Source organism: Chrysoperla carnea, chromosome 3, assembly GCF_905475395.1.
Source record: "Chrysoperla carnea chromosome 3, inChrCarn1.1, whole genome shotgun sequence".
NCBI classification, from domain to species: domain Eukaryota; kingdom Metazoa; phylum Arthropoda; class Insecta; order Neuroptera; family Chrysopidae; genus Chrysoperla; species Chrysoperla carnea.
In genome coordinates, this window is record NC_058339.1 from 72,496,953 (window position 1) to 72,641,131 (window position 144,179).

Sequence of the window (144,179 nt, forward strand, 5' to 3'; positions counted from 1 at the left end):
GGAAGATTGAGATCTTTGGCATGATAATGATCCATTTTCTAGAGTGGATTCTAAAGTATTTCTAGTCTCGTAAAGAGAACTTGGTCGTAGATATCTTTCTTTGCTTTTCATACATGGAAATGATTCATTTTCTAAAGTTAATTCTGGTATGTTTCGAAATCCAACAGATCGTTGTGATGATTCGCATGTGTCATTAATTTCTCTACATGGAAATGATTCATTTTCTAAAGTTGATTCAGTTGTATTATTAAGTCCAAAAGATACGCGTGTTGAACGACTTCTTTCACTGATTTCCTGACATGGAAAGGATTGATTTCTTAAAGTTGATTCCCGTATATTTTGAAATCCATAAGAGGGATATGAAGATTGAGACCGTTGGCTGCTTTTCAAACGTGGATATGATTTGTCTATGACCGATTCTAAAACATTTTCTAAAGAGGAAACTGAAGATTGTCGTCTTTCACTAGTTTCTATGCATGGAAATGACTCATTTTCTAAATTTGATTCCATTGTATTTTGAATTCCAAAAGAATGACTTGACGGCTGACTTCTTTGATTATTTTCCTTATAGGGAAACGATTCATTTGCTATAGCTGATTCCAATGTATTGTCAATTCCAAACGAAGGATGGGGCGGTTTACTTCTTCGGGAGTTTCCTTTAAAAGGGCATGATTCGTTTGTGCAAGTTGATTTCATTGTATTTTGAAATTCAAAGCTGTGGCGGGATGTTTGGCTGCTTGTACTGTTTGTACTGGTTGGCATACTCGGAAATGTTTCATTCGCTAAACTAGATTCCAATGTGTTTTGAATTCTAAATGATGGTATAGATGATTGACACGCTACATTATTCGCCATGGTTCGAAATGACTCTTTCAATTCTTGCCTCACTTGGTTTTCGACAGAAGTTCCCAAGGTAGACAATCGGCTGTTGTCCATAAATGGAAAAGATTCATTTTCCAAATTTGATCGAAATGTGTTTTGCTCTCCAAAAGATGGGGATGACTGAAATTCTTGATTATTTTGCGGGCATAAATATTCTTCATTCGAAAAATTTAACGCTAGATTTTCAAAAGAGGAATATGGTGTTCTTTTACAATCGTTTACAGGTTTATTGCAAGGACTAGAATTATTCACTCTGTTATGCATTGAATGTGAATGGTCCCTAGGTAATGAAATTAACGAAATATTTTCCAATATTCCAGAAGATTCATTCAATGTGTTGCAACTATCAACCGATTGAAAAGATCTTTCACGTTGAGGTCGTAAGGCGGAACCGTTCTTAGAGACTTCTATTTTTTCAAAAGAATAGGATTCTTGCAAATTATTATTATCCTTTGCAACTTTTTGTTGTGTAAATGAAGAATTTACAGATCCTTGAATGTTATTAAAATTTTCAGTAGTGTTTGATTTTGTCATCATTTCAAACAATTGTTTTGGTGACAATTCACATTTGATATACTGGTTAGAGCTTAAAGTTGGAATATAATGAGTTTCTCTTCTTGTATTTCCACTCCTGGGTGATGCTCCAGAACCAAAAATACAATTCAATCCAGATTGAGGAAAAGGATCATCACTCTGAGTTGAGGCGTCAGTAACAAACGTTAAATTTTCGTCGTCAATATTATTATTAGATAATTGTGGGCATCTAAATGAATTATTATTTAATGAGCGACGATTATTACGGCTATAATTTGGCGATGACGATTGACTTAAAATAAAGGATTCCATGTCTTGCCGATTACAGCTATCAATATTAAGGTTTGGTGGTGATTCTTCATGAATATTGTCAAAAGATCCCCCTCCTCTTAGATGCAATGTTGTCTTACCATATCGGCGACTGGTATCAAGTGTTCTAGCTAAATTTTAATAATATATAAATTTTAATGTATTTTTTAAGGTTTCCTGGTGTTATTCGAAATTATTCTCGCATAATAAAATATTGAATATTTCATAATAAATATTGAATACTACAAAACGCTACCTAGAATGCTTCGCAAGTCAAGACTATTTGGAAAAAGAAGCTAAGGAGGGATAATTTTATAAAATCTAATATCAGCAACTAGTTCAGAATTAAAGAACTTCTCGTAGCCCTTTTTTTTTAACTATAGCAAGCATATATAACTGAGGGAATTATGCCACCTTCTTGTTCGTAGCTTATGTCTATTGGTATCATTTTTGCAGTTTAATTTGTTTAATTGACTATGTTCAGCTGAACTGATAGCTGAATATTGCTCGGTTAGTATCAGCACTCCATCTATGGGATTCTATTTTTCCTTAAGATACATGAGGTCTTGATATTAACCGAGCAATACTTAGCGATCAGTTCAGCTAAACGCAATCAATCTTTGACTTACTTACCTCATCATTTAATTTAAACTATAAACTTGTTTTTGATAGATACCAAGAAGCAGACTTGTCGTGCTGTTCACTTCAAGTTCACAAAATATGAATTTAGAATTTACCATATCTTTTAGTTTTAAGAAGTTCGATTAGTTTCATAAACTTACATTTTTAAAATATCATTTTATAATCACAATATTTTGAGTTTACAAAGTGGTCTAGAATTTTATAGAACAAAAATTCTTCACAAAAAAATCGCCGTTAAATAATTTGGATAAAACAAGAGAAAACAAACAATTGACTGAGTTAATTGTCGAAATACCATGTATGGACAGTGTTGATTACTCTGTCTGATACTATAACTGATATAACCATAACAAACATACTATACAATTTTGTACCCAAATGACCTTATAACCCCTTAGAAAAATTCGAAAAAATCGTAAAAAATTATTTGTTTCGGAATTTGATGAAACTCAGTTTATACGGTAATTTTGACCCAAGAAATTCAAAAATCGAGTTTATTTGGCGATCGACCGAGTAATTTTCGAAAAAAACGATATTTCGGATCGATTTCCGGTATTATCTCGAGAATTATTCGCCCAATCGTTAAAAGAAACCGATTTTTGTATTTTTTGGGTCAAAATTACCTTATATACAGAGTTTTATCGAAATTGGAGACGATAAATTTGTATCGATTTTTTGCAATTTTTTTAAGGGGTACCCCTTAGAAAAATTCGAAAAAATCGAAAAAAATTATTTGTTTCGGAATTTGATGAAACTCAGTTTATACGGTAATTTTGACCCAAGAAATTCAAAAATCGAGTTTATTTGGCGATCGACCGAGTAATTTTCGAAAAAAACGATATTTCGGATCGATTTCCGATCGATTTACCTATACCAAAATTTTTTTCGTAGCTTCAATATTTTTAAGCGTTACAAACTTGGGACTAAACTTAATATACTATGTATATTTCATATATACATGGTATAAAAATTATTTTAATATGTTTACTTGTCAATATTTAAAATTTGTCCAACGATATTTTGAAAACACAAGAAGCACTCTTAAACAATCGAACTCTTTAAAATGAAAGATAACGTAACTCGCAACGCCGCCGTTTGTGGGCTTGAGAATTACCAAAGCAAAATATCAATTTTTTGGATTAATTAAATATCAATTTGGAATTAGTATTCTGAGGTAGGTTTACTGTCTAGTTTTAGCCTAGACACATTCATATGAAAAAATTTAACCCGATCTATAATTCTCGCCAAAAATATTAAATTAGTGTCAAAGTGATGTTTAAGAATAAAAGTATAGTTATTTTTAATCGTCTATATATTTCACGAAATTATTAAATTTTTAATAAAACAAAAAGTTATATATGTACAAACAAATTAAAAATTTTTTATATTCGATTTACTAATCATTACAAATTTAATAATTATAACAGGGAGCGGAATTGAATTGATACTTGCTTGCAAGTGCAGGTGAATTGGCACGGGTCATGGTAGTTTGATAAATATTATCCCAATTTACATTCCCATGATTCATCATTCTGAAAAAGATATCAAAATTTTTAATTTTCAAGGAAGATTATAATATGAGTACCTACACTATTGCATTAGAAGATGCAGGGCGGTACAAAGGGTGGAATTCTAAAGACAAAGTTTCCTTGCAACTTTGCTCTTAGAATTATATTCTCTAGATCACGGTGCTCCTCTAATGCGGTAAAATTTTGTGACATCCTAACTGTATAATATTTACCGATATTGATCCGAATACAGTGGCCCGTCTCTTTGATACCCACTATATTAGATTCATTACTTTTAATGATATTGAATTTTTTTAGGATCACTGTAAAGTCTCGTCTAAGAATTAGGTATCATTCCCCCACGTCAAAGAAATATATTGGTAAGTTTTGCTTGGGATAACTACGGGTTGGTTAGACAATGAAATCGGTTATTAATGGTATGATACGTGTGACATGATAGCCACACATACCACGATAACTACCGCTTAGAAATCAGCAAAGGCCGCGTAAGTCAGAAAAACGGAAGGTGTAAAATAGAGGATGTGAAAATTAAATATTACTAGATGAACTCTTTAATTGAAGAGCTAAGTTCATTTCCACATTCAAGAAATTCGAAATTGTCTGTATCTCGGTGTCCCATGATAAAAAATGCAATAAAATTTTCAAGGAATAATCCTTTATAAGCTCAAAAAAGACAAAATAATGCTCTTTTAACAAGAGCGCCAAGAGGTGGTAGTTGGAACAATGGGCGAAAATTATATAATTGAAAAAACGTATATTTTGTTATCATTCCTTACAAATATCCTTCTGATATTTTATGGTGCAACAAAGATACCACAGTAAAGGCAATTTTCTTGACGGAAAAAAACATGACGTGGGCTCTTTAGACTCAGTGTTTCTAATGGTTTTCTTATACACTATTTTAATCTTTATTTAACATAGTTTTCTCCATTTTTTTGAAGTAAGAGACCGATCGAAAAAATTTCCTAGCTATATTATGACGGTATTAAACAGTAAGCTCATCATTTAAGATTTTAAATTATTAACATCTCCTATTATAAAAATGACCCGTGTGCACGCATTTTTTCGATCGATCACTAGTCTATAATTAACAAATTTTCAAAAAGAATATTTCCTACTTGTCCCTTGGTCCATAAGCTGACGTTGGCCTATTGATTCTAGATATTCTAGGACTTTCAGATGTCATAGTACCCTGATACATAGGTATTCGAGTTTTACTAAAACCTCGATGCATTCGTAAATTTTCTCTATAGTGCAAATTTTCCATCGATGGATTTGGACTCAATGATCTATAGCCATTGTATTTATTATACATATTATTTTTGGTGGGTACACTGTAACTATTAGATGAAATCCGTCGACATGTTTCTGGAAAACGGTTGATAGGTTTTGATGTGTATACATTTCTATTAGGCGCACTCCTTGCTAGTGGATCCCGAATTGGTAAACGGCTTGTTAAGGGATACGACGATTTTTGTGTATCTGTAGATCTGTAAAATGTATTTCCAGGTGTTGGTTGGTATGCTTTGGGTCGCCATGATGCTGATGAATTACAGTGAGGTATTAAACATGGTTTATTCGCGTGAGCTTCAAATTGGCATGGATTTCGAATATGATTTGTTCCAGTACTATAATGACTTGGAATAACGTTTATTCGGTTTCGAGTATCTAAATTTTTTAACATAATTCATTAATTTCAATTTTACTAAAAAAAGTATTCAGTACTTACTTAAAGGCATACTTTCAATTTGGATTCATTTTATTAATTTTAATTTTTCTTATAGGTGTTGATATCGTTTGAAATTTACTTAAAATTTTGTTACCTACTTAAAATTTGTGGATGTAAAAAATAATACTTCATGACATTTCATATAAATAAATTTCAATTGTTTATTATTTCCATGATTGTCAGCATCGAAAAAAACTCTACTTCGATTGATACCTAATGCCTCTTCCACACTCCGGCGAGGTAGCACAAAGCCGGGCGAGAAACGAGAATGTGGAGGTGATTCTTGTGATAGCTCACCTGTTCCAATACGACTTTACTAAAAAGACGGATTTTTTTATACAAGTCAAGGCAACATCGGGCATCCATAGACGAGTACAGCCGCGGCTTTATCTGCACTTTCTCGTGATTACTTGTCCAGTTCAGTAGCTATTGTGGATTATATAAAACGTATTCTTGTGTTAATTTCTTAAAATAAACGTTTTTTAAACGGATTGGGTAAACATTAACAAAAACATCTCTCTTAGACATTTTTCTCTAAACTCTCCAATTTTTGAGTAAACAATTCGTAAAATTTGAAAAACGCGATTTTTCCGACTTTCTTCCCTCAAAAAGTGTATGAAAAATCAGATTTTTAATATGTATAAAATTTTTTATTTGTAGTGTAAAGCTTGATCAACAACATCCCGAAAAATTTTTGAACTAATTGCATTTTAAGTGCTATGATTGCTAATTGTTAAGATAACGCGCGAAATACCATCCAAAAATAACGATTTTCTGTTCTATACACGAGAAAAATGGAATTTTCACAAATCGACTCGAAATAAAATCAAATTAACAAAAAAAAATCGAAAAATTTCATATTACCACTACAAAACCCCCAGGAGAATCCAAAAAACGTTGCGTAAATATCCCATCTTTCTAGCATGTATGAACAGATAATCTTTATTTTTGGGTGGCTTTTTGCGCGCTTTCTTATCAGTTAACATTCAAGCACTTAAAATCCAATTAGGCCAAAAATTTTTGCGGGATGTTAGACGTTAGCCGTCAAGAGTCGGCTAAGGCTCACTGTCGAGCAGGACTCTTTCTCTAGCCGGATATTTCTTGTAATGACAGCAGGATATCATCAAATCGTAAATGATAGATTACTAAAAAATATACTAAAAGATAGATTGTTAAAATAATGACAATTTTCTCTTATAATTATAGGCTGGAAAATTTTGAAAGAAATATGATATTGTTTATATCGCCAAAAAACAAGGCAACCCCAGGTCCAAAGATGCAGAAGCTGAGCTGACCTGCCCTTTTCTCGGTACATATCCTATTTAAAATATTAAATTGTTCAAGCGGAATCGGAAAAAAATGTCTTATTTGGGAAATTTGATTACTTATAGGGGTAAATAAATGACCAACGTTAAGAAAATAAAGTAACATTTAATTTAGGTAATTATTTTATTATACATTAATTAATTTCTATAATTATAAAGTAATAATTTAGTTTATAATAAATTGACTGCAGATTTCGATTTTATCAATAATTTGTCATTACCGCACTTCAATACATGAAGATGTTTTAAATCTTTTGCTTTCAATACCACACCTTTAATATTTGTATACATTAAAGTTTTCGGGGAAGAATTATTTTCCGGTTCATCATTTTTCAAAAACATAACTTTCTTTATATTTAGTAAATTCGATGTTTGAGTCGATTGAGTTTCTTGATTAACAGTATGCAGTGTTTCTGGGTAAATAATTTTCTTAAAAAATGTTTGTGTTCCTCGATTTAATAGACTTTCTTCGGTTTGAATTGACTTTTCAACCGGATTATTTACTTGAGTTTGAATTATTTGATTGTTTTGAAATTTCCGTTCGATATTTTTCTGCTTACAATTCATACAAAGACATAAAGTTCGCATGTTCGTTGACGTGTATTTGTGTAAACAATCTTCTAGAATTTTTTTGCAGACAGAGGAATTACATTGATTTGATTTGATACTTTTTATTTCTAATTCCCCTAAAGCAGCTTTTAAAGCTTTACAAACATTACGGTAATATTTCTCGTTTTTCAATGTCTCTTCCAAGATAGCATTAATAATTTTTCGATACTTCCAATAATTATGATTTGTGGACAAATTAATTTTTTGTGGATGTTTGGATATGATTGGTTTTCCATAATATGGCATTCCTGGGCATGCTGCGTGATTAATTGGAGAATCGCAATTTGTAAACAAGGATTTATACGATTTTTTTGGTTTAGTAACCAATGAAAACACTGGAACGCGTAATGTTTTCGATGAGGATGCCGATGGTAAATTTTTAAAACTAATTTCTTGATCAACTCCAAATTTAAAATCTGCTTTATTTGAACTTTCATTTTGCATATAATTTGGATCTTTTGTATTTATTATAAAAACAGATGATGGATTTCTAGAGGGTCTTTTAGACAGATTGTACCTTAATGTATTTTCGATGTCATCACCAGAATCATCGTAAAAACGAAGGTTTTCATTCCGATACAGATATTTTACATTGCAATATTTTTCATAGCTTGAATTTCCTAAACTTCGGTTTGATTGCATATTCTAATATTAAAAATTAATTTAGTATAATATTTTTAATTTTTGGTAAAATTGTTGATAAGAAATTAATAAAAAATATTTTTTAAATTCGTTTGACATTTGAATTCATATTCAAAATTAAAACATCGTTTTTTTTGCATGGTTTCTTGATTATCCAGTATTCCAATATTAAAAAAAAAAATTGAATAGACTTTTTTAACTTAAAATTTGTCAATTTCAAAATATTGGCCATCCAATAGAGCCTTAAATTTTGTAATAATATTCTTCTCGTATTTTCGAAAGGTATTTCTTTAAGCAATCGTAAAATCGTCATAAAAAAATTCTAATGTTCACGACAACTCTTCTTTTTAATCCAACTTGGATACACCGAAAATGACCATTGACTTAGTAGATTCTACAGCTCAGCTCAAATTTAAAATCTAAATGGAATTGGCATAGCCAAGAGCAAGCAGCCCACTTATTTGAACTGGCCAGCAATTTTTTCATATTAGATTGATATTTTTTTTTTTTGAACTTTTTTCGCATGGAATGGAGATTCTAAATCTAGAACAATGGTATTTTAGAGATAGTCAAAATGTAAAAAGTTCAAAAATTATCTAGAACGTGGAAGCACGAAGTTTATCCATGTATTTAAGAATTGCTGTTCCAATTTTTTTAATTAACTGTGTATAAAAAGTAGAAATTTCATGAATAATTATTCGGTCACTATTATTTTAGCATTCAACCGAATACTATATACGATTCGGGCAAACTTAACTTTTTAATCAGTTTATGCAATACATATTACATATTTGTATTATATTCCTAATAAAAAATAAAATATTTTTAGAAAAACATAATATGATTAAAAGTTTACTTTTTTTAAAAAAATGTTTGATTACACCCGATTTTTGATGGTGCGTTTGAATCTAAGAAATTATAAGCAATCCTAAACATTTTTTGTCTCGGTTTTTTAATTGTCTAGTAATTAGAACACAAAAAATACGAAAATAAAGTTTTTTTGACGATTAGACAAATATTTTCTAAGAAATTGACCGCGGTCGATCCGAAAATCAGATCTGGTATGAAATTTAGGTCGATATTTTGGTCTGAGGTGGTCCCCATCCTCTGTGCGCACGGGCCTCTAAAGATCGATTTCTGGGATTTGTTTCGGTCGATATCTTGAGAATTACTTATCTGGTTATCAAATTACTTGATTTTTGTGTTTCCGAGCTTGCTTTATTTTATTTCAATAGCAGAGACGACCAACATACTGGTTTAATCTCAAATCCCAAAAAATCTATAATTGGTAAAATCGAAAAAAGTTATAAAAAGTTGCAATTTGGATAAAAATAATTGTCTTCAATGATAATTAAAGGCAAAAGAAACATAAATAATCCATGTTATTGTTGAATAGTTTCGCAGATATTTATTTGAATACTACTTAGATTTCCCTAATAATTCCCGTTCGATTTGTGGCCACTCTGTAAATGGGAAAAACTCTAAAGAAAGTACTTCAAAAGCATACTTTTAAATATGTAAATACGATTACAAAAACGAAATTTAAATCGTATTGTTTCATGTTTATATACAAATTGTTAATTCTTTCAACGTAAAAAAAAGTACTTCATATACAGTTTAGCTTCGGAGTTGATGCAGACATGCAGTTATAAACTTATATTTTTCAGGTGTCTAGTGAACAAGCCTTCACATCCATGCTGATTGGCTTATCTTCAAACTAATATTTAAATAACTAGCCGTACGGTGTCAGGCCAATAGCTCTCATGGCGACGATGTCAACTTAGAACTAAGTTCTTTTTGTTGCTTATATTGACAATGTTATTTTGTTATTAAAATTAAAAAAAAAAATCAATTGCAATTTAATTCAAATGTTTAAATGATAAATAATTATGGTTTAGTAGTTAAAATGTTTTATTTGTGCTTGTTTTTGGTGCTCGTTGAATATTGTTTAAGTTTAGATGGTTTGGATGCATTGCGCTCAGGTATAGCAGTTGAGGTAATGTTCATTTTTTTATATTTTTATTTATTACAATTTATTTATTTTTCTAAGTTAATGTTATTGTAAAAAATTCGTTAAATTATTTCCATGCGATTTAGAATTTTTTACAATAAGATTTTTCTATCAACTAAATTGTATTATTAATTATTCATGAATACAGGTTAAGTCTTCCTTCAGAAATACACACTTTTGAAATTTCAACTTTTATTTAATTATCCAATTTGTATTTTTATTTAGCCAAAAACTTTGAATCTTCTATGATTAAACTATCATAAAGCTTTTTCAAGTTTTGATATATAAGAAAAAAATTAGATAAAGTATGAATTCTTTTAAAAATAAACAAATACATTCGATTTAAAAATATATTTCCCGGAAAAGCTTTTGGGAAAGATTGTTTTGAAACTATTATTATTTGTTCATTACGTTGTTGTTGAATTGTTTGAACAATTTTCAAAATAAATGATTAATCGGTTTATTTTTATATTTTGGTAAAATTAAATTTCGCCGCCAAATTTAAAAATAATGGCTAAATTATTTTAGTTTTAAATTAACTGCTAGCTTATTAAGATTTTAAGTAAAATGTAAATAAAAATATTAAGTAGAAAATGAAATTTTTCATATCGACCATCAAAACTTTCCGATATTTTATTAAGCTATAATTCTTGATTAAAATGAATCGTTAAAAATATTAAATAATATTTATGGTTTCATTAGTATTGATTGGAAATTAGTATAATAAGTATCGGAATGATTTTTATATTTTGTTTCGCCTACAATCAAGATAATTTTTATGTGTAGGTAATTGTGATTCTATTGTTGATTTTTTTAATCATGAATTATTACTGAAAATTATTTTTAGCTAAGGCAGGGCTGTCACGGTCAATTAGGATTCATGTATAATTATTTCACTCGCACATGCGGCAAGTTTATATGTTCCACAAAATTTTATTTGATATGGATACTTCTTAATTCTAAAATTGTTTATTGTATAAATATTTGGATGAACTAATCAACAAACCGAATTGAAAAATTGGGGTTTACGATTGGTTATTGACTTCAAATATTTGATACTCCTTTCTACTGATTCCGTTTTTTTGGTATTAATATACCTAATTATTTTTTGTGTTTAATTAGAAATAATAACAAACTTTCATTCAACATTTTTAAAAATTTACGATATCTTAGGAGCAAAGTAATTATTCAGATAATAATTAAGGCCCAGTTTTTCATGATACTTTCTAGAATCTATGACAATCGATTAACAAAATTAGTAGGTGCATGTATTAAAATTTGATGAATTTGCGTTCATACGTAATTTCCTATTGAACTGTATGTTAAATATCCAATTTAAAATTATTCCTTACACAAAAATTCAAGTATTTTTCAACACATTAAATTTAATGTATTCACCAATTGATTAAAAACTTTATGAAATATGAGAAATTGTAAACAAATATGGTTTTTGGAAGTTACGTACGTTATTTTTAACGTATGTTACAGCTCTATATTTAAAAAAAGTCGTAGCGCAGGATCTTTTCTTAAAATCGAATATTGCATTTTTAATTTTTCTTAGTTTAAGAATTTTTATTTCGTAAACTAAGCGTCTAGAGAAAAAATTACAAGAGTACTTTTTTGCATAAAATTGATCAAATAATACTATAATATTTTCTATTTTGAAAAAATTCAAAATTTTGTACTTTGCTCCATTTCCGTAATTTCAGAATAGTTGCCATGATCGAACGAAGCCTTATATTACGATAATTGTCGTGATCGAACACCTTTAAATAATTACACACCTTTAAAAATAAAATAAGGCACGGCTTTAAAGACTCTAAACTTAAAAAAAAAACTGACTATAATATGTTTTTGAACATACGCAAACAATTTTCATAAAATTTGTAATGACTGTATAGTAATTAAAATATTATTTTATTCGGTATAACTTCAAAGTAAAATACTTTCGCATTTTAGTTGTTGTAAATATACATTTTTTTTTTACATATAAAAAAGTATGACGAATATAGTTTTTTTTTCTTGTAAAAATATTACATGTAAGTGTGGAATTTAATATAAATGCATTAAAATTATTTATTAAACTTAAAAAGTTCTTATAGTGTTGTTTTGAGTGATTATGCTAAAATAATATTTTAACTTTTAACCGTTTTTTTTTTTAAATATTTTATCGCCAAACATTTGTGACCATTTATGGTTATAATTTTTATTTTAGTTTTTAAATAGACAAAGTACGAAGATAAACCATAATATAACAACATAGACCAGGTGTCAATTGTATTTTGATTTTGTATTATACAGCAATTATTATAGACTATGCAATTAAAGTTATTGATTGCCCCATACATAACATATGCTATTGGCTTTTAAACAGATAACAAATACAGGGTGTTCCGTGACTTGACGAACATAGCTTAAGAGCATATTATTTTTACAATTTTAAGACGAAAGTGTCTTTTATACTTTTCTCCAAAACCCAATAGTTAAGGAGTTATGAACACTATTCATCTTAACCAATAAAGTAAAGATATTGTTGAGAAAGTAATTTAATGTTTAATGAATTAAAAATTTTCGAAATGTTTCTCTTCTTTTTCACGATGTAAGCTTTGAAAAGTGTTGAGCCCCTGCTTATATTTGTTGTAATAACTCCAAAAGCTGAATATGACTTCATTCCTGAAAAGAAGAAGACAGATGTACTTATTAATCATATAAACGACTTCATTTTTATAAAACTAATAATAAAGCGAACAATTTGTTATCATTAAGTTACACGAATTACTCTTTCTTGCAAGAAAGATTGGCAAAATAAGCACATTTTCTTATGGGATATAACATTACGAGTTTACCGACTACTTCGCCAATTTTTTATATATTATTCTAAAATTCATTTTAAAAAAGGGCTACATTTACAAGAAACTAGCAAGCATAACATAGGAAAAAAACGAAAGATGTAACCAAGTTTGCCAATCAGAACCAAATATTTTCCCAACTGTCAAAACGTATACTTGTGGGCAAAAAAATGCGACATTTTGCTGTATATCAGATATATTTGGTGGTTGAAAAATACATATTTATTAATATGTGTTTTAATGCCACCAAATAAATCTGATATGCAATTGTCGTAATTTTACTGTCCGCAAGTATACAATACATATGACAGGATGAATTTGTTTACGTCTTATGGGTTTTTATATGTGATGGCCAATATTCTTTCTCCCAAGTATGTTCTTGATACTCAATCAGGTCAATTAATGGCCGAGTACATATACTCACGATTTTCATGGAGCAGTTGTTGATGTAAAAACTCCACCTTTGTTATTTTGAAACAAATCACAAATTCCTTAGTCAAAAAAGCGAACCAAAGTAAAAGGGTAAAAGGAACTAATTGCAAATGCAAAGAAAGACAGAAATAAACATTCGATGTCTATGATTAAAAATCAAATGTCATTGCTTGCCATATCTAGAAACACGAAGAAAGAATCTTAAAACTGGCCTGAAATGTAACAGATCAAAAAAATTGGCATTAGTACACTTCTTTTATATCGCTATTATTGGCGAAAGCACTTACATCACTAAATTTGCTCGTTAAGCTGTTTTTGCTTGATATGGCGTAGGAAACATTTTTAAGGAAGAATTAATTCACGAATATCAATCATCACGAAGTCAAAATAATCTTTAGAAAAAAATGGTACGTTGATACAATAAAGATTCGCCACCCTTAATCTATATATTGGTGAAAAAACTTTCACTTTATGCGAATATTGTGGTCAATCTTGAAACACCTTATTGAAATTTTTAAAATATATTTCAATTTTGGTCACAATTCATTGAAAATGAAAGGCAATCAATTCCAGGCAATGATTATCCATTAACAGTTATAACGGTTATATTGAATATCTTAATCCGTAACTTAACACTCTTATTGTTAAGACTATAGGCGTTCTCTCTTTTAGATGGTATATAATATAATCTCTCAGTGTTTATATTCAGTGAACCTATAATAATACACAAGTGACTTTCAGTTATATTTTGTGTTCTCTGATGGATTCTTGTAGTTACAAACTTGGTAGTTGGGATGTAGAGAGATTAACTTCTATACCCACTGAGGCGGTAAATATCAAACAAGTTTTAGTATCGTTTTCTCAGAATTCGACCCTGACTATTGCCTCTAAAAAAATAAAATATATGTATATATAACTTTGGTTCAGTATTTATTATGGTGTTGTGTGCATTGGTCAATAATCAGCCTCAGTCAAACTATCCTAATTTTTATTTTCAACATGTAATTCAAAATTCTCGTTTTTTTATTTTTGATGATTTTTTTTTTTGGTGTTAAATATTATAAAAATTTTAGACCCAAAAAATAAATATACCTAAAAGATAATAATTTTTTTTCGGGAAATATTTTTATACATTGCATTTTATCCCAAAGTTTGTAACGGTTAGAAATATCTAATATAAATTTTGATGCCCTGGTTCTTAACTAGATCAGTCGATTCTAGATATTGTCTCACAAGGAAATGTAATCGATGTATTGAAAAGTTTGAGATCGGCATTTTGTCTCAGATAAAATTTAAGAAAAAATAGACCGAAAAAAAATTTCTGTAATAGTGTCCCATTTTTGGAGGGCTAAAAGTTTCAGAACTCAACCAACTCCTTTATAGTCGACAAAATAACTCAACCCAACCAACTCGTAATTATAACAATACTCCGGGTCTATAAATTTTTCCGATTACCCTCAGACCTACAAAAAAGCTTGTCAGACAGCTTTATAATTTGCTAATCACTTCTGTGAAATGCGTACTTTCATGAAATCATCATAAAAAAACAGACATTTGTAAAAGCTTTTATTTATTTAATTTCACCTGCTCCGGGGTATGTAATCAAATCTTAAAAGTTAAATTTGACTCACTTCCCGGTTTCCAACAAGGCATATTTACGATAAGCTTGACCTGATTTTATCATCGCTTCCACCATATTTAATATATATGCGTTTTTAACTTTTATTGTATAATAAAAAATAATTTTTCCTATACTCATACTTGATTATTTGTAAAACTTGAGGCACTCCAAATCATTCGTGATATTTCAAATTGAGCCTCTCTAGCTTTTATGAATAATTGAGTATGAGTAACTAATAGGAAACGTTATTTTCTACTTTTTGTAGTAATGCAATAAAAGCTTGTTCCTTAAAGAGTATTTTTTCTTAAAAATTTTATTCTTTTAGTTTTAAAATGACTACTGAATTTGGTTCGAAAAATTAATTTTGATAATATTTATTTGTTTCTAAAAAAAACAGTTGATTGATGATTATGAAGTTACAAAACTTAATTGGCTTAGTGTGAGCAGATGTTTTAATTTAAAACAGCATACGCACTATTTGATCTAATTAAGCTATGATCTGATTATTTGAGCTATAAATATCAGATGGTGTGTATAGATTCCTTGTATGATATGATATATTCTCATCAGGTGGTCCCGACCTGCCAAATATTTCAAATCAGATACGTTCTCTGCATGCAGGTTATGCCAATGCCTGAAACATTTCAATAATAATTATAACATTTAACGGAATTGTATGACAAGAGTCATTCAATTGCTTTTGATGCAAGAGGTACTGAGATCAAAACCCGGGCCCTGAAAAAAGAAATATACCCATGTTATACAAATATTTTATAAAATTAGTTATTGTAAATATTAGTTTTACAGAAAAAATTAACAGGGGATAAATTACTGCTTAAATGATTTTCTACAATTTTATACATTATTAGTTGGGCCAAATCCGAGATGGACAACACCTTTTATTCACGAGGAATCGTGATTGAAAGAAATTCCCCGACTTTACAGAAGACGGCGTATACAAAGACTTCCATCTAAAAGTGGTGTTAATTCATTATCCTGGCCATGGAATGTAAAGATATTATGAAAATTTCGAATAGGATTTTCTGAACGATTACAAGAACTTCCCTATACTGGAAAGTTACAAATTGTCGGTAAATACGGTAGTTGCCTGAAATTTGTCATATTATGCATAAAAATGTGTAACCAGCAAAAACCACCATGGCAAAATTTGAAAGTGAATTTAATTGTTTAAAACACGAAAAATCATTCAAAGATTACTGCCCATCTACTTTTAACAAAACAAAGTTTTATATGTATTTCTAAGGTGATATCAGACAATGACGTCACTAACTTATATCTTCCTATTTGTTTAATTAGGAATTTTAAACCTTCATATTTTGCGTACTTCTAAAGATTTTCAAAATGCCCGTCGTGCAGAAAGAAATCTTCACCTGAAGTGATAAAAAAAATTTAGTCAATCAGAGTAAACAATTTTTTATTCAAAAATTATCTCTGAAAAAATAGATTCCTGCATTAGTCGTATCTGCGAGTCCTGGGATATTTGAAATCGAATAGCTGCGACTATAGCCCTCTTCTGCCTTGAAAATTATTGTAACATTCATGTATGAAAATTTTATCTTCTCAAAGGATTTTATTTTCTCACAATTTAAGCCAGTTAATTTCTTATTTCATTTTATAGGCACAGGATACATGTCTTCTGAGAGTCTTCAATTTTTAAACTAATTAAAATCTAATAGACGTGAACAAATTGTGATATAAAAAACGTTTTTATAATACTTTCCACTCCATTTAAGCCAAATTACAAAAAAAAAAATTTAATTAAAAAATATGACTAATGAAAGTATGTCAATAAAATATTAATATACCAAGAGCATATCATATACAGTACACGAATCGTAGCGGGCGAAGTGAAGATTTATGGATAGTCATTAAATGCTTAAAGGAAATAAATTATCTTTTTAAATAAAATTGATATTAATTATTTGTTACCATACACTCAATTTTATATAGTATCAAATCATTTCCGCAACATACTTTTTTGTTTTTAACTTTTTACACATTTTTATATAACTTAACGATAGTCTTTGTCTATAATTAGTCACGTTTGATACAATCAAATTAGATTTTTGTTTTTTTTTTCTTGCTGGATATAATGGATCTTATGTAATGTTTAGATAAAATATCGAACATCGTGTCGCCAAACTTGGATAATATGTAATGTTTATCGTAGATAACCTTGAATGAAATCTGACTTTCGAAAACTTATCAAGCATATTGATTCGATAAACGGACGATTTTTGATAAAAAATTAGAAAAATGTTCCCTTTACTGGACTTCTTCCAGTAATAAGTGTTCCGATTATCAATGTTTTATTATCTACCGACTTCCCGGAACTTTGAGATAGAAGCCTCAGGGCACGGAAGTTAATATTTTCTGCCTCGTAAAATTGTTAGCATCAGTTAGTATATACAAGCCTAAAATGGTAGCAAGTTCAACGCAAGGCAACTTAAAACGATAACAGGTGCTTGCCCATTGCCTAAAAACAAATCTTTCATCTTTTTATTTCATAATAATAATATTATTAAGTTTAATTCGCGCGACTAATAACGAATTACGACACCAAAACAATATTTAAAAAAAATCTATTGTTTTGGCAACTAAATGAAACAAAACGAAGAATATAAACAAAAGTTTTTACAAAATACAAAAAATATTAGCACATAAAAGTAAGTAAAAAAAAAAAGTTATTAAAATAATATTTAGAATTAAAAGTTAAGACGAGAGTAAACAAATTCAAACAAACAGCTCATCGTGTAGGTCTAGAGCCAGGTGTAGTATTTGACAGTCATTTCAAAACAACTGGAAAGTCATGTCTTACAACTTTTTTCTCTATGAAAATTTGGCACTTGAGAGTGGTAGCGTTTACTAGTGCGTGTGACTGCGAATATTATTGCTGATTTTAAAATCATTTTAACCCCCAAACCAAAAAAAAAGTTTGACCGCTATATGTGTGTGTGCGCCTGTCTGTATGTCTGTGGCATCGTAACGCACAAACGGATGAACCAATTTTGATTTTTTTGTTTTGTTTGAAAGATAATTTAATGGAGAGTGTTCTTAAAAAACAGGCGATGATCCTCGAAATCGGTTCAGTTCAGTTTTCTAAAAAAAGTTAATTTAATGGAGAGTGTTATATATGTTTCAAGTGCAAGTTTAGGGTTCCGTACCCGAAAATTTGGTCGATGGTATGTTTTAATTTTGTAAATTTCACTTGTAAGATTATTTTCATGCCCTCTTAGACAGTTTTACCATTGCTAACATCGTGCCAGATATTGTTATTCTTATTTTATTATTAAAAAAAATACATATGCAAATCAGTTGAGTGTAGTTGTAATTTTAATATGATTTAGTTTTTTAATTAATTAACGTAATTTTAATTTGCCAGACAAAAATTCGAATACTTGATTAGCGCGCATCCAACATTCCAGCGCCAGATAACGCGACCAGTCTCAAGTGTGAGACGTTCTACATTCCTTTCTAAGATCAACATTGAAAGAAATATCCGAAATAAATTTAACCGTCTTGCTTCTCAATTTTTTAGCTGTTCTGAAATGATTGTCAAGTACTACGCCTGGCTACAGACCTAATACATGCATACATACATACACACACCAGGTAGAGAATACTCATCCATCATCAAACATACATATAGTAACATTGTGAATCTCGACATGCGCATTTTAATAGCTTAAGATAGGCGGTAGATAACATTTCATTACACATTATATCAATATCCAACAAAATGCTTTGATATTTGCCGACACACTAACAAAAAATAAAAAAAAGAGTTAAGTTGTGTCTGTCTGTATATATCAGATACTATCATGTCGTTTTATATATTGAAATGAATATTCATAATTGAATGGTGTGTCCAATAAGCCACTCTTTGTCCAACAATAACATTTATTAAAATGATATTAAAAAAAATAACTGGTGTGAAGTGCCACACAACATCTATACATTACCTAAATTTTTTGTCTGCACATATTTTAAAATAATAGAATCCAGCTACCGTTACTCAGTAATAAACTAATTGTCACGTTTACAAAATTAAAACTTAATTATTTTTCAAATAAATTAACTATCGTTAAAAAAACACGCTCTCTTGCACCTAAATGGATAATTTTTTGACTTGTAATGTAAAATTCAAAGCATGGGGTGTACTCTACATTCATTTTTTTAATAAGCTTATTTGAAAGATATCTACCACCCCACACTTTTAATTTTACATTACAATTAAAATTATTATCCAGTTTTTAGTCTGTCTGTGGACACGATAACTCAAAAACGAAATCAGATATCGAGCTTAAATTTTTATAGAGTGCTCAGGACGCAAAAACTAAATCGTTTCAGATATAACAAAAGTTTAAATGTAAAAAATGTCGAACTATATAAAATAGAACTATAAAAAAATAAAGAACTTTTAGTTGAAATATTTTTTCGTAAACATGTTTCAATCATCATCACTGTTTACCCGTAAGGGCATAAATTAATAGAAAAACTTGGTGTCCATTTTGAAAAAAATAATGCAAGCACTGATATTCACTTTCTATACAGGGTATTTCAACAATTAACTCAGTCAACTGTTTGTTTTAATTTTTTTTTAAATATCCACTTCCAAAATACTTGTTCACTATGCTCAAAAGGTTTAATTTCCAATAGTTTTCGAAAAATTAGCTGCTCTAATCAACCCTATTAGCACAGTTGGTGAAAGCGTAACCAATTTCGTTCGTGGTATGTCTAGGGTAGCAGGATCCACTCCCGGCGTAACAAAAAAAATTAATTTAATTAATACTTGTGAGCGGTTGGTGTAGTGCATGGCATATCCATGAAGGAGGTGCATTCAGCCTCTCAAAATAATTGAGGATCTGATAAATGAATAAATGAAGCTCTATAGCTTAAGTGTGTCCTTCGTGGACAGTCAATATAACCTAATATAACCTAACATAGGTCTCTATCGCCATCAGTACTGTTAAGGATAATGGTGCGTGAAACTTGTGGACTCCCCTTTTTGAATTCGGAATCTCCAAACGAAAAATGTTCATGTTTTCTTGAGGTTGGGTCCAAAATACATAAAGTTTTGCATATACAACAATATTTTTTTCGTATATAGAAGTAAAAAAATGAATAAAGATACAACTATATCAATTTACATTCTATTTATCTTTGTCATCCATATTATTATTATTGTCAAGTGGTGAACTGTGTAAAGAAGAAATTTGCTTAAGATCTTTTCTGTTTATGTTATTATTATTATTATTTCATTAATAAATAAAGATAAATTGTGTTGAATGTATTAATATATTGTATTTAACTGTCTTTGTTTTAGAACTTTTTTTTTATTTTTATTCTTTTTGAATATATCTTTTTCCACATGTTTTTATTTAGGTTCATAAAAGCAAAGCAGCTAACGTTTTTTTTTAAAACATTCTTCTGTACTATTAATCTTTATGAATACCTTAAGTGCAACAAGGACACAATTTGTTAAACTGTTTCATTCTTATATTGTTTTGTTTGAATCAAGGGATGTACAATGTCAGAAAGCGTCTTTTGATAACAGTCTGGGTGGCGGAATCGAAGACGGTTACGTGGGTAGTTAATATATTATATGCCTCAAGATTAATACTAATTAATAATCAATTTAATCGGAAAACGAATTCACAAGATATAACCTCCTTAGTGTATGTATTCCACGTACACAAGTCAAGGCGTGCTTGGGTGCAGATAAGAAGCTTAGTAAATCTTTAAACTAAAGCTGGATATTTTATTTCAAACCTGGATATTATATCCAGGATAGGAAACTTTTACATGCATTCCTGTAAAAACCTATTTTAAGCGTCACCACTGGCTTGCATGTGTGGCTCCAGAAGATAATAAAAGACTAAAACCTGTGGGATTCTCTACACTCTCTTAGCCATAAAGGTTATTTTGTCGGCGCTGATCACTAGGACAAAATCTTCTCGAATCATTTATCCCTAGTAAAACCACTCATTAGAAAGTGTTCCTGCCCTCGAGCAATGGAGAATCTTGAACTGTAAGATACTCAGTTTAAATAAGCCATAGAAGAATCTTATTTGTCATGATGCGGTAAAACTAATCCATGAAAGTTATCCAAATGATTAATTTACACAACCGAACGACTAGGTGACATCTGTGAAGATAATTATTGACTAAAGATTAAATATTTTGGAGTAAAGGCGTTGTTTTATTTTTACCCCGGTTTTATGACCTGGTAATCTAATAAATCTTAGTTTTTAGTTCAAAAGTAGTTTTAGCTCGTAGTGACCACAGGGCTTAAATCCCATCCTTTCTTTTAGGAAATAATCATATTCTTTGCCAAAATGATAAATTACAAAAAATATCGCTTCGTTGGGTTCTTCAGTACCATATACAGAGTGATTTCTTTTTTAAGTTGATATATGCTTGAAACGATAAATAAATTTAGGAAAATGCTTCAGACGAAAAATGTTAGTTTTGAAGGCACACATCTTAAACTGATATCGAATTCGATCTAAGATTTTAGGTTCAATTAAAATCTCACTCTGATTCATAACTGACAAACATTAGATGAACGCTTTAAATTACAAAGTTTTTCTTTATAAATACGCAAAAATTTTTTTGTTTGAAAAATTATTTAGACAGTAATTAATATCAAATCTAGCTTTTTGTGCGTTTGTTCATTCAATTTGACCAAAATTGGTCTTTATAGAAAAAAGGACCACTTATATTGGATTTATTGGCAAAATTTTTTTCGAGGAGTACCTAAATTTCTCAGAACCAATTATACGAAATAACAATATTGATACGAAAAAATGATACGATAGAAATTGTCAGTCCGTTTTTGTCTAAACTGTAAGGTTTGCAGAAAAATGTTTCGAACAAAATATGCTACTTTTTTAATAAATGACAACTTTCTAATTTAAAGTGTTCATCGCGCCTACACACCCAACATTTCTTGTTTGGAGCATTAGTATCGATAAAACTTATTTTTCGAGTTTCAAGCATATGTCAACTTAAAAAAACACCCTGTATATTTGGCTTCTGCTGGAGCCTGAATATCTTAGTTATTTAAATAAATCTACCTTGAAGGAATGGTCAAGTAAATTCCTGAAGAAAAAAATATTATTTTTAATATTTCTAAAAAAAAAAAAAATAATAATCTAAATAAACCAATGTTATAAATAGTTTGACCTTGGCATTGAAATTGTTGAAAATCATAAAATAACAATTTTCATATTATCAATTTTTCTAAATGGAAAACCCTTATATGTAATCTGTGTTGTATCATAATAGTTTATGTTATATAAGCCATCAAAGTATATGAAGACAGCTTTTTTTTATACTGTTTTTGTGTTATACTTTGTAGTTGGTTTTCAAAAGCAAAGAGTACAAATAACAAAAAAAAAATTTATTTATGTATAAAAGAACCAAAGAAATGAGCCGCACGTTTGATTCGCATCCCGCTTAAACTTTGGTGTTTTTATGACCTTTGGATATATTCTTTTTTTTTATATATACAAAAAAGGTGTATTTTGTTTAATAATTTTCACATTTATACATTGTTTAAATAAACGTGGTGGGTTGTGGATTTAGTACTGTATTGCACACTTGAATATGTAGTAGTTTAGACCCACTGTTGCACTAGGTATTGTGTGGGCGAGAAGACCCACATGTTGCTTGTATCTGTTGTAATATTTAGCGAAATTTAAATTGATAATTTGGTTTTAATAATGTTCAAAATTGTAGTCCATTAATCGTCATTTACAGAGAACTAACAACTTTGCGAGTTTATTTATTAGTAGTTTCAAATATATTTTATGTGAATAATGCTTTTATACTTGCCTCCATGGTAAACGATGGAGTTAAATCAAATCGATGAAAAGGTCTATTGACACCGTGCATGAGTTTTATTTCAGGATTTTTGATATACTAATTTATTAATATAATTGTATGGATGGACATATAAATTCTATTTCCTCGCGGGTAAACAGTGGTGTTTACGAAAAAATGTTTCAAACAAAAGCTGTTTATTTTTTTATAAGGAACATTTTTTACACATAAACTTTTGTTCTATCTCGAACGGTTTGCATGATGGGTCATACGGACTCAAGACCCAATTGGCCTATGTTGCTCATTTACAAACTCGATCTCACCTTTTACGTCCTGAGCACGCTAGCTTGATATCTTGCAGTTTTTGAGTTATCGTGTCGACAGAAAAACGGAAAACCGAATCTACACTTGTACCAAAATTTTGTTGGTAGCCTCACTATTTTTAAGCGTTACAAACTTGGGACTAAACTGAGTATACCTTGGTATATTTCATATAAACATATGATATAAAAATATTTATGAAATTTTGTCTCTTATTTTCACAATTTCTAATGCAACAAATTTAATTATTATTTAATAATTTTTATTTGACATTTCCTATACTATTTACATGTTGCAAGTAAGTCAAATGTTAAATAAAACGTAGATTTATTGTAAATTTTTTTAAGATAACAGCGCTGCTGTAATATTAATATAATTTATTAGCCAGACAAAAATTAGATTGTAATAACGCGCATTCCGTGTTAATTTAATTAACACAACCTCTCTTAGATCTAAGATATACTTCATCCCTGCCTAAGTTCAATAAGAAAAGAAATATCCGAAATATAGCTGTCTTAAATTAAACCGTCGAAAACGTTCCCAGCTTCCGTAATAAATATTGTTTGATATTATTCCGTAATAATTATTGTAACAAATATTGAGAGTGATATCCACCCGCTTCGCTGGGTTTAAAAGTAAAGATTGATAAAGATTGCTCTCACTTATCCCCTTTCTATAACACTCGAAATAATGCTAAGGATTGTTTTACACAGGTAAAATATATGTATGGTTTCCTATTTTTTTAAATGTATAATAGTCGTAATTATTCATTGAGTATATCAGAAAAGATGGCCTTGAAATATTTTATATTGACTATTTTTACAGAAATCTGTAATTTATGGTAATGTCAAATTAAATTAATTTTTTTTTTTTGTAATTAATATATCTTTATAAATTCTATCACATGTGTTATTCTGAAGAATAAGCTATATTGCTGTACAGTTTCATTAAAAACCATTCGATAGTTCTAGCGTGAAAGTGTAACAAACAAACAAACATGCTTACTTTCGCATTTATAATATATAGAGATTAAAAACCATTCGATAGTTTTAGCGTGACAGCATAAAAAACAAACAAACAAACATGCTTACTTTCGCATTTATAATATATAGAGATATTTAAATGGTGATAATTTTTTCTTCGTTATGTAAATATCGTTATTTAAATACTATATCAATGCTTCGATGTTGGAAAATAATTAAATAGACGTCCGTGTAACATTAACAAATCAAAGTAATAATAAATCAACCACAATTAAAATAGTCATTAAAATTATTTGTTCTTATCAAATAAATTTGTTTAAATATAAAAGCAATAATCATGTTTATAAAATAACTATTTTAAACAGTTATATTTATTGGCTATTCTTTGATTTGCCATTTGATAGTACAAACATGTTACCATTCATTCAACAATAATTACTGTGTATCGTCATTTCCTGAATTTTTTACTACTCTATACATGATTTTTAATCAACAATTTAACAATTGAGTAAAAATTTTAAAAAATGTATGGAATCATTGATTATATTTCATGTTTGTGTAACTTTATATGAATTAAAAACTCGAAAAAGTTTTCTTGAAAAAAAAGTTTCATTAAATGTTCAAGTACACTCCTTGTCACAAATATGCACGTGTTTTTCCGTCCCAAGTGTTACAGCTATAAAATTATATGTGAATTACATGTACTGTTATAGTAATATCACTGAGAATGGTTTAAGTTTAGCGTTATTCTGATATAGAGATACCTTAAAAATTACTTTTAATACAATTTTGAATTTTGCTTCAACCTTGAGGGCCAGTTAAAAGTCGATAAGATAAAGAACAGTTTTTTTTCTTCAAAATTCGAAATATATATACCGATAATTATTAGTTTTTCATTCAAACGCACTTTTATGTCTTTTTTCCTTCTGTATCGATTTTCGAAAAAAATAAATTCAGCAAAATTTATTTGCTAAGCTTGTGGCGCAATAAGGATGATCTTTTTCGCATTTTTTTAATGCGAATTTTTTTAATGGATGATCTTTTTCGCAAAAATTAAAATCTGCACAAGAAATACTGATTAATGTAAGAAATTAAAACTACTAACTAGACAGAGGGATTAGATATAGTATTTGACGTCATATACCATGTTTACCATAAGAACTCCATGCTAAATTCTATTTTGCTAGAAAGACTTACAAAAATTCTTTGATGGCTTTTATCTTGGTTCTTTTATAGTTATTCAAAAAATAGCTTTTCTTTGGTGGCTGTTGCATGATTGAGCTTTTTTTTAAAGCCAAAACAAATCATATTCCCTATTAAAAATTGTCAGCTCGCCAATACAGCTTCTCAAATGTTCGTTTTTATACCAAGAAAATTTCAGAAGGAATTTGACAAAATTATTAAGTTAAAAATTATTAAGTTAACTTAATAATTTTGGGTAAATCAATCTGAACAAGATACAAATATTACAGCTATTGAACTGTGCCCCACGTCATCTACCGTCTTGTTCTAGACTTGTTAGCTTAAAAAATTCAGAAAAGTGAGTTTACGAGTAAAAACTACCTTGGAATAAGAACAAAGAAATGTAATAATTTATAATACTAACAATAAATTATCAATAAAATTAATTTAACATTATTAAAACATAAATTTTATATCGATAAAATCAATGGAAAAACAATAACATTAATTGTTATTATTTTAGTTTATAAAATTATTTATTATTTAAGTGTGGGACTATGTTTTTATTTGAACTCGGATTATATTTTATAATAATTGTTTACAAATGATAATTAATTGTTATTAGTGAACATTACATTTCATTATATAATTATAAAACTTGAAACATTTGTTCTTGATGTCACGGTGTACTACATTAAGTGTAAATAGAAAAGGATAGTGCTTCTATTCCTAAAGACAAAAAAAGCTTGAAAAAGAGATTCTCTGAGCTTTCCTTGAGATCAACCTGTCATCCGAAGGTGATACGTCTTCGAGTAAGAGGTGCTATTACAAGTAGATGAAGCAGAAAGCCCACAACTTTTCCGCTTAGACCTTTCCTTGGACTGACCGCGTTACAGTATCCGAAAATATACCACAAAATATATATAATAATAATAACATTCACATGAAGAGAACATCAAAGGAGATGATTTAGAATTGTTCTAAACAAAGCAAGAGAAAACCCTCGAAGTATAAGGTACTTATTTATTTTCTACTTTTCAGATCATTATTATTGAAACGAACATTTTAAAATTAACAAGTGAAAACCAACAATTGACTCAGTTAATTGTTTAAATACCATGTATAGAAAGTATAGATTACGCAATCATTTATTTTTTGACGTCATGTAAGTAAAGAAAGTTAGCCACACATGCATACAAGTCACACGCATATAACTGATATTCCTATATAATACATAATGTTTAATTTGCGCCTAATTTGTTACAAACAGAAGTTGTTTATTTTTTTTATAAGGAACATTTTTTACATTTAAACTTATGCTCTGTCTCTGACGGTTTACAAGATGGGTCCTGCGGACCCGAGACCCAATTTACGTCTTAAGCACGCTATAAATGTTTCAGCATGATACCTCTTTTCGTTTTTGAGTTAGCGTGATGAAACATGGACAGACGACAGACAGACAACCGGAAATGGACTAATGAAGTGATTTTATAAACACCTGTAGCAAAATTTTGTTCGTAATATCAATATTTTTAAGCGTTACAAACTTGGGACTAAACTTAGTATACCTTGTTGTATTTCATTTATACATGGTATAAAAACCTTGTCGATAAATACTACTTTTATTAAATACTAGTGGTTTTCAAAAATTTTGCATTAAAAGATCGAATATTTTTTTGCATTATAGAGCGAGAGGAATTTGTATTTTCTTCGATTTATAAAGAATTCCAACAAATCTATTAAACTATTTCTATAAAAATAGTTTTCAAATTAATATCCATATGCATATGTAGACAAATATTTTCGAGAAATGGATAATATTTATTGAAAATTTTTAACATTCTTTACAGTAAATATTACCACCCACCATGATAATAAATTTTACACACAAATTGTTTTATATCATATTTGCTATATTTTTCAGATAATAAAATATTCATATATGAGATATGAAAAGTGTTCTGAGAATGTGCGAACTCACTAAAGTGTATGAAAGGTGTGAAATTTTTCATATCATCGTCATTTCATCTTTCTTTCAATATTTGCATGTTATAAATGTATTATATCATGAATTATCATAAAAACTATTATTTCCAATAGATAGTCTAAGATCCCAATTAGGATCGACCTTCACCCATCTGTTTACCGAATAAAAGTTATTTTTAATGAAATATAAAATGTTAATAAATATCCCTGCAATGGGTTGCCTAAGAAAAATTGTGTCAAGACTACTTTTAGTGAAAATATCACTGATTTTCATTGATTTTCACTGACTTACATATCTAACTAATTTTGATTTACTCGAAAGTAAAAGCCATAAAGAATATGCAGCAGCTATGTTGACTGCCTCTTTTCGTTCACTATTTCCGCATTTATACAGGTTGTGAATAGTAATTACTTTCATCTGTTAATTTATTGACTCGCATATCTAAATAAATAAAGTTTACAAGTTTTCCAAGTTTTGAGATTTTTATTAAAAGTTGTCTTGACCATATTTTTTACGCAACCCACTTCAGGGATATTTATAAATATTTTACATTTCAAAAAAAATTACTCTCATTCGGTAAACAGATGGGTGAAGGTCGGCCTTAATTCGGATCTTGTATTATAATGGTTAATTTAAAATTAAATACAAAGACAATAACAAAGAAAGTCTTGTTTTAGAAAAACTTGTAAAAATTTCTTTTTAAATTGATCATGTGAGAAAGGCTAAAATAGTTATCCTCATTTATAAAAAAAAATTATTAAAAACTATGTAAAAAAGAAAGATGAAAAGACAGAGAAAACTAAAAATATTTGTTGACAAAAGAAAAGTTGACTTCCTTCTACGTATTTTTTTTGACAGTCTAGCAAAGAAATTAAACTAATTAAAATGTAAAAATAAAAAAAAACTTGATTTATTAAAGAATAGATACAAGTAATTAAACATAAATTAAAATTTAATTATTTTTAATGTTAAATTCACATACACTCATACACACATGCTCCCACGCATTTTAAATTTATGACGTATCAATTATGTGATGAATAGTAAACAATATAATATGACGTAAAATTAATTAGAATTATTGATGAGAATATAACGAGCCTAACGCCTGTTAAAAACATTATGAAACCGGCATTGATCTTTGAGCTTAGAAATATACTATTTTGATCCTAAACTTGCATCGCTTACGTCATATTAGTTGCTTCCCAAATATTGTACCTTCATAGGTTTCTTCACTTTTATGATACAAAGGGCAACACACTTTCAAGTAGTTTGTATGGATTAATTCCGTGGCTACGGTAAAAATATGATAATTTTATTTTGCAATTACAAATGCGTTGCATCATTTTTACTTTATACCATTTTTATGAAAATATAAAAATTATTTTTCAAGCCATTTCTATATTTTTAAAACATTACAACTTTTCACTGATTTTTCCTTAAGGTTGGAAATTAAATTAAAACAAACAATTGACAGAGTTAATTTTTGAAATACCTTGTATAGAAAGTGTTGATTGTCAGTGCTTGTATTATTTTTTTATAAGCTGGAAGAGTTTAAAAAACCAAGACATTTATTTATTTGATTTTCGAAAGTATGTTCTAGAATTTGTTTTGTTTTACGAAAATGTTTCACAAGACCACTAGATGAAGTTACATGCAAATTTTCAATTCCTTTTATAATTTTGGAGAAAATGACAGTTTTGTCCTAATTTGCGCCCTCATGGGTAAACAGAGATGTTAACGAAAAAATGTTTCAAACGAAAGTTTTTATTTTTTTATTATTTAAAATTTATATTTTTAAACTTTTGTTCTATCTCTTACGGTTTACAAGATGGATCCTACGAATCCAAGACCCAATTGATGATCATTTAAGATCTCAGCCTCTCATTATGCTTATTTACGAACTATGATGCTCATTCACGAATTCAGTCCCCCTTTTTACGCCCTAAGCACGCTGTCGTTATCGTGCTGACCGAAAATGGATTACTTAGGTGATTTATGAACACCTATACCAAAATTTTGTTTGTAGCATCAATATTTTTAAGCCTTACAAACTTGGGTCTAAACTTAGTATACCTTGATATACATTACATATATACAGGCCATAATTTATTATCTAAAGTACTTCCTTTAGATTTGTTTTTTAAATTTAATGTGTTTTTCAACTTGTAGTTTTTGAGATTGACTTGAGCATCAAACATAGGACAGACAACAAAATAATGAATGAATGAATGCGATGATCACATTTACTACTAATACACATACTTAATGTGGTGAAAACTCTTTAATAAAGTTTATAAAAGTTAAGATAAAATAAACTTTAAAAATTGTTACAATTTTTTTCTCTGAAAAAATATTATTTGAATAGAAAGGTATATATAAAAATACACAGTACAAAGACATTGGCTAAGTTGCAGGAGTGTGAGTCATTCTGAATACCTCTCTTCTATAACAGATTAATTTATCAAAAAGTAAAAAATTTTCACAAAGATCAAAGCATTTCAGTCGACCACCGCAATGAGAACACCGAAGAAGGAATGGCGTTTGTGTTCTATTTATTATAATTTTGTTACACTATTTCAACATTGTGGCAAATTACTATATTTTTAATATAAAAAAAACTTTCCCTTTTGGGCTATGTTCTTTATCACGCGTTGCGCGGGTAGTGGCCAGCCGACATCTTTTTTTATAGTTTATTATCTTGAAATATTAACATTATTCTCAAAGAGATCGTGGGGCTGTGTATTTCTGTGCTCGCTCCTCATACGGAAGGTCGTCAGGCCGAAATCTATCCACGTAAATTTTATTTTTAAATTCGGCTTTGTTAAATAACTTATGATTATGATCTTTGGTAACTTCTGATTACTGTTCATAGATGGCTTTTGACATAAAGCGTACCTACAAGTATAATTTAAATATATATTTTTGTATTTATAATAAAATATCTATTTCCATAACTTAATAAACAAAAAAAATTTATAAATTACAATTTTATTATCACTCTTCCATTCATTAATATATAATTTATAACGAAAGGGGAGGGGCATAATTCCAGCCGGGAGGCCCACTACACCTCGAGTTCTTTCTTTAAACTTCAACAAAGAAAGAGCGATTCTAAAATTTTGTTATGATATTTTATAAATGCCAGACGTTTACTTCATAGTTCCCAAACTGATGAATCTTTTTGAAGATTCGTTTGATCCAAGAAATTTGTGGTTAAACATTCTAAAGATCTATAATTCTTCTTAGGTCTATACAAAGGTGATGAAGGAGTTGTTGTAGATACGCTGAGAAGACATTTGTCTGCGCTTCCATTACAAAAATGTAATGTATTTTTATCAGTTTGACGCAAAACTGAAAACTTGACAAATAACTTATCGAATATTAGAAAGTTATCGAATCAAAGGGGATTCAAAAGGTAGAAGGTTTCCGATTTATAGGTGGCTTCTTATTAAAAATTTAACACAAAATTTTTAAGTATAAGTATGTTTTGCTTTGATTTGAGTTCGAGAACAAGTACTAATCGCTCAGAAATTTTGCCATAAAATTCGTAATTTAACACTGCAAGGCAGAAAATACAAAGATTTTTCTATAAACTAAAGATTTGTTAAAATTTTAAAATGTACTGATAATTATAACTCAATATATATTGAGCGCCTCAAGCTTTTACTAAAATTCATATATGAGTGACTACTACAAATTATTTTCCACTTTTTAGGACAATAAAAGCTTGCCCTCTTAAAAGTATTTTTTATTTAATATTTTTTTATAATATAAGATATTTTGAATGACATAATGATATTGCATTGATAATAATTATGTAGACCTGAAAAAGTTGTAATAAATTATTGACACACCACTGTGTTTTGCTATTCGCCCGCCGTGTGTGTTGTATATTAATTTAAAGTATATTAATAAATCAAATATTTAATCAACATTAATGATAACAATTATTATTATTTATTTATTATTGCACTCAAAAAGCGAATATATTATCAATTATATTTTTACTTTTAGTCATTAACACAAATCGAATAATTCGATATAATAAATTAACACTAACATTACATATGCATGCAACACACCTCATTAAAAAATAAATACATTTAAGGCTATACGATCACGTTCAAAATACATGTAGAACATATATGCCACGCTTTTTAATCGCGAATTTTACATATCTATTATTTTGACTTTTTAGTCAAGAGTTTAGAAATTTAAAATTCGAATCGAACACCGTTATTCGCTATTATTCCATGATTATTGAGTTGTCATAATTTCTTAAAGGATCTAAACAACTTTATATCAGATCATCCAGGCGTAAATGGGTAAAGACTGGATTGAAAAATTCTCTAAGTAGATTCATACAAACACGTGACACGGGTTTTTTTATTTAAATCAAATCATTCATTCAATTTTAAATTATTTTTTATCACTATCGGTGATTTAAAAAGAATCAATTTTAATTGACTGGGTATCTGAATTTTAAATTACAATTGAATTTTGATAAGTTGTCGCAAGCTTTTTTATTTTAAAGCGCAATATTGACTACATATTGTAATCTGATCGGGAATACACTTTTTAAAACTTGTATACCAACTCATTGAATTTTCATTCACAATTTTTGTCGATTAAATCAATTGAAGTATTTATTTTTGGACATATAAACATTTAATCTAATCAAATAATTAATAAATTTTGAGTAATAATAAAAGAATCGTATAATATTACAATTGCTTCGAATATACTCTGACTTTTGTCGTCCCATGGGGGTCATTTCTTTATAATTTCTTTTAAAAAAAACCTTTAGCGGTCGCATTTTCAATCTGATTTAGATGAAATTTGAAATCTAATCCGTCATTTCTGCCTAATTTATGAAAAAATGTTTCAAACAAAAGTAGTTTGTTTTTGTACAAAAAATAAAAGCCATTTTAAAATTTTCCTGTATCAGTTGTCATTAACGAACATAAGTTGTTTTTAAACTACCTTAGGGAATGAAGAAGTTGCAGATTCAGGGATGTTTCCCCCTCCAAAATTTTTTTCTGATTCGATTAAAATGAGTGACTACTATACAAAAAAACAAGTTCTTAGTCAGAAGAAATTTTTAGTTCGATAAATAAGGATTTAAGGATTGTTATTTTGCTACGTTATTTAAGAGGACATCGAGACTGCGTTATTTTTTACCCGACTGCGCGACGCAAAGGAGTGGTAATGTGTTTATCAGGTTATGCATGTATGTTTGTTTCTTTGCGGCACATTAGATACCAAGCGCATGGGTCGATTTTGATGATTCTTGCGTCAATCGATTTCTTGCGAGTGTCACTAAAGGCATGGCAGTAATGAAAATTCAATATGGCGACAACCAGACAACCAAATCGACGTAATATTTTAAGCGGGGTATCATTGAATTTTTAATTGAAAATCCCAAAAAGTGTAAAATAAAAAAATTAAACAAAAAAAATTTAAAAACCCGATTGCGTTAAATTTGAACTGAAAAGAAAGAAGCAAGTCCAGTAGTTGTACAGAGCGATTTTAACAGTCGGGACACATTAAAATCTAGACCGGATCAAATCTCAATCTATAATTCAAATAGAGTACCATTGTTTTGTCAACAGGTTTTCCGTCTCATAAATTAATATTAATTTACATTTAACAATTGTGGCGGTACGATAAAAGAAATATTTAAAAAAATATTTTTATTATTTGCACACTTGTGCCGTTCTATAAACATTGTGGTATATACAAATGTTTGCAGTTAATTCACCTAATGCAGTTACACAAGTAAAATGTTTACCATTAGCACTTCATAGATCAAAAGATGCGCCAATGCGTGGCAAAACTCCTCCACGTTTTAACCTATATCATATTAAATCAACGCCAACGATATATATACATAATATACGAATGGTTCTTCATCATAGGAATACAAAGTATACACGGCGAGTTGAATGTCGTTTAAAATAAATAGTATCTTCTTTTTTACGCTATGTTCTTTGATAGTTTAAATAAGATTTTTTTTCTTTTCACATTAGTAAAATTTCATTATGAATATTTAGAGCGGGCGCTGGATAGGATTGAGTGTGCAAAATATGAGTACCGCATTTGGGCAATTGATTCTTGATCAGAAAAGCTTATAGATTAATATTCTGGATGTTGCCAGAAACCCCATTGGTCCAATTTTTGCATAGCCCCCCCCCCTCCACAGAAACAGTTAAATGACATTTTTTGAATCAAGTAAAAGTTACTCTAGGTTCTATGGGTCATTTAACATCAAAAAGGCGCTTTGTGATTTTTTCGAAAACTTCTTCGTTTTCAAGATATTAACAGTTTAATGTTTGGAAAAACTCCAAAAAAATGGGGTTTCTGGCAAGATCCAGAATATTAATCTATAAGCTTTTATGATCAAGAATCAATTGACAAAATGCGGTACTCATATTTTGCTCACTCAACCCCATCCATAGCTATGCACTAATAAGAGAAAGAGGTACTTCAATAATATTTATTTTATTTATTTTGTATGTAGAAAATTAAGAAAAGAGTTTTCATTTTTCTTTAATCATTGCTTTGATTTTATTAAAATAGATCGTACATTTGATAAAATATAAATATAGTTTTAAATTAAGTGTCTTTTATATTTAATTCAACAAGTGAAAAATTTTTACATCTAATATTACTATGAATATCTAGAACTATCTGTATTACCGGAAACTGCTAGAAAATATGATACTTTTTATACCCATTATACCGATGCTTGTGCGATAGTTGTATGAAAGAAAAAACTGTATGAAAGAAATTTTAAAAAATTTTTATTAATTTCGAGTTTAAATAAAAAACACTTCTTCACATTCGACGAATTTTTCTTCAAAACAACAGTTCTCGTATAAGAAATCAATAAAAATATCTGTTATTTTTTTGTTCAGATCACAAAAAGCATTAAGAAAATACTTTTCAGATAAAAGTTATGTTTTTCTCCTATAAAATACGAATCACCTACAAAAAATATAATGTTCCATTTGAAAAAATGAACTTGACCACCATTTAATATAGAACCTATCCACCGAAAAATAAACATGCATTTGGAAATGATCGAGGCTTATAAATGATCAAAAATATGTTTGAAACAATTTTTTGTATCTGACATATTTTTTAATTTTTTTCCAAATGTTAAGTTAAAAAAAAACACGCTGTATATTTGAAATAGATAATATAAAAAAGGGCCAAATAACACAAAAATTGATTTAATTGAATGCCTATAGATAAACAGCGAGTATCTCGAAATTACGCCTGAAATCGATGTTTGTCTTTTTTGATCAGAAAATATCAAAAACTAGTTCATTTAATGTTTGGAGGCATAGTTTCTGATATATCGTCCCATACGAAGAGCGATTTTAAGAAATTTCTTAGAAAATATTTGTCTAGTTGATAATTTCCGTGATTTTTCGGTTTTTGTAAGAAAGAAAACCGAATAAGTAAAATTGTAAAAATTACAAAAAAATTTCGATTTGGATAAAAATCGATATCAAGGCTAATTAATGCTCAAAAGACATGGTCATTTGATTATTTAACGTACAATTTTCTCGAGATATCGAGATGTTAAACTTCAACGAAGTTTTATCCTTTATGAAATCAAAGTGGCAAATTATTCTTTATACTAGAAAGTCGGGAATCCATTCAGGAGATTTTTGCCAGTTCATCAGTCTACAAAGAAAAATAATATTCAAAAGGTTCACCTAAGTAATGCAAAGTTGAATCCGTATTCCGGTTATTTGCTCAGAAGCATTCCAACCAAAATTTTAAACCAAATCTAAACTTCTGGAATTTTTTTCAAGGAAATTTTGACTTTCACATAGTTAATACCTTACCTGTTTTATTTAATTGAGTTTATGGATCGTATTAGGAAAATTTAATACGCAACAGCTTTATACGTATTAGAAAACAAATTGGCTATCAAAGAAGGAAATCGTTTGATATCAAAAGTTATTAGCATGTGAAATAAGAATCGATTATAAAATAGAAAATCAATTCATCAGTTGATGTGATAACAAACCAAACGTATATAATATATTCTTTAGGTATTCAATATGTACAAACACAAACATATGATATATAGGTAAGTTATAAGAAATATAATAATTACACTTCTAAAACAGTTTTAATCTACCTTAAGGCTATTTAAAAACAACATGAAATGCAATTTGTTTATATGATTTAAAGAAACGAAACGAATTTGAAAAAAATTATTGTAAATTCTGTTAAGTTTGTACCAAAACTCTACTACTAATCCATTCGATTCAAACATGTTTTCCGTAAACACTCGATTAAGTTTGAAATAATTGGAAAGACAATTGGGAGTAATTACTAATTAGCAAAGATAGAGATATGATTAGGAAAATAGGGTACATATTTTCTCGGATTTTAAAACTCGTAATGGAGTATCGAGCTTTGAAAAGATACAGTTTGTTTAGTAAGAAATGACGAATTGTATTTAACCAATGTGTACTTGATATTTTTAGTGTCAATTACAGTTTGTTTGGGTGAAAAAATTACTTTCGTAGTCGAAGTAATTTTAAATCCAAACAAATAATCTGATCAATTTACCTTTCTTTTCTAGAAATAAAATATATAACTGCTTTGAGATCCCCAAGTGAGCAGTCCCAAGCTTTTCTGCACGATATATATTATTGTTCTATATTTTCACAAAGATATTGAAACTATACACCTACAGTATTGTGTTCAGAAATAAATCACGTGCGGCTTCGGAAAATGACGGGAGATGAAATTTTTTTTTTAAATTGCGGTACCGAAGTTACCGGATTTATTTCTGTACGGCATTTATGTAATTTGCTTCGAATACTTATGCAGAGTTAGTTTCCAGCATCGCTGTACATATTTGCTGGTGCAGGGGTGAGACACCAAGGGGTGTGACATTTAATTTTCAATTGTCATTTCAAACTGTCCTGTTCCACGCAAAATGAGCGCCATGGTGCTTAAGATTATTTTCACCCGAATAATTTTAGCATGGGTTTGTAGTCTAATAGTGTAGTAACTTTCGGTAGTGAAAAACGAATTATGAAATTTGATAAGAATTAAAATTTATGTAGAAATATACTTAAATATTCTAATTTTGAATCGTAAAAGCACATTATTGTTTTATTATATTAAAATTAAAAGTCGTATAAATCTGTATCACGTGACCTAAAACACGAGCCGCCATGATGTGATCTCATATAGGCAAAAAAATAATATGCAATAATTACTAATTTGTTGATGGTTTTCATAGTAATTGTAGGTTATGTCACCATCAACTTATATCAATTACATATGTCATTTACAACCAAGAATATTATGTCGCCAAAATGGCTGACAGCGTTTTTGCGAGAATAACAAAGTTTAAAATTTAATTTAATTTTGTGACAAGAAGATCACATTTTGAAGTACTTTTTCAAACATAGTATAATACCTTATTATGGCGAAGATAGATGGATTATAATTGTAAAAGGAATAACAAAACAGTTCAGATTGATTGACCGTTTAGACCGATCGTTTTTGCATACGGATCCATTGAAAATTGATACGCTAGGTGTATTTTTAATATAGGATAATACGTATTATTAGCGTATATTATGTAAAGAGTACGGGATATATTATCAAATCGAATTTAAAGAAAAGAAAGAAAAAAAAATTATTGCTTCTGGACATTATTATATTCTATTGAATTGACTTGATAAATGGATGGAATCAGTTCAATTGAGTTCATCCCATTCCATTATACACAAACGTTATTTGGTTATACCTTGCATGATGTATATAACATCTTGGTATCTAACATTAGAACTATCTACTCTATAATAGTATAAAAAATTGTGGGTAGCAATGAAATATGTGTTTGAATGTTGTTTATATGAGAAGTGGATATCATTTCTTTTGGATGTAAATTTTACCAACTAAATCATTTTATGGTTTATGATTCCCTAGTTATATGTTTAATATCATAACCTTAGTTAATCGACCACCCAAGTTATAATCTTGACCTAAGAGTATAATAAATATGTGACTCATTGAATAGCAATAAATTTTTTTGTCATTTTCATTACTTACGCCATAGTGGATAATATAAAAACGACATAGTTAAAAGGATAATTTTTAGAGGCTATTGCTAATATCAATATTGGGAAAACCACTAATGACGTTAAGCAGTCAATATTGCACTCATAAACAGGCTTAAATAAAAAAATAAAAACAATAATGTAAAGATTGGCTATACCATTAAAGAAGTGAACAATTTTTTATCAAACAATTCCTACATTTAAACAGTATTGTTGTATGTTACTATAGTTTCTTAATATCTATCTATTATCTTAAGGCATCGGTGATCATATGGCAACATTATTTCTTCAAGAATAATGAAGAAATAGGTACATGCTGGGGAAAACCAAACCTCGACCTCTAGCATTTCGGCTCAATCTATCTCTGTATTAAATGTAGTTTGAAATACCAGATGTCGTGGGCCCGATTTGTAAACTTTTCATGTCAGATATTAATTAAGGAAACCTCTAATCATATTCTCTAGTAGAACAATAATTTATAAGTACCTTTATAATCTTGGGAAATTTCCTTTCGTGTCAAATAAAAGTCTGTCTTGCAACACACCTTTTTAAATTTTCCAAAGCTTTTATTCACAAGTTTTCTCTTTGGTACGTGTAAAATATTAACTTGTAGAAAATTTCAGTGAATATGAATATACGATCAAATGAAATTCAATCATTTGTAGAAACTCATTTTTTTAAATCGTGAGTCAAAATCGCTTATAATGACATTGAGGAGATTCGAATTACCGTGTCATTCAATTAATGTTTACTGTGTTGTTAGAGCAAGCTTTTTGTTTGTATGTCAGGTTTTGGTGAGCAAATTTTTTTCTAACAAGGCAAAGTTTAAGTATTTTTAATTGTGTGTTTATGAAAAAAAATATGGCGCGAATTTTGCCTTTTCTTTTAAGACAAGGATAAGGATAGAGATTAAAAAAGCTTAAGCCAAAACTCAAAAAAAGGAACAAGCAGTTTTACAGGCAAAGTTAATAACGTGGAAACAAAAGCCATGCATAGATAGGACAAAAGTAGCAGAAAAAGTTAAAAAAATTGAAGTAGAAAATGAAGTAATTGGCTTTGAAGACTTTTAAATCAATTTTGAGCATAAAATCCCTTCATTATATTTTGTCCAGAAAGATATAAACACTTCATTGAGCGATATTGTTCTAGCCGATAAAACATTCATTTGTGTTTGTATAGGCATTTGAATGGGACCTTTAATTTTTTCAAAGTTCTACATTAATGTTTCTCTAAGTATAAACCTGCGATAACGCTCCCCTGTGTACGCTTGAGGCTCACATGAAGGGAGTAAAGCTAATTTGTATAGGATATGACTGATAAAACACGCTTTGCTTTGGTGGCGCTGAAAAATGATTGATTCTCGAAGGGGGCGGTAGGCGAAACAAGAAAGAACCTCGATTCTAGATCTAACCTTAGATATCGGCAAAACGCCAGTACAATATAGAAGTTCAAACTTCTGAAGATGATCTTCCAATACAAATGTTATAAATGATAAGTCTTTTTGAAAAGTAACATTTGCATTGTAATATAATTTGAATTGAATTTTTTTTTCAGTCATAAAAACTTTAAAAGCTTTTTTTCTTCAAATCAACAATTGAAATAATTCTTTAAACAAATGACTTACAAGATATGAATTTATAAGTATCACAAGTTTTTGATTGTTTGTGTGATTTATAATAGTATTGTTATGCATCTATGATGATGTATGCATAGATGGATGATGGTAGTGTATTTTCAAACATCTGTTGTCTTTACTATTTTTCTTAACATTTTTTTTTTACTAATTCATCCTTCATATAAACTCTTCGTTTGATGACACTCACAACAACACAACGACTAAACATAACGTTACGATTGAATTCATTCTTCTCGTCTTGTGTTATATCATCATCTTGAAGTTGTTTCTCTTCTAGGTATTCACAGATTTATTTATTTCTCTTAAAAAAAAAACATTCATCATGTATCCAGTCACACTCTGGCGGAAATAATTTTATTTTATGTTTTTCTCACGGGAATAAAATTGTGATTGGAAAATGAAATATAATGCAAGTTGGATATTATAGCTTTTGGCTACTTTGCTTCATTTTATTAATTATCAACTTTTGATCTCAGAGTTTCGATAAATAAGAAGATAAACCATAAAAACGAGAAATTAATCTAATTATATCACCGAATTAAAATACTGTACGATATTTTTGATGTTTTGTATTCCGTGTTGAATTTTTCTGAATATGAAACAAGTAATTAACAAAATAAATAATTTTAAAGATAAAAAACCCGACTGCGTTAAATAAAATCTGAAAAGAAAGAAACAAGTCTATTATTTTACAAAACGACTCTCAAAAAATACGCCATTTCCTTGTATTTTTTCAAACACCGGTCTAAGAGCATTTGGGTTTTTGAGAAAAATATTATGATACCTGAAATGCTGAAAACCATTGAGCCGTTTGATAGACACGAGGTAATAAATAAGTTTACAAACAAATATACATGTATTCCATATTCCATACTTAAAGTCCCAACAAAAAGGATTGTGGTCGTTAAAAAAAATTTAAACGTTCAGTAATTCTTTTTTAGTAAATAATTAATCCATTTTAACGAAAATTGTTAGGGTACAAGGCCTCTGAGTGGTACCTTCTAAGGAATTTTCATGCATCCCTATATTCCATACTTAAAGTCCCTGAAAAAAGAGTTGTGGTCGTTAAAAAAAATCTAAACGTTCAGTAATTCTTTTTTAGTAAATGATTAATCCATTTTAATGAAAATTGTTAGGGTGCAAGGCCTCTGAGTGGTACCTTCTAGGGAATTTTCATGCATCCCTATATTCCATACTTAAAAGTCCCTACAAAAAGGGTTGTGGTCGTTAAAAAAAGTTTAAACGTTCAGTAATTCTTTTTTAGTAAATAATTAATCCATTTTAATAAAAATTGTTACAAGGCTTATAAATGACTTTACACGAATTTTTAAAATTGTCTGCTAGCTTCTGTTTTCCTTACTTAGAGTCCCTATGAATGAGATTTTCACCGCTTTAGAGACTTGAACCTTTTTAAAATTTATTATTATTTTAGTATAAACTTTATACAAATTATTATTTTCAATTATATTTGAGTTTTTCAAATTTTTAATGATGTACAGGGAGTTTTGTATATTCTTGAGAGGAGAATAAATTTGTCTGCTAGAATTGTCTGCCAGCTTCCGTTCAGTAATGTGAAACTGTAATTAATGCAATAACCAAAATAAGTGTTCATTTAGAAAGGTGAAAGTTCAATTAGAATTCGTTGTACCTACATTTATTTTTTCGATGCCGTTTACGATTTCTAACTGTTCCTTCTTAGAAATTACCAAGTTTAAAATGAGTTCAAAATGAAAAAACCGACTCTTTTCTTTAAAAAAAGGATATTCGGCTTCAGTAATTTCTTTAGGATGACTAGCTAGCGTGTGAATAGACATTTCCGAATACATGTAACACATTTAAATATTTGTATATTCTATGAACCAACTAACATCACATCAGGTAAAACTTTATGCAGTATTTATTTCAATTTTGTTATTCAGTTTAAATAAAATTGTTGATAAACTATTTTTCAAATATAAAAATGTTTATTCTAGCGAAATTTATACAATTGAATCTATTATTCAAGTACCTGCTATTGCTGTTGCGTACTTCAACATTTATTTTTTTAATCCATTTTATTTTCTATATGTAAAATGCAAGTGGTCAGAATGTGTGTAGAAATTAGAATGCATGAGGTTCCGTCGGGCAATCTCATTAAATCACCAAAACGCATATTATTTTTAACCCCCCCCCCCCAAAAAAAAGGCGCTGTAAGGTTGTTTAAATTATTTTTATTGTGTGCCTTCTAGCTTTTCTGATTATTATCATTAGCCAAATTATTATTACCAAAACTATTTGGTGTTACACGGAAAATTGAAACAGAATTTTTGTATCCATTACAAAAAAAGTAGTAGCTAACAACTCGTGCGAATTGTCTATGAACCACTAGAGCGCGTGAGCAATTGACAACTTCCTATACTTGTTGCACACTTGATAATTTATAATAAATCGAAGTCAGTAACTCGTCATCAATCGTCATTTCAGGGATCTTCGATTGATCCAAAAACTTCTCGAGACATACATACTGTGTCCAAAAAATAAGGTGATATTTGAATTTAAATTGCGTGCGTTTGTTGTGCATTATGAATTCCTTCCGCCCGTCCAAACAGTCAACAAGGAATATTATTTGAACGTTATGCGTCATTTGCGCAAAGCTATCCGCCTAAATAGGCCCGAATTGTGGAAAGACAATTCATGGTTTTTACACCACGATAATGTACCATCCCATACTGCACTCATAATTCGTGATCATTTCGTCAAAAACTCAAACCATATCGTTCCGCAACCACCGTATTCACCTGATCTGGCGCCGTGCGACTTTTGGCTGTTCAGCAAGCTCAAAAGACCGCTCCGGGGACACCGTTTTGATACGAAAGAGGTGATTCAAGCCGCAGCGAAGGCGGAACTGAAAGCAATCCCGGAAAGTGACTACAACCAGTGTTTCGAAGATTGGAAAATCCGTTGGCATAAGTGTATTGCATCGGGAGAGGATTACTTTGAAGGGAATGAAATTAATTTGGAAGAATAAATAAAGAATTTTCATAATAAATACTATGTCACCTTATTTTTTGGGCACAGTAGTATATGTAAAAAAAACTGTTAGGCTCACTACACCGCAATCCTCTTTGAATACTATTCCTCAATTTAGAAATATACGAGTTACAGATTCCTAACATTTGTTTTATTCATTATAATATATAAGAATCCTGTCTCTATGCTTGACCAATTTTTTTGGACGACATATATCTTTATTATAGAAATAAAATTTTATGATAATTTTACAATAATCCAATTATACTTTTCTCCCATAAAACTAAATTTCCATGTAATTTTAGTGACAGTTCAAAATGTTTGCTACGGCATCTTAAAAAATAAATGGTCCGATGATTAAATTGAGTATACTATAGAAAAATAATCCCCATTATTAAATATTATTATATGCCTATTAAAATTCGATTCGATTGATTTTTTTTTTTTTTTTTTAAATAAAAAATCAATGGTTACAAATTTCGAATAGAATAAATCATTTAACCATAAAAGAAAATCTAATACTTCCCACAACTGTCATCTGAATTATTACAGTGCCACTGTAATTTCAAATAATAGTTTACTTAGTAGAAAATAATGATTCACAAGTAATAGTTGACTTAGTGAAACATCTTGAGTCGTTGTTCAAACTGGCAAAAGTTAACTTATTTTTTAGATATAGAAGATAAATCCACTTGGTTTTTACAGAATGAAGTAAAATTTTTAGTAGATGCTAAGAAACCCCTGAGAATTGCCAAATTGAACAAGTTTACTCCTTCAATTAAAAAAGATATTCGCTGTCAAAGTAAGAACTTTTTGCAAGGGTTAAATGAACCACTTGACTAAAACTGACACATTTTATCTTATCTTATCTTATCTTATCTTAAAAACCTTTTAACAGATTTTGTTCAAAAACAATTTAATAATACCTTTAGGCGTTTCGATACCAAGAATTAATGAGTATTTAATACGCCTTCTAAATAACACTTAGAATAATAAAACATGTGCATTTGCATACTATGTGTATATGTAATATATATATCAAGGTATACTAAGTTTAGTCCCTAGTTTGTATCGCTTAAAAAAATTGATGCCACCACCACAATTTTGGTATAGCTGTTCTTGAAGTCACCTAATTAGTCCATTTCCGATTGTCCGTCCGGCTGTGAACATGATAACTCAAAAAGGAAAAAAGAGACCAATCTGAAATTTTTACAGCGTACTCAGGACGTAAAAAGTGAGGCCGAGTTCGTAAATGAGCAATATAGGTCAATTAGTTCTTGGGACCGTATGACCCATCTTTTAAACCGTTAGAGATAGAACAAAAGTTGTAAAAAATGTAAAAAATATTCCTTATAAAAAAATACACAACTTTTGTTTGAAACATTTTTTCGTAAACATCACTGTTTATCCGTGAGTGCGCCAATTAGGCGTAAATTGTATAGTATTTATTATAAGGGGGTATCAGTTATATATGTATGACATCTATGTATGTGTTATGTGAGTATTCAACAATTAACCCAGTCAATTGTTTGTTTTCATTTGTTTTTTATAAAGAGTAAAATAAAAACAATACCAAACATTTTAAATTTTAATTTTCAATTAATCACTCTTTTATACATCCTTTGTGAAAAATTGATATCGAGTCTCTGTACGGTTTATGAGAAATGTGCTCGTTTTTTGGTGAAACCACTGAATTTGATAGTTAATTTCTCATAAACTGTACAGAGAATCGATATGAATTTTTCACAAAAGTCGTATGAAACATCACTTATCAAATTTACCTTTAATTTTCCAAAAATGTGATTATGAAAATTTGTGTATTTCCTTTGCTTTAACTGTCTGGGTAACATTGAAATAATTTTTACTTGCTTTCATTCATAAACTCCATAAATTACATCTGCATTTTTTCCATTTTTCAAAAATATAATTTTCCAGTCTTTTTCATATTCCTTTAAAACATTAAAAAATATTAATGATCCAAATTATTTTTAATATTCGTTGCGTAAATAATTTTAAAATATTCTATTTGAGTATATTTATGGATAATTTAACACAAGTGTAAATATATTATTGAAATACTCACATTACTTCCATGTTTTAATGTTGTTGTCGCTTCGATAATAATTTTTTCTCTAAGGTAAATAGTTATTTCGGTGTGGAAATCTGAAATTTACAAAATATTATTGTTTTTAATATGTAATAATGTTTGCCGAAAAATTATAAACCTTAAAATTTGTCTGCTTTGACTTGAGTTGTATAAAACTAAATTCTTTATTTCGATATTCAATTTTTGTGTCTCGAACAAGAAGTCAAATAAACAAACTCAAATTTAGAAATAACTGGGAATGTTTGAATGAACTTTAAATCGAAATGAAACCCGTAAAAATAATACCAATCGTTATGACATTGGATTTATAGGAATGCTGTTTTTTATCCTATTTATGTTGAAATATAAATTTTGTCCTAAGGACGTCGTGGTTTGTTTCAATAAAGCGTGACCTTACTTGGGGATAACTTATCTTTCAAAATAAACAAAGACGAAAGTCTAAAATAAAAGTTAGTTTCAAAGATTGGGATTAAAAATAAAGTCGGATTCGTAGCTGACAAGCGATTGAAGAAGTTAGAAAGTTGTTTGTTTTAAAAAGTTTACCATCTTTTATTGGAAATATTTTTTCGCCAATCGAATATATTCTGCAGAATTCATCTGCGACCACCCATTCTGTATTCATCACCACCACCACCCCCTCCCCTAAAATATTCAGAATTGATTTTACTTAGTCCAATTTCATATAAAAAATCCTTCAAATATCATATAAAATAAATTGGCAGTATATAGTCGGTGTGGTACTGAAGTCGTGCGAGTGCGACCCGTGTAGTCTACACGACTAACTTCCCAGAAGGGGAAAAACATTAAAAAAAAGGCTTGTTAGCTTTCATAGATAATTCTTCGAACATGTACTGCAGCTTATGCTGGAACGATTATTATCTCCATAGATAAATGATGTGTTTTATCCGCTTTTCAGATTCTGTTTATTCAGTTTTTTCCAGTTTTTTTATTACCATTAAAAAACGGCTCAACTGATTCTGCTGAAAAGTTCTTAAATACACGATTTGGCGTCCAATCAGCCCAGTTACGAAAGAATCTGAACGATCATACGCACATACACACACACACACACATGCACAAACATCACATTGAAAAGGTTTGATTCGGATATTGCGGCCTTGAAACCGCGGAAATATGTAAGATTGGAGAATTTCAAAATCAGCCCCATTACATTAACTTCCTCTGGGAAGTTAAAAATTCTTTTATAAAATTGTCTTGATACTCGTATACTCAATGTCAGAAAAAATGCTCGTTTTAAAACATTCTAAGTGTTACTATTATAACATAACATATGATGAGTACGCTTAGAATGTTTTAACTGTAGCATTTTTTCTGACAGTGAGTATACATCCTTAACAGAGATATTCGTGGTAAATAAAGCTCGAAAAAATGATTCTTCTTTTAACATTATCTAAAATCTGAGCAAAATTTTACTTTGTTTTAGAAAGCCATACAATGATTTCCTAAACCACGTTGACGAAGTCATTGTAGGAATGAATCACAAGTTTAAATCGATTAAAAGCATAAAAATCCAATCTCTACATAAAAATATTACAAACACTAAAAATAAAATAATAAAGTACATAAAATAATGATGCACCACAGAAGATAAATAAAATATCTAAAATATCGGTACACTACGTACGATTACAACTACACTAACATTAACATTGATACTAAAAAACGATATAAAAAAGAACAAAGATGCAACGATACATGTTACATATAATATGAATAAAAATGAGAACAGATGGGATCTTTTAACGGTCTAACTAAGAACTTCAATCTAATTTATGCAAAATTAAGCTGGCACTATCAACAAAGCCAAGGTTTTCAAATGACTAATTAGAATTGATTACAATTACTATTAACATTCTTGATTTATAACAAAACACAAACAACTCAAACATCACATCTATGTCTATGATTTTCTTTTCAAATCCCACATAAAATAACTCTTAGTTGTAACTTGTGTGTAAATTTCAATGATAAAAACATTCGTGTTAATTATTTATGTTTATTAATACTCGCATTTTAAAATGAATGTTTTATTACACAGGTTTAGTTTTGAATTAAGATTGATGTAATTTTTATACCATGCATATATGTAATATGCATGGTATACTAAGTTTAGTCCCAAGATTGTAACGAAAATTAGTCCATTTTCACTTGTCTGCCTGTCTGTCTGTCGTCTGTCCGTCTGTCATCACAATTACTCGAAAACGAAAAGAGCTATCAAAGTGGAATTTTTATAGCGGGCTGAGGACGTAAAAAGTGAGGTCAAGTACGTAAATGATCAACATAGGCGAATTGGGTCTTGGGTCCGTAGGACTATCTTGTAAACCGTTAGAGATAGAACAAAAGTTTAAATGTAAAAAATGTTCCTTCTAAAAAAAATTAAACAACTTTTGTTTGAAACATTTTTTCGTTAACATCACTGTTAACCCGTGAGAGCGCAAATTGTATAGTATGTATATTTTGGCTATATCAGTTATATATGTGTGACATGTATGTATGTGTAATGTGACAGAGTAATCAACACTGTCTATACATGGTATTTCAACAATTAGCTCAGTCTATTGTTTGTTTTCACTTGTTACAGGTTTAGTTTTGAATTAAGATTGATGTAATTTTCATACTTTAATTTTTACTATGTATTTTATCATTATTTTGTAAGGCAAGTGAGTACTGACGGTTTATTCTCTATATATGTGATATGTATCAGAGTATATCAAATTTTTTCCAAGTTTGTAACACTTAGAAATATTGATACTACAAACAAAATGTTGGTATAGTTGTTCATAAAATAACCTAATATGTCGATTTTCCTATGTCCGTCATCACGTTAGCTCAAAAATAAAAAGAGATATTGAGTTGAAATTTTTAAAGTGTATTTAGGACATAAAAAGTGACTTTCGTAAATGAGGTTTTGATAGTTCGATTGGGTCCGGAGTTCGTAAGACCCATCTTTCAAACCGTAACAGATAGATAAAAAATTTAAGTGAAAAAAATGTTCCTTTTATAAAAATCGATAACTTTCTTTCGAAACATTTTTTCATATATATCTTTGATTTCCTATGTGGGTGCAAATCAGGTCAAAAGTTTCTATTTTCTCAAATACTATAAAAGGTAAAAAGTTGAAATTTTGTAGGTAGCTTCAAATAGTTAGTCTATTGATTTTAGTTGCATATTAAATCCATCTGATAATATTAAGGGTAAAAGGCGTTAATTTTCGGGGTAAAATAATTTATTTTTTTAATAATGCATAGAAATTTTCGGGGAAATATTATATATATATGATAGTCGCCGAGGAAATATTATATCCTGCATAAATCTTTTTGTTTTTTTATATAAAAATAATACAAGCACTGATATTCAACACTGTCTACATAGGGTATTTCAACAATTAAGTCAGTCAATTTTATTTTCAATTGTTTCATATAATTTTTAAATAGATAATATAATAAAGAACATGCGGCAATCTAGTTCCTGCTGCGCCTTGGGCCTTGTAGGTCTTTTAGGCCGCTTCCAAGTGATGATACCGGAGATGCAACTCAGATGAAGTTATAAGCAAATGAAATATGATTTTATCGACGCCAAGATCATTGCGTCTTCCTCAGGATGAAATGCATAAACTTTCAGACCCAAACATCTTATAACTGACTTTCTCTAACTTCAAAAGCTGCATTTCAGTAAAGTTTTGATTAATGAATCCAATTCATTTGATTAATAAATGCATGAGCTTTTATCATTTTCCACACGTGTCGTACATATTGGCATATTTTCTACGATCACTGGATATGGAAAATGTAAGTTGAATCGGCAATGTCCATCAAAAAAAAGACTACAGTGAAATGGGCTTGCTTTCTCACCTTAAGACTCCTGTATGCTTTCCGTGAAAATCTAATGTAAAAAACATCAGAAAGTATAGCAAATTCTGATGAAGCGGAGGGACGTTTAGAGGAGAACTTTTACATACCTTTACATCGGCGTGATTCATCAATAAAGCAAAGCATATTTTGGGGATCGTTCAGAGGTGTAACTTTACGTAGTAGTGATTCAATATTTTATCAGCCCGTCTGTAATTTTTGGTGCCAGGAGTTTCATTTGATCGAAATATTCATGGACAATTATTGATGTATTTATAACCTCAATATGTCCGAAGTGCTCTTTGGCTATTGGATAAGATTCGTTTTGTAAAATAATTTTTGGTCTTTTCGTTTACGATAAAGTCTATGATGGTATCTAGTGATGTATCGTAATGAATTTATGTTGAACGTATCCATATCCATTCAACATACCGGAAAAATCAAAATAAGAAAAATTTACGGCAAAACATCTGAACACAAAAATACATTGATTAAATATGTAGGGATTTCTAATTTTTATTAACTCAACATCAAAATTCCTAAATATTTGAAACAAATTCTAAAACAGAGGTCGTAAATAAATTCTAGTAGGTAGATATATAAAATAATAAAATTGATTACCGGTAATTTACGATTTTATTTTGTAATTATAATAATGGAAAAATATTGATTCGTGTTTACATGCAAAAAATAATAGAATGCATTGCAAACACACTTGAAAACATGAATTAAAAATAATAAAAGATAATTAATAGTTTATGATCTTAAAATATTATTACATGCATACAGATACACTACTTTTGTTGTCATCTAAAATCAGATAAAATAGTTATTTCAATCAGTGACATTATTTATATACACAGAATATATTTTATAAATAGTATAACTCATTATCTCATAAAAATCTAACACATAATATTAATCATTTATGTAATAATTGCTTTGAATGTTCGATGTTCAATGCACTTATAATTGATAAATGGTAAGTAATGATAATAAGGTGGTCAAAATTGTAACTACTGAATTCGGCTTTTAATTAGTAAAAATTATTATCGCCAGTTGGCGAGCTGCAACTCCCAGTTATCAATATCTCGTGAACTCTTATATCTCTAAAGGAGAATGAAGAAAGAACTTTTTTCGACTGAATAGGTTTGAGTTATCGAAGTCTAAAATGATCAACTTCACTGAAGATTCGGTTTCGGTCGAACACTAATAGTTTTCAGATATCATTCAAAACCCCATATATAAAGCGATTTCTAGGATTGATTACAGACAATTTCTTTAAAAATATTTCAATAGAAAAAGAAATTGGATTTTCGTGAGTTTTAGATAAATAAAGAAATAGTTAGATCGTAATAAAAAATCTTTTATGGCCGGAACACAAAAAACTGCATTGAAATCAATTAATTCGTTTAAGAGCTCAAAAAAATTATACCATTGATTTTTCAACGTATTTTAAACTAGCTTTGTTATCTCTAAACATCTAACATATATTAATATTATAATAACGTTTGATAAAGTTAATATGTCCTCCATCCTTCTTGAATTTAGTTTTCGTTAAAAGATCAAAGAAAAGTGTGTGGGTTATTTTACATACTTTATTTGTTTGATTTGAATAATACACTCCAACTGTTCGAAATCATTGAATGGAAAGTGAAATTTTTTTATTTTAGGTGAAGTTGTCGTACCTAGAATCAAAATTTAAATTTATGTGTTTTTTAAATCCATGCTTTAAGATATCGAAATAAAAATTTTCTCTGTTTATAGAAATTTCTTTTGATAATCCAAATATTATACAACTATCGATAAAAACATCTGATCCATGGTAAAGCATCATAATGCACCATGGTTCACTTCTTAATTTACCTAATATCACTCTTTCAACATATGTTCCTTCAACAAGTAATCCTTACAATTCACTCTAGGGAACAGCATCCCTACACGTTTCTCTTACAAGCATCCACTACTCCGAACTACAAGGAACAGCTTCATATTATATTTTTAATGACTCCATAATGCTATCGCTTATCTAAATAGCCAACCAGATGATTCCAAATTTTTTTTAATTCGCTTAAAATTTGTATTTGTATTTTATTAGAAAATAAAACGAAGCCACATTGACAATCAATCTTCAGCCTATCTGCATTCTCATAAAACAGCCTCATGTCAATACAAACACTGTCCAGTAACAAGCAATATCTTTTGAGAAACTACAAAGTATATTTGACTTTAGGTACTACATCTTACCTTATATATCATGCGTAAGATATTACGGCGCGGTGTTTTTTAATAACACATACAAATTATTATTTGTATTCATTTTTCTGCATGAACATGAGAAATTACTACTCTAAAACGCATCATAAATTTTTACACAAAATTTGCATAATAAAATAAATATCTCTCCTTTGATTATTATCTCACAAACTTTTACTGATTAAAATTATACTTAAAGGAATTGTCTCCATTTAACACTAAATGAGTATTTCTCCAAAAAGTGCGTTAAAATCAATGCTCGTGTGAGCTTAGCCTAAATGTTTATATTTTGAAATACTGTCCAACAAAATTAAATCATAGAAATAGTATTCCAAGGTCGTCTAATTAAAGATAAAATTGATAATATCTGGAAATTATGAGATTTTGTTGAGTCTGGGGACAGTCGGCGAATTTTAGTCTCGATAAGGAAAAACCATAAAACAATTACAGAATTATAAATCAATTTTAATGACAAAATCTTTTTTGGATCCGATTACTGACTTATTCAAAATTTAAAGAAAAATTCTTTCAAGAACACATTTTTTTTTTAGAATTCGATGAAAATCCTATTAATATAGATACCAGACTTATTGTTTCTCTTCCAAATGCAAAATCGGATAGCCATCAAGCTGTTAAAATTATTTCTGGTTGCTACATTATCACAATTAATAACAAGTGAAATTTACAAATTTTCAACAACCCCCGACAAATGCGCTTTATTTTTTGTTAATCGATTTTTGGAAACTTAGCTATAAAATGGTCTCTTTCAAGCCGATTCGACCGTTTAAGGGCTACGATGTCACTGAGAAACACACGGACGCACAGATAAGCACTTTAAACTTGAAACTCCCTGATAACTCCTTCTTTAATCAATATTAAAGTGATGGTCAAGGACATCAGATGAGATGAAAAGGATAAGTTTTTGGGAAAATTTTTGGAAATATTTTAATTGAAATTGAAATATTTGAGTTGACTGTGTTCTTTTGAAATGTTACAATTATATGTCATGCCTTTTCCAAATCGAATTGATTGTCAAGATCATTGCCAATTTTTTAGTTTTTTCGGGTACAAAGCTCGAACATGAAACATACCTAGAACATAGAACACTTTCCGTTAAATTATATTTCTAATGAAACCAAAAAAATTAAAATCGGGTCATCCGTTTACACACACATAACTTATAACACCCCTTTTTTTAGTTTGGGGGTTAAAAAAATCAATTTTTCTTCTTCAAATGTCGTTAACTATACTCTAAATATTAAAGAAGGCTTTGAAGTGTAAAGAAAAAATGGAGACACACACAGATATCGCTCAAACTTATAACAATCCTTTTTTTAGTTCGGGGGTTAAAAAAATCAATTTACTTCTTCAAATGTCGCTAACTTTACCCTAACTATTAAGGAAGGCTATGAAGTGTAAAGAAGGGATGTCTATGTTGAGACTTTTTTTGCTCATGATATAATTCAATCAAATTTTGATGGCCGGCACATTGACTTCTTAAAACTATATAATAAAAATCTCATAAAAATATTCAAAAACTTTTTCTTTTTTTTTCCGACCATATATTAATTGATCATATGGAATGAAATTAAAATGATTTATAGTCTGTATTTTAAAAGATGAATGCACTATAGATACAAACTACACAAAGTATAATAAATAAAAAAAATGTATAATTTCTAATTTTAAAAATAGATTTTATTTTTATAAATGAGTAAGTAATATTCTTAAGTTTTAATTATTGCTTTTTGCAGTAAAATGATGTTTTAAAACACATAACACGTACTGCTGCCATTGAAATAATGTATAACATTTTTATTATGGTTCTACTTTGTACTTAACGGACGTCTTGAGGCATTAGAAATCAGTTTTTAAATTTTATGTTTTATACATCAACCTTACATTACAATTTAATTAGCCACAGTCTTTTTCTTTAACTTCAATAGTCAACAAAAGTAGCAAAATTACCCAAGAAACTTTTTTTGTTGTCTTTCTGCCAACACGATAACTCATAAACGAAAAGAGATATCAAGCTGAAATTATAGCTGGCTTAGCACGTAAAAAGTGAGGTCAAGTTCGTAAATGAGCAACATAGGTCAATTGGGTCTCGACCTATGAGTCCGTAGGACTCATCACTTTTTACCCGTGAGGGCGCAAATTAGGCGTAAATTGTAGAATATTTATTATATGGAGACATCAGTTACGTATGTGTGACATGCATGTATGTGTAATGTGATAGAGTAATCAACACTGTCTATGCATGGTATTTCAACAGTTAACTCAGTCAATTGTTTGTTTTTACTTGTTTGTTTTAAATTAAATATTTAAAAAAAAATGTTTTTTTTAGAGACAAGCTTTTATTGTACTAAAAAGTGGAGAGTAATTTTTCCTATAATAATATCAAAGATTATTCATTTTTGAGTGACTCATAAGAAAATTATTTTCTACTTTTTAGCACAATTAAATCTTGTCCTTAAAAAAGTATGTTTTGTAAAATTTCTTTTCAAAAAATACAAAAAAAAATTAAGGGTTATTTATGTTTAATTGTCTTTTCATGTAAAAATATTTTGTTATGGAAATTTTTTGTTAAGGAGTGTCTTGACCAGGTAGGTAATACCAATCCCTTAATAGGTGTACTTATCAATAGAATCTATTACATCTCTTATTTTTTCTATATTTTTGAATTTGCGATAATTATGTTTTCCTCAGTCTTGGAAAGAGGAGCTATCCTATCGGTTTGAAATTAGGAGATTGTCGATCCTCTTCTCACCAACGGCCGAGCAGTATAAATGACTTCAAAAGTATGCATATTTAACATTGGTCTTTTGATAAAACGGTAGGTAGATGATATGTTTTCTTAGATTTCTCCAAAACTAGTCAGTGGAAAATAAAATAAAGCTAAAACCTTTATAAATTATTGAAAACAAAAAAACCTGTTGTGCCCGACTAATTAAGGAGGTATGAGCACGGTAGTGGGGACACATTTACAAAAATATATATTTTCAATTTTGATGGTGAATTATGTTACATTATAACTAAGCAATGTAAGACGAAAATTTTTCGATATCTAAAGTAATTTTTAAAATATCGAAAATTGAAAATATTGTTTAATTATTTAGCTTTCGATATTTCGAAAACCAAGGCAAATATAGAAAAAATTGTATTCATATTTTTCGTCTACATTCATGAAGTTGTAACAAAATTCACCATCAAAGTTGAAAATAAGGTATAAATAATGTCAACCACAAGTCTAAACTTGCCTTGGCGTTCGTACTACCTTAAATCTTGGAGAGCGTAAATCTGACGCAATATTCGCACATTGTTTTTAAAGAGGCTCTAATAACACGGCTCCTTATACATTAATCGATAAAAACTTTACGATAAGTTTCTAAAATCCACAGTAACTCGACAAAAGTCACATCTCATACTCCTACATAAATATACCTATAAATTCATGTTGAATCTACTTTTATTAATTTTTAACATAAATTTATTATACGATTGAAATGAAATAAAAAAAATATTAAAATGAAATACTGCCATCATGCATTTATAAAAAGGAAATGATTGTACACAAAAGTCGGAGTCGGTGTATATGATATCCACAAAGCAAACCAGAGAGCAACCAGTCAGCATAGTTATAGTGTATTGAAAGAAATAAAATATATTGTTCACAGATGAATGAAGTTAGGTGCTATTGCTACAGATGAATATTACAGTTGCTACAACAATTATCATACCTCACCTTGCTTGTCCAGTCTCTACGACATCAAAAACATTCTCAGTTGTTGGATGGAAGATCATCTTTGTGTTCATTTCTCCTCTCTCTGCCACACATTACAAAATATCAGCATCGGTGTTGTGCCGGTCGGTTGTGTTAAGAATAGGTTGGGTCGGTCGTCAGGTGATCGAACAATCTTCTGCCACAGCGACGAACATTTTTTTTATATACATCCACACAAATATCCATCAGAATCGTTAACATATCACACATATCCATGACGTGGCAATCTACGGAGGTGAATAATAAAATATTTTAAAAAAATTGTATGTAGTTGAACCATATCAAATTGATTGTGGGCATAACATGTTTTTTTTTTCAAAAAATGGCAAAAAAATTAAATGATTTTCTGTATTTTTGGATGATTGAACTAACGAGTTATGATGCCTAGAAATTTAAATTGTACCTTATTTTAAACTCTTTCTCGAATTATTATATATTTCTCGATTATGGGGGCTCGAAATCCCCGGAAAAATTTACAAAAACAATTTTTCCGATTTTTCGGGAGATTACATTTTAGAAAATGAAATGTTTTGAACTTTTCTGTTAAGACTTTATTTCGAGTTGATTGCTGAAAATCCCATCTTTCTAAGCATGGGATTAGCATGTATAGAACAGAAAATCGTTATTTTTGGAGGATTTTTGGCGCGAATTAACAATCAAGCACTTCAAATGCAATTAGTCCAAAAATTTTTGCGAGATGAAAGCTGAAATTTTTACAGCGTACTCAGGACGTAAAATGTGAGGTCGAGTTCGTAAATGAGCAACATAGGTCAAATGAGTCTTGTGTCCGTAGGCCCCATCTTGTAAACCGTTAGAGATAAAACAAAAATGTAAAAAATATTCCTTATAAAAAAATAACCAACTTTTGTTTGAAACGTTTTTTCGTAAACATAACTGTTTAGCCGTGAGGGCGCAAATTAAGCGTATATATTTTATAGTATGTATTATTAGTTATGTATGTGTGACATTTACATATGTGTAATGTAATAGAGTAAATTATGTATGTGTGACATGTATATATGTGTAATGTGATAGAGTAATCAACACTGTCTATGCATGATATTCAAACAATTAACTCAGTCAATTGTTTGTTTTTTAGTTTATTGAAAGTACCAAAATTAATTTTCTTGCTTTCAATGAAATTCTCAAATTTGATATTTCTCAAGGTAATTTAAGTTAATCAACAACCCACAAAAAAAAATACTTTTAATCTATATTATTCATTGAACATTGAATGTAATTATAAACCTGGAAATACTAACACAAAACCATTTGTTGCAGCATAGCGACACGTGAAATGATGATCCTTCGAAAAAGTCACCAAAAATCACATAATTATTTTCGTGAATAAAAAGAAAAATGATTGGTTGAAAAAAATAGCATGCAGGAAACAAAATAACGCCTGTATTTTAATCGTCCTTGGGTAACGGTTTGACAACCAGAACTTTTTCCATCTTTGTATATAAATACGTGATTCGATCTGTATTTCATACTGTTACAAATGGTTTAAAATTTTGTGTTATTGTTGTGTCCAAGTCTATTAATATTTTTTCCTAAAAATAAATTAATTAAATTAATTTCTTTTTTTATTTTAAATAAATGAACGTACTTATTATTTAATAAGTTAATTGTATGTTATATAGACATAATAGTATCATATATCAAACGGTGCCGGTTTTACCAAATTGGGCCAGTCTGATGACTATATTATGCTTTTAAAAAAATTAGCTTCTATGCATATACATAATAGGATAAAACCATTTTTATTCAACACAATAATTTTGCCTTAAGTACAAAAAGTAATGTGGCTTAGAAAAATTCTATTAATTTTTTTTTTTGTTTTTACTAACAAATAATAGAACCATTTGTTTTTATACCATGTATATAAAATATGCTAAGGTATGCTAAGTTTAGTCCCAAGTTTGTAACGCTTAAAAATATTGATGCCATGAACAAAATTTTGGTATAGGTGTTCATAAAATCACCTAATTAGCCCATTAGCCTGTCTGTCGTCTGTCCGCCTGTAATCATGATTACTCAAAAACGAAAAGAGATATCAAGCTGACTTTTTATAGCATGTTAATGACGTAATAAGTGAGGTCGACTTCGTAAATGAGAAACATAGGTCAATTGGATCTTCTTGTAAATGTTAGAGATAGAACAAAATTTTAATTGTAAAAAATTTTTCTTATAAAAAAATAAACAACTTTTGTTTGAAACATTTTTTCGTAAACATCACTGTTTACCCGTGAGAGCGTATATTATGCGCAAATTGTAGTATTGTATGGGTATATCAGATATGTGTGTGACATGTATGTTTGTGTAATGTGACAGAGTAATCAACACTGTCTATACATGGTATTTCAACAATTAACTAAGTCAACTGTTTGTTTTCACTTGTTTTAAATGGAGTTGGGGTATTAAACCTTATAAAATGAGAAAATGGAAAATTATTCTGGTATCATCTCTATAGTACGTAAAAGGCACTTCAAAATGAGCTTAGGCAGAAGTTGTCAGCGTGAAGACAAACAAAAATATAAAAATATTATTTATAGTTAGAAAAATAAATTTCCTCTTTTGAGCTCTGATCTTTTATGGCGGCTTTTCGATCGCAATTTATTTGCTTTTCGAAAATTTTCGATAGTATTTTCTAGAATGTTTCATAAGACCACTAGTTAAAGCTACCTGTAAATTTTCAACTCCCTGTCTTTTATAGTTTTGGAGAAAACGGACAGCAAAGATTTGTCCTAATATACGCCCTCACGGGTAAAGTGCTGTTTACGTTATACATTCCAAATAGAAGTTTTTTATTTTACTATAATTAACATCTTTACTTTTAAAATTTTGTTCTATCTCTAATGATTTATAAGAAGGATGAGTAGGAATAAAACCTTGACGTATGTTGCTGATTTACGAACTCAACCTAATATTTGACGTCCTGAGGACGTTATAAAAATTTCTGCTTGATATCTCTTTTCGTTTTTGAGTTATCGTGTTCGCAGGCAGACAGAAAGACAGACAACTGGAATGGACTCTTTGGGTGATTTTATGAACACGTATATCAAAATTTTGTTGTTTGCATCAATATTTTTAAGCGTTACAAACTTGGGACTAAACTTGATACATTTCATGCATACATGGTATAAAAATATTTTATTCAAGAAAAATTCAATTTACGGTAAATGTTCATTTTTCTATTTCTTATAGTATAATAAAATTAATGAAAAATAGTTCCGCCATCGACACTATTCAATGTCGGATACGTGACACGTTAAATTGGATATTATGTGGTAGCTATATTTTCAAAGCCACATTATTGATTAAAAAATACTAGCAAAATTATAGAAAACCGAATTATTTCAGTACAATCATATTTAGCATTTTACAAACATATTACATGTATTCTAAAGTTTATATTTTTCTCGGCACTATGAACTATATGAGTTAAGATTGTAAATAAATATAGAAAATCGATTTTGAGCTGCTTTCTGATGTTCAATTTTGTATGATTTTTATGATGATAATGTGGGTACCATTCGGATTAATGGAATTTTGAAATAAATTACGAAATGGTGGCAGCGTTGGGAAAAAAATAGGAAGTCTTAATTTATTTGATCTTAGAATTATTAATAATTACAATTGACCATTTCAACTGCAAAATGTATCAAATAATTGCACAAGAAGGATACATAGTAAAATGCACAAGTATAAAAATAAACTCGTATTAATTGGTGTCTTCCACATTGCATTTAGATCAGAATAATTTAAAAGAAGAAAAACATCGACATCTGTTTTATAAATTAATAGACGCAATCATTATATAATTAATATTATTTAATATAAAATGAATCATTTAAAGTATTATCTCATCAAATAATGATTCTTTCTTCTTTTTATTTTGTTATTGAAGGAGAAACAGCAAGCCTTCACTTATAGAAGACTGTATAGGCAACAAGCAAAAGATAAGAATAACCATCCAACATCCAACTGGTTTGCCTGCTGAGCCCGTGCTGATTGTCGGACAACAGAAAAAAAAAACCTGAAGTTAAACACTCATAACACTTCTATGTTTAGATACAAACAAAATCACCCTTTTCTTCAGATCTAAATAATTTTCGGATAAGTAACTATTTTTAGCTACTAACTATTATAGACTTTTTCAATATTAGGGAGGTTCTTTCGCTTGGAGAAAGTAAATTGTGCACTAGCTGAAAGTAAATTTTGAACTTTTTTTTAAATTAACATTGGCGGCAAAAGGATCTTCTTAATTAAATAAAATAAGTATTTGCCTCTTAAAAATTAAAGTATAGCAAGAAAATATTATCTTAAATCAAAGTATTTACTTCTTGTCTTAAGAACAAATTTTTCTGCTAGTACCTTTTTTTCAGTTTATTATTTATTCTTCAATAAATTTCACGGTAACATATATATTTTAGTGCAAAAACTGAAATCTGAATATTTCGAAAAACTAAAAAGAAAAGTTGGTATGGTGTTACTTTCTCCCCCTTAATCCTCCTTGGTACCGAAAAAAATGGAAATAGTAGAAAACAGAATCAGTAATTTAAAACCTTTGCACATAATTTTTTATTCAATTAACAAGCCAATTACGGTTTTGACTTGGTGGTTTAAACTTGTGAATTTCCAAAAATTATTTAATTGCATTTATGACATTATATAACCTTAAAACAAAAAATATTTGCAAAAATATTTATATCAATGCTTAAAATTGATTGGTAAAGAACAACTTGAAAGATATTAGTGATTTTTGAAGAGCCAGAAAATGATAACACTCATTTTTATCTTGCGGCATATTTCGTTATTTCAGACCAACTTCGGTAATATACAAAACGATAGAAGCAATGGCATGGCATTTTAAAGCGATTCTTTTGCAGTATCGATGATCAATAATTTTTTTGCGTATCCTCTATACCTAATAAAATCCATTGCAGCAAATCGATGAGTCGACTCAAAATCAATGGATGGCATTCTTGATTCCGCGTAACGAGCACTGTGGGGGAAACGGAAAACGATCAATACTCTCAGACAGTGTCTCGGGGAGTATGGAATACGGCGTAGGTACTACTTGTTGATACAGAGCATTGTCTCGCCTCGTTATCTGTACTCAAGGCATTTTTTTTACTGAATCTTTCGATTCAACAAGTGTTAAAATATCTCTTTATTTTAAGAAACCTTTTAGTCTATATATAGAGGTAAAAAAGAACGCTCTTTATAATATGTTGTTATGTCTGTGTGTCTATCACAATGGTTTATTCTCTATAGAGTTGCAGGAGCTCCTCTATAATATTTATTGGAAGGCCCTGTGGCCACTTCCCGCCCTTCTAACAATCAACATACAGACACATAGACTCGGCAAGCAGACACACAGACTACTCTCTTATTTTATGTTGTCGGCTAAAAACTAAAATTGAACATAACTAAACCACCACAACGTGTGTTCTTCTTACAAGGTGTATGTTCTTTTTGTACCCTAGTGTATACATTATTTACACTGAATTTACGTAGAGATGGATAGTCTTATTACACTGTAATATCACCGTCCTTTTCTCCTAACGCTAAGTATAACAAGAAAAAAAAAAGAATAAACTTAAGACTTCAACGTTATGTATGTTGTTTTTTAGAGTTTAGTCACACTGAACTGTGTCTAAAAACTGTAATCAATTCGAAATTTTATTTTATTTTTTTTTAAGGTATATTGAATATTTTTTATTATTGTTGTTTTATTTATTATTTTATTAATTCATGTTTAATGTAAATTTGTGCATATTAGTTATGAATTCATATTTCAAGCGTGGTTAAAGGAAGTAAGATGATGATGGTAAAATAGTTCTTAATCAAAAGTTTTATTTCTTTATTTAATTTATTTTCCTTTGTATATTCAAAATATGCTGACATTGATAACGTTACAGAAAATATTGCTCACACAACTAATAAATAGGCTATTGATTATGTACTATAAAAAGGAAATGAGACATTTCCTGGTTTTTATTGCAGGAATCGTTTCATGGACTATTAAAAAAGAAAAACCGCAGAGTGTTTTTTTACCCCTTTTTGTTTATTCCAAATATCTCGTAAACAAAACAAAATTTTGACAAATTTTATATAAAACTTTTTGCAGAGAATAAAATTTCCGAGAATCGGAATACTATTTTTCAAAAATTAAAAAAAAAAAAATCATACCAAAACAGTTGAAAAAAGTATGATTTTTTGTGCTTTTTTGTCTATCTTTCTTTTGGGCAGAGGTATAGGCATTGTCTCAAAGAAAAGTGATTTCGACTTGACTTTTTCTCGAACTTAAATTCTGTAAGGCTCCCTACTGTAGTACAGGTCTTTGATGGCATTTTCCCCAAGTCACGAGAAAAATATAAAAATTTTGATAAGAAACTTTTTTATACAGAATTTCATGTTTATATCGGTAATAAAGCTTTATTTTTATATTTCAATTTTTTTTTTTTTGAAGATTTTTGAGTTATCAGAGTTTTTCTGGACTGAAAAGGCACAAAATTTAGGTTACACAGGTTAGAGATATAAAATTTTTTTGTTGGATTCAAGTTTAATAAAACTTTACTTTATTTTCCTTAAAAAGTCATATTCAATTGCAAAAAATGAAAGGTTAATGAAATTATCTGTTCTAAATGACGGTGATATGTATACTCTATATCAAAAAAACGCACGTATTTATATAGAGTATACATATTAATTTGATGTTTTAAATTTATTTGCGCTCCCACCAAATTTATTACACTTATTTTAAGAAAGATTTAAAAATTCGACATTTAATTTTCGACAACTTTAACACTAAGTTTTTAGCATTATTTTTACATTAAATACTCTTCCGAGAAGAATAAGCTGCATTACTCTGAAAATAGCATTGAAATTGCTCTCGTAAGTAGATATTTCTTAAAAGCGATGTACTAAAAAAATTTCTAAAATTAATACTAAAAACTATAAATAGATTAAATTTTCGTTTGAATTGTTCAGTTTATTACAAACTCCAAATAAAGTTAATAAGTCAATTAAATCAATTAACAATTTCATTCTTGAAATGGAAAACAATTATGAATTTCCCAATATACATTTGTACTAATTAACATAATTTAAATTAGTAAACATGTTCAGTGGATATATAATATATAATATTTCCATTTGAAATGAATGCATACAACATTTCTTTATCGGTATATACAGTCACCACCTAAAAAGTCAGTTTATTCCTTATAAAATAGTGCCGCATTTAAACTTTTATACCCGTTGAATTCTTAATTATAATTCGTTTATTTTATTTAAAAAAAAAAAAAAAAAAACACATATTTTTTTATGTATAAAGAAACAAACGAAAGTTATTTAAATTAAATTATATCATATCGCAAGTTGTTGAATAAATTAAACCTAAAAAATATCAAATACTTTTATTTAGAATGAATAAAAAATTATGAATTATTTAAACTTTTGTTGTTTTTGAGATTTCAACCGTCAAAATTTTTGTATAAAAAATATTAATGAAATCCAAATGTGGATTATATTTAAATTCGAACGATCTAGATTTCAGATAATTTTTAAATCCTAGGATTCGATTCATACACTTTCCGAAATAATGACGTATAGCATCGATAAAAAAGATTTGCTTGAAATTTTTCTCTTCAGAGTTAAAATTATTTATGTATTTTATTGTATCAGAACTAGCTGAAGAAACTTAGGGCGGCATTTTTTGGCATTGCCCAAAAAACTGTTTTAATATTTATCATTTCCCCTGAAACATCGTATAAAAATAAATACTTTAAAATAAGAAAATTTGTTTGGGACAGCCGATAAAAGAAATAAAGTAAGTTAAAATGAAAAAATATCTTTTTCTTTCAAATAAGGACACTTTCAGTCGCAACATCTATGACTGGGTTGTCAAAAACTATAAAATTCATTGTAAAATTTGTCTAAATTTTGAAACGGTTAAAGAGTTAAAATTCATAACGAAATTTAGTTTGTTTTTTTTGACCACTAAAGCGAGAGTGGGAACCGATTTTTAGAGTTATCACCGTCAACGCGTTTATTATACGTGTTATAAACAAATGTTTTTAGACAAAAAACTAGTGACAACAAACAATTCAATGAGTTAGTTGTTGAAATACCATGTATAGGCAGTGTTGATTACCAAATTTTTTTTTACCTCATATAAGTAAAGAAAGGTAGCCAGACATAAATACATGTCATACACACATAACTTTCTAATTTGAGTCCTTACGGGTAAACAGTGGTGTTTACGAAAAATGTTCCAAACAAAACTTGTTTATATTTTTTAAGGAACATTTTTTACATTTAAACTTTTGTTATATTTCTAACGGTTTGCAAGATGGGTCCTAGACCCAATTGACCTGTGTTGCTCATTTACGAACTCGACCTCACTTTTATGTCTTGACCACGTTATAAAAATTTCACCTTGATATCTTTTTTCGTTTTTGAGTTATCGTCGACTGGCAACCGAATATGGACTAATTAGGTGATTTTATGAACATCTATACCATAATTTTGTTCGTAGCATCAATATTTTTAAGCGTTACAAATTTGGGACTAAACTTAATATACCCTTATATATTTCATATATACATGGTATAATTAATAAATAATTTTTGTTACTCATTAATACTTATATCATCGTGCTTGTAAAATTATTTTTTTCCAAAAAAAAATTAAGTACCAAAAAACATCGGTTTTTACCTAAATAAACGAGAGGGACCCCTTTAAATACGTGTAATTATATTTTTTAAGAATATTAATTACTGCAATTAGTGTAATAATTATTTGGATCAGGATAATTTAATTTACTTCCAATGCAATGGCTAAATCTACATTTTCGTCGCGACGTGGAACCAATGACTTATCTCTCCATGTTTGTATTCATATTCAATTCATAATTCATACACAACAAATAATCCGACTGACAATTGCTGCGACATTATAACTTTGATTGTCATTGTTTTGTCGGAGGTTAATAAAATTAAAAATACATTATTGGCGTGAAACAAACATTCATAAATTGCTAACGCCATGTGAGTAGACACGGCCGGCGTTTGTAATTCAATAATAAAAAAGAATTCGTGAGCAAAAGTGAAAGATTTATAATAATGATAGTCAAATTAAAAATCAACAGCGAACATAAAAACGGATGAATCTTATAATGAATATTTAAATCATAAAAAACTACTTAAAACTATACGTTTGTTAGTTATATTTTTATATATTTTTAATATCATAAAGAGTCATGTTCTTACATACATACTAGAAGTACTAGCAGTAGAGCCAGTCGTAGTATTTGATAGTCACTCCAGAATGACTGGAAATTTGAGACATTGTTGTCAAGTTCATGTATAATAACTTATACTATACGAAAATTTTCATCGCCTAAAGATTTGTTTTTCATTGATCGGAGGACAAACACCTCCTTTTATCAATATTTTGTATTTATTATTATACCATGCATATATGTAATATGCAAGGTATACTAAGTTTAGTCCAAAGTTTATAACGCTTAAAAATATTGATGCTTTGAACAAAATTTTGGTATAGGTGTTAAAAAAAAAATAAAAATAAAAAAATAAAAAATACAGTTCAGTTACCACCACGTAATCCAAAGTGATTTAGATGGTCTCTATCATATCCAAATTTTATCCAATTTTGAAAAATCAAGTATGTAATCCTACTAAATTTGGGCCATACTTTTCAAATTTGTCATCAAAACTAACCTAGCTCTAATAGGTTTCAAGAATGTGGAGGCTTGGTCCCGAAATTAAGCACATATGTGATAGCTAGCGAAAAATTGATATCACAGTTGAAAAGAATGACCCAAAATAAGTGGGTTTCAAAAAAAATTCCAATAAGATCGGATAAAAATTGCTTGTGTTATCAAAAAAATCGAATTTTTGAACTTTATGACGTCATTAGAATCCAAAAAATTTTATTTTGCTCTATCACATCCAAATTTTATCCAATTTTGATAAATCAAGTATGTAATCCTACTAAATTTGGGCCATACTTTTCAAATTTGTCATCAAAACTAACCTAGCTCTAATAGGTTTCAAGAATGTGGAGGCTTGGTCCCGAAATTAAGCACATATGTGATAGCTAGCGAAAAATTGATATCACAGTTGAAAAAAATGACCCAAAATAAGTGGGTTTCAAAAAAAATTCCAATAAGATCGGATAAAAATTGCTTGTGTTATCAAAAAAATCGAATTTTTGAACTTTATGACGTCATTAGAATCCAAAAAATTTTATTTTGCTCTATCGCATCCAAATTTTATCCAATTTTGATAAATCAAGTATGTAATCCTACTAAATTTGGGATATACTTTTCAAATTTGTCATCAAAATTAACCTAGCTCTAATAGGTTTCAAGAATGTGGAGGCTTGGTCCCGAAATTAAGCACATATGTGATAGCTAGCGAAAAATTGATATCACAGTTGAAAAGAATGGCCCAAAATAAGTGGGTTTCAAAAAAAATTCCAATAAGATCGGATAAAAATTGCTTGTGTTATCAAAAAAATCGAATTTTTGAACTTTATGACGTCATTAGAATCCAAAAAATTTTATTTTGCTCTATCACATCCAAATTTTATCCAATTTTGATAAATCAAGTATGTAATCCTACTAAATTTGGGCCATACTTTTCCAATTTGTCATCAAAATTAACCTAGCTCTAATAGGTTTCAAGACTGCGGAGGCTTGGTCCCGAAATTAAGCACATATGTGATAGCTAGCGAAAAATTGATATCACAGTTGAAAAGAATGACCCAAAATAAGTGGGTTTCAAAAAAAATTCCAATAAGATCGGATAAAAATTGCTTGTGTTATCAAAAAAATCGAATTTTTGAACTTTATGACGTCATTAGAATCCAAAAAATTTTATTTTGCTCTATCGCATCCAAATTTTATCCAATTTTGATAAATCAAGTATGTAATCCTACTAAATTTGGGCCATACTTTTCTAATTTGTCATCAAAACTAACCTAGCTCTAATAGGTTTCAAGAATGTGGAGGCTTGGTCCCGAAATTAAGCACATATGTGATAGCTAGCGAAAAATTGATATCACAGTTGAAAAGAATGACCCAAAATAAGTGGGTTTCAAAAAAAATTCCAATAAGATCGGATAAAAATTGCTTGTGTTATCAAAAAAATCGAATTTTTGAACTTTATGACGTCATTAGAATCCAAAAAATTTTATTTTGCTCTATCACATCCAAATTTTATCCAATTTTGATAAATCAAGTATGTAATCCTACTAAATTTGGGCCATACTTTTCAAATTTGTCATCAAAACTAACCTAGCTCTAATAGGTTTCAAGAATGTGGAGGCTTGGTCCCGAAATTAAGCACATATGTGATAGCTAGCGAAAAATTGATATCACAGTTGAAAAGAATGACCCAAAATAAGTGGGTTTCAAAAAAAATTCCAATAAAATCGGATAAAAATTGCTTGTGTTATCAAAAAAATCGAATTTTTGAACTTTATGACGTCATTAGAATCCAAAAAATTTTATTTTGCTCTATCGCATCCAAATTTTATCCAATTTTGATAAATCAAGTATGTAATCCTACTAAATTTGGGATATACTTTTCAAATTTGTCATCAAAATTAACCTAGCTCTAATAGGTTTCAAGAATGTGGAGGCTTGGTCCCGAAATTAAGCACATATGTGATAGCTAGCGAAAAATTGATATCACAGTTGAAAAGAATGGCCCAAAATAAGTGGGTTTCAAAAAAAATTCCAATAAGATCGGATAAAAATTGCTTGTGTTATCAAAAAAATCGAATTTTTGAACTTTATGACGTCATTAGAATCCAAAAAATTTTATTTTGCTCTATCACATCCAAATTTTATCCAATTTTGATAAATCAAGTATGTAATCCTACTAAATTTGGGCCATACTTTTCCAATTTGTCATCAAAATTAACCTAGCTCTAATAGGTTTCAAGACTGCGGAGGCTTGGTCCCGAAATTAAGCACATATGTGATAGCTAGCGAAAAATTGATATCACAGTTGAAAAGAATGACCCAAAATAAGTGGGTTTCAAAAAAAATTCCAATAAGATCGGATAAAAATTGCTTGTGTTATCAAAAAAATCGAATTTTTGAACTTTATGACGTCATTAGAATCCAAAAAATTTTATTTTGCTCTATCGCATCCAAATTTTATCCAATTTTGATAAATCAAGTATGTAATCCTACTAAATTTGGGCCATACTTTTCTAATTTGTCATCAAAATTAACCTAGCTCTAATAGGTTTCAAGAATGTGGAGGCTTGGTCCCGAAATTAAGCACATATGTGATAGCTAGCGAAAAATTGATATCACAGTTGAAAAGAATGGCCCAAAATAAGTGGGTTTCAAAAAAAATTCCAATAAGATCGGATAAAAATTGCTTGTGTTATCAAAAAAATCGAATTTTTGAACTTTATGACGTCATCAGAATCCAAAAAATTTAATTTTGCTTTATCACATCCAAATTTTATCCAATTTTGAGACAAAATAAAAATTATCAAATTTTAGAGTTATGATTATGCCAATAGAATTTAATTTTGATTCGGTCATGTACAGCCTGATCATAAATCTATGATTGGTTACAGCTTTTATGTTACCAATGATAGTAAATCTATTTGGTTAAAAATTGTGTTTTCTCTGCCATGAACAACTATAGTAGTTTATGACATCAGAAATGTTGGTTAAGGTATCAATGTTACAAATAAAATAATTTAAGAGTAAACACTTTTTATTGCTCTCTTTCTATGGGCTCTATGAATACCAACTTATATTCTGAGATGATTTCTAGAAACTTGGTAAGTACTCTTTTTAACTATGCCACACAGTTAAAAAATTTCCAAGGCCCTAAAAAGACAAGTCTTCGACTGCTGAATTTTAGTAGAGGAAAAAATTATTAGACAATAGCTTCTCAAATTTTCAACGGTTGTGAAAGTATTGTCAAATATTACGTCTGGTCCCAGACCTAAACATCCACATACACATATCATATACAGGTGTGATAATTGAAATTTCAATTACTTGCACTATTGAACGCAATAATGTTTTGAGCCATAGAGACTGAGTAAAAGAGGATTCTTTGATGTATATTATATGCACAAGATGGTAAGTAAACTATATAGATGTACGTATGTATATAATGTTTACAAAGAGCCGCGACCGCCAATGTAGCCACTACCGCGGTTAAATATTATTAATGTTGTGTCGCATGCAAAACAAACCGACTTACATATATATAGTTTTATATATACACTTGGTGAAGTACCACACTGAATACCAGCACCACGTCATGGTATGCCACAACATCGACATCGACGGACTCCATCATGATCGTCATCATCAACAACAACAACAACATCGAGGCCTTTGAGGTACCTAGATTTTTATTGTTCATTTCGTGGTGTCTGAATATTTTTTATAAATCAGCTGCTTTAAGTAATCTAACATTGGTTATCGAAAAATTTGAGATAAAATTCCTCGAGCTTGCGTTCAGTTTTTTGAGTTAATCTAAAAATTGTGTAGATGCAGTCCTTTAGATAACCCGGTAACACTGATTAAAAAAGCTGTGACTCTTAAGTAATTAGCCTTTAAAGTTGTTAATCAATTTAATCTCAGAGGCAGCAGAGAATATATATACAGTGGAACCCCGGTAATCAGGTACCTGGTTAATCCGGCGCCTCTTGTAATCCCACACAACTATAACGGTAATTACAATGCAGACTTATTATAAATACATGAATTCTTCGTGGCTGAAATTAGAAAATGTTTGAAATTTTATCACTTTGATATGTAATTTTCGGATTACAAGGTATTTATTCCTTTTCAAAAATTTCCGGGTTGCAGGGTACTTATGGCAGTACTCTATAGTCCGACAAATTCAATAATTCGACACTGCCTTACAAAACGTTTATCAAATTACCGCGGTTCCACTGTATTTATATACTGTCAAACATTATTTTTTTACTGAACAGAATAAACAAAGTATTAAGCGATTTCGCCTGAATATTTCAGGAAATTCAAGATTCTGAAGGAAAGTATCGATCAGCTCAAAAGATTACAAGAGCAGTAGTCTCAAACATGCATAAGAATTATCTACCTAACGGCTAAGTCCACACAGTCTTTCCTAAAAATAATTGGCAATAACTTTGATTTAAAAATAAATTGTGTACTGTAAGAAATTTTTTGAGGGTATCACTATATCACTATCGGTGAGAACGCCATACGGTGTACTGTGAAGGGATAGTAACATTAGCAATCATTATGGCGGACGAATCAATGCAGTATGGGTGTTAGGCACATACTGGTTGACGATTCCCACAATACTTCTGGTGTATAGTCCTATTCAATACTGTAATACTTATGCATTTCTTACCGTGTACGTCGTTCGTTTAGACAAAAACTATTAGCTTAAATTAGTCGGGCTTCAAAATCAATTTCATCTAATCAAATTTTCTTTAAGATACTTTTCATAACATGAGAGTTTCTTTCTAAAATAATTAAATAAGGCCATAGATTCATTTTCTCAAAATTTTTCTCATGTCTCCAAAAATTTAACTACATAATGCTGAACTTGGTAATCGAATACTGGTTGGTCTTCGAATTGATTTACAATATGCTAACTTATGCACACTTTCGCGCAGGCCAAAATTTATCATTGTCAAAGAAAATTTTCTATTTTGTCTTCCAAAATAGTAATTATTTTTTCAGTAATCTCGTATAAAGAGAAATACTCCTGGTGCAATCTTTTTCATTGCTTTGTTTATTTCAATTTTTTGCTGTTTAACAACAATATTTTTCTACAATAATTAGTCATATAGACTCTCTTTTACTGCATTTCCATGACAAAACATGATTAAAGGTACCTTTCACAACGGTCTCCCCAATCGGAAAACTATTATAGCCTTTACGAATGACTCAATATGATAATTTACCCATTCGTTAAAAAAATTTGTAACTTAAATTCTTGACCTGCTTAAGTTTCAGATTGTACGAAATTTACCCAACAATATCGTGCAAACTTTACATTTAACGTTTGTTGTTTTTCCTACCTTTAAGAAAAACTTTCGCTATAAAAACGTGCATACATTATAAAAAGATGTGTACTTATCTACGACGGACGTAGATAACAGTAAGTAGTTTTCTTTTATCTATTCAAGAGTTATGTTCTATATAGATGGTACCAGGTACCAGAATATACAGTGAAAACCATTTATAGGTAAACAATTGAGGTTATTGTTAATACTCAACGGTACAAACACATCTCTTTGATAAAATAAAAATATTTGTTTAAACAAAAAAGTATCAATAAGTTCTATTTTTAAAAACTAAAAAAGCACGCCTTATTGCACTAAAAAGTGGATAATAATTTTAATTGTAATGTAAAATTGCAAAGTACGGGGTGGTCGATATCTGTCAAATCATCTAATTCAAAGACTACCCCACGCTTTGAATTTTACATAATACTTAAAATTATTATTTTCAGTACAATAACGGGTGTTTTTTTAGTTTTTTAAACTAATTTAAATTCTGATTTTTCAGTCTCGCTAAGTTGAAAATTGTTTAATCTTTGAGTAACACAATTTAATTCTTTTTTTTTTTTTTTTTTAGTTTATTAAAGTAATACGAGCGCCAAGGCAAAGTTAGACTTGTAGTTGAAATTTTTTGTTTTTTATTTTCAACTTGATGATGAATTTTGCTAAAACTCAATGAATGTAGACGAAAAATAAGAATAAAATTTTTCGACATATGCCTTGGTTTTCGAAGTATCGAAAGCTAAATAACTAAACAAAATTTTCGATATTTGGAAAATTACTCCAGATTTCAAACAATTTTATTCTTACTTTTCGTCTTATATTATTGTCAAGTTATAACATAATTCACCATCAAAATTGAAAATATATATTTTTTTAAATTTTTATCCCCATTTCCGAGATTATACATCCTTAATTAGTCGGGCACGACGGGTTTTTTTTCAATTTAAATATGCCTACTTTTGAAATCATTTATTTATTTGAATAATCGTTCAACAACCCCTGAGTCCAACTACATATAAGAAAAATCAAGCGCTCGTACATCCTTAATGTGGTTGGGCTTTTATCTCACTATCTTGCGCATTCGAAACGGATACTATTGACACTACAACACCGGGTTTATTTCATGAGTTATAGTTATTGTCAATATTTCAAGATAATATTATTAAAGTAACAAAGATAAGATTACCGATTCTGGTCAGGACTCTAGATAAAATTGATGTGTGCGATATATATGTCTTATGTACAGGCGTCACACCGGAAATATTCAAAATGGTTTCAGAGATACTTTTAATGATATTTCCTTTGTAAACTCATCTCCTTATTTTTTTAACGCTTACTTTCTTATTAAAAGGAAAAAAGAGTAAATAACTAATTCTATAAATAAATGGTGGAAGTGCAAATAAATTATGCACTATATTAATTCTTACTATGTGTTATGAATTTATTTGCGCTTCCACCATTTATGTATAAAAATTTATGTATTTATGCATAAAACAGATTTGAGTGATATAAAAATGTAGTGTTAACTTATGTTTTGTTAAGACGATTTTCACTGTATTTTCTCTTACATAAAATAATAGATGTGCTACAACTTTTCTTTACAATTAAAATTTTTTTAATAATTAAAATAATTTTATATAATATTATATGCAGTAAAAAAGAAAAATGTTTAATAAGTATTGAGTAAACAAAAATAATTACAAAGAAAATATGTATATTCACACTTATTATTTCACTAATTATCGCAAGTGTTTAATTAACCTTGTTATTATTTTCTATATGCGTTGGATGTGTTAAGAATGGCCGTCAGTGGTCGATCTGTCGGTGTCATAACACTTATAACACAATCAAAAATTTTTTTAAATTTGTAGTGTGAAAAATTAACAATTAAGACATATTTTTAAATGAAATTATCACGCAAATAAAACAATTGTTTTATCTTTACCGATAGAAAAAGATTTTTCTTTGACATTTTTAATTAGCCGTGGTTAATGATGCGGCTTATTTGTTACAGTCAATTGGTTTTTTAGAACCTTTCATTTTTAGAGGATAAAAATGTTAAAATTAAAGAAAAACAGTTGTTTTGAAATTTGAAGTATTCGTTTCTATTTACCTAAGGTTTATCCGAATTCCAAACAAAATTTTAATAATTTTTTTGGATTTTTATCGGTGTGCTTATAAAGCTAAAAAGTAATTACATATTCAAAATTTTTGATATCTTTGTCTTTAAGATGTTAAATTTTTTAATTTGAGCTGTTAAACTTTGGGTTTTTAACATATCAATCTTATATTGAAGTGTTTTTAAAAATATGCTTTATAATATCACAAAAATAATTTTCTTTAGATCAAGCTGGAAAATTAATGTTCATTACTTAAAAACATTACAAATATTTTCTTATGCAGAAAATTAAAACAAGCGGCACTCGTTTTTTCATAAAATGTATGTTATTTCTTCTTTAATTGATTTTTTCTAAATTGATAGGCATTTTACTCTTAATTTTTGACTAATTTTCTCAAGTTCTAACACAATCTATCTCACAATTTTAAACGTAAGTCTCAAATATTTGCAAACACTGATTTTTTGTTTTTGGGAAACGTCCCTAATGAATGAATACACAATTATTGATATATCGCCCTAAATTGCAAAAAAAAAGTAAGATTTTTCGGATTATTTTTATCATCTTAGAAAGTGATTTTTTATAGTGAAATTAAAAGGGGTGTTCATGACTTTTGTGCTCTGGAAAACTAAAAAAAAAACAAAATTAATTTTGTGCAGGTATCGCCAAAATTTTACCTTCTAATAATGTTAAACTTCAGTACGGTTTTGTAGACGAAAGTATGATAAATTAGACAGGAAAATTATCAGAGAACTTTGAAAAGTGATAAGCTTTGATTCTGTGTTTAATATGGCTCCCCTACCACCTAACTGAAAATTAATGTTTCATAAATACAATTAAATAAATTAAAAGTATTTGATAAGAATGGATTTAAACTATAAACTAATAAATATCAGATCAAAATTATAAACCAAACCATTTATTTACTTCTTAAGATTAATTTTACAAGAAAACTATAAAGTAGGTAGTTAATTTGAATAATAATAACAAGTCAAGTTAAACACAAAGTAAATAATACTAAAAAGAATAATTATTTCATGAATCATTCAAATAAACATATATATCTTTTCGATCAGGTATAAAGGATTTAAATTTGAAAATAGACATCAGTCCGGTAGAGTAGAAGAGTAAGTGTCTGTACTTCCGTTTTTCTTTTTTTTTTTTTTAATTTTTGTAGTGTTATTTAAAACAATAAAAATTTTTATCGATAAGACTAAAATTGAGGACTGCTTAACCCACAAAATTTTCAAAGTGCGCATTAGCCTTTCCTCCGTAGATTTATCTATGTGAGCATTTATTACATTCAAATGGTGGATTATTCGTTGGGTTCGTAGTCTTGGTAGGGACAATCAAATGGACGCCAGCGCTTCCAGTGGATAATTTTGCCATTAAAGGGTGCAGTTATGATTAATTTTCAATCCTTTACATGTAAATTATATTAAGAAAGATGTGTGTCGATACCACTGAAACGCCTGCAAAAAATAAAAGCGAAAATAGTGTACGCGAATCGGGTTTTTTTATTTTCTAACAGTAATGGTGATCAATTCAGGCTTACACAAAAAATATTATTCAGTTCAATTTGTTTAAAACTAAAATATATTTCAATATAAGGACCAGGTTCGTATTCTGATGTTCCCATAAATCAGTAAAAACTCGAAGATGTTCTGATTAGAGATTAAGGAATAACATTTTTCGCAACAAAAACTCTCCTGTGTGTTTTATGAAATTTTAAATATGAAAATTTGAATATAATTATTTTAAGATCGAAAATAGACATAAGATTTTTTAAGCATAAGATTTAAAAATTCTAAAAAAACCAAGTTGACCCAAAACTTCTATTTTATCTTAATTAGCGTTTTTCTCAAAATTCACTTTGTTAATTTACGCTATTATTGCATTCAGCACCTTCATTACTGCATCTGATGTTACTTTGCATCTTCACAGTACTTGCTAGCTATTTTAGCAATTGGTGAAGAAAATCTACTTCAATATCTCGAAACTAACATTTTTGATTTAACTCTTTATACTTGATAGTAAAGATATATATTCTTTCACCTTATTACGAATATAATAAATCGAAAAATACGAAACAATTACGTGATATAAAGTTATATTATTTAAGAACATTAATTATGTTTTTGTTATCAGTTAGTTCTATTTTGCAACAACAAACGAATACCATGCATAGATTTTGTTTACACTTAAACACGCGACGCAACGAATAATATCAAACTAACGACTGTAATTTCCTACAATTACGTTTTATTGTACAGAAAACTTTTATTTAGTTTGATCGATTTGTCTGTAAATGTTGCAGTTTTTTGAACGTTTGTACCAAAGATTTGCAAACTTGTACAAAATTTGGCTTTTTTGCGAGTTTTATTTTCTCTCATCAATGTATTATTTTCTTGAATTAAAGCAGTCATTTTTTAGTTGTTTTTTTACAACTAATGATACAAAAAAAAAATTATAATAAATTAAAACAAACAATGTAATATTTTATTGATTAAATTTAATACCAGACCGTGGGACACAGAGGGTGGCTTGTAAAATTATTAATACATACTTCGAGTTTCGTGAGTGACTTCCTTTTGGCGAGTCTACGAAACTTCTCTGCGACTTTTTTTGAAAGCGCTGCGTTCTCAAATGACGTCATATTTAAGCTATCGGTCTGAAAAACGCATCATTTGCCATTACTGTTATCAATTGGTCATAGTGCCCGAAAAATTCCTTACTGCGTTTTTTCAGATCGATATCTTAAATACAACGTAACATACATTATTAATATTTTATGGCATTTAATTATGATACTATTTATAAACGCATTATATATAATTTAAGGAATTTTTTACAAATCAAAATTGTACCCACAATGTTAAGTTTTAATATTTCCGATTAACAACAGAGGCAGAATCTAAATTATTATAATACAAATTAAGTTTAATCAAAGCTATACGGTAAATCATTTAGAATTTTTTCCAATTTTTGCCTCAAAGACACACTCATAAGGGCCATGTAATTTTGCCTAATTTTAATTAATGATATCTCTTAAACGGTGCGATAAAAATATCTGATTTTTTCACTTAACTAGTGAAACTATGATCTTTTGAATAAATTTTTTTTTAAATAGTAGTTAATTATGAATCTCGGCACTGCTATACTGCCTTAACTGTTTTGTAAACTGCAAATAATATTTTGTACTCTACAAATCATTTATCTTCTTAGCCATTTTCTTCTGGGCAAGACAAAAAAACCGCTAAAGTAAGCGCATAGTCATCCGAGATCATCGTAATCCGGGAGGAAACGTTCATTTGTACAAGCATATTTGTATCGTGTGTTGTCGACTGATAATTTAACATACTTGTAATAAAAGATTTGTGTCTTGTCAACGGAAAATTTAACATATTTGTACAAAAAGATTGGTCAAGTTTTCATGAATGTCGCATATTGTCAATAAAATTGGCTTATTAATCATAACTTGATCTTTTCCTAAAAATTTGTCAAAAGATCCATTGGTTATTGTATACCCATATTCTGCATAAAATAAGAATTTTAATTACTCGGTTGTAAACCAAGATATTTATCCCACTACAAACGAAGCGATGTCAATACTAAAATGACTAAAGTCATTTAAAAATTAAGGATTATCAAAGTTAATATTCATTTTATCTAGGTCAAAAGTTATTTCTTAAAATATTTTGTCAAAATATAAAACTTCCAAATAAATAATATATAATTAAAATATAAAAATTTTTTATTTGGTAATATGATATATAATAAACATTTATTACTTTTTATTGCTTGAAGGGCATACTAAATTTTTATATTTATCCATATTAAACCTTCCATTTTTACTTTTCATAAACAGTATTAACGAAAGTTATTTGTCCTGAATTCACTAAAGTGAAATTGGAAGAAGTACAATCCAAAATATACGTAGGTATTTTTTTATTATGACGCCATTATGCCTTAAAAGTTTCCGACGGAACCATAATAAATATTATAAAATAATTTAAATTTAATATTAAAATGAATGAAAAAAAACGATACATTCTAATATTCTCAATTTTTCGATTTAGTATTCTTAGGAATCTGAAAAGTGAAATTAGAAAAAATAAAATATTAACATTTAAATTTATTTACTCTTAACGCCAGAAATAGTTCGTACAAAATTTTTTTCCCATAAAAATGAAGTGATTTATCCTAGAAAATATTCCAAACTATCTGTAAGATACAATATTTTTATTTTTTGATAAAATTTTTTATATTTAACGAACTAATGTATTTTTATTTTTATTTCAGGTATGTATATGAAGTAAAATCGACTAAAAACTTACTTAATTCGACGAAAATCATCAGACGTAAAAGAAAAGTCAAGAAAAAACTTAATAATCAAAGATTTTACTATGTTTAATTCAAAAATTTTAAGTTAAGAAAAAAGACACGGAAATGATTTATAAATTGGTCAACGAAATTTGTAATCAAAAACTGGATTATGGAGAATTTTTACGAGTTGAATCCAAAGAGGTCGGATCTGTTTCAATCCGTCGGGTTTTCAAGAGAAATCAATTTTCCTCTATATTTGAAACTTGTTACATCAAAATTATTCAAAGAAAAAGGTAGATGTTCAAGGGAAAATGACTCTAAATCACTCAGCAACCAGAATCATTTTTGCTTTCACATATAAGCCTTACAAAATAGTTTAACAAAAAGCCGACTACCTCTGGAAAACCTGGCGTTGTGTAACAGTTCTATGATTTAAATTAAGCGTTTATAAATAGAAGGATAAAGATGTTTTCCAAACTCAGCCAAAATGAAAGTGAAATAATTAAAATTTCGCCTCAATAGTATATTATGACCCAGAAAGTTTGATTTCCTGACGTATGTGAGATAAGTCTCGGTCAGGACATCCAACATTCTGGCTTTGGTTTGTATACTATTTTTTTTGAATTTCATTTAACTCCGTAAAGACCAATCTTTGGGGCTTCCTACAGTGTTACTATAGTACTGAGCCACAAAAGTTGATCACCACGGAGTTAAATACGGCCAGGAAGCTATTTTTGTCTAGCAAATCAAGAAAAACAATTTTTACAAAGAAAGGCAAATAGTGGAATTAATATGATTTTCAATTTTCGAGAGATAAAAATAGTTTGCGGTGAAAATTTTAAAGTTGGGATTTTATTTTTTTCGAAGTGTCATGAAATTTCTCAACGAAAGCAAAAAACCGCATCTTTCTAGCATATTTAGAAGAAGAAGAACGAATTTTGGTGTTTTTTTTCCTATTTTAGGGAGATTACGTTGTATGTATTTTAAAATTTTCTGTTAATTTGACTTTAATAAGCGCCAAATAGAAAATCCCCATCATAGCGTGAATAGATGTAAAAAGGGTAGTTTTAGGGGTGATTCAAGTTTTATTTTCTCGACAAAAAGTTCTCTTCCCAATTTTCCATCTATCTTAAATCCGAAAACCATCAAAATCGATACACTGGTTTACGCATGAAAACGTAACAGGCAGACAGAGTTACTTTCAAAAATTATAATATTAGTTAAGATTAACCATGTTATTCGGTTTGTCATTTTACTACCTTAAAAAAGAAATATTTCGGATTGCTACTTACAGTAGAAATAATTGATGCGAATAATTTTTTAAAGAAAAAAATGATTTTAAAGTATTGGAAACTAATTAAATTAATTTTAAACAAAAGATTTGAAAGATCAGGCTATTAAATCTGAAACATTTACACAAAAAAAAAAAAAAAAGTATTTAATAACTTGTATGACTGTAAAATAAGATTATAAAATTACTTTTACCTAAGTAATAATATTTTAGTAAACAAAAAAAGTATTATTAATGTTAAGAAGTATGACTCCAAATTCAGTTTCTTTTAGTTGTAAAAACAGTTTACGCTTGATTGAAGAATTTTTAAGATAATTTCTTCATAATGGTACATCCATTCATTGAAGAAACAAAATTGTTAATTGATTATGTTATGTATTTATAAGAAACTACACAAATACGAAAAAATATGTATTATTTACAAATGTATTATTGTGGATTGTTTAGAAAATTTATTTTTAAAAGCCGTTTTATGTAAAAATTGGAAAAAAACACGATTTTAATGAAATATGAAGTAAAAAATATTTTTTAAATTAAAAAAAAAAAAGGTTTCTACTTACATTCTCATAATTACGCTACCGTAGTATTCGGCATACAAAAATTTAAGACAACGCGTATCACTAGCACCATTTTTAAAGTTTTTACACAACATTTAAAAACTGCTTATTTACTTCATAATTCAATAAAAACGTGGTTTTTTTCTTTATTTTAAATGATTTTTGAGAGATAGAGCTTTGCTTTGCTTAGCTTGTCGCATATTTTCGAATTTCATTGCTGATTTTGCATACACCTGGATCATGTCATGTATTATTCTTAACATAAGTGCAAATATTTTTTTTAAATTTGCAATCAAAGAATCCCTACGAAGAAAAATTCAAAATCTCTAAAATTTATTATGAGTTTTATTGGTTTATCAGTCTATCGAGTTTCTTGGGTTATTTTCGATTGATCTTATTGAAAGAATTATTGTAATTTAACCAAGGCAAAAATTTATTCGCTTATATTTGATTAAAAACTTAATTGCATAATCATAATCTTTATTTAACAAATATGTGATCTGTCAATCTTATCAAAGCTTCTTCTCAAATTTGGGCACAACCAAAATGATTTGTTTGGTTTAGTTACTCTAAACTGAATAATGAATTTGGTAGAATAATTCAGTAAACTTATCTAATTTTTCTAGTGCAAGTTGCGATTTTTAAAACTAACCTTCATAGAATTTCCCGAAATTGCCAATTACAATATTTTAACTTTGTTAATATCATTAATTTTTTTAATTAAATGTTTAACAAACGTTAATGATTAAATTTGCTTACGTTGGACTAAAAGATTCAAAAAAAAAATTATAAACGCAATTTATAAAAATTATATTCATAGATATTTTTGCGATTCAAATATCCACCCGCAGTTCGATTTACCCAGAAATTTTTCTTGAATGGAAATCGTGGGTGGTATTATTTGCTCTGTAATTTTTGTTTTCTTAAATATTTTAACTCAATGAATTATCATAATTAATTTCAATTTATTTATCAATAAATATATTTTTAATATAAAAATTGAAGTTTCAAATTCAATTACAATACTGCACTTAACGATATTAATTTTAAGCTTAATAAAATTACAATTAATACAAATTTTGTATAAAATAAACCCTTATTTAAAGTGTAATTGTAAAAAATTAATTTTTACTTACAAGTCGAAATATTCAATCGAAATTAGAAATTTTGTAATAATTGAAAACCAAACAAATTGAGCGTTTTGAATTTAGAAAATGTTTTTTCTAAGCATTTAAAAATTTACTGAGACAAAAATAATTCTTCATCACAATTTATTAAGAATATATTATGAAAATTTATATGTAAAAAGAAAGGGAGTAAAAAGGAAAACTTACCAAAATGGCCGTACATTTTTAGTAATCAATTAGAAAGTAGAAATAATGGTTTCTAATTGAAAATTCACTTTTTTTTTAAATCACACAACTAAATTTAACTTAATATTGGTTTTTTATAATTAAATTTCAAATTTCTGTAAAATTTAAACATCATTTGTATCCAAAATCCATTAAAATTGAAAAATCGGATTAGATTGAAATCAGAGCAAGTTTTTCCACTTTAAACGTATCACGTCACAAAAAATAGTTATTGAACAAATTTTAGAGCTTATTAAAAATTAAACTGATGCGAATATAATATTTTCAAGCCTTAGTTAATAGGTAAGAAGATACACCGTTAATAAATAATTACTGTACGCCTTTATAGGGCTGTCCTAACATAATAAACCTTTTCATATTTTGTAATATTAATAATTTTAAACCGCACCCTCGATTATTGTTATTAATAAATTTTTTTTAAATCTCCCTACTTAATACAATTAGTAAATACGGGCATTGGTTTTACAAATCAAAAATCTTTTCATAAAAAAATTCCTTCTTGAAATATCAATTTGGAATTCAAATTTTTAAATTAATTGAAGTTGATGTTAAAATCCAACACTTTTCCCCGTTTTACTTAACGAAAATTATGGTATGTTTTTCTTTAGAATAATCATTTCTATTGTGTATAAAAAGTTGAATTTTGATTGGTGGAAATGCATGTTACCCCGAGAGGGATTTGAAGTAGTTACGTTTATTTTATATTGATCAAAACATTGCATAATCTTTTAGTCAGGGTTTGTTTCCCTAAACAAATTTTGAGCAACGCATGCGCTCTAAACTTCGCTATAAGTTTTTTATTGTATTGTATAATGTGATCATAAAACCATGAAATATTGAAAATCATTTAACTGAAAAATTTTTATAAATTAATTATAAGTATTATACATCTGTTAAAATTTTTCAACAATAATTGGTATTCAAATCAGAAAGGATTCTTGATCTTTATAGCAAAATTGTAGTAGAATACAAACTTTTGATGGCAAATCCATTATGCATTTGCTATAACGCTCAAAATAACCAGATTTTTCAATTTATCATGGACAGAAACATAATTTTGTTTAATTACTGAAATAGCTAATCGAAAATACTCCCAATTACTTGTTTTCTGAAGTATTCTATTTTGTGTTTAGTGAAGACTACTTTGTAATCGAAATACTCTTTTAAAATAAAAACTAATTGAACTAGGAATTTGGGAAAGTTCAAATTTTGGGGATGAAGTAGGAAAAACTTGTTTAAAAGTCATTTTTCCCGAAGCAATCATATTTAAGGTAAAATTTGGGAAAAAATAGAAGGTTGAAAATCAGTTGTTTGTTTGCTTAAGCTTTATTAGATTCTTTCAATTGTTTAAATATTCTCTAATACTGTTGGAACTCCTATCAGTATCGTTCTGAGACGGTTTATCTGATAAGTTTCCGTTTCCAAACGAAGCTAAAAACAAGACGTCAGATAAGTACTTGGGTTAATAAAGGGCTTAATTCATAAATAAGGCGGATATTTTCGAATAATCTAACTTAATCACTTTCATCAACATTTATAATCCACGTTTCAAGACTTACTTTTCGTGCTATTGAAATCCGAAGTCGAAAATTGATTTTATCGTAGCGTTAAATATAAATTAATTTTATTTCTTAATTTTTTTTATGTATGAAAATATTTAAATGAGCGATCAAAAGGTTTTTGGCCTGTGTTTAAATGGCGTTGAATTTTTCTTAACTTTTTTGCTATCTAAACAGTATTTTTTTTATTCTTGCTATAATAAGCCATTAGATCCCCTTGAACAGAGTCGTAGACAGCTAAGAAATCAGCCTAGTTTCTCAATATATTCGATATGGATACCAGGGAATCTGCCTAAATACGGACAATGATAGATCTCATGACCAGAGAATAGACTGGGTAAGCTAATCACTTCTTCTAGATCACGAAGTGTGCTTAGATTCTGAAAAACTAAGTAAAATCTGGAAATTTAAGTAAAATTTTGGTCTGTGTTTAAATGGCGTTGAATTTCTCGTAACTTTTTTTGCTATCTAAACAGTGCATTTCTTGGTTCCTTCTTGCCATAATAAACTGTAAGGACTCCTTGATCAGCGAGGTAGGCAACTGAGAAACCATACTACATTCTCAACATATTCGATATAACTACCAGGGGATCTACCTAAATTCGAACTCTGATAGACCTCATGGCCGGAGATGTATCTTAAACTCGAATAGCCTGGGTAAACTTATCCCTTCTTGATCATGAAGTGTACTTAGATTCTGAAAAACAAATTAAGATCTGAAAATCTCTCTCCTTGCCTTATTTCTTAGCGTTCATCGCCCTTTTAGCAGTATTGAGATATGCCTAATCAGCGCGTCCGATCAACCGTAAAATTATCCTAGACTCTCGAAATCTCTAACATTTCCGGAAATATATGTAAATTGCCACCCAAGGCTCAATAGACCAATTACTCCTAGGCCACGAATTCTTCTCAAATTTCGATAATTTGAAAGCTAAGTGAGATCTGAAAACCTCTTATGCCGGAATCTACTAAACAAAAACAAAACTGAAACTTCTTCAAAAAGTTCCAGTTTTGTTTTATTCAACATGAGTTTGTGTTTTGTTTTTGTTTGCCCGTTTAGTGGAAAATCAGCATTATCTTTCGTTAAATTTTGGTGTATCCGACATGTTGTAAACCATAACCGTAAATTATTCTATCGATTAATGTAAACAAATTTTTCTTTTACATTTCCTAAACATAGTTTTAAAAACAAGAGTTTTTGAAACAGACTATACTTAAAAATCACTTTTGTTCGAAAATTACTAAAAGCAATCAAGCTTTAACATTTCTTCAATTTATGTACAAGTACTGATGATGAGGGCTTCCATTACTATTCACAATTATCAAGAATATAAAAAATACTCATTCGTATATATTAAATTTGATACGAGAAGAGGGCTTACACAGAAGTGTGGCTCCCTTCAAAATAATCATTGTGACTCATATACAAAATCAATACCCCAAAGAAAGGCCCATTATTTGTACACATAATTATTAAAGGCCGTTGCTGTTGTTGCTGCGTAGAATGCAAGCGCAGCTGAATGGTATAAAGTTTTTTTCACCAAATCCCTGTTAGCATCGCGAGACTAAAATCCTGTTATAGTTCATCGTCGTCGTGTAGTAAGTTGTATATTGCAAATATTCAAAAGACCTAACGTACTTTTTTTCTGAACAGATTCAAAAAAAAATCAAAATCTTTTCTCTTGTCAATCATCTTTTTTTTCATAATTTTTGTTGTATATTTAATAAATTTACCGGTTCATTTATTAATAGAGTGAAATTAATAATGCGTTGGCTCATCATGGTATGTTTAACAAATTTTTATACATATTTATGTTGTTTGTTATTTTAACTGGCTACCACCATGGATTGTGGAAGTTTATCCGTTTTTTTTTTTTTGTGTGTATTATATAATGTCTATTCAACCTGTCATAATTATGATATGATTTGAACTGACAGCAATTTATTATTTTTACCTGGCTTTATTTTAATAATGTTATTATATATTGGTATGGTAGTACTACTTACTTTCAGCAATTATTAAATTTTTTTAAATTTATTTTTTATAGATCCCTAAAATTATTTTTGAAAATTTTGTTCAGCTAATAAAACTTTAGAAAAATTTTTATTTATTTAAATATCTCATCTAGAATTCTAATTTTATATAGCTCGGAAAAATTTGGTTGAAAATGAGGATACGTCTACACGAATAAAATAATCCAGCATAAAAAATTATTCGATGGTGATATAGATCAAAAAAATCTGATAAGAAAAGTCCTAACAAGTTTTTCGATTCTGTGTATCATCAACGAAAAAGTTTTCATTTATTGTTTTTAATTTTGAGAATTTGTTTCTCCATTAATACAGTAGAATCTCTATAACTGGATTTTCAAGGGAAATGCAAAAAAATTCCAGTTAACGAATTTTCGACTTAACGAAAACATTCCTTTTGGATTTTATTGCTATGAATTCGGAGAATTCCAAATAATACCTCTTTATACATACATACGTATTTTAAGTACTTCGACTTTTTGAAATTCGAGTTATCGAGTACAAATATGCACTATGGATAATTCCTAGGGAAACAATATTTTGCTCGAATTACGGAAATATCGCGTATTTGGGCGTTCAGCGGAAAGTAATGGAAATTTTTTTCATCTTATCTCGGATTTCTATTTAACGAGGTTCGAGTTATCGAGATTCTACTGTATTATTAAAATTAAAATTTTTAGATAATAAAATTGACTACAATTTTATGAAAAATTTCAATCAAGGCACTGAATTTTAATCAAAAAGTTTGATTAAAATTCATGAAAATACATACTTCTAGGAATATTAAAAAAAACTTAAGAATATTCCGGAAGACCAGTATTTTGGGCTTGCTTTAACATAATTAGAACTTTAAAATGACGAAATGATATATTTTGCTTATAAACTTGAATAAATATATTATTAAGAAATTAATTTTTTTTTAAATTATCTTTTATAACTTTATAAGAAAGAAAACCACACCCTAATGGATTATTGTCTACTGTTGTTAAACAGAGTATTAAAATAACAAAATTTTAGAGACATGCGTTTTTCTGTGGAAATTTTAGTTTCCAAGAGTAATAACTAGAGAAAAATTCTAAAGACATAGATTTTATTAACTAAAGAATATTAAATATTTGTTCGAATTCCGTTTCTGAGTTGGTAGCCATTTTGTTTAAGCATTCAACAGGCAACTACTTAAAATCTATATTAAAATTTTTTTTTTTTTTTTTATTATCTTTTTCTATTATACAAAAATTTAGTTCAGTAATATAATTTTGTTTTCTTTTTAATTTTCAGTGCGATCAACGCCATGAGGCTTAAATCGATAGCCGAGGAGCACGGCTCATCACATAACTTATTAAAATTTATTTTAGGCCACTTTTACCATGAGTGGCCAAAACACACCAGCATCTCATCCACTAGGTAATTTATTTAATATTATTTTTTTAAACTTCTATAAATTCTAAACATCTTAATTATCATTCGAAATTTGATTTCTATGCCTTCAAATCAAAATTCGAATGAACTAAGATTCGTAAATAATGTCTTCACAAAATATGATAGTTTTACTTCATCACTTTTCATAGATCAATACAAATTTGATTTGTATTAAAAAATACAGTGTCTTTAATAAGTTGTGAAAATTTTCAGGAAAATATAATATTGTATTTGTATTATTTTATTTGATTGAGTTCACTCTCAGTTAAAATGAATGTTTACAGTTGTCTAATTGAAAAGTAGAACTCACCGACGGGCTCAGTTGTTTACATTAACATACTGATATTATAAAATTATTGAAGACACTGTACATGCATGAATGGCTAACTCAGTTTGGGCGTAACACCTATATAGACAAATAATCTATAAATCCCTCGAAAGTTTTTAGCTGAAAATTTCTGGAAAGAATAAAATATGTATTATATTGAAATTTTATAGCATTAAAAAGCTTTAATCGCTATAATGTTTTTTAACTTCCCAGTATAGGAAGTTATTGTAATGAGTCCGATTTTCGAAATTTTTAACATGTCTTTACGTTTTATGACCAGGGCAAGGCATTAACTCCAATTTGGAGAAGAAGTATGTATGTGCGTACGTACATACATACATACGTACCAACTTCATCATAAGACGATCGACTTCGTTGAGGTGCCGATCGAAATGTATTAACGGCATTATGATCCGAAAAGAATTTCGTAACATTCGAGTTTTCGATCGAATTTTTTTTTATAACTCTTTATTATACTGGGAAGTAATTCGTGCGAACCTCAAGGGTCGCACAAGACTACCTCCCCGCACGACTTATTGAAAAAAGTGTTTGGAAAAATACTGTCCACATAGGTGTTACTTTTTAATTCATTTTTTCTTCTTATAAAAATGCTACACTAATTTTCGTAAATGTTTTATGCACTAATATTTTCAAAATCATCATTTCATATCATTTGCACCTATTATTCGATTTCATTAAATTACCTTCTCTTGTTTTTATTGAAAAAGCACCTAAAACAAATACCAATAAAAATTGCACGCTTTGTAGAACTTCAACTAGTATTTCCACTTTGTAGTACTTCAACAAAAGATATAATAGTTTAATTTTGGAACAGTGTTATTTTAAGCGAACTACTAGGATGGGTCAATTATTTTTAGATAATTTTCATAACATTTATTGTTTTTATCCGACTTTTCTAAAATTTACGGAAGGAAGTGTACCATTTCCTGTAACCTAAATAATTGGATGGCTTTTTAAATGTGCTGAAAAAATGTAATCAAATATTTATGAATGTCTAAAATTGAATCCTAAAATGATAACATGCAGTCGAAGGCTTTAATTCATTTATAAATTTGAACAGAACAGTTGGAAAGCCTTTAGCTACAAGATACGATACGGCCTTACTAAGATTCATAACTACTTTCAGTTGTAAGCAAGCAGTCGCCAGCCAATCAAAACCGTTAATCCAAGCAAGACACAAATCGAGTATTTCTGTATCTTTCTTCGCCGCTCTGGCTGCAGGCAATTAGTTGATTCCGCGCAGATGACTGCATTTAAATGATTATTCCGAGATTTTTCGCCACATAAGATGCTATCTTCACTGAAATGACAAATGTCGAAATAAACCATCGTATTTCAAATTGGTTGCCATAATTTTATTATTATATAATTTTTATTTTATCTATTAATAAAATATGACCCATTCAGTTAGTTCGAACACTAGTAGAACCTGACTAATGTAGTTTCGCTTTTCACACAAATTGTAGTTCGTCTGTAATATTGATTGCTAATGATTTATATTCAACAGACGAAAACGATGACAAAGGTGTATCGTGTTCTACACGTCCACCAGCTCTAGGACAAGAGCACTTGGATTCTCACCATGAACATGGTTGGAATCAAGAACAACAAGAGTCATCCACCCATTGTCCACAATCACATACACAAAAATCAACTATCGCTACCACTGATATTAGTATCATAAATTATTGTCCAGAAAGTAGTCAATCAGAAAATAGTCCAACACCTAGTTCCGAACGACCCACACAATTGTGTGGTCAAAGTATAACGCCCACATCTGAACGATTAACTGTGTTAAGTGATGCCAGTTTACCCTACGAAGATGTTCCTGACGGTGGCAACAAAACATTTGGTACAAATACTTCCTCACAATTAAAAAGGCCTCAAACATTATTGCCAGATAAATGTGCTACTAACATAGATACGTTTCGAACTTCGTCATCTTCATCCGATTATCATCGTGCTTCCACTAAAACTTTATATACTGAATATCATCCGTCAGCGCGCATTATTAGTCCATCGTTTGAATCACAACCGCCATCTTTTTCATCTACATCATATGAATCAAGATCTCCATTAGATTTCCAAGTACCTGGCTCAGTACCTGTTCGATTTGATTGCCTTCCAGAATCTGATCCACATGCAAGTTTACGTCCTTGGTTACGATGGGCTTTAGCTTTGCATTATCTATTACATGATGCGAAAGGTGTTAATTTATTCCGAAGATATTTACTCACCGAAGGTAAACAACATGTTGACGCGCTCGAATTTTGGTTTGCCGTTGAAGGTCTACATGGACAAATTACACCAGAAACGGTAGCACAACTAGTTAAAGTTATTTATAGGTAATTATGCAATTTAATTGTTTATGCAAACAAAATTTTTGAGAGTTTTCGAAATGAAAAAGAGAAAAAGACATTTTAGAGACTCTACCCAGTGTTTATAAGAATTATGTTCCTAAAACAGCTAGATTAGAGACTAGACCTCAATTTTTGACCTCATATTCGGACAGAATATCTGTGACGTCTCGATATGATCTACGATGGGATAATTGTCTCGAAAATAATCGTTAAATTCAAGTAACCTTTACAGAATCTTCCTAAAAAATAGCGACTCTCCAAAATTTTATTTTATTGTTCAAATTTTTGGTCATTTTTATATTTAAACTATTTTTTTTACTAGACGATATTTTACAAAAGCACAATTACCAATTGACGATCAAATGAGACGTGATGTGGCTCATAAATATAAGATGGCTGCGCCCCATATGCTTGCTGATTTATTTGATGTCGCACAAAATCATGTTGAAACACTTATGAGGCAAACCACTTATCCAAATTTTTTAAAGAGTGATATTTATTTAGATTATGTACAGGTAAATTTTTGTTGCACTAATTGCAAATTATTTCCATAGGTATATTTTTTTAAATAAATTTGTTTATTAATAGCAAATGCAAGTTGTCGGTGAAAGTAGTTCAAATGATTTCACTAGTGATAGTGGAGGTGAATTAAGTTCAGGTGGTTCTAGTGGATGTATTAGTATTCGAGATCTTCCACCAACAGCTGGAGGGAATGGTGGCCCCTTGCCAACATTACATGAAGATAGTGAATTAGTTACAGATTATTATTATCCACCGCCAGGTAAAATCCTTACTTTTTTTATTAAGGTGACCAAGCATTGTCTTGTTAATTCGATTATTTTCAAGACTATTAATTAGTGTAATACAATAAACTTATATTTGACTTGACAATTCGTCGAGGCATGATACAGCACGGAAGGGTGCGATTTAAGACTTATAAACGAAGCAGCATAGTCTATACTTATAAAGTAGACTCACGGTTACAATTTATTTTATAAACAATTTATTTGTCTTCTTTTTCGATGTAAACAAACTGGTCACCTTATTTTTATTATTAATTATTTCAAATTTTAACTGTTTTTATTCCACAGGATACTTACATCATGGGCAGCGTAGTCCGTTATGTAGTCCATTTGAACCTCCTCGACTGACAAAAGACTTATTACTACAAACACAAAAACGTAGAGCACTTGAAGTTCGACCAAAGTCTGAAACATTAGCTGGGTAAGTTTAAACATTAATTTGATATTAAAAAGTTTCCTGCATGTTTGCCTATTATACATAGAAATGTAAAACACAAAATTCATTTGTTTTCAAATTCATTTATTTTTCGTATTACAAACCTTGTGTATTTATAGTCCGTCAGATAAAGCATCCATTGGTAAGAAAATTGTTTTAGTCGGTCACAAATATGATACAATTGTTGGGAAAAAGAGTTTTGTCAAACTTGGACGTTGGCTTCAATTGTAATTAAACAAATTGTGAAAGTTCGAAAAATATAATAAGTAATTTGTGTGTGATGAAATTGCCTATCGATCTAGACCTGTCTAATTGTTTCGAATCTTTTTTGCTTTGGGTAGTTAATTGAATTTTTTAATTAATTAGTAAATTATGACGTTATTTTCAACAATGCACCGAAGTTCTTGTGCGTGGTTAAAGATCTGCATAATGGATAATAAACCTAGAAATTTCAAGCAAAGTTACAAGTGCATATAAATAGGAGTTGAAAAAACGAAATTTTACTCTTTTTAACAATATAACATTGCAAAAAAAAAATTGATATAATCGAACAAGTCTAGATCGATAGAAAATTTCATCACGAACAAATTAATTATTGCGTTTTTTTTCAATCCAACCACTACGAAATTAGTTACAAGTGGGAATATCAGAGAAAATTTGAACAACTTTCACATTTTGTTTAATAACTATTGAAGCCAACGACCAAGTTGGACAAAACTATTTTCCCCACAATTGTATCGTATTTGTGACCTGCTAAAACAATTTTCTCGCCAATACCAAGATTTTCCTTATTGATTTTTATCAAATGCCTCAACTGGCGGACTATTAAGATTGTTAAGAAGATTTAAACGTAACAGATTATCCACAATTTTATAGATTGCTTTTTCAGCTATAAATTGATTCTCAAAAAAATTTAATTCAATCCTGCGTTGGTTTCAAGAAATAGATAATTAAGTACCTTCGGGCCACTAAATGGCTCGATCTTCTTAACAACCTTAATCGATTCACTATTAGAGATAATTGTGATTATAGAAAACATAGATCAACACCATATTATAAAATATCAGACCAAAACTGAAGGACACAGCCAGAATCGCATTACAAACAATCACCATGCTAACATTTTACTGTGAATTTCAACCCACAAAAAATGTCAAGACATAATGATCAGCTTTTACAGTTCACCAATATTTTATTATTTTTACTATTTTTTTCAATTTTACTGCATTTTCAATGCAATTTAAGTTTTTTTTTTTTTTATTATATCCCCAAGTTGTAAATTGTGTAGAAATTTGCAAATTTGCATGATTGTGTTTTGCATGTCATTATTTATGAAGGCATTAATATTTTTTCTAAAAAAAGAATTAGCAATACCAAAATTATATTTTTAATTATAATTTTTTATTTATTTTAATGTTTTATTTTGATGCCTTTATTTTTATTTTCATTTTATTGCGTGCGCGTGCGTTGGTTGGCCTTTTGCTTGAATTGCGTGTTTAGAGTACCCCCAATCCCATTATCAACATATCATGCAGCATATTCCGGTTATAACCCTGTTTCCCGAGTGGATAGCGAACTGCAATCCCTTAGCAGTCATTCAGATGCAAGAACTGAATCGGATAACATGTCCGTTACGGATGTTAGTTCAATGTAAGTATCATTATTTGTTTTTATTTGGTTGCAATCTTGATTTTTTTACAAATTTAGTGAGTAGACTAAGAATCCCATTGACATAAATGTATTTGTTTTGTTTTGTTTTTTTTTTTTTATCATACCATATAATTACGGACATTTATATTTTCGATTATAAATACATCGGATAAATATTGCATGATGATTTGTAATTTTTAGACCAAAACAAATAATTCATTTCATTGAATGTTTACTTCAAATACAATACCCTTGCTTTAACGCTTAATTTATTTTGATTGTGAAATCTAAAAAGTTTTTTTCAGATCAATTTTGCCCTTACGGTTAAATTATTACTATACAAAAAATCGTATAGGTATGAACGAATTCACCGACGTTATTTTTTTCAGTGTTAATCGTACAGTTAAAAAAATACTATTTTTATTATAATTTTAGAACGATTAAAAGTTAGTTTATATCTATTTCAAAAATCGATCATAGTAACCCTCCCTGATAGTATCAAGAACTGGCTGGAGATGATCGTTTCAGTTTTGTCTATTGATGTGGTGAGGATTGGAAACGTAATGTGCCTAGTTTTCCGTGCTCTCCGAAACCATGACTGTATATAAATAAGTTAGTATCGCTTCCTGTTGATCGTTACTGGACGGTTTGGTATATATTATATGCAATGGAACATATATGACATTTTCTCTGCTAGAGAGCATTTTGAGTCCTTTATGGTTCAAGATTCCAATCGAAGATTGACTATGAATACTTCGTTCATGCCTAGAGAAATTGAATACTAATCGTAGGTTTTATCGGTTTATTTCAGAGGTTCTCAAACTTGTTTCATCTACCGCCCACTTCGAGAATCAATTATTTTTCAGCGCCCCCTGTATATAATTTTTACCCGATGTTTTATGTTTTAAAGTGTGAAAATATATTAATATTTAATTACAAATTGATCTTACCTCTGTAAACCTCAAGCGCTCACAAGGGGGCGATATCGCCCACTTTGAGAAACACTGGTATATTTGATTAAATTATCAGTACAATCTTACTCATTTGGTTAAAACTGAAAAAATGTATGATGTCTCTGAATTCTAAGAAAGACAAATCCTAATTTTTGAAATTACAAAATCATTGTACAGAATTTATAATAATTTATTTCAAAATTTAGTGATGGTAGTTCAATACATCAACGAGCAGTACGAAGAAAACAAGCCCGCCAAGTTCGTGAAGCAGCTAGTATAAATCGTGAAAGTTCATCTAGTGGTCATATGATTATTCCTCGTACACAGAGGCCGCCACGTGATCACTTAAAACCACTATCGCCTAATGAATTTGCCAAACAATTAACGGAAAAATTAGAAAATGTTTTAAAAGAACGTGACGTGCAAGAGCAATTAGATAGAAAATTACAAGAGGTTTGTTACCAAAAATTTTTCAATATCTTCAAGTTTTAATTATTCCCTTTCTTTACAGTTATGTGTAGCTAGCGATTGTGCCAGTAGTAGTATGGTTGGTGATATGATGCCTGAAATACCACCTAATGTGCCCTCATCATTACCTGTTGCTGAAGTGCCTGCAAGAGCTTTGGCTGCTGCACTTAAAGAAAAATTAAAATTAGATGATGATAATGATCAAGATATTCTTGGTAAATATTTATTTTTCCCTATTATTTGTTTTTGGAAAATTTGTGACTCTATTTTATGATTTTAGATCAACACGTATCAAGAGTATGGGCCGATTTAACACCCAATCGATCACCTGGAAGGCTTACACCTCAAGTAGCGATAAGACCTCGTAATATACGTAAAGAACGTGATGTACATTCAACATTTAGTTCTGATTCCGGTAATGTAATGGACTTTACAGAAGGTTCTGTATCTGGTATAACAGGAATTGTTAAAAGTAAATCCATGGGAGAATATAGTCATGATAATGAGAGATTTATACGATTGGGAGTAAATAGAAGGTAAATATTTAGTGTATTATTATAATTCATATTTTATTTTACAGTGAAACCCCGGCAAATCCGGCGCCCCTTGTGATCCTACATGTCTATTATTATTGAATCATAATGAAGTATGGTTTGTACTTCAGATTATAAAATATAAAATCTTATGATTATATTTGTGATTTAATTCGAAAGTTCGACACTGTACTACCTTATGAAATAATAAATGCGTCTTAGTACTTCTTGACTTTTTAAAAGCCTTTAACTGCGTTCACTTCAAATTATTGACCTTAAAGTTATTTCGTTGCTTAGGTCTTCTACTCTAACCAATAGATCTTAAAAGACTAATTTGTCTTCCAAATTAATGAATTCATCAAATAGTCAATTTGTCTATAAAACTAAAACTGAAAGCAGTGTGCTTCAGAGATTAGTTTTAGGTCCACTATAATTTATCTTATAATTTTCTTCCGAAATCAGCAATTTCAGTTCTATGAACCATAGAATCACATAAAGTTTTTACTACAAAAATTAATTCCTCGTACAAATTACAAAAGGCAAATCACCTGATTTTGATGTAATATTACAATTTTTTTTTAATTTTCAGGTCGTCCAGTAGAAAAACTCTTACAGACTTGACAGATAGTGGTGTTAGTGTTGTGTCAGATACATTACCTATTATTTCTGGAGCAAGTACTGCAACTGGAAAGGACAGTCGTGTCTTATCATGGTTATTTGAATCAGATCGTACGGCGAAAATGTCACAAAGTAATTCCGTTATTCCAAATTCACCAACAGCCAGGTAATTATTTTAAATAAATACATTTTATCTAGAAATGTAGTATTATTTCGAAAAACTTATCAGTTTCAAAGTTTTGTTGGCTTTATTCCTCGATACAATAAAATATCATATTTTTGAGGAACGAAACGTTACAACTAGATAGATAATACTATTATTAGTAGATTCTCAAACCTGCTAAATACAAAATTATTTTAATTTTTAAATTTAATTAGACATAGGAAAGGACACAGTCATTCACGTTCATCGTCGTTAGAACGAGGTAGTACGGCGAGTAATCCTTCAATTACGCAACAAACAACAATTCTTCCTGCAGCTAGTACTTTACCAATTGAGCGAATAAGTGATAGGCGTCGTGGTGAACCAAGTCAACCATTCGTTGCCGATCCTGGTATGCCGCCATTACCATCTCCTCACACGCCTACACAACTAGAAGAAGCTAGACGACGATTATTGGAAAGTGATACTAGCAGTAGAAATCGGTAAGTTTTTATATTTTTTTTAAATATTCATCATTTTCTAATATTACTTTTTTTTTAAACAGACATAAAGATTCATCATCAAGCCAGTCAACGCTAAGAAAAGGAGGAAATCAAGGATCATCTTCATCAAATGCTTCCAAACCTTATACAACTGTAGTATTTAATTTTTGCGATGAACAGTTCCCGTATCGTACAAAAATACCCAGTGTCCCTGTAACGTTAAAGCAATTTAAGGATTATTTGCCTAAAAAAGGAAATTATAGGTAAGAAATATCGAAGGATACGAATAGGGTCTTATATAATCTTTTTCAAAATATGATATGCTGAAACGAATATATATTTTATAAAAATAGATAAGTTGTGTATGCAGCATGACCGCAAACCAGGAAGTTAGGAATTATTTTGTAAATCAGGAAACAGTATACAAAAATCTTGGAAACTATCCAACCATAAAATGGATTTTTACGTTTCTTGGTTGGTTTCTTTAATTACCTTAGACAATTAATTTTTATAATTTGCTCGATTTTACGGAAACCTAATTTTTGGAATTTATGTCTACGAAATGATATACAAAAAAAGTTTAAAATTTTTGTTGTCTCAATTTTTGGAATATTTAGGGTAAAAAAAGACCCAAAAGTTCAAAAATTGAGTTCATCTGATGACTAGATTAATCATTCTAAAATGTCGCCCAAAATCTCTGCAAAATAGATGGCTTCATTAAAGATTTCGGGCGATACCATAGAAAATACTCGACTAATCGTTAAATGAATCCGATTTTTGAATGTATAAAATCAATAAGATTTTATGTATCGCAATTTGATAAATTTTGGTATACAGAGTATCAATTTCAGGTAATTTTTTATTAAAAAATTTTTAACAGCTAAATTAACTGAATTTTCGTCACTTTCATAATTACTTTAGGAAATGAGGCTACTTTTTTTGGGGGTTTTAAAATTTCTTGTGATTTACACGTTAATATAACTTGTATTTAAAATTTTTAATTGAAGGAAGACCCAATGCTTATTTTGGATCTTAAAATGATTTTATTTTTTTTTTTTTTTTAGATATTTCTTTAAAACTGCAATTGCCGAGTTGGACAATCAAGTAATTCAAGAAGAGTTAAGTTGTGATTCGGACATTTTGCCATTATGGGATGGAAAAATAATGGCACAAGTAAAGCCAATTGACTGAAAAAGTTTTTATACATTTACGTGTTACTTTTATTTTTTATTGTGAATACGGAGAAGAAGATCGAAGGTTTTTTAATTATTATTATTATTTTTTTTGTTATGTAAAACAAAATGCAAACAGACTGTTGTATAGCGAAATATATTATATATAGTAAAAACAAAACAAAAATTTCAATGCACTTTTGAAAGCGATTATTTAAACAAATATTGTATATTTAAAGTTTATAAGCTTGCCATTATTTTTACACCGACTATATATTAAATTAATTAATTGTAAATTCAGGTGCGGAATTTAGTGCCTTTATATATAAATATCAAAGACTATAGATTTCTATTTATTTCAAACGATTATTAATTATAAATGTTTTTATGTTAGATCTTTTTTTTTAGCCTATTCGTTTTTGTTTTTATTTGTAGAACTTTTCAAGAATGTTTCTAAACTCTCTCTCATCGCTTAAAAGCATGCTTTATTTAAACATTCTCAAAATAAGTTATCAAGAAGAAAGAAAACATACTAGACAAAAAAAGTTCAGCATTTACTTAATGCGGAAGCTTTCTAAAGAGCCTTCAGCTTCTTAAACGGCCAATTAATAGCAGCATCGTCAGGAGTGAATAAGTATTATACATAAACATTAATTAACCAATTTCAATTAATTATTACCTTCTATGTCTTGAATAGGTGTTAATGCTTTAAAATAATATGGGATTATTGATTGAAGAAAATAATAAAGAATGTAAAAACTCGAATTACTTGAAATTTTTCTTTTGAAAACGATCTGAAATAAGATTCTTTCAAATAAATTCACTCGAGATTTCAAGTATGAGTGGAATTCCGGCCTAAATACTTCGTTGATGGACATTAAAAACTCTTTGTATTTAGTTGCACCACTAGTGTCAACATAGTGGACAATTTTCGCGAATTTCAAGAAAATACTATTTAACAATTTTTGCCGTTCAATTCAATCACGATTATTTGTGTGTTCTGATAGTTTTTGACAAATTTTGTCACACAAACGCTGCAATGCAGCCAAAAAATATTACTGATTAGTCGTATTTTTCTTCAGAGTAGACTCGTTTTTACCAAATTCATCATAGACTTTTTCTAACTTAATTTTATCGAATCAGAAAATAAAATTTCCATCGCAATTTCTGATACGTTTTCTTTTTATTTAATTGAACATATTTTAAGGGTATTCGATGAGGTGTGCTTTCAGGTTATGAGATCGTTTACTAAAACAATTTTTTATCTCTCAAATCTGCCCGTTTAAAAATATTTGAAATACAGGAACAATATTTTGAAAGTTCTACATATAAAAAATATTTTTTTGTGCAAAAAATTTGACCATTTTTTTTTAAATTAAGTTACATCAAACACGGATACGATCAATGACAGCTTTAACTGTTCAATTAAAAAGCTAAATTTTTTTTATGAGGACACTGTTTTAATTTTTTTTTTAAAAGTATTCAAAATGGTGTTTTTGAAAAAGGTCAAATAGATTGAATTTATTTTTTAAAATTATTCATCAATAAATCTCTCTAAAATACAATACAGTAAAACCCCTATTACGAGTATTTTTTGGGCATAATTTAGCGTTAATTAGGTGGATTGAATACAATTTAGAAAAAAATTCATTTTAATTTCGAAATTAATTCAGACTTAAAACACATATATTCCAGTAATAATCAAAATAGAAAGTACCACTTGGTAATCCGACCGGAAAGAAAAAGCCCTGCTCAATTCATCAAGCGTATATTTTTTGTCTTTCTTTTCAATTCATAAACAGAAGATTTTTCGATTCTATAACATTAAAATAAATTCACCACTTGTATGGAAATTTCTTCATTTATAAAAATTAAATTTTTGGTGTTATTATCAGTGTAAAAAGTATGGGCTAACCATATTTCGAGAAATATGATGGGATTGATTTTTTTCCTTCGTATTCTATTTTGGTGTTTTTAAGAGATCCCATTGTTAGTTAATTATTTTTCCGACTATATCCTTTTCAATAAAATTAAAATGTATATTATTTATAAGTCTGAATTAATTAAATGAATTATTTTTCTAAAATAAATCGAGATTTTTTTTTTAAGTGTTAATAATCTATGCCTAAGTAATGTAATGAATAAAATCTATGGGCCTTAAGTGTAAAATTTGTCTATTAATTTTTATTAATTTTATACTGTTGATTTAAGTAATTTATTGTAAGAATAATAATTAGAATAATAATGTAAATATTTAGTACAACATAAATTATTAATTAAATTAATTTGTTTATTTTGATATGAAATATCTTTAGTTATAACTATAATCATGTGTACCTTCCTTGTACGCAAAAACAAAAAGATGATGTTAAAGTTATTTTCTGCTTATTATACAAATTCCATTTTTCTAAAACACTCACTGGCACAGATTTTCGTCAAAATAAATTTTTACACAAAATTTTCGTAAACTCAGATATCTGTATTTCCGTGAAAAATTATCCGACCTTAATCATATAAAGCTCAATCGAAAGAATGTGGTTTCAACTTTTTTTAATTGTTACTCAAAAATTATCATCACCCCCTACTGCTTTGAGCTGAAGTTGGAGATGTTGGGAAGAATTCAACCATTTATTTTTACATACGAAACGCTAAATAACGTTTTTTTCTAGAGAAAATAACAAGCTTGTCAAGGGTTTACATGCAAAATATTCATACTTTCTTCCCTCGACGCAAAATGTTATGGGGTGGTAATAACTTTTGAGCTACGAGGGGGTATAATTCAGTAAAATTCACCTAGATCATATCGAGAATAGATACTGAGCCAGGGGCTAGGTCTCCTTATCTGATTTCGACTTAGATGAAGATTGAACATTCAATTGGACAAAAATGAATCTTTAAACATAAAATGATGAAAATTGATAAATTGTTTAATAGTCTATGTTTTTACGAGAATTCTAATTATATATAGGAAAAAGAATTTTCTTTAAGAGTTTCAATCAATTTCATGGATGCTAAGAAACTGGCCTATCCATAAAATACGTACGCAAATATAGCGAAGGAGATATAGCCAAACATGACGGTTCATGATAAGGGCTATAGGCCGAAGCGAAACGGTCGTAACATTTCGAGAAGGAAGTTTGTTAAAAATGTTGGATTTTAGCGTGACGTATTTTATGAACAAACTTTATAACTTTGGAATTCTGAAATAGTTATTTACGATACTAGTGGGATAACAGCATTATTAACGTACGAAATTTGCACATCGAGTGCCTAGCACGAGTTAAACAATCCCAGAAGTACGTTAATAATCCGTTATCACACTTGTATCGTACAAAACTTTATATACGTATCTAAAATTTAAAAATAAACTATAATTATTTTTTAAAATTTGTCATAGCTTATTGAGAAAAATTGAAAATTAAAAACGTTACTATAGTAACTGAATTTAATACTGTCCTAGTGCGGAAATGAATTCATTATCAAACTAGGGCGGTAATGAACTATTTTTCCCACGCATTCGGAGTGAGAAAAGCTGTCTTTCTCACGGGCGTAGATAAAAATTATTTCACTGCAGAATCCATGAATATAAATAGATGTATAAATTATTTTAAAAAATCACCTAATTATTTTATGAAGAAAGCTTTATTTCAATCTTTTCCCCTTCGTTTTTAAGAATACAACAAATAAAAATTTATGTTAGAACTAAAGAAGTTTCATCTCAATATTGTATGTAATATTCCAAGAATATTTTCATACATAATTTTTTATTTTATAATAATCATGTAAAAAAATAGATGAAATTAATCTCGTTAATTTCATAATGTATATAACTTTTAAAATCAGAAAAAATTTTCTCACAACGGTGAAATCTATGAAATATTTATTATGTAAAACCTCTTTCATTAGTCCTCACAAAAATTTAGTTTTTTTTTATTCGTTTCAAATTCATTTTGTAAATTAATTATATTAACTTAAGTATAAAAAAAAATAGAGCTAGTATTTTTTTTTAAATTACGTTATTTTTCACGCAATTATTACCTCATTTTTAATTAAAAACTCATTGCGAAATTGTATTTTTTTTAATGTAAAACCTAATGCGAAATAATTATTATTTATTTATAAAATAATAATTAGAAGAACTTATTAATTTTTAATTTAGAGTTGCGCAAATAGAATTTGATTTAATTATGGTGTTTGTGTACTTAAAATTAGCGGTCGTATAAGAAATGTTTCAAATTCGATAAAATAAGTTTAATTTATTGAATGTAATCTTTATTATTGATTTGAATTTCTTTTGTCAATTTCCTATAAAATCGGCCATCAGTTGAAATATTGAAAGTTACCCGTGAAAAGGATTAATCGGGGTCATTGACCCAGGTTCTTGACCGGGTATATTTTATCCATGTATCTTGCGGACAATAAAATTGCAACACAATCTATATATCAGATAAATGTGATGGTTAAAAAATTATTTTAATGTGTGTTTTAATGCCACCAAATAAATCTGATGTACAGATAGGTATATGTTGCAATTTTATCCCGCGAGTATATATTATTCTACACTGAATCAATCTTATGTAAATATTAGTTTTCTATAGTAGGGAAATAGGTAGTTTATTTATGAAAGTTCAACATTTATTTTTTATAATATGAGCATAGACCACCAAAAATTGGAAAAACTGAACTTCATATATAAATTTTACGTGGCCATTGTGGCCGGGTGTAAGTTTCCCGCGTGCTCTTCGGCGGGTAAGACGTGAGACTGTAAACTCTACGGTAGCCTCAGCGACATTAAATAGAATAGCTAATACGTCCGTAAAACTATGAAAAAGCTTATGCAAAACAACAATAAACAAAAAACACTTTGTACGTATAAATGTTATGTGGTCATTGTGACCGGGTATAACTTACTCGCGCACTCTTCACAGACGTTTAAACTCCACCGTAGTCGCAGTGACACTAAATATTATACCTAATATGTTCCAAAAAATCAACGATTACAGCTACTGTGTGAGCGGCAAATAAGGCACGTATTTTGTTTTAAAGTCATTAGGGTTTTAAAAACCGTCGGGATTAAATACTCGGCAACAATGATGTCAGGTTAAATGATTGTAATTTTTCTAAAGTCTTAGAAGATGATACAATTTTGAAGGATAATGATATAAGCAATAAAACAATATTTCAAAAATCAATGGAAGATGATCTAGAAAAAAAATTTGTATTAAAAAAACTATGCTCCATTAATTTGCTGCTCGTATATTAATAATAATGGTTAAAGTTAGAAATATTTTCTAAAATTAAACAATGATATTTCGAATTGGAATAGAACTACATCGGGTTCTTTCTAGTTTCTGTAACTGGGTTAGCGGTAGCACATCGTTTAAATTCAATTTTGGAACATCAAATATGTGCTAATTGTAATTAATTAGAATAACATCGATTCTTAACACCCATAATAATAAAATCTACCATACAGTTTAAAATTTCAGATAAAGTTTCATCTCCGATTACATAATTTCTCAATTTACTCAAAGTAATTTATGCGTCATTAGAGTGAATTTTTCAAAGCTTTATAAAAATAAATCAAATTTTAGAGATGAAATCAAACATCACCAAAATCATAAATATCCCAAAGCTATAAAAGTAAGTATGCTCCAATCCTTAACAACAACAAGTTAGAGCCTAAATTCCGAAGAACTGTTTCCTTACAATTTTTAATTAATTTCTTCTGCGTCTTCCTAACTTTCACAGTCGTGCAACATTATTCCATAAATTTATAAAAAATAATCAAGTTCCAGGTGAAACTATTTTACCATTTATAGCACAAAACCTTTCCGATGTCTAATCTTACCATGTGTCTTACCTTTCCGGGGTACATGTAATGCATGTTTGTTATCCAAATAAAAAAAACCTGCATTCTTTCCTAATGCACAAAATATTATGGTAAAAGATCTTAAGATAAATATTATTAGAAGAAACTACACTTTCTTATACAACACCGCTACGAAATCGATTTTTGTAAATTTTTTATAAAGGCCACAATTGCAATTTATCAAAATAATCTATGTTATTTTGTCTTTAAATTGATTCTTAAACAATTTGACCCGTAAACCTTCCTAAAGCAAATTCCTTGAGAAACCTCTTCATTTTGAATTAAATTTTTTTTTCCTGTTGAATGTCAAAAAACAAATCTACTTAAAACAATTGATTGAATTAATGGTTGAAATACCCTATATAGACAGTGTTGAATATCAGTGTTTATATTATTTTTATAAATAAGTTATATTAAAAAAAAGGTTCATCCATGATAAAATATATATCCATGCTATGTTTTCAGTTAGTGAAATCGATCTTCTACCCTGAAGAGGCTTCGTTTTAAATTTTATGAACGAATGCTTACCTATATATACAATATATGAAGCATTAACGCTAAACTTTATATAATTTAATTTCCAAACAACGAGAAAAACGCCATATTTTTAAATCAAATAATAATTGCTAACTTATGGTTACTGTAACTTCCTATGTTAAAAATTTCGTCCATAACTTCAAATATAAAACAACTGGAATTCTGTATAATTACACTTTTCGAAATTATTATTTTATATAATTTTCATAAAATTATTTCATGAAAACTTTACAGTTTATTTATCTCGTACAAATTTTCAATAAAATTCCACTTCCGATTTTCACTTCCCGCTATGTTAAAGTTAAAAACAAATCAAAAAATACTTTTATGAAAACACAAGTTATGTATTGTAATAAAAAAAATTGGCATTTGTTCACTTAAAATAGCAACGTACAATTTATCGATTAATTTATCGATTGTACATAATTTTTATCTATATATCGATAAAAGTAATCTTTTTCTTTTGGAAATATTTTATTTGGGTATAGTTATTTTTTCTTCGTCAATGTAGACAAAGAAAAATCAATCCCAAAGAAACGAGTAGATACAGTATTTTTAGAAATATATTGTAAATGTTTTATATTTAAAACAAAGAAAAATATAACAAAGACATCGAAAATCTGTTTGTTTTATAATTTTTCTTTTCACAACCTAGTCAGCATATTTTCTCTCTTTTCCTGAATCAAAATTATGCAATGTTATAAGTTTCATTTGTTTAATTCGTTCGAATACCTTCTCAGAAAATTATTAAAATTTATACCCAAAAATATCTTTGTATTTACGCCAGTAAATCTTACAAAAAAAAAAACCTTAAAATGCCATAACGCGATGTAAAGCTGCTTTTTTGGTATATTACAAGTGTGACAATTCGTTTTGCAAAGCAAAGAAAAAAGTTGTGCTACCTGCGTAATACATGAAAACTGCAAAATTTTCGGACATTTTTCAGTTCATTAGCTTGAAAATTTACATAGCTTTCATACATACATACTATACAATTTACGCCTAATTTGCGCCCTTACGGGTAAAGAGTGATGCTTACGAAAAAATGTTTCAAACAAAAGTTGTCTATTTTTTTATAAGAAGGATTTTTTATATTTAAACTTTTGTTCTATCTCTAACGGTTTACAAGATGGGTCCTACGGACCCGTAGGTAAAGACCCAATTGACCTATGTTGCTCATTTACGAACTTGACCTCACTTTTTACGTCCTGAGTACGCTGTAAATTTCAGCTTGATATCTTTTTTCGTTTTTGAGTTATCGTGTTGGCAGACAGACGGACAGACAACCGAAAATGGACTAATTAGGTGATTTTATAAACACCTATACAAAAATTTTCTTCATATCATTAATATTTTTAAGCGTTACAAACTTGGGACTAAACTTAGTATACCTTGCATATTACATATATGCATGGTATAAAAATATTACGTAAATTACTTACTAAGAGCCTAGGATATCTTTCCTTGATTTTTGTTGAAGAAATCCAATGGAATATATTTTTGAACCAAAATCTTTTAAAATGTATAGCTGTGCTTTTAGTTTCTAAAGTCGGATTTTCTTTGGTTTCTCTCAAACTACTATTGACATGGGAATATATACACATTCAACTTTTTGAATTCAAATATGACATGTTTGTAAAATTTTTATGAAAAATTTTCTTTACATTTTTTTATCGTATGAATTTTGAGGATAAAATTTTTATAGAAGTTGCTAATTTTTTTGTAATATCGAGCTTTATTTGCATAGCCTCGATAATATTTCAGATTTTATATGTAGTATTTTCCAAAAAATAATCGTGTATCGGATCAAGGTAACTTCAATATTTGGAAAATAATTATCAAATTATAAATGGTTGGGAATAAAAGACACATCTTTATCATTTAAAATTGGGGATCAACTTCAACATAAATTATGGAGAACATTTTTGAAAATTTGAAAAATGTCATGTAAAAAATAAAGAAACATAGTTTAAAAGAGAAAATTGGTATTTTTTACATTTTTTTAAACATCTTTGAAACGTTAAAATTGAAAGAAAAATAAATAACACGGGTAACTGAGATATTAATTAGTCGTCGATTCAAATCTTTATGAAAAATCCATTCTGAAAATTTGTATTTGTATATTTCAGTGTTTGAAAATGTTTTGTTCCGAAATCTTAGTGACCTACATCGTTAAATAAAATGGTAGGTATATTAGGTATATTCAAAAATATATTTTAAAACGATAATTATTTTTCCATTCATCAGTAATTTGACAATTTTGTTTTCGATTTATAAAAACAAACAATCGTATCCTAGCAACGATACTCTCCCCAAAAAAGACTTGACATAAGTTAATTTTTTTTACAAAATAGAAAATGGCATCAGAACAGGAACTTCTGGAAGGTAAAAACAAATATTTTGTATTTATAAATAAACTATTTGAATGTTGACATTTTTGGTTGTTAGCCGTTAAAGAAGCTTTACAAAAAGATGGCCAATTAGGTCAAATGCGTGCCGAATTACGTTCAGCTGTGCTCAAAATATTAGAAAAAAAACCGATTAATATTTCGAAACCAAAAGTGATTGAAGAGAATGCTGTCATTAACGACCTAATTTTTGAATATCTAGAATGGAATGGATATAGATATACGTCGCAAATGTTGCTCTCAGGTAATTAGGTTGCGTTCATAAAATTAACGGTTTTAACTGAATTGTCAACGGTCACTTAATAAAATATTAAAATTAACATATTTATTTGGTTAATGACAATATGCCTTATGACTTTACTCTGTACGTTATATTTTCTTCATCTCAGCCACTAGAATGGTTGATTTTTGTTAAAAATTACTAAATTTCTATTGATTAACGATCGTCCATTTTGTTTTAAAATACTCTCTCTTATGAATGCGGTCATTATTTTCTGTCCAATTTTTGGATCAGTCCACAATCTACACCAAAAGCAACACTTGTGTGTTCTTGAAAGTTTCTTGACGTTCCAATCGTGTTAGGTTAAGTAAGCTTGTGTAATCGTTTCTGTTTCCATAAGCAGGTTACCTACGACACTTACCAAAAAATGTACTTCTGTGTTTCTTTGTTGTGAACTTAAACTGCATAGTCGTATTATTAGACCGTGAGCTCACATTGAAATCAAATTCTGATTCCTTTTTGTCGGGCTTTTTCAATGTTGATAAATCAACTTGAGATTAGTTAATCAATTTTTTCGACGCCTTTATCTATGTTAAAAGAAACTTAAGCCATTGGCAACATAATACCTAAAATAATTGCAGAAAGTTTGCAATTTTCGATAGCTGCAAAATTCAAATTGTGTTGTTAAAGGCTGAGAACACATAATAATTTCTTAAGAAAATCAGATACGCTGCAATAAAAAAAAATCCTTTATAAATGCTCCAAGAGACAGGCAAAAAGAATTTCGAAATTTCACTTTTATTATGGGCACATGATTGATATTTTAAAATAATTATTTACAGAATCTGGACAAACACATCCTGCAAAACCAAGACGACAATTAGAAGAAGATCTGGGAATTGAATATGACTCAAAAACAGTTCAAATTCCTTTAATCTACAGTATATTAGCGCAAATGAAAGCTAATAGTTGTAATAGTAATAGTAATTCGCCATCATAATATGCATAAAAACAGTTTTTTTATTTATTTATTTATTTAGTACTAAAAAACGATTAGTCTAAGACTAAAAAACCATTTAAAATGGGTTTTTAAATTGAAATCAACTATTCAGTATAATTTTTTTTAATATTAAAAGTTGTTTAATGAGTATAAATACTGTTTGTTCCAAAAAAACTTATCATTTCCATAATATTATAAATTAATATTAAACATTTATTTTAAATATTTTAATTAATTTTCCAAATAAATGTTTAATTATTAGTTTTTAAATATTTAAAATGAAACATATAATTTATACTCATTAACTTTTAAGTAATTATCGAACGATTTATATAATTTTTTTTTTTGTATTTGTATACCAATTTACTTGTTATAAATTGAATAATTTTTCTCTATATTTTTATATTTACTATTACACGAATTCATTTCCATTGCATCGTCCATGGTTAACTTGTAATATAAATCAATTCGTTTTTCTAATAAATTAATTAACTTTTAAAAAAATAAAATTTTTATTTAACGACTTCGAGTAATTGTTACAATATATATATATATATACAGCTCGATATAATTTATTGAATTTCGAAATGTGCCCGATTTTCTTTATGTTTTTGTCAAGTTATTCGAATTCGTAAATTACATTACATTTCAGTATTCTGATTGTAAATTTTTAAAATAGTGTTGCCATGCATTTCTTCACTTTCCGAAAACGTTCTAAACTTTGAATTGATGAATGGAAAGTAATCAGATGGTCTAAATTGGAAAAACTACTAAAAAAGCAGTCCATTTCATGTTTGATAGTACAAAGTTTTATCTCCAGTTGACGGGATTTATCTGATTTGAATTTGAATATTTTTATTGGCCTTAAAAAATTGTAAGTAAAGTATTGTCACCTGGTAGATGAAATTGTAACTACTGAATTCGGGGCTTCTTCTGATTAAATTAGTACGAATTAGTATCGATAGTTAGCGAGTTGCAACTCCCAGGTATCAATAACAAAGAAATTGGCATCTATCTGAATATTTTTAAATGTAACACAAATATTACGGAAATGGTAATACAATGGCGGATTTTGAAAAGGCAATCTTTTTGTTAGAAACTTTTCGTGCCAATTCAGATGTCTCTCATTTTAGTATAAGGCGCTAAAATAACTGAATTTAATGTCAGTTTCCTCTAGCTTACATTCAAAGGTTCTAACTTTTTAAGTAAAAAATAAAAGGAATATGCTCTTCTTGAGAATGTATCGACATCATCGGAAATTTCGTCTATCATGGTAAATATCATCCATGCAGGCGCTACCAAAATAAATTTGATTTTGATACGCTGTGCAGTAGAGAAAGGTAGGTAAAAGCTGGCCCGTAGAGCTGTATAGAGAAATTATTTACACAATTACTGTTTATTCCCACCTCTCTCATTGTAATCAAAAAATTCTCTCACTGCGTTTTCTATGTTTATACAGCTCTATGGTACTATCTCTATGACGCAGGGTCACATATTCGATATCAAAAGTAAATTAAATAGAAAAAGGCGCACAGTAAAAAATGAAAGAAACTGAAAAGGCCGAAAAAGAGAAGTTATCATGCCCCGCATTTCGCTTTCAAATACGACCACAATTCCCAAACTCTTGTACCCTAACGCCATTTATGGCTTCTGATCTTTATTCCTCAAAAACTACCGAGTATAAAAAAAATCTGAAAATTAACACACGAAAAGTACTATTGTTATATTGTAAAAGAGCAGCTCCGGAACTATATTGTTTGTGATAGATATAAGCGCTAACGTGTTCATGATTTTAACTCTATCGAAATTTTAAATGATGAATTCTTTTATTTAATTTTACGTAGGTGTAAAACAAAAACTTGAAACGTCTCGTTTTTCGAAAAAAAAAAATTATTTAAATTAATCAGCAGATCTATGATTATTAATTTAAACAAAAGTTAAATTTAGAAAATTTTGCGTGAAAGTATACGTACAGAATGTGAAAATTCAATGTGAAATTTATAAAATCAAAATGTCAAAAATAGAAACCACAATAGAAGATTTGGATCAGATTAAAACCACCCTACACGATCTAGAAAATTTGGATAATATATCCATTTCTGAATTTATAGAAATAATTTCTAATCATACACAAGATAAAGGTATTTATATATTCGATAATCTTCGATACTCTATAAATTTTGTAATTACAAAATTATGTAATTATTTTTAGGAGAAATATTTAAAAAGATATTAAACGAAGATTTGACGTATTTTAATGAAAAGGTTGAGAACAAAGTTGCTAAAATTTGTAACAAAGTAAAAACTGAACATTTAGCTTTTGAACGAGATTATACTAAAAATATTGTAAGTTTATTGAGTGCAATTAAAAATATTTTGGAAACTATTAATAAAGAACATCCCGATTTTAATTTAAAATTGTATGAAAATGACAAAAAATATTTTATAAGGAAATTGTATCCAAGAAAAAAGGTATTGTTATACCATGTATATATGAAATATATCAATGTATATGCTACCAACAAGTTTGGTATAGGTATTCATAAAATCTATTTCCGGTTGTCCGTCTATCTGTCTGTCCGCCTGTGGAGTGTGGACATTATAATTCAAAAACGAAAAAAGATATCAAGCTGAAATTTTTATAGCGTGCTCAGGACGTAAAAAGTGAGGCTAAGCAACATAGGTCCATAGGACTCATCTTGTAAACTTTAAATGTAAAAACCGTATCTTTTAAAAAAATGAACAACTTTTGTTTGAAACATTTTTTCGTAAAAGTTACTGTTTATCCGTGAGGGCGCAAATTAGGACAAAATTTTGATGTCCAGTTTCTCCAATACTATAAAAGATACAGAGTTGCAAATTTGCAGGTAGCTTCAACTAACAGTCTTGTGAAACATTCTCGAAAAAAGGAAAAAAATTCCAGACAATTCTTTCTAAATTTTCGAAAACTAAATAAATGGCAGCCGAAAGGGCCTCCATAATTGTGTTGATTTTTTAAACTTTTCTAATTTATAAAAAAATAATGCAAGCACTGATATTCAACAGTTTCTATACGGTGTATTTCAACAATTAACTCAGTCAATTATTTGTTTTCGCTTGTTTTTCTAATTTAAGTCATCCTCACCTTAATAATGATATCCATTTAGACAGACATTATATGAATAGGTTAAATCAGAAGATGTGTTAAATCAAAAGAAACATGACGAATTAAATGCGCTTTGGAATACTCACAAAAACGAATTTAAGCGATTACAGGAAGAAAACAATGATTTGTACAGCACTTTAAATGAGCTACAACGTGAATTTGAATTTAAACATAATAAAACGTTTGCAACCGAACAGAGACGTTTAAAAGAAATTGAACAGTTAAAAACGGAGCGAATTCATTTACAAGACCAGTAAGAATATTTACTACTGCGCCAATTTTATTTTTTATCATTTTATAAAATTAATTTTCAGATTAAATCAATTGCAATCAACAGTAGACAATATTCTAAGTATAAAAACCAATCGAAAAAAACGATCTCCCTTTTGTTCTCCAGATCGTAGATACATACCGAAGTCTGAACTAAGGTAGATTTAGGATAAGTGGCCATTTGGTTTCTTTTTGAAATTGCTATTCAAAGTGCACTGTTGAATATTTGCTTTGCTTTGTTTAGATTAGCAACTACAGAGAAATTCCCAAACGATTACTATCAAGCTATAGCATGTAATAAAACAGCAAGAAATATTTCGACGAATGCAGCATCAACTGACAACTCAGATCAGTTGGTAAGGTATAAATTAGATCCGCAGACTAATACTTGTTTGAAACGCAAAGATAAAAATTAATTATAATTCTTTATATATTACTTATACATTATATATTAAAAATATATACAAATTTCATATGAAAATTGAGAAGTGTATTTGAAAATTTATAAATTCTTAAACTGTATTGTTTTATTTATAAAATTTGTGCTTAATTAAAAAACTTATATATGTTCTTTTGTGATTGAATTTCTTACATAAGTTACATGAATTGTTTTCGTATTCAGAATCCTGAAGAAGTTCCAAAAACTGCTTTTCTTGTTCTTCTTAGACAATCGTTCAACATTAACGCTATACAATCAGCTAATCCCATTTTTGAAGTTCTGAAGGACTCCGGTGTATGAATCAAGTCGAAAAATCTACTCTCTCATATTTTGTATACTCAACTCTTTGCAAAACTCGCTCTAAATTAAGAAATCTTATTCATTTTAATTTTTATTATTCATTTATTAGATATTTTACAAAATACAAAACTTTAAACTTTAACGCGATACAATCAATCTCATTTTGTATATTTTTTAAATTATACAAAAGAAGATACTTTTTAAAAATTACTAAACAACATTTTTTTTAAATAGTTCAATTATTTAAAATTACAAATTGGGTATTATATTGAGTATCCGGGAGATACACATGACCAAAACACGAATGCTTGCGTCGAAATTTTAATACCAGCCAAAGATATTATCCTATCTGGAGTTTTGCACCAAGAATTTATTTTTGGAAAAAATTTGGAAGTGTATATCTTCCCTCCGACCGAAGTGACAGATAACACTTTCACTGATCATGTGCCCTTGTTTCGCGATAAAGCCATATCGAAAAAGCATACCGAAATTATTTTAATTTTGGAGGATTAATAACACCTTTCACCTGATTGAGGTAATGAGACCGATGCAAAACGGTAGGTGACATTTTTGGTATTAAAATTTCGATGAAGACATTCAGGCTATATTTTTTCGGTATATTACCCGGACTATAACGGCCATCCATAAATTACGCCACACGTTAAGAGGGGGAGTGGTCAATCAATTGTGACATTGTGTGACAAGGGGCAGGGTGGATGAAAAGCTTTGTGACGTCACATGTCAAAATCTAAAATTTTAAAACAACAAAAGACTAAAATATTACTAACTCGATCTACATAAGGTTTATGTAGGTTTAAGGCGGGGATAAAATAATTTTGAAACTGCTGTTTTAATTTAATTATTTCTAAATATAAAATTGAAAAATAGGTGACGTCACACCAGGGCGGTGGGGGGAGTGGTCGATTAAAAAATCAAAATATTTTTGTGGCGAAATTTATGGATTGACCCTATAATTCTAATTTTTATTTACTGCTGATATTTAAAATTTAAGATAATTTTACTTCATTGTGAATACTCATATGTTTTTTTAAACTGTATTTATGAGTAAATCTTTCATCACAAATTTCACATGATAAATTATTTTCTCCCGAATGCATACTACTATGTGTAATTAAACCTTGTTTAGAAGAAAACTTTTTGTGACATACTTCACATGAATGTGGTTTTTCTCCAGTATGTACTTTTTTATGCACTGCTAAATAATTTTTCCGATTGAATGTTTTACCACAAATAATACATGGATAAGGTCTTTCAGCAGTATGAATTATTTCATGTGAAACTAACATGCTTCTATGGACAAATTTTTTCCCACAAAACTTACATGAAAACAAATTTTTTCCTACGTGCAATTTTTCATGTATATTTAAATTGTTTTGATTGCTAAATGTTTTTTCACATGCAAAACATGAAAAACGATTGGCACGAAGTCGAATGTGAATTTTTTTATGTTCGTTTAATTTAAACTTACAAGTAAATCTTTTCGAACAGACATTACAAGAATAAGAAACATGATGTAATTTGTGTTCATTTAATTTAAGTTTAGTTTTACATTGTTTACCGCAAACATCACATACGAATTCATTTTTATGAATTCTCTCATAATGTAAAACTAAATTGTTTTTAAGTGTAAATTTTTTGTTACAAATATTACAAGAATAAAGATTTATTTTATGGTGTCGACTTTTATGTACATTTACATATCGAGAATGACTAAATTTTTTATCACACACATCACAAGAATAAAGCTTTTCCTCGTTTAACTTACTATGAACTTTCTTATGTTCATCTAAATTTGTAGATCGTTTAAAACTTTTATAACAAATATCACAAGAAAATCGTTTTTCAATTATATCGGTGTGAACCTTTTTATGTATAATTAAACGTTTTTCGTGAACAAATTTTTTATTACAAACGTCACATGAAAATTTTGTTTTCACTAAATGAATTTTTAAATGTTCATCCAAACTACTTTTATAAATGAATGTTTTATCACAAACTTCACAAAAATACGATTTTTCCTCGGTATGTTGTAATTTGTGTACATCTGATTCATGTTTAACGGTAAAATTTTCACAATGGGCAGTATGGATTATTTTATGTTCAATCAAACTGTTTTCCTGGGTAAATACTTCTTTACAAACATCGCATGAAAAAGATTTTTCTAAATTATGAACTTGTTTATGTTGGAGTAAACTGTTTTGAAAGATGAATGTTTTATCACAGACGTCACATGAATAAGGCTTTTGTCCAAATTTTATTTTAATACGTTCAACAACAACAGTTTCTTCTGGTTTTGATACTTCATCTTTAATTATCACTTCAGTATGTAACTGATCTGCTTCTATTTGTTCACCATTAATTTTTTCAACTATACTTAATTCTTCTTTACTGTCTATATATTCTTCTTTGATTGTTTCTACTAATTCTGGTACTTCACATTTATTGAACAGACCAATTTCTGTATGTAACTGTTCTGTTTTTATAAGTCCATCACTAAATTTATCACTATTAAATATTTCTAATTCTGGCGCTTCCTCTTTAATTTTCACTTCACTTAATGGTTCTTTGGTATCTGTATATTCTTCTTTAATCAACAAAGAATCTTTAACTTTATTGAATGAATTATTTGACATTGTCTTTTGTATTTATTTAAAATCACTTATATTTATTATTGGTTACCTTAAATTACTTTTGAGCACATTTTTATAATTTTCAACAATTATCATTCACCCACGTGAAAACTTACGGTAAAAATATGAGGTTATTATTTGTGTAAAAATTTTTTTTAGAATAATTTTTGTGTTTCTTGTTATATTATAATAATTTTTTGTAAAAGAACTAAATTAGATAAATAAATAGAAAGGTGGTTTTCTGTGTTCCCTGTATGACAGATGATATATCGAGTCGAGTGTATGACAGATGAGATATATCCATATATATTCTATGGATATATCGAATCGAAACGTTGCCACGGTTGCCAGAAAGTTTTCATTCAAGTCGCCCCATCTGTGATCGAAAGTCGCAAAATATTCGCAAAAGAAATTGATTTTTTCTAAATAAAAATGCTGAGAAGAACTAAAATAAATTTTTGTATACTCTTTTATAATATAATAATTTCAGAGTCAATGGAAAACTCAAGAATATGAATTTGATATATATCTTTATTTAAATAAGTGAAATTTATTACTTTTCACACTAAAAAATACAGAGTACAGCAGATTTTCATGCAGAATTTTTATGTATTAAATACATTTTTTTAGGTTTCACCTGAGGAATGGAGAGCGCCTAATTTGCGACTTGTCGCTCAAACTCAAAAAAAGGAGCGTATCCATGAAAAAAATCGCCCAATTCGCGATAAATCGCCACTGAACGTTGCTAAATAGGTTAGGGATGGGCAATTTCGATTCGATTCTGTCAAATCATCCATGAGATTTAAAAAATCGGTCTTTTGTACTACTTCTTACATTTTTTTAATATAAAAATTGTAAATAATCTTCAAAAAGTGTAGTGTATTTGTAAAAGAGTAAAATAAAACAATGTTTTAGATAATCTAGTTTTCATTATTATGATTAAAAAGTGAAATATAATTGTAAAAAAACTATCATTTCAGACGTCTCATTTTTTCCGATTTTTAAGATCGATTCTTACCAGATCAATTCATTGCAGTTGTTTTTTAAGTGAATCGATTCTCGATAAGCCGATTCAAGATCAATTCTTTTGAAAGAATCGCCCATCCCTAAAATAGGTACAATTCGAACGGGCGTCTCGCGATAGAATGGATTAGGCTTTACGCTGCAGATATCAACTGCGACACACTCAAATGTTACGAGAATTATATATAATATTATTTAATTTTACTGCACAATACTAAATTGACTACATTTATATAATATCTTTGCACAAAGAAAATATCGTTTGGGTATCGTTCACGATAATATATCCGTATTATGTAATAGTGTCCCATTTTTGAGCGCAAGGACTAAAAACTTCAGAGCTCAACCAACTCCTCTATGGTCAACACACTCAAGACAATCCTACTAACTCGTAATTACAATAAGCTTTACATTATATGATAATAATTTTTAACTCCCAAATCAAAAAAGGAATATTTTAAGTTAAGTCTGTGTGTGTCTATCTGCGGCATCGGAGCGCTTAAACGGATGAACAGAATTTGATTTTTCTTTTGAAAAGTAATTTAATGGAGTGCGTTCTTAGATGTTTCAAGTACGAGTTTAGGGTTCCGTACCCGAAAAATTTTAGCTCTACAATTCGGCTGCACTTCAATATTATATGGTAGTGTTCGAGAAACGAGGGTACTTCTCTTATAAATATGAATTGAACTAAAATCGAGCGATTTTATTTTCCAAGTAAAATATTAATTACTAAAATAATGGTTTAGTTGAAATGTGCAGTCATTAAAGTTACGGAAGAAAAATATTTGAATCAAATTTAAATTTCATGAATATTCCTTATTCTCTTTTGGTAGAAGTAAAAAAAACTCTTAATTTGTTTAAATATTATTTTATTTCATAAATTAATTTATTATGACAAATCATGTATTGTCAGCACCGTGTTGCACTATGCACTATGAGTTTTTTTGTGTTTATTCAAACTGTTCATGTAACTAAATCTGATATCACAAATTTCACATGAAAAAGGTTTTTCTCCTGTGTGACGTCTTGTATGTGTAACTAAGTGACTTCGTTGCTTAAAAGCTTGATCACATAAATCGCATTTAAACGGCCTGTATCTCGTATGAGTTTTTCTATGCATTCGAAAAGCGTCATTATGAGTAAATTTTTTATGACAAATGTCACATTCAAAAAGTTTTTCACCAGTGTGAATTCTATTATGTGATATCAAACTATGTACGGCTGAAAATTTCATACCACATACTTCACATGAAATAAGATTTTCTCCCGTGTGTGTTCTTTCATGTTGAATTAATCCTTTTCTATAAACATATCTTTTATCACAAATATAACATACAAAAGGTTTTTCTACAACGTGACTTTTTGAATGCTCAAATAATTTGCTTCTATTTATAAATCGTTTAAAACAAATACGACAATAAAGTATCTTTTTATCATAATTTACTTTGATGAGATGAACTTTTACTTTATGAGAAAATAAATGTTTCTTGAAGATAAATCTTTTATTACAAATTTCACAAGAAAATAGTTTTTTTCTAGCATGAATTTTTGCTTGTTCAACTAAACTAGTTTTATGTATAAATGTTTTAGGATGAACTTCACAAGAGTTAGTATGCTTCAATTTGTGTACATCTAAATCATATTTAACAGTGAATTTTTTATCACAACTATCACAAGAAAAATTATTTTCTCCAGTTGGGGCATGGGTTATTTCATGCTCAATTAAATTGCATTCCTTGATGAATACTTTCTTACAAACATCGCATGAATAAGATTTTTCTAAATTATGAACTTGTTTATGTTGGAGTAAACTGTTTTGAAAGATGAATGTTTTATCACAGACATCACATGAATAAGGCTTTTGTCCAAATTTTATTTTAATACGTTCAACAACAACAGTTTCTTCTGGTTTTGGTTCTTCATCTTTAATTATTATCTCAGTATGTATCTGATCCGTATTTAAGTTCCCATCATTATTTTTGCAATCTGTATTTAAATTTTCTTTAGTGTCATTATTTTCTTCTTTGACAGCTGCTTCTTCTAATTCTATTACTTCATCTTTAATAGCCACTTCTTCAACCAACTGTTGTTCTCTTTTTACGTGTTCATAATTAATTTTATAAAAAGGTTCTTGATTTTTAATTTTAGTACATTCCTCCTTAATGAATAAAGGATTGTTCGCATCAATGAACAAATTATTTGACATTCTGTTTTATATTTATTTTAATTCGACAAATTATTTACAAAACAACCTAACCTTTAAGACTCTGTTTTTTGACAAATTCTTTTCAAATTGATTCACGTGTTTATTTATCCTAAACTATCGTTATCGTTGCCCAAGGTGTTATATAATTCTATGTCGTTATTGTCGTTGCCAGGGAAATACTACCACTTAAGTATACCACCTGTGTTCACTTTTTAAAGATAGGTTCACACCAGAGATTTTAAAACAGATCTGCAACTCCCTGTAAAATTTTTACTATTTTCGTTCTCTGGAGGTGCCTTTCTCCAGGTGGCTCTACATGTTACATTCGTGTAGGTTCATCTTTTAGTTTTGATAATAATTTATCCATTTCAATGGTTGTTGGGGAAACAATATTATATATATTTTTAAATAAATAAACAATACGTCTTTCAAAATTTGTTTGCATGTGATTAAAATTCATTAAATTTCTTTATGTGTATTCTCAATTGATTGTCTTTATTAACATTTTGTGGATTATTTGAATAGTGGCATTATTTAAGTATTTTGGCCGTTTTCCTTGTGCCCCTGTTCATTAAGTAATTAGTGTAATTTAGTCGTTTTAAGTGTGTTTATATTATTTTCCGATTTTTTTATGATATGTAGGTACTAAGTTTATTTTAGCGCTTAGGTCTTGTTAATCGTGTTGATTACATTTACGTAGTGTTTAATTGTGATTATAATTGACTATTAATGAAATAAAATGGTTTAACATTGCATTTAAATTACATCAAACTAATAATTAATTGTTATAAATAATGTTAATATTAAAATAAATATGCTATTTTATTTCAAATATTGTAATAAATTATTATTTTATTAATATTTGTTATTTTATTTAAAAAACTTCACTTTATTTAATTAGAAGACAAATAAAAAAAAATTAAAAAAAAAAGAAAAGATAAATTGAATAAAAATATTTCGAATAGTACCTAATTCCCGGAATTTTTTTTAAAATAGTTTTTGTAAGTGCCTTTTCCAGCGGGAGGCTTTTTGGACAACATTTTATGTACAGTAGAGTTGCCTATCTATTTATGTAATAAATTATAATCTGTGGTTCACACTATGCACAGTGTTATTATACCATGTATATATGAAATATACATAGTATATTAAGTTTAGTCCCAAGTTTGTAACGCTTAAAAATATTGACGCTACGAAAAAAATTTTGTTATAGGTAAATCGATCGAAAATCGATCCGAAATATCGTTTTTTTGAAAATTACTCGGCCAAATAATTTTTTACGATTTTTTCGAATTTTTCTAAGGGGTACCCCTTGAAAAAATTGCAAAAAATCGATACAAATTTATCGTCTCCAATTTCGATAAAACTCTGTATTTAAGGTAATTTTGACCCAAAAAATACAAAAATCGGTTTCATTTAACGATTGGGCGAATAATTCTCGAGATAATACCGGAAATCGATCCGAAATCTCGTTTTTTTTCGAAAATTACTCGGGCAATCGCCAAATAAACTCAATTTTTGAATTTCTTGGGTCAAAATTACCTTATAAATTGAGTTTCATCAAATTCCGAAACAAATAATTTTTTACGATTTTTTCGAATTTTTCTAAGGGGTACCCCTTGAAAAAATTGCAAAAAATCGATACAAATCTATCGTCTCCAATTTCGATAAAACTCTGTATATAAGGTAATTTTGACCCAAAAAATACAAAAATCGGTTTCATTTAACGATTGGGAGAATAATTCTCGAGATAATACCGGAAATCGATCCGAAATATCGTTTTTTTCGAAAATTACTCGGCCAATCGCCTAATAAACTCGATTTTTGAATTTCTTGGGTCAAAATTACCTTATAAACTGAGTTTCATCAAATTCCGAAACAAATAATTTTTTACGATTTTTTCGAATTTTTCTAAGGGGTACCCCTTGAAAAAATTGCAAAAAATCGATACAAATCTATCGTCTCCAATTTCGATAAAACTCTGTATATAAGGTAATTTTGACCCAAAAAATACAAAAATCGGTTTCATTTAACGATTGGGAGAATAATTCTCGAGATAATACCGGAAATCGATCCGAAATATCGTTTTTTTCGAAAATTACTCGGCCAATCGCCAAATAAACTCGATTTCTTACGTTATTATATGTCACGATATTGTAATTAAAATGACCTGGAAATGATGTCAAATACCTTTCTATAATATATTTATGACATAATAGTGATGTTAATATGACATCATATTAACATCATAAATTGAGTCACCATTATATCATGTTTACATGTTTTAAAATATGACATATGACCTATGATCTTTTTATGACCTATGTATGACGTCATATTAAGGTCATGTGTTCACTGGGTAGTGCTGCCACTCAGCGGATCTTTACATTAGAGGGTTTAAAACAATTTGTGGAATTCTCTTTTAAATAATGTGGAATTCTATTTTGATAGGATGTAATAAGACTCTTGCTTTGAATAAATATTAATATTTGTATTTGATAAGTAAATCAATCATCACATGATTTATCAACACTATGATTTTTTTTATGTTTACTCAAACTGTTTAGGTACCTAAATCCTTTATCACAAATGTCACAAAAATATTTTTCTCGAATGTGAGTAGTTCTAATATGGGAAACTAAATTACTTCGGTGGATAAATGCTTTATCGCATAAATCGCATTTATGAGGTCTGTAGCCCGTGTGAACTCGTCTATGTACTTGTAAATTGGAACTCTGAAGAAATTTTTTATCACAAATATCGCATTCAAACAGTTTTTCACCAGTGTGAATTCTCTTATGTAATATTAAACAACGTTTTGACGATAAATTCATACCACATACTTCACATGAAATATGATTTTTTTTCGTGTGTGTTTTTTCATGTAAATTTAAACTTCTTTTACAACCATATCTTTTATCACAAATATAACATATAAAAGGTTTTTCTACAACGTGACTTCTTGAATGTTCAAATAATTTGCTTCTATTAATAAATCGTTTAAAACAAATACGACAATAAAGTATCTTTTTATCATAATTTACTTTGATGTGATGAACTTTTATTTTATGAGAAAATAAATGTTTCTTGAAGATAAATCTTTTATTACAAATATCACAAGAAAAAAGTGTTTTTCTAAGATGATTTCTTTCTCTTTCAACTAAACTAGTTTTATGTATAAATGTTTTAGAATGAATTGCGAATGTGTTAGCATGTTCCAATTTGTGTACATCTAAATCATATTTAACAGTGAATTTTTTATCACAACTATCGCAAGGAAAATTATTTTCTCCAGTTGGGGCATGGGTTATTTCATGCTCAATTAAATTGCTTTCCTTGATGAATTCTTTCTTGCAAACATCGCATGAATAAGATTTTTCCAAATTATGAACTTGTTTATGTTGGAGTAAACTGTTTTGAAAGATAAATGTTTTATCACAGAGATCACACGAATAAGGCTTTTGTCCAAATTTTATTTTAATACGTTCAACTACAACAGTTTCTTCCGATTTTGGTTCTTCATCCTTAATTATCAACTCAGTGTGTATCTGATCTTTGTAATCTGTCTTTGATTTTCCTTCAAATTCATTATTTTCTTCTTTGACAAGTGCTTCTAATTCCAGCACTTCATCTTTAATAGCCAGTTCTGTAACCCGCTGCTGTTCTATTTTTACGTGTTCATTAATTTTATAAAAAGGATCTTGGCCTTTAAACTTTATACATTCCTCCTTAATGCACACAGGATTTTCTCCATCAATGAACAAATTTAAATTATTTGCCATTCCGCTTTTTATTTATTTTAATTGCATTAACAAAACAACCTAGTCTTTTACGTTTGGTTCTTGTCAAATTTTTTCCACATCCATCCTCGTGCTTGCTTGTCATAGAATCTAAACAGTTACTTGCCTAAAGATCAGTTCACACTATATTTCGCAATATTTTATGTCTCCGCAAAGAGCGCTAACGAAATGTATATATTATATTACTGGTTTAATTATTCATTTAGTCAAGTGCATTGTAGTGAAACCATTAACCACAATGATTATTTTGTTATTGACTAGTCAACTGTAGTCAGCGTTATTAACCACATTTCATGAAGGCTCTTCTGACTCAAATCATGTATGAATGTTCTTATATTCTTATGAAATTCTACTAAATTTGGTTCAGATAGTTCAAGTTTTCTGTTAAATTTAGCCGTCTTTTTTTATCTTGTTTCATATGCAAGTTTTATTCACTAAAAAACTCAGATAATACTAGAAAACTGATCTGCTCGAATATTTTAAGGCATGGCTTTCTAAATGATCTGAAAATTCAGAAGTTTTTTATTTTCAATCAAATTTTACCCAAATAATGAATTTTTAACGGTAGTTTTTCCGATTTGAATTTTAGAAAGCCTTAACGTGATTGCCATGTAGCACAGTCTTTAATAAGCAAATTTGTTTAGACGTAAGCGTCCATATGTCAAAAGCACATGTTATGTTTTTAAATTACAATTTTTCTTATGCGCATCTTATAAAAAAATTCACCAAAACTTATATCATGAAACGTTCAACAGCAAAGAAAATAGAAGGATCTACAAATAATTATAAATCAAAATTAAGATCCACTAAAAATGATTGTGTCGATAATGAAAATGAACCCAAATCTTCTACCAAAAAATATGAAACAAATACTCTTTGTAAATTTAAGGCACCGAAACGAAAACATTTAACAATTGAATACGGTGCATCAAAAGTACCACAAATTCAGAAGAAAAGCTCCACAAAAATTCAAGAAGCAAATACAAATATAAAGAAAGAAAATCCTTTAAAAATGGTAACAGATGTAAAAATTAAAACAGAACCGATAGATTATGAAGAGGCAGACATTGTTTCACCTTTTTGGGGTGGTATCGATCATATTAAAGAAGAACTAAAAGTAGAACCAACAGAAATTAAGCAAGATATCAAAGAGGAATCGTATCAAAAAGAAAAAAAACAAGGAATAAAAAAGGAATTGTTAGAAGTTAAAGAAGAAAAGTTCCAAAACATAAAAAAAGAAATAAAAACAGAACAAGAAGTAATTAATATAAAACAGGAAATTAAAGAAGAAATAAAAGAAGAATCTTTACTCGATAATTATGTACCACCATTCTGGGAAGAAATGTTAAATAATATTCGAGAAATGAGAAAAAATCAAGATGCACCAGTTGATACAATGGGATGTGATCAATGTCCGGATGAAAATGCTTCTGAAAAAGTACGTTTTGGTACAAAGACTAAGGAGTAAATGGCCAACGTTAGGTGGTAAAGAATTCATGGGCGTTTCCAAGGGGAGGGAGGCTACTCCCTCCCTCTACAGATTCACAAAAAAGGTTTCAAAGCACCCACTTACTTTAAAAAAAAGTAAAATTCTACTTAATTCAAAATTTCATTTATCGATTGATTTATATTATAATTAGTTGTCTATGAAGCTACCTATAAATTTTCAACTCACCATCTGTTATAGTTTCTGAGAAAAACGGAACTAAATTTTTGCCCTAATTTGGACTTTCACGGGAAAACAAAGTTTTTTACGAAAAAATGTTTCAAAGTTGTTTACTTTTTTATATGCAACAATTTGTACATTTAAACTTTTGTTATTCCTCTTGCGGTTTACAAGACCCAATGGACCATTCTTAACCTTTTTACGAATCCAAACTTACTTTTTGAATCCCGAACACGAATTGACTTAATTAGGTTAACTTTTACGAATATCTTTCTACATCGATTATATCTTTCTATATATTTAATACATAGGGTATAAAAACTAAATAAAATGATTTTTAATAAGAAGTTTTTATAAAAAAGGCGCCTGTCCGATGAAAGGAAAAGAAAAGGAATATTAGAAAAAGTAACTTTTAGGTAAGGGCCCCCCCAACTAGAAAAAAGTCCGCGTTTCTCACTACTATAAATCCGGATTCCAGTCTTTAGGTAAATTAATAGTAAAAAAGGTCTAATTTTACAATAAAAATAAATTTACCCATACTTTTCCCATTCTCCATAAAGTAACTTGCCCCCTTTCTTTGCCATCGGCTGATGATGCCCTTTTTGAAAATGTGACGTTTTCTTTTCTAGTGCTCACATAATTTATAGATAATTTTATAACCAATTATATCTTATAAAACGGCTCTTCATTAATTTTAAGAAAAAGACGCATTTCTAAGAATTTTCTCAAGTAAATTATGTTTTAAGTTTGTCATAATGAATACCTATAGGTACTCACTGTAAACTACAACTATCTAAAAAATTTGCCTTTAAATTAGCTCAGAATGAGCCGGTATTTTTGAGCTTTTCTACTATTTTTAGATTGAAATTTATTAAAATTATAATTTATTTTCATTACAGATCATCCGTTATCATGTTTTAATATCGTTAATGTTATCACCTCAAACAAAGGACGAAGTTACTTATAATGCCATGGCTAGACTTAAATCGCATGGTTTAACTGTTGACAATATACTAAATACTAGTGAAGAGAAATTGGGAAAAATAATTTATCCCGTTGGATTTTGGAAAGTAAGTAAAAAAATTGGGATTTTTCAAATTGTTTATTAGTTGAACGTTCTGATGCTAGCCAAAAGCCAAAACCTATATTTTTATCTACTTCTAAACAAATAATTTGAAGTATGGGATGTTTTTTATATTTTCTGTTGGGAGTCAACGTGTTAAGACTCCCACATTATGAATATAATCAGATCCTGAAATTTATGTCGAAAACGTTGAATTTTTGTGGTTTTTAAGACTTTACGCAACTCCAAAGGTTATAGTTATGTTAAAGGAGTGTTTTTTGGTAGTGTCGTTATCCCGGTCTTCTTTTCAAACCCTATAAATAATTCCATTTGTTGAGAAACATGAAGAGACAAAAAAAAAACTAATTTCAAAAGTAACCATTAAATAATAAGCATCTAATGAGAGTAAGAAAATATGATGATCTTGTTGATTAGTGCTCTGTTGCGTTTTTTTAAAACCCGAATCAAAAAAAGAGAGGTGTTGTAAACTTTAACCACTATGTGTGTCTTTCTGTAGCACCAGGTATAGTTCTTCATCAGCGATAGTTCTTAGACATGTTTTATTAAAATTGGTTCCACCCTCATGTTATACGTTTGGTGTGTTTAACCCCCCCCCCCGTGTTAAAAGTTGTACGTGTTTATCTATGTATCTGTGAGTTTGTCTGTGGCAATGTAGCTCCTAAACGGATAAATTGACTTGTTCTATAGCCATTTTTCAAAACGATTAAGTTTGAAGAAATTTTTTAATTTTGTAAATTTTACTTGTTTATATTTGTAATTGATTTTTAAGACTTTTATTATTCTAGACAAAAGCAAAAAGTATTAGAAAGGCAACAGAAATTCTTAAAAATGAATATGATGGTGATATTCCGAATACATTAAAAGATCTTCTAAAATTACCTGGTGTTGGGCCGAAAATAGCACATTTATGTATGAGTTCTGCGTGGAACGTAGTCACAGGAATTGGTACGTATTTCAAAATCTTTTTGGTCATAATAAATTGCTCATACTTGGTAAAATTATAGGTGTTGATACCCATGTACATAGAATATCAAATCGATTAGCATGGGTGAATCCTCAAACAAAGACACCAGAAGATACTCGTAAAGCTTTGGAAAAATGGCTGCCAAAAGAATTATGGAGTGAAGTCAATCATCTAATGGTGGGATTTGGACAGACAATATGTCGCCCAGTTGGTCCTCAATGTTCAAATTGTTTGAATATTGATATATGCCCTTATGTAAAAATTAATATGGGTATAAAAAAGAATAAAAAACTGAAAAAAATGAAATAGTAAAAAACATATCATAATCGATTTTATTATCATTTTATTTTTTATCTCTTATAATTTTAAAGGATTTGCGAGAATCAAGAGTTGTCGAAATTCGAGTCCAAACTTGATATTAGATTCTGATTTTTTTCTATCAGTATTATTTTGTATTAAAAGTAGGGAACAAAATTGGTTCATTTATTCGAAACTATTTCAAAGCAAAAATCTCATTTTCAATAAAAAATCGTTCTCAAATAAAACAAAGCACGAATTGTTTAAATCAGTAAGAACAAAATTAAAAAATTTCAAAGCACCATTGAAAACCGTATAAAAATAATCTTTGTGTATTTTTTGTTCCCATGTTTGCAACTTTGAAGTCAAAGACAAGATGAAAAATATCTACCTCAATAGAATAAGTAAAAACTTTTTCTACTTGATGTTTCTGTTTATTTCTACCTTGCTTCTACAGGTACTATTCCAAAATAGAAGAGCCCGAGAAATTTATTTTCACAATTGCTTATTAAATTAATTTTGTTTTTAAAGACTTATTCCTGTTATTTTTAACACATAACTTTGTAGAGATTGAACTAACCTGCTCTTCAGGATTGATTAATTGATTTATCACCCGAGGGATGCGTAATTTCCATCCATAACCACTATCTTGCTCCAATTATAAAGGAAGTTCGTACGGAAACAAGTGTTGAGATAAAGTGCAAACATTCCATCCCTACTTAAAGTTTTTTTCTTCCCTACTATAAAGTATTTTTTTTCTTGTTCTATAATTTAAAAAAAATAATTCTAGAATTATTTGTTAAGTTTTTTTTAATAATTTTTTATATTGTTATTAAAAATAATCTGTTACGTATGTACAAAGTATTGTGCTAAATAGGCGAATTTTTTATATAAATGAAAATAAATTCCTGAAAATAATTATGTTATCCGTACAATGAATTAGTTTTTTTTTATCAAGCTATTGTTTTAAAAATTTTAAAAGACAATTTTGGAATTAAATCATATTTGTTATTTTTTTTTAAATATATAATTTTTTTACATAAACGTTAATAAAAAAAATCATAGTCTAGGATCAGGGGTAATATTTGACGGATCATTTAAGAACGGCTGAAAAATTGGCCGTTGTTAAGACAAGACCGTGTCTAACTTTACAAAAGCCTGTGAAATTTCCAGTCTTTCTTAAATTCCAAACAAATACTACCACAGTCTCTAACCTATGAGCCTATATACTAAATACATAAATTATTTATTCAAATGTTTCCCTTTTTTCCCTTGGACTTTTGCACGTAATCGTTTCTGTTGTAATGATTTCTTTTTCATTTTCTGTTTTTCTAATTTGTGTTTTATTTGAAATGGTTTACTTTTTTGTACATTTTTTGTGGCTTGTTTTTTCAATAATTTTTTAACATCTTTTTCAGTTTTAAATACAGGTAATTCTTTTTGAATCGTTTTCGAGGATATTTTTTTTTGTTTCAATTCCATTCCTTCAATTTCTTCTGTATCAGAATCCTCATTTTCCGAGTTTTCTTTATCATTTTCCTCGTATTGAGGTTTGTTTGGACCAATCCAATTATTTTGTTTTGCTATTGAATTTTCGGATAATTCCATAACTTGAACTGAAACACCATCATCTTCGTATTCTTCTTTGTAAAGATGTTCTAATTCTGGTATAGGTCGATGTGACACTACTAAATTTTTATAACTTTCTTTAGCTTCCTGTTTCAAACGTTTTCGTTCTGCTTTTAATTGTTCTTGTAGTTCTTCCTGTGCTTTTTTCTTTCGTTGTAATTTTCTTTTGTGAAAACCAGTTAAAAATTCTCTAAAATATTTTTTAGTTAATGAGAATAATTTTTTTCTTACATTATACATCATGCAAACTCAAAATAGAAATAGTGCTTAATGCGGAATGCGCAATTTTATGTGTTCCTAAGTGTTACATAGCACAGGCTGCTAAAAGATAGTAATAAAGAACTTTCGTTCGAAACCTTCAATTTCCATCGAATTTATTAAGTTTACAGAAATAATTTATAATAATATATAATCCTAAGTGAAGCTCAATCATGTATACAAATTCTAAGGGACTTATAGACATGCTAGAAAGATGCGATTTTTTACATACTCTCAGAAAATAGGAAAAACACCCCAAAATTACGTTTGCCAATGCTATTTGCTATAAATGCTAGAAAGTTGCAGCTACTCTGAGTCGAATGGCTTTTTTAAACTCTTGTTTGGATTATAATAGCTTCCTTCACTCAGAATTATCAGGGTTTTTTTCGGTTTTTTACTAAAAGATTGTGCTGGTTTCCATTGTAATAAACTAGGTTTATAATGAAGTCAACCTGAAAAACATCGTCAAATCGAGACGACTTGGAAACCATGATCAAATTGGTACAGCTAAGAATAGATAGTATTTTCGATTTCAGCCCCGCGAATAACAATAGTCGTTAGTCGAAAAAAACTGTAGGTATATTTCGAACGATTCGGAGTAAGTCATTTAATTTTGTTGATATCATTATTTCTTTTAATAATGACCATGATATTGAGAAAATTGTCCGGTACTTAAAGTAGAGTTATCATAAGGAAAATATTCGAATTCTTGTAACGATCCTTCTTATTTTTAGGCGAGAAGAAGAGTTCATGTGCATGGAAAAGTAAGGTTAAGTAATACTTCCTAAGCGACAAAAAATGAACGATAAATTTTATTTTAACAACGTACCTCCGCTTTTCTTCATCAAATACTAAAGTAATTTTATTTTTTCTATTTTTGTTGTTCTTCGGTTTTTTCCCCATTTTTTAAATTTTGAGGTTAGCTTATTAACAATAAAATTAACAACTAATTAATCAAATTAATAATATACACAATTATATTTGTTTTAAATATGATTTTGAATAATATTTAAACAAAACACCGATTTCAAACACATTTATTAAGAAAAATTTATTGAGAAAACAAATCTTAATTAAACTATGTCTACTATACGCCAACGTTTAAATATTTAAATTTATTTACACGTTAAATTTTTTTTAAATAATCACAGTGTTGCACTGTTGCCGTCAGCGTTTACCTCACATCCTCACCTGCAAAGTTAAAATTTCTCACCAGTAGCTAAAAAAAACCCTATTAATACCCCAATATCTATAATATTGCGATAATTCAAATTTAATATCATTTTTAAATAAATTTAATGAACAATAATAATACTCTTGAAAGAAATAAAATAAAGATGTTTAATGGTACCACAACTTTTCGGTATCACAACGGACCCTATGGTCTAAGTGTGTCCAACCCCAGGACAGCCACTCCAACCTAACCTAACCAAATGGTACATATTAATATAATTACAAAAGAAATTAAAATCATTTTGAATATATAGTCTAAAAATTTTTTTGCGAAATAATATGTTTTAAATTTTTGATATATGAAAGTATTAGTATTGTTTAATTCCCCATAAATACACTAAATTGGATAATCATGCAGCCACCATTTTGTATTCCACTAAAATTACAAAATGGTGGCTAAACACAAATTTCACAAAGGTTAGATATTATAATAATCTAAACTTCGTGACTAAAGTCGCTGAAAACCTAAATGAATTAAAGTTTTGTATTTTTTGGCTGTTCGGTTGCCTTAGAAAAGTGATTTTTGTCTAAATCACAAACCAAACACAAAATATGATTTATTTGGAGGTTACTCAATCGATCGTTAAATGAACCTGTTATAGATATAGGTACTAATCATGGTACATATTTTTTGGGATGTAATGTTTCTTGTTCTGTGATTTACAGAAATTGGAAATACAAATTTTTTTTTAATTTTTGCAGTTGTTTTTAAAAAGGAAAGAAAGGGTGAACAATTTATTTCAGAATTTGATGAAAGTTTTAAAGGTAAATTTAACCCAAATCTATCAAAATCGTATTCATTTGGCAATTGGACGAGTTGTTATCGAAATATCACTTATAAAAGATAAAAACAATTATTTGATAAATTGAATATTGAATCCTTTGGTATAAATAGATCGATCATTCACAACCACCGTATGAAAAGGCACTTAAATATTCTATACCAAACAAAAGTTTTAACGTGTGAATAACTTTTAAAATTATTGTATATTAGCGTGCAGGTATACACATTGAATGAAATTTTCATATAGACAAAGAAGTCCACACATGATTATCACTCTCTTTATTCTTTTTCCACCAATCGGAAGAAAATTGTGGCATAAAGTCGGACTCATCAGCAGTATGGCTGTCAGTATAAATTTGAACCTTGAAGAATGCACTTCCCTCCCGTGAAAGCCGAAAATAAAATAATAGTTTTTTGTGATAAATATCAAAACAAATATGAAAATTGCAACCCAAAATTATACATAATGTACATAAAAATTGGATGATACGATATTTTTTTTCAAATGAATTTACAATATGTAAGTACATTTTTACTGATTTTACAATCACGTTTTAAAATAAAATAATTGGGTCTCGGAAATGATTATTAAAAAAAAAATTATTTAAATATGAAAATATGCGAATAAATATTTGATGCCTGACTAATTGTTTGTCATGAAAACATTAGGAAAATTTTATGTTTGTAATGTTATGATAATTTAACTGTAAATAGTTTTTTCATCTAATATTTATTTAATAACTTCTGTTTATGACAAATTGATTAAACCATATGGAGGAATATGCCATCTTGCTTGCATCTAATGTTTTCTTATTTAGTAAATACGGTCACTGAACTTAAAAAAATGGTATTATATCATCTTTTTGTGTATATTACACAATACGTACATTTAAATAACACCCTATTTTTTATTAATTTTTTTTATAAATTAATATTTTCATATGAACTTACATTCTTATGTACAAAATGCATGTCAATAAAATTGTACTATTTAAAAGAGAAAAAAAATTGTATATGCGCTGTGATATCGGGTAAATTATTTTGACGTAAGGACGTTATTTTCAATAAAACTTATTTTTCATTAGTACCATTTTTAATTTTTTTGTGCAATTAGTCTAATTAATTAATTGTGAGTTAATTAAATTAGCGTACAAGGTACAAATTTTTTTTTTCTATGTGGTAGGTACTGATAGGTACCACCTTTTTGTTATTATTTTTTTTGAAAATGATGCTATATTAGTTTTTGCATGATAATAAAATTAATTATAGGTAGCATTTTTTATTTATTATTATTAATTTTTGTTTACAATCTTATACAATTTTCTGTGTAGGCTTGTTTGTAAATGTGCCCATTCAAATATTATATTTAATTCGATGAAATAATATTCAAATATTTTATTAAAAGATTTTAATCAAAATATAATATAATAAAATTGATTTTGAATTGAATATAATTTTAATTTAGAAAATATTGATATTGTAAGAATAATTCGATTCATATCAAATTTGACAGTAGAGCAACGCGTGTTTTTCAAAAGCTATGATTGGATATTTTATATTTGTTTACAATAATTTTATTCTGATGTCACCGATTAATTTTAATAATTATCAATTTATAATTCATAACATTGAATTTTTATTTTGAAGCAGTAATTTGTTTGTCCATAATTTTATATTTCAATGAGAGGAAGTTAATATTAGACCAGGAGCTTAACAAAGTGTTTAGGGGAAATCGTAAACGCTTAACTAAAGGTACAATTTGTGATACAGAAAAATGCATTTTTCCTAGTGCATGCCGTATAGAATTAATGATCCAGAAAGGTTTGCGAAAAGTTGAAAGATGATTCTGTTTTTCCATGAAAAGCTTTACAAGTACCAAACTTTATTCTAGCAAGTGCTTTCAAGATTTTAGTTTGTATGAGTTTAGACTTTCGAGTTGAGTTTTTGATCAAAAAAGGGTCTAAGAAAAAGTAAAACAGTGTTCTAGGTTTTTGCTCTCTGAGCTTATGTAAGATTATACAAGAAACCTTGGTTTCTCCAATATATTCGCTGAGCATTCGTATTTTAAGGACAGGATGTTCAAGAAAAGTATAATAATATTAATTCATGAAGGGTTTTTTACATTATGAATGTTTGGGTTATTAATACATCACGCTCCTGGTCTATTTTAACAATTGACTATCTAATTATTTAATACTGGCATGGTGGTCTCGCTTAATTTTTGCCGAAACAAAATGTTTCAAAACTTTTATGCTAGACACGTAATAAATAAAATATTTAAAATTAAATTTTTCATCACGAAACGGAGATCAAAAAGTTGAAAGCAATACTGTAAATATAAGCAAGGGAAATTTTGCGTAAAAAATTGCCTACAATTAGTCTTTGCCATTAGACGACTTTGCTAAAGTGAATGTAATGTTTATTTTTAATAAATTACAAGAGATGAAACAACTAACATACTTAATTGTTTGAATATTTTGCTTTTATTAAAATCTTGAGTTTACAAATGAAAGCTTCAAATAAAAGTTGTTAATGAATATTTTATGTCTGAGGGACTTAGCGAATTAAAAAATGATTTTTATTTCTTGCCAAAAGCCTTTGATATTCAATTTAAGGTTTCTAGCTTAAAAAGTTTTGAATTTTTATTTCTTTATTTTCCACCTCCAGTCAAGTTATTGATTTTTTTTACTTCCAAGTAAATGAAGGTAATGGAATCGAAATTTCATTGCCATATTTAAACTCCTAAAACTTATTTTTTTGACAATATGGTTTCTTAAAAAAGCAGATTAGTTTGCATCTGCATTTTAACAGGCCTAGAAGAAGATATTCCAAAATTTTACAACATATTGTTTGACTAGAATCTAAACTTTATTTTTATATCCAGTATACATTAAATATGTATACTTATATCGAGGTATACTAATTTTACTCCCAAGTTGGTAAAGCTTAGAAATATTGATGATACGAACAAAATTTTGGAGTAGTTGTTCATAAAATCACCTTATTGGCCCATTTTCGATTTCCCATTCGCCCGTCGAGATAGAACAAATTTTAAAAAATTTTCCTTATACAAAAAGTTGAAACATTTTTTCGTAAACATTACTGTTTACCCGTGAGGGCGCAAATTGCGACAAAACTTTGGTGCCCATTTTCTCCAAAAGTACAAATGATAGAGAGTTGAAAGTTTGCAGGTAGCTTCAACTAATAGCCCTGTAAAACATTCTCGAAAAACGAAAGTAAATTATAGAAAATACTTTCGAAAATTTTTCTTATTTATACAAAAATAATACAAATACTGACATTTAATACTTCTTATACAGAGTATTTCAGCAATTAATTCAGTCAATTGTTGTTTTCACTTGTTTATTTATAGAAATTTAATAAAGTTATTCAATTGTAGAATGTATCTGCTGTAGACAAGAAAGTAGTGGGCAGATTAATAATAATAAAGAGACTCCATTTAGCCTAGACTCCTGGAGCCAGGCGTAGAATCTGACAGTCATTTTAAAACGGCTGTCAAAACGATATTCGATATACATGGTATAGTAATAATTATTCTGGCAGTAGTCGTTACTCTTTGCCATTTAACAAGTGAAAACGAATAATTGACTGAGTTAATTGTTGAAATACACTGTGTAGAAAGTGTTGGATATCAGTGCTTGCATTATTTTTAATAAATTACAAAAGTTTAAAAAACCTAGAACCTTTTACAAGCCCACTAATTGAAGCTACCTGTAAATTTTCAACTGCCTATCTTTTATAATTTTGGAGTAAAACTAAACGGAAACCAAAGTTTTGTCCCAATTTGCGCCCTCACGGGTAAATAGTGATGTTTATGAAAAAATGTTTCAAATAAAAGTTGTTGTTAATTTTTGTATAATTAAAATTTTGGTTATATTTCTAACGGTTTACAAGATGGGTCCTACAGGCCCGAGACCTTGACCTATATTGTTCATTTAAGAACTCAATTTTTAGTGTCCTGAGCACGCTATAAAAATTTAAGCTTGATATCTCTTTTCGTTTTTGAGTTATCGTGTCTTTGGACGGAGGGTCAGACAACGTGAAATGGACTTATTAGGTGTCATCAATATATTAAAGCGTTAGAAACTCGGGACCTAACTTAGTATACCTTGATATACATTTCATATGTACAAGGTATATAAATGCAAAACTGATAAATGGTGTTCGGATTTTTATATATTTTAGTGCAAAAAAGGCTATTAAAACAAGAGTCTATGTAAATCATATTCGCAGCCATTTCTCAAATCCGTTTTAAATTTAAAATTACCTTATGATATTTTTATAACATCGGATATTATTAGTTTCTAGTAATTGCATTCCTAGAAAAATCTAATATGTTTACGTCGAAACACATATAATATAATAACTAACTTTACAGATTTCATTTGTAGGGTTATGTACGATTACCATGGTGATCGTTTATGAAAGGTGGTAGGTTCATGTATAAAACCCACACATTTATAATAAGCTCTTTTTATCATCTACAGGATGTCCTAAAAGTATCGTATACGAAGAGTAGAGCGATATGGAGGATGCAATTCTAAACAGAGTTCCTTTACAATTTTTGGATGGGAATTAACATTATTAACGAGATATTTTAAGAATTGTATGTTTTTATTTAAAATGAAATTTTTACAATTAGGAAAAAACAAGTGAAAACAAACAATTGACTGAGTTAATTGTTGAAATAGCCTGTATAGAAAGTGTTGATCAGAAGCATTATCAATACATAGTATAAAACAAAGTCGCTTTCTCTGTCCCTATGTCCCTTTGTATGCTTAAATCTTTGAAACTACGCAACGGATTTTGATGCGGTTTTTTTTAATAGGTAGAGTGATTCAAGAGGAAGCTTTTTATGTATAATAAATCCATATTATAGTAGAGTAAGGGGTTGAAATAGGGGTTGAAAGGGATATGCTTCAAAAACTAAAAAAGTTGTGCATCGATTAAGCTCAAATATTGACACGATATACAACCAGCTTCAAAGATCTATTGTTTTTATCTACTTTTAACCTTCGGAGGGTAGAAAGGTGTAGCGAGAAAGTGGGAAGGAATTATCGAATATTTACAAATATACCTAAGTGGGGTATCAAATAAAAGAGCATGACGTGTACATTACAAAACTGTTATCCCACGCAAGGAAATGTGGAGGGAGGGGTGCAAGTGGGGATGTTGCCCAACAAAGCGGGTAGTTCACAGCTAGTTTTTAATAAACTATAAGAGTTTGAAAACCAACATAATTATTTTTTCATTTTTGAAATTTTTCGAATATATTTTCTAGAAATTTTCTTTATTTTTCGAGAATCTTTCACAATACTCAAGTTGAAGGTACCTGCAAATTTTCAACTCTCTCTATTTTATATTTTTGCGTCCTCACGGATAACATTTTTACATTTAAACGCCTTTTTTTCTATTTCCAATGGCTTACAAATAGGTCCAATGGATTCAAGACTTAATTTACATATATGTTGCTCATTTACGAACTCAAACTCACTTTCTATGTCCTGAACACGATATAAAGCTCGATGTCTCTTTTTGTTTTTGAGTTATCGTGTTGACGGGCGGACAAACGTAAATGAACTAATTAGGTGATTTTATGAAGACATATACCCAAATTTTTAGCGTATCATTAATATTTCTAAGCGTTACAAACTTGAAACTAAAATAAGTATGCCTTGATATATCAAATCTACTTCACCTTTTTTGGAGTTATTACCTATTTTCTTCACTGGTAAAGCAAAATTTTCATGAAAGTAATATTGAATCAAAAATTATTCTTATTTAACAAAAAATTGAGGCAATTTAACTGGGAGCCAATTTCCATACGATTTTTGCGTTTGCATTTATTTCCGAAAACTTTATTTCTGGCTTTTGATAAAATTTTTGTATTGATTAATTTTAGTCGAGATTTTTAAAGTTCAAAACATTAATTAAGTAAAGTACATAGTTCTATATCGCTTTGCTCTTCTTATGCTTCTAGCTTGAATTATTTATAACATCCTGTGCTTTACATGTTAAAATTGTGCATTGAATATAATATTCTATACAGTTAAAATAAACATAAAATGATCAAATCGTCGAAAGATTCGAATAGAGTTAAAAATTAACAGAAATGAAATTTAAAAGTTCTCTTCGATCCTACTTGTAAAATTAAAAAAATGTATTTAGATAATCCCAGCAGTCCAAAAATCCGTTTTTTTTTTAGCTTAAAACATTACCTATTTATTGGGTTGTCGGCTAACTATGAAGTAAGAATTATTATGGCAATACGTAGAAGTTTAAGTAGTAAAGAAAATTACTTCAAACAATAATTTTTATCCAAATCACAATCCTTTTTATGTTCTTCTTTTTGATTTTACCAATATTTTTACGGATTTTATCGATACGCTTCGACAGATGACAAAAATCCAGTTATTTTGACGACTAAATAAGTATTTCTCGAAATACTTTCAAAAAACTCTCCAAAATATAGAGCTTCATATCGGATTTCGGGTGAAACTGTGGAAAATACAAGACCAAACGGTAAATGAATTTCATTTTAGTGTTTTTCAGTTAACTTCTAACAAATTTCGAAATTTCTTAAGAAAAAAAAACAAAAAACGAGAGGTGTCGTGGGCATCCGGTTGGAACTATGTTCCTTTCGTACAAAGAATCGTTTCCTAGGTAACCTTCAGTTTTAGTTTCCTAGGTAACCTGCATGTCGGATTTTGGGAGAGTTTTTAATTGTTGCACTTTTATGGTTTTACCTCCCAATCAGCAAACAAATCTAAACGTGCGGATAAGGAACATAATTCCAATTGCAAATAATCGAGAAACAATTCCCAAAAAAATTCAATGATCGATTTCATGTTAAGATTTGATGCGTGGTTTCTTGGATATCGTCTAAAATCATATAGGAATCTTGAAAATCCAAAAAACCAAGAAAAAAGTTCTTTTTTTTTGGATTTTCAAGATTGTAGTTTATATTTTTTGCAATTTTTTTAATTTATCATGATCATAAGGAATTAAATTCATGTCGTGATCACTAGGAATGCTTTTCCATCGTGGCAGTGATCAATTCATTCTGACAGTTCTAACTTACTTAATACCTTGGTGATTTTTTGCTGGCTTTTCACTTGTGGGAAATTGATAAAATTTGAGAGCAGTTAGGGCAATATCAATTCACAGTTAGAAAAATAGAAGTGAATATTTTTCATAAGCTCAGGAAGTTAATGATCTAAATTATTAGACTCGTGACTTAAAAAAAAATTTTTATTTCTGAAAAAACTTGATATTTTTAACTTTTGACCTTCAATATATATTTTGCTGTAAGTGGCATTTCTTGGAACTTGTCAACTTTCATTTGTAATGAAATATGTCTCTGTATCAATTCCCTGCTCTTTCTGAATTTTTCCCAAATTGAATATCTATTTTGACTGGATAAATATCAATGCCTATAGTAGCATTTTGGTATTCGTATTTGATACAGATGCAACGTATTTATCACAATGTTAGAGGGTATATCTTAACATACAGTCATTCAAGACGTAGTGTTCTGTGAGCGAACAACAATTTTTTTATAGTTCTCGAATTGCATTTTTTTTTATAAATGAACATTTTTAATTAATGTTTTAATTACTAATTATTTGGTGCAAGAAACATAATTAATTAAAGTGATGGTTTATAATTTATTTTATGGCAAGGATTTGAATCCTTAAAGAACATCGAACTAGAGCGATTTTCTTGCGTTAAGTTTAAATCAGTGTGTCGCTTTTTCAATTGTTATAATACAACTGTTTATAGATATCGTACAGGTAGCGTACTTAAATTTTTTGCTATTATTTTAAACTAGTTTGATACCCGCCCGCTCCGCTGGGTAGCAAATCTAGTAAATTTTATGAAATTTGATAAATCCCCGATAACAGATTTCACAAGTTTTCAACGGCTGAACTGATTTTCATGTAACTTACAGTTTTTTAACGTACACATCATGCCCTTTTATTTGCTATCAAACTTGGGTATGTTTGAAAATATTCGAACGTTCATCCCCACTTTCCCTTTCACCCCCCCCCATATCAACTTGTTTCGGAATTAAAGTTTTGTAATATAGACGTCATGCCCTTTTTTTTATATTCCACTTGGTTATATTTGAAATTATTCGATTGTTCATCCCCACTTTCACGCCCGACCTTTCCACCCACCGAAGGTTAAAAATAGATAAAAATAATCCTTGAAGCTGGTTTTATAACGTGTTAAAATTTGAGCTTAATCGATGCAGAACTTTTTTAAGTTTTTAAAGCAACCTTACAACCCCTATTTCAACTCCTGACTGCCCTTTTTCGCATTAAATAGTAGCCTATGTCCTTTCTCAGCCTCTAGACTATCTCTACCAAATTGTATTTTAATCGGTTCAGTAGTTTAGACATGATTTCGTAACATACTTACAGACAGACAGAGTTAGTTTTGCATTTATTCGTACAGTGCGTGAGTTTTATTGGAGGTGTTTCCATGGTAACGATACACTACTTTAATTATAGAATTGTATGGATGCATATATAATTGTATGGATTGCATTTATGACTTACATTGAAAATTTAATATTATTGTCTCACAAATTTAAATAAATTTAATTTCTTATTTCCACAATTTTTAATGCATTAATTAAGTTCAATTAATTAGTGTTTTTCAATAATTTTGACATTTTCTATAATATTAACATGTAAAGAACTGCAAATTAGTTAGCCTCCTTTATCGTCAAAATTTTTCACTGGAAGCGCTGGCATCGATTTTATTGTCCCTACCATGACTACGCACACAACGAATAATATAAGTTAGGAAGTAAGGGTTAGTCAAAATTTGTGTTTAGATTTACGTCGACTTAAGCTAGTCTTACAACATAACAGTCAGAATAAAAGTGTTATTCAGAGATTCACGCTTTTTAAGTCTTGGGTCCAGTAAATTATAACGTTTTAAATTTATACATTCGAAACAAGATAAAAATACACCTTTACGTTTTAAATTACTCCCGGAATTAGTTCAATAGTCAACAAGTGATTACAATGAATGCACTTAAGTGCAACTTCTTGAATTTACTTAAAATCCTTGAAATTTACATTTTTTAAATTTCATACAATTTATTAAAAAATGTTGGAAATTTTATAAATAAAGTTTCTTTAAAAAAAAAACTTTTGCGATTGTTTTTATTTCAAGGTAAGTCATATCAAATCTGGTGTGACCAAGTAAATTCTTGTACATTAAATAAAATTGTTGCTCAGAAAAATTGTAACTAACGTTTTTCGAAAAAATGTTAGTTTTTTTTATGAGGATTAACTTTTTAATTTAAAGTGTTATTCGATCTTTTACCTTTTACGATCTAAATTAGGAGTATTAAAGCAACCCGGAGAACTAGATCCAACTTGTTGTCAGAACATGGTGCCCCCCCCATCAAATTCTGCTACTTTTGTTATTTTTAAGTTATTTTTTTATTGGTTAACTACAAAATGAGCTATTGGCCATAATAGGTTAAAATGGTCCACCCTGTATACCAGGAATCGAGCTCGGGTCTTTTGGATTCATGCCAAGAACCGTTACCAACTGGGCCATATATGCATTAGGAGATATCGTCACACCAATTTTACGATTTTTAAGTTTTCGCCTCCTCTTGTCACAGATGGACATATTATTAAAGCCCCCTCCTTGTTGTGACGTCACATATTTTATAATTTAATAAAAACAAGTGAAAACAAACAATTGACTGAGTTAATTGTTGAAATACCATGTATAGACTGTGTTGATTATTCTTTCACATTACACATATACCTATACATGGCATACATACATGACTGATAATCCCATATTAATACATACTATAAAATTTGCATATAATGTGTGCCCTTGTGAGTAAGCAGTGATGCTTACAAAAAAATGTTTTAAACAGAAGTTGTTTATTTTTTTATAAGGAACATTTTTTACATTTAAACTTTTGTTCTATCTCTAACGGTTTACAAGACCCAATTGACCTATGATGATCTTTTTTCATTTTTTATCGTATTCACAGACGGGCGGACGGAATTAGATGATTCTATGAATGATGATTCTATCAATATTTTTAAGCGTTACAAACTTGGGACTAAACTTAATATACTATGTATATTTCATATATACATGGTATAATAATTAAAATAAAACAGCAGTTAAAATTTTTTCCCCGTGTTTGTGACCTTTGACCTGATGAAGACTTTTTAGATTTCATTTATGATGGTGTTTTGAACAATCCTACCAAATTTTAGCCAGGTGCGAATTTTCGTACCTTCACTCATATTTTTTCATTTAATTTGACCGGATAAATAAATCTTTAATAAAATCAACATCAGTCAAATAATTTCAATACTAGACAAAACAAAAGATTAATTAAGTTAGCGATAAACGATTGATTACGTTAATAAAATATTCAAAACTGAATCATGTTGAGTATACGTTTAAATACTCAACATTATGTATTTTACAGACTGTGCTAGGTATTAATATTAATAATTTAACGTAATATTTTTCCCGTGATCCAATAAAGCTGAAACTTTGCAGGCAGACTCGTAGCGACAGTAAAAATTATCTAACAGATTTCCGTTAAAAAAAATGTATAGTACTGCAAAATTGAGGAAGGGAGTATCATAAAAACTTGATTTTTATGGGTTAGTTTTTGTTTTGTTTTTAGTCTTTACTAGCTGTGAACTACCCGCTTTGCTGGGCAACATCCCCACTTGCACCCCTCCCACCACATTTCCTTGCGTGGTATAACAGTTTTGTAATGTACACGTCATGCTCTTTTATTTGATACCCCACTTAGGTATATTTGTAAATATTCGATAATTCCTTCCCACTTTCTCCCTACACCTTTCTACCCTCCGAAGGTTAAAATTAGATAAAAACAATAGATCTTTGAACCTGGTTGTATATCGTGTCAATATTTGAGCTTAATCGATGCACAACTTTTTTAGTTTTTGAAGCATATCCCTTTCAACCCCTTACTCTACTATAATATGGATGTATTATACATAAAAACCTTCCTCTTGAATCACTCTATCTATTATACATTAAACCACATCAAAATCCGTTGCGTAGTTTCAAAGATTTAAGCGTACAAAGGGACATAGGGACAGAAAAAGCGACTTTGTTTTATACTATGTAGTGATATCAAATTTCATCCAACCTTTTGTAGGTACGAAGATTTCTGATTAAAAATAATTATAAATTTTTAACCTATTCGCCAAAGCAACAAATTAAAATTTTTTCTATTCACTTTTGCTTAGTTCGAAAAAAATTAAAAATTCAAGTAAGCAACGCCAATATCCCCCAATGTAAACAACCGTTATGTAAAAATCCTAAGCTATATTTAGTATTATAATTAGTAGAAAATTTGTAACATAAAATTTCCTTATAAATTAATGAATTTTTAATTAAAAAATTTTCCTGTTCTTACAAAATGTTGTATAATTAGCAGAAAATTGAAAATAATTTTTAGTAAACAAAAACTTGTTCGAAACTAAACTTTTAAAGGTAATTTTGTTAATATCGTTTCGCTGACAGTCATTTATTTGAAATCGAGACAATTTTGAATTTAATTAATTATGTGTCTAATTTGAATTTGTGCCACAAAATTTTGATTTTGAATATTTTAAAAGAATATTTTTAAGTTCCGCAAAATTATGATTGTGGTAAAAATTTATGAATATTAAAATAGAACAATAAAAAATAATTGATTATGCGTGTAATAACACTAAATTTATAATTGATATTATTGATTAATCAAAAGCAAAATTTCATAATCAGAAATATTATATTAACAAATAAATTTATTAATTATTATACAACATGTTTTTAAAATTATTGTTAAATATATACATTGTATGAAATCAGAAAATTCGGGAATTTTTGGGATAATCTGATTGGTCTTTTATTATCATATAAATCCGGGAAATCTAAGAAATACCAAAAAAAGAATGGATTTTTTAATATTTTGGGATTAAATAACTTTGAAAATGATTTTTATTTTCATATTGTTACCATAGTAACGACACACTACTTTATTAATATAATTGTATGGGTGGACATATAAGTCTATGGATTATATTATGGTTTACATTGAAAATTTAAATTTAAATCTTTGACATAAAAGGGTTTGAAGATAAAACACAGGCAAGTCCAACGACATCAAAATCATCAAATTTGAATGAATAAAACGCAAAATATAGGCCAAAACATAAAAAAGTCATTTTCCAAGATAGCGGCAAAAGGGTTAATTTCCCGAATACCCGAAATCAGATTTAAGATCTTCAAACAACCCCCTATCGAATGAGTAAATAAAAAAAATCTGGTGTCAAAACTTTTGGGTCAACCCGTAAGTGCACTGGAGTATAAGGGGGCGTCCATAAATTACGTGAGGTGTTTTTTTAAATTTTCTGTCCCTCCCTCTCCCCTTGGTGAGATGTCGTGAGGTTTTAGTCAACCCCCTCCTCCGTCCCCCAATCTCACGTGAGATTTTTTAGAATGTGGGTTTATTACGTAAACGCGTTAGATTGTTTATTGTAAAAAGAAAAAAACAATTTGGTTTGTGCTTTTATTTACGACTAGTTAAGACTACCAATCAATATTGCTGAGAGTTATAAATGTAATAAAAAGTTAAGAATAGAATACTTAAATTATGTCTACTGTGATTAAAAAAAAAGAATTACTCTAATTCAGTCCATGGAGAATTATGCGCGGTCTCAAGAGAGACTATTGGAACCAACATGTCCATATGATTTTCAGTAAAATCATCCGCGATATATATAATTATTGAATAATCGTAATCATATTACGTTAACGCTTAAGATTAAATTTTAAACATGTACATACAATTTGGATTAAATTCAACAAAATAGTATAATATTTTTTTGTTTCAATCAGAAAAAAAAATTGCGTGATATTTGTCGAGACCCCCCCCCCCCCTTAATCATCTCACGTAATTTATGGACGCCCCCTAATCTAATATTTTCAAAAACAATCTGTAGGATTTATCTTCCAATTAGTTGACCTCAATTTCAATATACTCGAACAATGTTAAGCATTTTATTTGAAAAGAAAAAAAAAAAAATAATAATAAAATGAATGTAAATGAACAGTACACACACTTTACTATGACGTAATTTCTACAAAAAAATTATAGAAATTATGGTCACGTTTAGCCAATAAAATTTAAAAAAGAGTCTTATCTTTTGGAATTCAATAATTGCTCATTATGGTTTTATCTTTATGGGGCAAAATTGTTTCCATGACGACAAAATGTGATATCTTTAGAATAAATTAAACGCTTAAAATATTATGAGTCATACTATACGTTCCATTTCCGTTCCGTATACATCAAATGATGCATTAAAATCAATGTTCTGGTGGGCAGTATGTTAAATTTATTTTACCTATTAAATAAACTAAATTATTCACAAATTAATTTATTGGTTTTCTTTATTGATATGGATTTCTTATTATTTCTAATTAACGCCACCATTTATTGATATAGCTGTCTGTAATTAACGCTTAATTTAATTAAAAATTAATTTCTATAGAAAAAAATTGCATTCATAAAAAGGCACCTTTGCCGCCTGAATGTTTGATAAAAGAAGTAGTAGATAACTCCAAAAAAATACTTCTAGAATGATAAAGAATATTTAGTAGAAAAGTTTCATCAAAATCCTTTAAATCAATTTGAAGTTAAACTAGTTCGAATATACAACCAAATATTACAAATAATGTAAAACAAGATATATTTTTTTAAATTTTGTACAACATAAGCAAATAATTCGAAAAATAATCGAAAAAATTATTTAAATAAAAGTTGAACTAATAAAATAGTATGGTCACATTGAATACAACAAAATTGACCTTTAGGGTCATTGAAAAGTGAACTTGAATGCATATACGATAAGTGATGGCAAAAACCTAATATACTTGAAAATTTATTCAATTACAAAATTGATCTTCATACAAAAAGCTAACATATTTTGAAAACCGTTGTTAAGTAGTATTTTGCATTAAATTTCTACAGAATCTTCACGGTTTTCGAAACTTTTTTTTATATAAAACAAAATTTATAATTTAAATTGTTTTAGGACATCGATTATTGCAGGGATCTGTATTACCATAAAAGGCCTTTGTCTTTAATTTCAAAAATTGGTTTATACGTCACCTTAATATCTGATTTACACCAAACAAATTATTATTTAAAAAAAAAAAACGCTATTTGCATTTTGCAATTTGAAAACCAATTCAAATTTACTTCGAAAACGATCTGCACTGTCATGGCGTCCTGAATGACATCACGACTTGCCAAACAATCATTTTTGTGTATGAAAGTTGTAAGAAAACAAACATTTTTGTGTGTGACAATAATCAAGTAAGCTGCTTCGTTCTATTAAAATGTACTGTTTGGCATGGCGTGCGTAACACTTTCTGATAGGTGTTTGCTGTCACGTGACCGAATGTCTAATTTTATTGAATTGAATTTCTAAAAATAATAATAATCTTTATTTTTTATAAAAAATAATTTTGTATTTTGTTATAGAGTTTCTAATGATTAATCATTAGAAACTCTTATCCATCCGATTTATATTTAGTGGATAAAAGCCTATTAAGTTAAAATAACCTACGCATTCTTGCGAGCGAAGCGAATTAATATAAACACACCTCTTTGTGAAGCTCATCTGTAAAAATATACTTATGCTTTTGAAACACAAAAAAAAATTTAAAAATTAAATTTCTCTAAAGCAATCCCCTTGACAATAGAATAAAACCCAAAACTACCCTTGTTGTTTCTATACATGCTACAAAAATGTAATTTTTTGCATAGGCTGAATATGTTATTTTCCTCGGGTGTGGATTCAAGGCCGCCCGGGAGTCAATATTAAATAAACACAAACGTATCAAGTAAATCTTTCAAGTTATATTTTAAAAGCTTTTTTTGTTACTTAAAGGTGATTAAAAAATTTAAAACGCAAAATATTTGAAATTTGTATGTAAAATGTTTATATATATTTATTAGCTCCGTAAATATAAACAAATTTTTATTTTTGTTATATTAGTAAATTTGATTATAAAAATTTTAAATGATTTAACAAAAAGTTTATGTTATTATTACATTATATACGCTAATTATATTTAGTTAACTCAAACTATATATATTTAAAACAAAAAAACAATTTTAATTAGCTATCAATTTCCAGTACATTAATTACTTGTATATTAAATGCATAATATATAAGTAATTAACATTTTCGTAATATGCACATTTTTGTGATAGGTAATATAATATAATTTAATTACATAATTGGTTTCCACAAATTGTATTGTTATTAATTATGTTAAAAAGAAATGAATAATTTCGTTTTTATTTTCAAGTTTTTTTCCTCTTGGCGCGAAATTTTTTTTCTTTATTTAACAAATTACCGTTAAAACAGCATTTCGGGATGTAGTTTTCGAGAATCTATAAGAAAAACTCAAATGTAAATTTTAAATAAAAACAAGTGAATCAAACAATTGACTGAGTTACTTGTTGAAATACCATGCAAAGACAGTGTTGATTTCTCTATCATATTACACATACATACATGTCACATATACATAACTGATATCCCCATATAATACATACTATACAATTTACGCATAATTTGCGCCCTCACGGGTAAACAGTGATGTTTACGAAAAAATGTTTCAAACAAAAGTTGTTTATTTTTTTATAAAGAACATTTTTTACATTTAAACTTTTGTTATATCTCTAACGGTTTACAAGATGGGTCCTACGGACCCAAGACCCAATTGACCCATATTGCTCATTTACGAACTTGACCTCAGTTTTTAGGTCCTGAGTACGCTATAAAAATTTCATCTTGATATCTGTTTTCGTTTTTGAGCTATCGTGTCCACAGACGGACGGACAATCGGAAATGGACTAATTAGGTGATTTTATGAACACCTATTCCATAATTTTGTGCGTAGCATCAATATTTTTAAGCGTTACAAACTTGGGACTAAACTTAGTATACCTTGCATATTACATATATAAGCATGGTATAAAAACGTATGAAAGATCACATCAAAGATGTTTTATCGTGGCGAAAATAACTTCTTTTGACCCAGTACCCGAAATAAAATCACGTATTAGAATCATTTCTTTTTGTTTTAGCGATTTTCCAAAACCTAAAAATAAACTTTTTTTGTCATATGTGGTCTAAATGAACTTATTTAATTGAAGTATAATTGTTATGTCAGCTTCACAAGTCAGTATCAAGAATATCATTTCGAGAAAACAGCATTTAAAGTTTGAGAGGCATTTAAGTAAATATTTTTGTTTTGGGTGAATCATCTCAGTATACGAAAACGTTGGAAACTCCCCAATTGGAATAGTTTGTTGACCGCAATCAATTTTTGTATAACATCACCTTTCATTTAATCTAATCAAAACTTTGTACACATAATTTCTGTTACTTAAACTGAGCATTTTGATATGCAGGAAGTGTATTGATGAAAACACGTGTAAGAGATTACTTAATATGCAAGCTCTGAACATCCTGTTTATAATCTTCCCATTTATGAATTGAAAAATTTAACTCAATATATTGCAAACTAAGATTATTATTAATTCTGGCCATTAAAAACCACGGTACACGAAGTGAAACAAAAACATTTACAAAACTATATTTTGCAAAATGCAGAAAGATTTAATAAAATTTTCAGTTAAATTGGCAGAAAGTCATTTCCTCTTAAGCATTTTGCAGCATCTTTTAAATACCAAAGTTCAACTTTTAAGCAAGTTTTAGTCATATTTCCCCCGAAAACCGAAGGAAAGTCTTTTGGGAGAAAACTACCCACCCTTTTCTATTTCATGAGAGTAAAACTGAGTAATTGTTTAAATTAACCCTCCAATCAGTCTCCCCTCTTTTATTTAGAAACTTCATTTATTAACCCCCGAACCAAAAAAAGGAGTGTTATAAGTTTGACCGCTATGTGTGTCTGTCTGTCTGTATGTGGCATCGTAGCGCCTAAACGAATGAACCGATTTGGATTTTTTTTTGTTTCGTTTGAAAGGTTAGGTAATGGGGAGTGTTCTTAGCTATGTTCCAAGTGCGAGTATAAGATACCGTACCCGGAACACTTAAAAAATAGGCGATGATCTTCAAAATCGGTTCAGTTTGGAGAAGGCTCTAAGGAAAAAGATAATTTAATGGAGAATGTTCTTAGATATGTTTCAAGTGCGAATTTAGGATTCCGTACCCGAAAAATTTCTCAGGGATTTTTAAAATTTTGTAAATTTCACTTGTTTGCGATTTTAAAGATCTTGCGAATCTTTACTACCTTTCTAAATTAAATTAGAGATTATGTGCTTCCTGAGAGTATTATTATCTATAAATTAGTATAAATCCTACTTGCTGTTATTATTTTTATGCAGAAATATTTTGTTTTCACTGTTTTTCTACTCTCTATGTCAGGCTTGGTTAGAGTGGACGTCCTGGGGTGAGACACACTTAGACAATGGGGTCCGTTGTGATGCCGAAAAGAGTGTTGGCCCATTCTTGGCCATTAATCCAGGAACCCTTTGCTGCTGTTTAAGAAGCAAGAGTGCTTTGACGTAAACGGACTTCAGATCGAAGAGGTCGTCAGTAAAGGCTGGCTCCAATGACTTCATCTCTTCATGGCAAGAATTGGACAGTGACCTAGAAGATGAGACATCGAACGATCGTTTTCTCCTTCTCACTGTGACAGCTCTTCCAATAATCGTGATACACTGGTAGGCCCGGTCGTTCAGCAGGCCTGCCGTCTCACCGTTGTTCCTTTAAAGAAGAAATGATTTTGTCTATAAAAGTTCTTTGAAGCGATATATGATCTTCGATTGTACTCAGACCATATCTGTCTTGTAGTACCACAAGTACGTTCCTCTTTCCATCTAAGATTGATCTGTCTTAAGATATCCTCATTCTGGAGCAGCTTTCATTTCACAAACGAAACTTCCGGAGGCCTATTGATGCTTATGTCTCACAGCCTTGTGCCATTTGTACCAAGCTCGCCGGGTTGACAATTCTCTGGAATGTCTCCGTGTCCTAATACCCATTATGATATGTAAATTTTCCACAGTATTAAAACTTTCACTCAACGATAATTTTATGAAAGAAATTATAAATAATATAACAATTAAAAAAATGCAGTGTTTTATAAAAATAGATAAATTGTGATATCACTTAAAATATGTTTTGTGTAACTATTTAATAAAAAAAATACAAATCATAGTCATACTATTAAAAGTATAATTTTGTCCTTGATTCCACTGTTATAAATTTTTTTATTAAATTATTATTATTCAAATTAAGGTGTGATGATAACCAACTATTATACTTATTTTTAAATGTCACAAAGTAAAAATCAGTCCGC

General features: G+C 28.9%; 7 protein-coding genes and 1 long non-coding RNA gene across 11 annotated transcripts in view; 5 read left to right on the forward strand and 3 right to left on the reverse strand.

Moving 5' to 3' along the window:
• The first annotated feature begins 10,010 nt into the window (after positions 1-10,010).
• On the forward strand, positions 10,011-94,116 carry LOC123295415 (axin). 3 transcript variants are annotated; one of them, XM_044876759.1, is made up of 14 exons: positions 10,012-10,197; positions 83,816-83,941; positions 85,813-86,650; positions 86,988-87,180; positions 87,254-87,446; positions 87,757-87,889; positions 89,405-89,554; positions 90,714-90,960; positions 91,019-91,190; positions 91,256-91,511; positions 92,098-92,292; positions 92,505-92,771; positions 92,834-93,034; positions 93,836-94,116. In XM_044876759.1, the coding sequence occupies exons 2-14, from the start codon at positions 83,905-83,907 to the stop codon at positions 93,960-93,962; spliced, it is 3,009 nt and encodes a 1,002-aa protein (XP_044732694.1). In that variant the 5' UTR covers positions 10,012-10,197; positions 83,816-83,904; the 3' UTR covers positions 93,963-94,116. The 3 variants fall into 3 exon arrangements, with proteins under 3 accessions (XP_044732695.1, XP_044732694.1, XP_044732696.1); XM_044876761.1 differs by having other exon boundaries at positions 10,014-10,197; positions 86,434-86,650; positions 93,836-94,115; XM_044876760.1 differs by lacking the exon at positions 89,405-89,554 and having other exon boundaries at positions 10,011-10,197.
• An 8,266-nt stretch (positions 94,117-102,382) lies between these two features.
• LOC123296433 (centrosomal protein 20-like) lies at positions 102,383-104,066 on the forward strand. 2 transcript variants are annotated; one of them, XM_044877908.1, is made up of 5 exons: positions 102,383-102,402; positions 102,482-102,536; positions 102,600-102,737; positions 102,801-103,004; positions 103,823-104,065. In XM_044877908.1, exons 3-5 carry the CDS (start codon positions 102,710-102,712, stop codon positions 103,978-103,980), a joined length of 390 nt encoding a protein of 129 aa, XP_044733843.1. In that variant the 5' UTR covers positions 102,383-102,402; positions 102,482-102,536; positions 102,600-102,709; the 3' UTR covers positions 103,981-104,065. The 2 variants fall into 2 exon arrangements, with proteins under 2 accessions (XP_044733843.1, XP_044733842.1); XM_044877907.1 differs by lacking the exon at positions 102,383-102,402 and having other exon boundaries at positions 102,707-102,737; positions 103,823-104,066.
• A 3,154-nt stretch (positions 104,067-107,220) lies between these two features.
• Positions 107,221-107,788, forward strand: LOC123296660. The gene is made up of 3 exons (XR_006535186.1): positions 107,221-107,378; positions 107,440-107,553; positions 107,640-107,788. It is a non-coding gene; the product is annotated as an uncharacterized LOC123296660 (long non-coding RNA).
• Positions 107,789-109,141: 1,353 nt separating this feature from the next.
• LOC123296223 (zinc finger protein 254-like) lies at positions 109,142-110,788 on the reverse strand. Its single transcript, XM_044877685.1, has 2 exons — positions 110,166-110,788; positions 109,142-109,445 (listed from the first exon to the last, which is right to left on the reverse strand). The coding sequence occupies exons 1-2, from the start codon at positions 110,786-110,788 to the stop codon at positions 109,142-109,144; spliced, it is 927 nt and encodes a 308-aa protein (XP_044733620.1).
• A 2,300-nt stretch (positions 110,789-113,088) lies between these two features.
• On the reverse strand, positions 113,089-117,796 carry LOC123296224 (zinc finger protein 271-like). The gene is made up of 4 exons (XM_044877686.1): positions 117,245-117,796; positions 116,586-116,749; positions 113,349-113,901; positions 113,089-113,109 (listed from the first exon to the last, which is right to left on the reverse strand). Exons 1-4 carry the CDS (start codon positions 117,794-117,796, stop codon positions 113,089-113,091), a joined length of 1,290 nt encoding a protein of 429 aa, XP_044733621.1.
• A 684-nt stretch (positions 117,797-118,480) lies between these two features.
• LOC123294613 (endonuclease III-like protein 1) lies at positions 118,481-122,749 on the forward strand. Its single transcript, XM_044875699.1, has 4 exons — positions 118,481-119,252; positions 120,380-120,550; positions 121,350-121,509; positions 121,569-122,749. Exons 1-4 carry the CDS (start codon positions 118,491-118,493, stop codon positions 121,835-121,837), a joined length of 1,362 nt encoding a protein of 453 aa, XP_044731634.1. The 5' UTR covers positions 118,481-118,490; the 3' UTR covers positions 121,838-122,749.
• Positions 122,750-122,842: 93 nt separating this feature from the next.
• Positions 122,843-124,677, reverse strand: LOC123294614 (ribosomal RNA-processing protein 17). Its single transcript, XM_044875700.1, has 2 exons — positions 124,542-124,677; positions 122,843-123,644 (listed from the first exon to the last, which is right to left on the reverse strand). Exons 1-2 carry the CDS (start codon positions 124,613-124,615, stop codon positions 123,068-123,070), a joined length of 651 nt encoding a protein of 216 aa, XP_044731635.1. The 5' UTR covers positions 124,616-124,677; the 3' UTR covers positions 122,843-123,067.
• Positions 124,678-126,230: 1,553 nt separating this feature from the next.
• The window catches only part of LOC123296854 (TATA-binding protein-associated factor 172), a 37,172-nt gene continuing 19,223 nt past the window's right edge, over positions 126,231-144,179 (forward strand). Inside the window, exon 1 of the mRNA XM_044878530.1 lies at positions 126,231-126,249. The gene's annotated coding sequence lies outside the window, so the exon portion shown is untranslated. The remainder of the gene's footprint in view (positions 126,250-144,179) is intronic.

Bases quoted from the DNA above. Each gene is read 5' to 3' on its own strand.
- LOC123295415 (XM_044876759.1), top strand. From the start codon at position 83,905: ATGAGTGGCCAAAACACACCAGCATCTCATCCACTAG. The intron at 87,181-87,253 runs GTAAATTTTTGT...GTTTATTAATAG, and splicing joins TTTATTTAGATTATGTACAG to CAAATGCAAGTTGTCGGTGA. The intron at 87,890-89,404 runs GTAAGTTTAAAC...TTGCGTGTTTAG, and splicing joins AAGTCTGAAACATTAGCTGG to AGTACCCCCAATCCCATTAT.
- LOC123296433 (XM_044877907.1), top strand. The intron at 102,738-102,800 runs GTAAAAACAAAT...TTTGGTTGTTAG, and splicing joins AGAACAGGAACTTCTGGAAG to CCGTTAAAGAAGCTTTACAA. The intron at 103,005-103,822 runs GTAATTAGGTTG...AATTATTTACAG, and splicing joins GTCGCAAATGTTGCTCTCAG to AATCTGGACAAACACATCCT.
- LOC123296223 (XM_044877685.1), bottom strand. From the start codon at position 110,788: ATGTCAAATAATTCATTCAATAAAGTTAAAGATTCTTTGTTGATTAAA. The intron at 109,446-110,165 runs GTATTTTTGTGA...ATTTGTCCATAG, and splicing joins CAACATACCGAGGAAAAATC to AAGCATGTTAGTTTCACATG.
- LOC123296224 (XM_044877686.1), bottom strand. From the start codon at position 117,796: ATGGCAAATAATTTAAATTTGTTCATTGATGGAGAAAATCCTGTGTGC. The intron at 116,750-117,244 runs GTACACAAATTG...AAATTTCTTCAG, and splicing joins CTGTTAAATATGATTTAGAT to AGTTCCAATTTACAAGTACA. The intron at 113,110-113,348 runs GCTAGAAAAAAA...ATATGTTTATAG, and splicing joins TTGAACAAGCAAAAATTCAT to AAAAGGATTAATTCAACATG.
- LOC123294613 (XM_044875699.1), top strand. From the start codon at position 118,491: ATGTTTTTAAATTACAATTTTTCTTATGCGCATCTTATAAAAAAATTC. The intron at 120,551-121,349 runs GTAAGTAAAAAA...TTATTATTCTAG, and splicing joins ATCCCGTTGGATTTTGGAAA to ACAAAAGCAAAAAGTATTAG. The intron at 121,510-121,568 runs GTACGTATTTCA...GTAAAATTATAG, and splicing joins GAACGTAGTCACAGGAATTG to GTGTTGATACCCATGTACAT.
- LOC123294614 (XM_044875700.1), bottom strand. From the start codon at position 124,615: ATGGGGAAAAAACCGAAGAACAACAAAAATAGAAAAAATAAAATTACT. The intron at 123,645-124,541 runs GTACGTTGTTAA...AAAATATTTTAG, and splicing joins TTTGATGAAGAAAAGCGGAG to AGAATTTTTAACTGGTTTTC.